We start from the raw sequence: 144179 nt of genomic DNA, 5'->3' as shown, positions 1-144179 counted from the left end.
TACCCTACTGCCTTATCAAGTGCTGAAACGCTCCCCTCCTCCACTATAGAGAGCCAGTTTGGTATAGTGGTTAAGAGAGGTGGACTCCAATCTAGAGAGCCGGGTTTGATTTTCCACTCCTCCACTTGAAGCCAGCTGGGTGACTTTGGGTTAGTCACAGCTGTTCCAGAGCTCTCTCAACCCCACCCACCTCACAGGATGTTTAGTTGTGGGGATAATAATAACACTTTGTAAATCGCTCTGAGTGGGCATTAAGTTGTCCTGAAGGGTGGTATATAAATCTAATGTTGTTGTTATGGCTGTGTCAGCAATTGAAAAGGTGTGAATGGGGAAAACAAGATTTGAGTGCTGGGTGGCCCTAATGAGGAATTGGTCCCTTGCAACATTTTCAAATGACATTAAAATGGCAGCGGTGTCCTCATGGTGGCCACAAGGACAATGTCACGTCTCGTTTGGCCCTAAAATAAATATGAGGTTGAAACACATTTCCCCTGAGGAAAGACAGAAGAATCTGGGACTTTTCAGTTTAGAAAAATGATGACAAAGGGGAGACATGATAAGAGGCTTATAAAATTATGCCTACAGTGGAGAAAGTGGACAGACAGAGCTTTTTCTCCTCATAATGCTCCAACTCAGGGGTATCTATTGAAGTTGATGGGCAATAGATTCAGACCAGATGAAAAGTCTTTTTTCCATCAATGAATAATGAAATTGTGGAAATCACTGCCAGTGGATATAGTGAGACAACAAAGCCACAAGAATAGATGGCTTTGAAAGAGATCAGACAGGTTTACGGAGGAGAAGTCTATCAATGGCTACTGTGTATGTGTTATGTGCTGTCAAGTCGCCTGTGACCTATGGCAACCCTATGAATGAAAGTCCTCCAGAATGTCCTATGATGAACAGATTTTCCTCAGATCTTGCAACCTGGAAGCCGTGGCTTCCTTTATTGAGTCAAGCCATCTCATTTTGGGTCTTCCTCTTTTCCTGCTGCCTTCCACTTTTCCTAGCATTATTGACTTTCGCAGAGAAACTTGTCTTCTCGTGATGTGACCAAAGGACGATAGCCTCAGTTTTGTCATTTTAGCTTCTGGGGAGAATTCAAGCTTGATTTGCTCTGTCTTTTTGGCCTTCCATGGCACCCACAAAACTCTCCTACAACACCACATTTCAAATGAGTTAATTTTCTTCCTGTCAGCTTTCTTCACTGTCCAACTTTCACATCCACACATAGTAATGAGGAATACCATAGTTTGGATTATCTTGGTCCTGGTCCCCAGAGAGACATCCGTACTTTAAGGATCTTTTCTAGTTCCCTCACAGCTGATTGTCCAAGTCTCAATCAAAAACCCTATGATGAGACACTAGCAAAGATGACTAAAGGAGACATCCACTTAAGTGGTCAGCCTCCAAGGAGGCAACATTAGGAGAAGGCCCTGGCCTCCATATCCTGTGTGTTGACCCTGCAGAACAACAGGTTGGATCACTGGATAAAACACGATGCTGGGCCTGGTCTGATCCCACAGGCCTCTTACCCTGCGTACTGTCAGGCTATGGGTGACAGGATACAGCAGACAGATCTCTGGACCACTGCAGCAAAACACAAGTGCTTGGTCAAATGGCTTTTATTCAGAAATCAGATCATTTCCATATACAGGTCCATAGGACTACTTAGAAGCAAGGTAGACATCTAAGTAGCAAGAGCAGAAGTTGACAAGAATGACATCATGTGAGAGAAACTTCTCTTTTAACACTCTAGTCTACTCCTTTCTCCCCCCTCCCAACCGTAAACAATACTTTGGCGCTCTCTTGGTGAGAGAACATTTCACATATTTGAGATATCACATTGACTTACTATGAGCAAGACACAGCACTGGCTGGGAATGAGTACAAGGTCATAAACACTGGAAGCTGTTACAGTCCAACAGATAACACCTGTGAAAAGAATAGTTGTGACACTAGCAAAGTGAAATTGAGCTATAGCAAGATACACAGTGTTCAGCGGAACAGAATCAAAATTGGCATGGATGGGGCTCACACATGACACGTACTGGACAGCTCTGCTCTTAGATTTTCTTTCCTTGAACTTCAAGTGTCTAAGCTAGTTCTGGAGAGGTTTTTATCAATATTTATTTGTTAAAATGTTTATGCCCCGGCTTTCCTCATGACTCAAGCTTTTTCCTTGTTTTCACCTGGAGACAGGCAATAGTTTTAAGAGTAAAGTGGACGAAGAAAGCTCAGCTTCCCATGATATGCATATGCATTTCTTATGGCCAAAGAGGCTTTGCAAGTTTTGGAAACAACACAAAACCCTGTAAAACCTGTTTTATCGGAGCAGCGGTGCCAGTAGTAGTGACTATTTTTCTAACCTCAACATCTTGAAGCAAGTTCAAGATGGGTAGCTGTGTTAGTCTGTCTGTAGCAGTAGAAAAGAGCAAGAGTCCAGAAGCACCTATAAGATTAACAAAACTTGTGGTAGGGTATGAGCTTCCATGAGCCACAGCTCACTTCTTCAGATACAGATAGAATGCGAGTCCATCTGTCCTTTATATCTTGGAGAGTGGAGTGATTACAGAAGCCGAATAATAGTCGGTGAATGACAATGGCAGGCATAATTGAATAGGGTGGCGTATACAGAGGGGCAGTGGGTGTGGAGAAATTAGTATTCGTAATGAGACAGGGAGCCCAGGTCTTGATTCAGTCCAGGTGGATGCATTGTCTTGAGCTTTGTTATCAGTTGCAATTCAGAAGTCTCCCCTTCTGATCTCTTTTTGAAATTCCTCTGCAGGATGAGTGCTACTTTTAGGTCAGCAACTGAATGTCCTGGAAGGTTAAAATGTTCCCCCACTGGTTTTTTAATGTTTTGGTTTCTGATGTCAGACTTAATTCTTTGTCAAAACAACTGGCCAGTTTGTCCAATGTAGAGAGTGGAGGGGCATTGTTTACACGTGATGGCGTAAATCACATTGGAGGATGAACAGGAGTATGGTGTGGCTGATGCAAGTCTTCAACCTACAGGAAGCTGAGAAAGTACCATTTTCCTCCTCAGCAGGATTAACAGCACTAATCTTCTTCTAGAGGGGACAAATTAAAATGCCGTTAATGAACATAAACTGATCATTGCACCAGTGAATCGATTTTTGATTCCTGCCTTGCTTGAAAGGGGTTCTGTATCTGGCTTTTACCCATGACGTATTGTTTCGTAGACCAAACTGTTTCCACTTTTGATGCTTCTGCATACTTTCAGTTGAGAAACAGGCATAATAATGATGTTTTTCCTCTTCAATATGAGAGAGGCCAGCTCAGGACTGACCATAACTCATGCACCAGATGTGCAATTATCTTAACTTGTGCTGATGCAATGAGCGTACACAACAAAAGTCCGTGATGGGGATAATCTCTTTCAAATTTGCAGTGCTCATAGCTGGGGAACGTGTAGGAGAGTTGCATGACTCATCCATAGTCTCAGGAAGGCAAGTTTTTTAAAAAAATTGAGCTTGATGAGTTTTATGTCGGATATTCTTTGCTTCTTGTATCAAATATTGCTAACTTCTTCTTCTTTTTTGTGGCACGGGTTATATTAAGTGACAGTTGGTTCCATTCCCAAAAGGTGGATACGTATGCATACAAATGCCGCTTAGGCATTATGCATCCTAGTGGTTTTGCTCTTAACTATTTTTTGAAAAAACAGTACAAGGACATTGTTTGTGTCATAAGCAGCACAATTCGCCTATCTGAAAAGGTCTGTTTTGTGAAGGATGGGGAGGAATGGCTTTGTGCAGAGCAAATGAATTAATAACATGGGCTGAAGTGCACAAGGAAGAAAGGATTTATTAAATAGTTCGAAGGGAGCGATAAACATTAGGGGGAACCTAATGGAGCAGAACATCTAACTGAAAACCTAGGAAAGAGGGAAATCAATTTCAAGGTAATACTTTTATATTTACATAACTCTGGAAATGGGCAGTGGAGCTCAGTGTGGGTTAGAGGGGTGGTGTGTCCACTTGGTCTGTTTTTTGCAAGAAGCTTCTGCCAGGAGCAGTGTTGATTAGTCGTTAGAGGAAGAAATGAAGGGCATGTCTGCTGGCAACTCTTCTTCTTGTTCATATAGTGTGGGTTCATACTGCACACAACGTATTTGTGATGGAGTGTCTTTTGGGGTCATTTGCTTCCTTTCTGTCCTATATTAGAATTGCACCATATTGGTCAACTAATGTCCATGTCATACTTTTATGATGTGACAGTTATATTTGCCACAAACTAGTATTTCCTGCAAACAAAGTGCGAAGAGCAGATATGTGTCCTAAACTCTTGAAGCCATACATGGGGTGGGATGGGGGAGGGTGCTTTGCTGGCTAAACTGATACGTATCCATGGCATATTTACACCTTTGCAATCAAGTCAATGGAAAAACGGTCTCAAAGTAAGTTGTCCCTGGGAAAAAATTGTTCCAAAGTAGTTCCAAATCAACAAAAACTTGGTGCCTTCTGCTTCTGATATAGTTCCACTTTTATTTTAAACCAAAAAGTAGAGATCTGCCAAAAGCAGCATCTGTGGCTAGTGTATACTCTTAATATTTGAATGTATTGGGCAACAGCACCCATTCAGCTGTCATAATGTCATGAAGGGAAATGGGATTTCCAGGCAAAGTTTGCCACTTTCTGAATGTTTACAACCTAGTATTACATGCCTTTATAAAAAAAAAGATCTTGCTTTGGATTAACATGGCTTCTGCAATAAGGCAGCATTTGAAAAATGAACTTTTTACATCAATAGACATGCACATATTTATGACTCTTAAACGTGAGACTGTGTGTCTATATCCTCTATTTATTAAAAAAATAATGATTTTAAAATATTTAACATTTTAAAGGAGGTATAGACAACTTTTTTGGTTGGCCCAAGTGCTGAAAAAACACATAACCTTTGAAGATGCTGGTGTGCTGGCAAACAAGAGTATGCTCTGGTTTCTCTTCAGATCGCATAAATCTTTCACCTTTTACTAAAGGTTTCCGTGGTGCTGGCAAACAAAACTGGGTGGCGGGGGAGGGGTGTATTTGGCTAGACATGCTTGAAGCAAGGCACGTCCCAGCAGTGTTGCCAAAGTCCATCTTTGTGTATGTGTATTAATAGAAATACACTGCTGTTTTAATGTAGATGAATTTTTATTGTATTTTAATATGTTGTTATCTGCCCTGAGCCCGCTCGCAGGGAGGGCAGAATAGAAATTTGAAATAAATAAATTAAATAAATAAATCTTGGACTCAGCTGGTGGCTGTGCAGGTCTAAGAGGTCATAAACCATGTCTGTTGCCTTCTCCCACCTGCTGGATCCACAATGCTGCCAGTGCCTCAGTTGCTTGATCCAAGATCTGTCCATGGGTGACAAGCAAAGTGGTCTGGCATGCTGCTGTAGTTATTACTTGGAACTCCCCCCACATAGATGGTAGCATGATCCTTTTTTCTTACTCCGCACCATTGGTTCACGCTGACTTGGATAGTCCAGGTGAGCCTGATCTTGTCAGATCTCAGAAGCTAAGCAGGGTTGGCCTTGGTTAGTAATTGGATGGGAGACCTCCAACGAAGACCAGGGATGCAGAGGCAGGCAATGGCAAACCACCTCCGTTGGTCTCTTGCCATGAAAACCCCACCGGGGTCACCATAAGTCAGCTATGACTTGTGGGCACTCTCTACTACCACCACACCATTGGTTCACATACTATAAGCACACGTCTTTTATTCTCCATCAAAGTTGCACGAGATACTTTTGTAGGCACAACATATAGATGTTGGATATTGTGGTCATGTCAACACCATAGAAATGAAATGTTTAGGAATACTTTTAAAAAGATCAACCATAACTCCAATGACTTTTAACTCAGTGATGTTAGTATCAACTTTCCGCGTGTTACGGCAGAACGACTCCAGCCACTCCACTGAGCCAAGTCTGACGCCGCCCTCCTTCCTAAGATGCCTCCTTCCAACCTAAGTGGTTCTTCTGTTACAGAAGGAGCCACTTCTGTTAGAGGAACCCTTCAGACACTGATGAGCAGAGTGGTGGCATCCACGCCCGGATCGCTGTACCTTGTTTCCCTTTTAAAACTCCTTAATCTAGCAATCTTCACAAGTGGAGGCATGGTTCAGCCTTCAAGGGCAACTACGCCTACCAGAGGTAGCCCCAGAGGGTTCCATAAAGCCCTTGAACAGTCACACTCCTTCCCTCCCTAATCAGGTGAGTGCAGAGTGCATTATTTTGTTTATTTATTTTATTTACGTCATTTATAGTCCGCCTTTCTCACCGAGACTCAAGGCGGATTACACAGTATGAGGTTAATAAATACAACCAGTTATCAAGTAAGTACATTTCGATACAATACCATAAGGTAAACGTATACAAGTTTAAAGACATAGCATTAGCAAGGATCCAAGACATAGTAGAGATACTGAAGCAAAACATAATCAATTCTAGACAGCATGGAGCGCTGGTTGTACATAGGAGTACATATTTAAAGAAGCAGATAATATATGAGGCAAAAATGGTGATGAAGCCTATGATCCCCAACTTGTTAGTGAAGCACCTGAGACCCCATCCCTACAATGCAGCCCTCCCATTTGAGTAAAAAGCCTTTTTGAATAGTTCGGTTTTGCATTGTTTACGCATAACTGGGTTTCTTCTGAGCGATCTCATAGATGCCCATCTAGTAGCCCTGCTCACTGTACATGCTTTATTGAGCCCCAAGAGACTGAGAAAATGTAGATGCTCTCCAGTTTACAAAGGCATTAAGAAATTACAAGCAGAACGAGCCCTTTTTCTTTTGGGTCTTGCCCAGTCACAAGAAACATATGACACCACCTCTATCAAGGTCATCATTACTGCCTACTTTGGCAGTGGCTCTCCAGGGTCCCACCTGGAGGCTTTTTATATCACCTACTATTACCTGATCCTTTTTTTCCGTCTGGAAATGCAGGGGACTGAACCTGGGACCTTCTGCACGCAAATACAGCTTGGGAATTGGAGCCACCTGCTGATCTTATGGCAGAAGTGGGATTTGAACCAGCAGAGTGCTGATTTGCCGCTCAGCCACTTAACCACTGTACTACTAGTTCCCAGCACAGGCATGCCACAATATGACTATCGGTGCCATAAGATGCCAATTTTTTTTAGTGTAACCAACACAACTGCCTCTCTGCAAGTAGCTAATGTACGTGAAACACTTTGAGCAAGTGCCATATAAATAGGTTCATGGGGGTTCTTTTTTTAGTTCATTCTGATTTTAGGAGGCTACTTCAGCCATACATTGCAAACCCACAAATTGTTGGCAATGGACCCACGTAGCTCTTATCTGCCTTCTTTCACTGGGTTTGCGAGAGATTTCAGCCATTCATGCTTGGCAAAAAATGCTTTGACGCTCCAAGACATTATCCGTGTGCTAAGTGTTGCTATTTTGAGGCATGCAGGTTAGGTTGCGACGGGGGCTATCCATCAAGGCTTTTCATACTGTACTTGCCCATCAGTGTTGTATCTGTTGTATTTTATTATAACAACAGGGTTGCTAAATAGAAGCTCCGCTGTTAGCAAATGCCCTTTTTCGCGCTACGCCGTCCCTGGCCTGCAAGAAGGAGATAGGGCTTTGAGTTGGGGGCTGGAGTCTCTGATCCCCCTGCAGATTATGCCCCAGTATCAGAAGCAGCTGTTGGGACAGCGCCCAGAGCCATTAATCCTACCTGAGAACAGTTTCTTCGCAATTGTTTCTGCCTTCCTTTTGAATACCCCCACTGACTCATTTTCCCTCCCACTGTAAGATGGACCCCCTTCCCTAGCCCTTTCCCCATTTAATCTGACCATACACACATTTGGGGCTCAGCAAGGTGCATGCAGCTACAGAGCCATATTCTGTATCGTTTTCTTTATCGGCCCTAGGGCCACAGGTAGCCACTTCTCCAGGTGGGTCTTGCAAAGCAGGTGATAGCCAAGGCTGGTTCTCCAGCCAAGCCGCCCAAACAAGCACTTAGGTGGCACATTGAAGAAGGGTGGCCATGCTCCATGAGGACTCAGCTGGTTCCCAAACCTTGGCAGTATGTAACTGGCATCCCTTCCCAGGTCTGTGCCGCTGTGGCCCTGGCCTAAGCCCCTGTGGGGAGGGGCTGTGGTTCAATGGAACAGCCTCTGCTTTGCATGCAGAAGGTCCTTTGGTTCAGTCCCCAGCATCCCTCGGTGAAAGGACTGGACAATAGGCGACCTGAAAGAGCTGCTACCAGTCTGAGTAGACCATACTGACTTTGATGGACCAAGGATCTGATTCAGTATAAGGCAGCCAGCTCTCCCCCATCTTTCAGAGAGCTGATTCGAGAAGGCTGGTCCTGTATTGCAGCAACAATAAAAAGAGGCAGCCTGTGGAGCCAATGTAATGTATTCCAGCGAAGGTTGCCAACCTCTGGCGTCTGATCTGCAGATGATAAAGACTGGTTTTCCTGGAGGAAGTGGCATCTTTGGCATCAGGGTGGGTCCATGGCATCATATCCTCACTGAGCTCTCTCTCCTCTCCCCAAACCTCTCCCTCCCCCTGCACTGCCCAGGAACCCCACCAGCTGGAGCTGGCAACCCTAATTCCAGCATTAAATTGTACGAGTCTTTAAGGTGTCTGTCTTATTTCAATTGAAGCGGCCACCTCTCACTTTTCATATTGGCAGGACAATCAGAGCCCTGGGTTGCCAACTCCATGTTGGGAAATTCCTGGAGATTTGTGAATGGAGCCTGGGAAGGGCTGAGTTGGGGGAGGGGAAGGACCTCTGCGGAGGATAATGCCCTAGAGTCCACCCTCCAAAGTAGACATTTTCTCCAAGGGGACCTGTTGTGTACAGTGTGCAGACCAGCTGTAACTCCGGGAGATCTCCAGGCCCCATCCGGTGGTTGGTAACCCTATCAGAGCGCCTACAGCCACAGGCCCCATCCTGGCGATAAGCCTGTCTGTCCACTTTTTGCCTCAACTAGTCTCCCCCTTTCTTCTAGGGTTGCCAACCTCCAGGTGGGGCTTGCAGCTCTCCTAGCATCAAGACTACAGAGATCAGTTCCCTCGGCCGAAGGGGCTGCTTTGAAGAGACAATCTGCCTCGGAGGTCCTCCTCACGCCCGCCCTCGAATCCCACCTCCCCCAGGATCCGCTCCGGGAATTTCCCAACCTAGGCCTGCCAACGTCACTGCCTCCGCCACGAGGCCCGCAGCGCAGAGCCGCCGCTGCCCTCCGCCCGCCTTGCGCGCACGTTGCCGCTCGCTCGGCCGCCCGCCCACTCGAGGCTGCGTGTTCCCACGCACGTCCCGCTCTGCTCGCCCGCCAGGTGAGTGATGGCGCGGCGCTCGCCGCCCGCCTCTCCCTCGGCGTGCTCACCTGCCCGGGCCTCGGGCGGGCGGGGAGAGCCTCGCGCAGGGCCAAGCCAGGCCCGCAGCGCGCCCTCCGGCTCCCCGGCTCCGCATCGCCGCCCCGACGATTGTGGCCCGCTATCTGGGCAGTGGATCGCTCCGATAGGAGGACGCCGCTCTCCCGAGCGCCGTTGGGCGGCGAGCCCCCGGGCCCCCGCGCTCTGGTCACATTGTTTTCGCCTCTCCTGTCTTGATTATTGATGAGAACCATTTGCAGTACGTGACGCTTTAGGCGGCGGGAACAAACGAGGCTGGGGCGGGGGAGCGGGAGGGACGAGCCGCCGCCGGCTGGGAAGTTCCCTCTGCCCTGCGCGCACGCAGCCGGGGGCTCGCGGCGCCGGCCCCGACCTCTTTGCTCACAGGGTCTTACTCCCGAGGAGAGGGTCGCCGCGCCAGCCCACGCATCTTTACTCGGGTGTAAAGCACTGTGTAAGCATCAGACAGAGGTGCTCCGCTGGATCGGATCTGTGGCCCGGCTACTCCAGCAGAGTTTGGATGCGATGCATCCAAAAGGGCACTGCAGAGCTAGGAAAAGTACAGGACAGACCGATTCTCCATGACCGTTTTCGCTTTCAAAATATAAATGCCAGGAACTGACCAGACCCTCGTCCAGCTTTCACACTGCAATCCGAAATGCTCTTTTCTGTGGAGCAAAATTCCCCCGGGACTTAAAGCAAAGTTCACCTTCCGTGTCTTTCATATACTTATAAACACGTTTAGATGCATCGCAGAACTATATATAAAGAAAATGCCTTGCAGATCCTTAAGGACTAAACAGGTTTACTGTGGCGTAAACCGTTGTGCTGCAGAGCCTCTGTTGTTTGGGCTGCCACCGATTTATATGGAAAAGATCTATATAACAGCTTTATAAGAGGCAGTGCCCTCCTGGATCCCATCAATGGCCCATCCAGTCCTGCATCTTTCAGACACCGGCCAACTCCAAAGTCCCTGGAAGCTCAAGAAGCAGTGCAGAGTCCAAAGCCTGTTGCTGCTGTGGCCACTCGGCAGGTGGTATTACCAGGTGTACTGAGAGTTGCTGCAGCATAATGGTTAAGTGGTTGGCCTGCAAATCAGCACTCAGCTGGTCTCACTACTACTACTACTACTACTACTACTACTACCAACATTCGATTTATATACTGCCCTTCAGGACAACTTAATGCCCACTCAGAGCGATTTACAAAGTATGTTGTTGTTATCCCCACAACAAACACCCTGTGAGGTGAGTGGGGCTGAGAGAGCTCCTAGAAGCTGTGACTGACCCAAGGTCACCCAGCTGGCTTCCAGCGGAGGAGTGGGGAATCAAACCCGGTTCTCCAGATTAGAGTCCCACTCTCTTTACTACACCAAACCGCTGTGCTGTGAGCACAGCAGATGGCCTTGGATAAGCCACTCCTCTCAGCCCCAGCTGTATTCACCACTCTGGGCACTAATCCATCTAGAGGAGCAGTATATAAGTACATTGTTATTGTTTATCATTATTATTATTGCCCCTGAACATGGAGGTTCAGTTTAATCATCATTACTAGTAGCCATTGAGGGATCTGTATTCCATTAATCTGTTCAACCCTTATTTAAGATACGGGTCATCACTACGTCCCGTTCCCGTGCCTTTCCTACATTATTTTTTGCAATGTGTGAAGATGTGCTTTTATCGGCACTGATTCTATTTTCCCATCAACTTCATTAGATAACTCTCAACTTTTAGTATCACATGAGAGGGATGCAGTATTTTATTGGCTGTTTGAATTGGTCTGTTTCCTAATTGTTCCTGGATCATGTGAACCTCTCCTGATACTGAGGATATCTATGCATGACATCCAGGACTCAACACCGAGCCTTGTCTCCTGGGACAGAGATCAGGGATGAAATATGAGTCTCTTTCCTAATTGTTCTTATTTGGTGTTTTAGCAGCTGCATCACACTGAAATGATCTTTCCAATAACTTTCCTACTATGACCCCAAGGTCTTTGCTGAATAGTTATATTGTGAGTTACCCTGGCAGAGGCTGTGGGGTGTTCGCTGTAAATCACAGCCCGGTTTATGCCGAGCCCTGTTTGTAGTCTCAGGAAGGAGTGATAGACCCTCAGCAGGGATGTGAGTTTGTCATTTCTGTAAGCTGCCAAATGCCTCCGTTTCCTCAGGTCCAGATTCTAATAAACCATCCAGGAGGGATGTCGAGAGAATTAGCTTTAATGCTCTATGCCCACGAGGATGAAGGCAGTCGACGAGGGAAACTGCTGTTCCTTTTATTTGTTTCCTCTCTTTTACAAAATGAAAACCACAGCTAGGGGTGCAGAAGTTCACAACGGGGTCACTGCGTGCGCATTTAGAAAGAATGGCATTACACTTTTATGTTAAAAAGAAGTGACATCTACCGAGGTACAAGTTGAGCACAGAAGTGAAGCCTGAAGGCAGGGCTATAGCAAGGGGTGGAACATCAAGGACAGCAGCCCAGAGCACGGCCTTTGAACAGACTGGTACACAGCAGGGGCTGAGAAAGAACTGGAATGCAGATGTGGGCCTATCCTTTGGCTTAGATGGGTTTAAAGAGGGGCCGGAGGAGTTTACGGAAGAAAAGTCTGTTCCTGGCTGTTAGCCGTAATAGCTGAATGGGATTTCTTGGTTCAGGTGCTGAGTAGCCATCAGCAAGTGAGGGCTGTTGCTAGCTTTAGGGCTTTCTGGCAGCATTTACCTGTCCACACAGCAGCATCCTCAGATAACAATAATGTAGTAAACCAGTAGCATCGGGCAAAGTCAAACAGCATTGTGAAAACCTCAATACAAAATCAGCCTATTTTTGCTAAAGGCCCTCTGCATCAGGTCTTTACTGTGTTTCAGAAGACCAAAAGAGATTGTATTAGCTCTACCTTGGGTGGATGTGAGGATGGGAAGAATCCCTCCCCCCTACATAGCTGCAGCAACTGCAATGGGTACCTGCCTGCTTTATGTTTAATAAGTTCTACAGCAAGGCACCATCAGCTGATCTTGGGCTGATTCACGGGTGGAAAAGATGCTTCAGGTACTTTGGACCCCAGTCATTTTGGACCTTTAACAGTCAAATCCAGGACTCTTGACTTGGGCCCAGAAAACCAGTCAGAAACCACTGCATTTGATAAGGCACTGGTCTTGAACAGTTATTGCAAAGAGATCCTTACAATCGCAGCTGTCAAGTTTCCCCCCAAATGATGGTTCTAAATACTCGCCATAGTCTGTGTGGCAGTAATCTAATCTGGATATTACTGAGGCGTATGTTATAGTGGCGGCACCTGGTCCCTTTTCTCCAGAAACGTTTTTGTGGTTTGTGAATCATTGGAGCCTCTCTTCCAGCCAGTCACTAGGTGAACAAACAGAGCCAGTGTTGTTTAGTGGGTAGAGTGTCAAACTAGGATATGGGAGCATTTCATTCATATCCTCGCTCTGACATGGGAGCTTGCTTGGGCCTACCACTCCCTCTCAGTCTAATCTACCTCGCAGGGTGATTGTTGTGAGGATAATGGGGAGGAGGGGAAGATGATGTTATAAGCTGCCTTGAGTCCCCATAGGGAAGGAAAGCAGCATGTGAATTAAAAATGCAATGAATAAGTGATTTTTAAATATGATGCTGGCCAAGGGGAGTGTCTGGTGGAGGAAAGTGCTTTCTGCGTGCTTTCGTCACATTTAAATTGGGTTAAGTAACATCTTTGCTAGGACCAGGGCTTTGTTTCAGCTGGAACACAGTGGAACGGAGTTCCGGCACCTCTTGAAAATGGTCACATGGCCGGTGGCCCCGCCCCCTGGTCTCCAGACAGAGGGGAGTTTAGCTTGCCCTCCGTGCCGTGTGCCGCAGAGGGCAATCTAAACTCCCCTCTGTCTGGAGATCGGGGGAGGGGGCAGGGCCACCAGCCATGTGACCATTTTCACCGAGGGCGATTTAAACTTTAAAAAACTCCTCTCTTGTTCCAGCTGACCCAAAGTGACATCACTGTGCAGTCCTGAGTTCCACCACCTCGTTTCCTAGAAAAAAAGCCCTGGCTAGGACATCACTCCAGGTGTTTGTTTACCCCATTAGCTTTGCTGGGTCTGATAGCCGGAAGAGAGGAAGTGTTTTCCCCCATGTTTTGTTTAGAGCCTTTTATATTTTTGCTTCCTTGGGAAGCCATTTGACATTTTAAAAGGCCCACTGATAAACTGTGACAGTCCTAGATGTTGTCTTAATCTTTCATTTATCGGAAGACACAAGGCAGGCAGGAGTTAATTTCTAGATCTTTGGCTCATGAAGAATGGATTGTTCTCCTGGCAGTTTTCTAATGGAAATAAATGACTTTCCTTTTTTAAAACCAAAACATCTGATCAAATGAGGCTCTCTTCATGTGGAGTTTTGAACTGTGTGGACTCCAATTCATCCTTCATGTGCTGGGTTGGGGGGAAAAAGTATCCTTGAAGTCTAGAGAAAATGTGATTGCAACGTGTACAGCCTTAGAGGGAGGAGAGAAGGCTTGTTTTGTTACTGCTCTCATATCTTATCTCAGAATGAGGAGAAGGAGGGCCTGAATGTTAGACTACCACCATAGATATGGTTGGAGAAAGCGAGGGCCACATTTTCATGGTGAAAGAACTCATCCCGATGCTGCCTCTTGGGCATCCTTCATTGGACATGGGCAGTGACTTCTGTTCTTATTTTCAGGGGATTCTTTTTTGTACATTGTGAGGTAGGTTCTGGAGTATACAGGGAGAGCCAGTTTGGTGTAGTTGTTAAGAGTGGAAGGACTCTAATCTGGAGAACTGGGTTTGATTCCCCGCTCCTCCGCTGGAAGCCAGCTGGGTGACCTTGGGTCAGTCACAGCTTCTAGGAGCTCTCTCAGCCCCACTCACCTCACAGGGTGATTATTGTTGTAGGGATAATAATAACACACTTTGTAAACTGCTCTGAGTGGATGTTAAGTTGTCCTGAAGGGTAGTATATAAATCAAACATTACTATTGTAACAGTATGATATCTGGGCCTGTCATGTTCACCTTTGCCATTATGTGAACTGAGAGATCTCTCAAACAGTTTCTCACATTTAGGATTCCTAAGGGTAGTCCAGGGGATCCATAAGAGTCTACAAGGCAAAGGGTGAGCTTTGAGCTGGTAAGTGGCAAGAGACCTGGTGATGGACTGATGTCACTTCCCCATGCACCCAGAAGTGACATCAGTGCATCACCAGGGATGCTCTAGCATTTGAACAAAACTCTACTAGATGCTGCACCACTCTCTCCCAATTTTCCTGCCATTTTCCTCCTGCCATCCAGGTAAGGGGATCCCCTGCCACCAGCAGGAGCCTGGGTGAGCCCCTTCCACACCCATTCAGCTGATTTGAAAATAGAGCCCTCTCTGTTATCTAGGAATGGGGCAGGGACGATGGGCAAAGGACAGAATAAGCTTTCCCTTCTTTTGAATGGCAAAAGTTTGCATAGTTTTCAGCATCTATTGATATCCGACAAAGGGAGCTTTACCATCAAAAGCTTACGCTCTGAAAATCTTGTTGGTCTCTAAGGTGCCACTGGACTCGAATCCTGCTGTTCTACTGCAGATCAGCACGGGTGCCTACCTGAAACTACCCTCTGAGGACTGACCTTGTAGGCCATGTACAGAGAATACTGAACTCTTTCATAAATTCCCTTTTTAAGGGGAGGGGATGTGGTCTCATGGTACTGGTCCGTGGGCCATGCATGACTTGCCAGATATCCGCCTGGGTCAGCATCTCCACACCCGATCTGCATCCCCGTCTGATACAATGCGCAACTTGCTAGCATCAGCTGGAGACGCCCCATTGTTTTCTGGGAAGTGCTCCTGTAGATCTTTGTGGAGACCGCTGTGCAGAGGATCCTGCCTCAGTGCAGGAAGTCATGGATGGCTTGTTCTTTTCAGCCTTGTGATTCTTTAGTGGGAAATAATGTCCTGATTTATTCTAAAGTTACATGGGCTGGAAAGTCATGATTTATATTCAAGTTACTGCAGATTTCTTTCCTCTGGCTTTCCTCTGCCATTCCTTGGATGTCTCATTTCTGTTCAGAGCTTTACCACACAAATCATTTGCCTCTCTTTCCGCTCAGACCATGTGATGGCCTTCCTTAAATCTCTGCACCGGCTTCTCAGCCGTTCCCCCATACAGCCCAAAGGCCTTGTCCATACCTTACATTTATTTATGTTTCTTGGTAGGGTATGAGCTTTCATGAGTCACAGCTCCCTTTTTCAGATCTTACACCCTGAAAATCTTGTTGATCTCTAAAGTGCCACTGGATTCAAGTTCTGAAGTTTGGAAGAAGTGAGCTGTGACTCACAAAAGCTAACCCTAGCACGAATTTTGTTAGTCTTTTAGATGCTACAGGACTCTTGCTCTTTCCTACAGCTACAGACAGACTAACATGGCTACTCATCTTGATTTATTTATCTTGTTATCTCTATCACACTTTTCTCCACAACGGGGGACTCAGAATGGGTTATCAAGGTCACCCTTCCCTCCTCCACTTCATTCTCACGTAGGCTGAGAGCAGAACCACAAGTGACAAAAGGCACAGATTGGACACTTGTCTGCTTCCCTCAAGTTTTGATGGGAAATGTAGGCATCCTGGTCTTGCAGCTTGGCTCTCCGACTGCTGTCCAATGGACTTTTCAACTGTCACTTGTCCAACATTCCGCCAAGCTGCCTACATTTCCCATCAAAACTTGAGGGAAGCTGACAAGTGTCCAACCTGTGCCTTTTCTCACTTGTGGTTCTGCTCTGAGAGTGAGTGACTGGTCCAAGGTCACCCACCCAACAGACTTCCATGGCAGAGTGGAAATTACAATCTGGATCTCCCCAACCAAGGGAATACCATGGGGGAAGAGTTAAACCTCCTTCCCCATTTCTGTGGTCTTGCAACATTCTGGGACTCCTGCAGCTTGGTTTTAAGGCCGAATAACCTGTCTAGAGATCCAGTCCTAGAATTGCAACGTCACATGTATGGAGCCAGTTAGGTGCAGTGGTTAAGAGCGGCAAGACTAATCTGGAGAACCGGGTTTGACTCCCCACTCCTCCACTTGAAGCCAGCTGGGGAACCTTGGGTCAGTCACAGCTTCTTGGAGCTCTCTCAGCCCCACCCACCTCACAGGGTGATTGTTGTTGTGGGGATAATAATAACACACTTTGTAAACTGCTCTGAGTGGGCATTAAGTTGTCCTTAAGGGTGGTATATTAGTTGAATGTTGTTATACTATTATTACAGCAAGTCCCATGTACCTTATCCTTCACTTTTTAGCCTTATCCTCAACTAAAATAAGGTCTAGACAGGTGTGGCTGCATTTGCTCTCATGCACCCCATGTGATCTTGGCCCCTCGCCTGTCATTCCCTTTTTTATCTCCCTATGTTAAAATGTAGATTAGCAGTTCTTCAAGGCTGGGAGTTCCAGGTCGGTAGCCGTGCTGGTCTGCAGTAGAACAGCAAGATCAGAGTCCAGCAGCACCTTAAAGACCAACAAAATATCCAGGGTATAAGCTGTTGAGAGTCAAGTTCCCTTTGTCAGATACAAAGGGAGATCTCTGAGCCCTTATATCCCTGTCAGTAGGTGGGAGGGGTGTTGCAGTCAAGGGAGTCAGGATGCAGAGGCACAATGCAAAATGCAATCAGCTTGATTAGAGCAGGGGAGAAATGCTTTGGGGGAGGAAATGCAGAAAATAAGTATCCATAGAGAGAGAAGAATCCTATGTCCCTATTCTGCCCAGGGGAGGTGGAGTGTCCATCGTTCTGAATTTGTGAATGAACTCAAGTTCAGCAATCTCACATTGTAATCTCCTTTGAAGCTTCTCTGAGGACTGCCACTCATAGGTCAGCAATACAATGTTCTGTAAGATTAAAATGTTCTCACGCTGGTACAGCCAAAAAGTTCCTCTGTAAAGCGCTGTGTATAGTCATGGCCCAAAGCTTTAGAATACAACACTCCCTGCACATCCTTATCATCTCTTTCATTGTGTCATGTTTGGGTGGCTTTACTTTCTTTGGTGGTTGCGCCGTATAAATAAATCAATGATAAGAAAGAGAACTGTGGGCTTATTCATTTTTATTGTGGAAAACCTACTTAAAAAAAAAACTATAATTAGCTAAGATAACAAGCCTAATAACAAGTGAGGAAGACGAGACAGAATGCAGAACCACAGCCAAAATGACGGTTAGTGATTAATCAAATATCATTAGTATTCGCTAACCAGCCATTACGCAAATTCCCCCAAGAAATGGCAAATCCATTGGTTTCCAGCCCAGCAGATCAAACGCAAAGACGGAGCCCATTCTGACTTTCAGTGAATCGATGCTTTTAACAATGACGAAAGTGCGCTCCGAGGAGTACTAGATAACCTCGTCTAATTTAAAAATAAAACATGCGTATGAGTGAACCACTGAAATCCAATAAATTCACAAATTACTTCCCAGCCGCAACACTATAAAACACCTTAATGCAATTCTGGACTCCTTTGCCTCTCCCCTCTTCAAAAAGAGGAACAAATCCAATATGAAACTTGGGAGGAAGGTAGGAGGTACCTATAATCAATCTGGCGTTGGCTGCCTCATAGAGGGGTCAGAAGTGCTTGGAACCCTAATAGCATTTTTAGACGGCAGCCAAAGGTGCTTGTGGATATGGCTGGTGCATGCACAGCTTTCCAGAAGCCAGGATCTCTATTTTATACATTTGAAAGAGCCTAGGGTATTGAAATGCCTGATGAATTTACTCTCATAACAACCAAACACATAAAGATCCAGTTGGAGCTTCAGTTCATTCCCAGATTTGGGGCCAAGAAGACTATTAAGAAAGTTTTATACACACCACATGTTCAACTGCACTAGGATGCCCAATATATCCCCTTGTGGCCACATATGGTGCAGCCCATCAGTGGTTTGGTGACTCAGCAGGGGTTGCCAAATTCCATATTGCAGTCCCCTATTGGCTGCAGTTCTGAGCATGGCACAGTTCAGGAGTGAACCACAAGAGATACGGGGCAACTGTTAGGCAAGGTGCCAAGAGGTACACATGAACTCCAATGAAGCTACCTTATACTGAATCAGACCCTCAGTCCATCAAGGTCAGTATTGTCTACGCAGACTGGCAGCAGCTCTCCAGAGACTTTAGAGGACTTTTATATCACCTCCTACCTGGTTCTTTTAACTGGAGATTCCAGGGACTGAACCTGGGACCTTTTACATGCAATGCAGAGGCTCTTTCACTGAGCCACAGCCTCAAAGGCAGAGATGCCAGGGGTGTCTTTTCCTTTAAAATGCAAAAAAGTAAAATGTGGAAATTGACAGGTTAAATCCCTACTCCCTTCCCTGCAAAGCCCAAGGTCCATTAAGGCTTCACGTGTCTTCCATTTGCTCTTATCTACAAAGTAGAATGCTGTTATTAATGTCTTCTGTTGGAACCAAATGTGCAGTGTCCTGAATGGATGAGGCTTATAGGACAAGGCTTGATGATGAAAAGGGGTGGGAACCTGGAGATGTCATACGAGAGCCAGCTTGGTGTAGTGGTTAAGAGCGGCAGGACTGTAATCTGGAGAACCGGGTTTGATTCCCCACGCCTCCACTTGAAGCCATCCGGGTAACCTTGGGTCAGTCACAACTTCTAGGAGCTCTCTCAGCCCCACCCACCTCACAGGATGTTTGTTGTTGTGGGGATAATAATGACATACTTTGTAAACCACTCTGAGTGGGTGTTAAGTCATGCTGAAGGGCGGTATATAAATCAAATGTTATTGTTATTATTATTTTCATAGTGTGGTTTGCTTAATTCTAGTCGATATCGATTCTGGCCCATGTGCCTGTTTAAGTTGTGCACCTTAAGATGTCTAGAGTCTAGGACTGGGAGAACACCTTTTATGTGGGTTCTGGTTTGTAGAGGATTACCTCAAGTTGGAGCCCACATGCATTATGTGCACATGGCAGTTCTTGCACAAGCAGGCTGCACAGAAGCATCTCCTCTTCCTGACAACCTCCACAAAGGAACACAGAAGAGGCAACAGTTCTAAAAGACAAGCTGGCAGTTGCGGGGCTGGGGGGTTACTATTAAAGGGAAGCAAATTAAATGTTACTATTAAATGTCAAGCATTCCAGGTAGGGTTGCCAATTGCCCGTTTTCAGTGGGAGAACCCCCACTGGCACTTCCTATCCCGCCACTGATGCTCAGTGGGGGGGAGAGGCTGCCTATTCTCCCCTTGTGGCTCAGCTAGCCAGTAGGAGAAATGGGGGGGGGCATTGGCAGTATCCTGATGTGCTGACATCATTTCCCATGCACCCAGAAGTGACATCAGCATATTGCCAGGGGACGCTCTGGGATTTGGGCGAAAGAGTTTCTAACCCCCTCAATCCTGCCACCGGCCTTAATTTAAGCGTTTGATTGTTTTCATTATTGGTGCAATGAACACTTGGTCTTTTTCACCTCAGGGCCCCCAGTGTTTTGGGGTGCCTTTTTGTCTCAGGTTTAGGGGCATAGATTGAGACGGGGCCTAAGCATCGTGCTTTTGTGCTTGGTGGTACAAACTTGCAACATGAGCTTCCCTCTGCATCCCACCCACACAATCTTATACTATGAGTCATAGGGGGGGGAAGCTTATTTCTTGAATGGCATAAGGAGATCGTTTTGTGGTAATAGGCTTGGAGCCCTGCTCTGGCTTCTTGGCCCAAGCAGAGTGTGTGCATTCCCCCCTCCCTTCCACACTTGAGCCCTGGATTTAGATATGGTAACAGGGTTTATTTCAGGTGAAAACTAGATACAATGCTGGGAGTTCTGTGACTGGACCTCCCCGTCCTTTTTTCCTGTCCAGTTATCTTGGCATGCAGGATCCTGATTCAGGCTGGGACCTGAGGGGTGTGTGTGTGAAATATTATGCGTGGCATGGAATAGCTCTGGGGAGCCACCATGTTCTCAGCTGGGGCAATTATTTGAATCTCCCTAAATCTTCTAGCCATCTTAACTTGTTAAAATGAACTTTAAATGTGAAGAAATCTGTGGTACATGGTAAGCTCAAGCACTCAAAAAATCAGAAATGCTTGATTTAACAATTTCTCATGAATTCTTGTAGCAGTGTCATTTTATTTATTTTTTTACTTTTTACAAAAAAGGGAAATGAGCAAAACTGTCCCTTTCTCTAAAGACTGATTTGCTTGTTGTTTCAGTAAATAATATCAGGGAAATGGTTTCTCTTCAATCTTTGAATTGGAATGGAATCCATGGATTAAAGATGGAATGTATCCTGACTGAGGTCGAACTGGAGGAATCTGCTCATGGTAACTACCCATATCAGTACTGATATGCTTTCTGACTGGGGTAAATAGAACCTCTTCGACTAGGAAACATATAGATTTCAGATCAGGAAAATGGGGTGGGTGCGTTTAATCCCACTGTCCCCCCACCTCGCATCCCAATCGGGACACTAGGTCCCTGATCAGGGCTTTTTTTCAGCTGGAACACGGTGGAACAGAGATCCGGAACCTCTTGAAAATGGTCACATGGCTGGTGGCCCCGCCCCGATCTCTAGACAGAGGGGAGTTTAGATTGCCCTCCACGCCGCTGGATTGCCCTCCAGTGGCGCAGAGGGTAATCTAAACTCCCCTCTGTCTAGAGATCAGGGGGTGGGGCCATCAGCCACGTGACCATTTTCTCCGAGGGCAACCCACTGTTCCACCACCTCTTTTCTCCGAAAAAAAGCCCTGCCCCTGATAATTGAATTTTTAAAAATGCTTCCATTCACCAGCCTACTTTCTCATCTGGTTTGACCCTGATTCTGAGGATTTCTCCTCAGAATTGGTTTGGGACAATACAGTTCTATATTCCACAGTGGGCCTAACCACACATTACATTTTCCCAGGTCTTCTCCAGGTCAGAATGAACAGACGTGTGCCTGGAGTTCCACTCTAGCAACTCAGTTCCTGAATATCTGTGGGTCTGATTTGGGAGCACACAGAGAGAGTTCTTATCTCTTCTGCCCCCCTGCCATTTTCCCTGACCTGAAAGAGCCCCCGGGAAGTATTGTTCTGCATGTCCTCAGGAGGCCCTGGAGCCATTTCCGGACATGAAAATTGTGTGGCAGAAAGGCTGAACACTCTTCTTGTTTGCTCTGGCCCATATCTGAATTGGGCCCTGCAATCCTCGGAACTGGGTTTCCCAGTGGGGAACTTGCAAGCTCATGTGCATCATGGATACACGGGGAGGACCCTGGGAAAATCAGAACATGTGGCCAGGCCCTAAGATGTGAAGCAATGATAAAGGAATCCTTACATGTTTTGCATCCCTCTCTAAATCTCTGTTGCCTCCATAAAGGAAGCCACAGCCTTCAGTTTGCAAGACCTAGGGTTGCCAGCTCCAGGTTGGGAAATTCCTGAAATTTGGGGGGCAGAGCATGGGGAGGGTGGGGTTGGGGGAGGGACCTCATTGGGATTTGATGCTATAGAGTGCACCCGCCAAAACAGCCATTTTCTCCAGGGAATTGATTTCTGTGGCTTGGAGATCAATTGTAATTCTGGGGTGGGGTGGGGGGAGATCTGCAGCCATCAGCTGGATGCTGCCAACCCTAGTAAGCCTGAGCAGGGCTGTCAATGATAGGGAGCTTTGGAGGTCATTCATAGGGTTGCCATAAGTCAGAAGCAACTTGACGGTACATAACATGTGCACACACTCAATCTCTAGTTAAGACCCCCCCACACTGCACTGCCAAGCGGGTCACCCTCTTAGTAGGGTTGCCAGCCTCCAGGTAGTGGCTGGAGATCTCCCGGAATTACAGCTGGTCTCCAGGCCACAGAGATCCGTTCACCTGGAGAAAATGGCTACTTTGGAGGGTGGACTCTATGGAATTAAGCCATGCCCAGGTCCTTTCCCTCCCCAAACCCCACTTTCTCCAGGTTTCCCCAGGTTTCCCCCTTGAGATCTCCAGGAATTTCCCAACTGGGAGCTGGCAACCCTAGGTCTTAGCCAGTTTTTTCCTGCTGCAGCACCACTCCTTACCCAAGATTTCCAAATGTTCCCAAACTCAGACAGTGTGTTCAAAATACAGCATGTCCTTTGAGCATGATCATCTGCAGCACAGGGGGAATAATTTGTGAGAATGGATGTTCTCCTCTTTGTGTTCTACTCCTGTTTTCCTCTTCCTGAGACCAAAAGCTTCACTCCCTCCCCCCGCCCCCATCCAAAAGCTGTATTCATCGACAGGATGATTGCACTACTACTGCATTTACCTCCACTAAAAATATGCCAGCATCCTGATATATGAGGTCAGCTCCATGTGTGTCAGAGAAAAATGAACTGAGAAATGCAGTGAAAATGTTTGAAGATATGATAGTAATTAATTCAGGGACCAGTCTTGCAAGTCCTCCGCACACAGAAAACTTCAGCAGCAAGGCCTGGCACTAGAGATACCTGATAGCATGCTTCCAAATGGTGGGGTGAAGGGCACCCCACTTTTCTTGCACTAGGGTGTCCTACCTCCAGGTGTGGCCTGAAGATCTTCCGGAATTACAACTGATCTCCAGACAACAGAGATCCATTCCCATGGCGAAAATGGCTGCTTTGGAGGGTGGATTCTATGCAGTGGTGGACCTCCATTTTTGGGACCCTGAAGCTTGAACTGTTATGGGGCCCTCTTCTCAACCAGCAACAATAGGGCAACAGCTGCGGGTTCAGGTGCTGGAAGCCCCTGAGAAAATTTTGAAACTTGACCAATTACAAGGACATTTGGAGGCCATATGAAATGGGTATTAGAGCATATTCTAAGGTCAATGTTAAGTACTTCAACCCATTGGCTTATGATTCTGTCACTAAAATAACCTTATTTTAACAGCAAACATTTTAACAAAACTCCATCAATTTTATGATGTATTGTCGAAGGCTTTCACGGCCGGAGAACGATGGTTGTTGTGGGTTTTCCGGGCTGTATTGCCGTGGTCTTGGCATTGTAGTTCCTGACGTTTCGCCAGCAGCTGTGGCTGGCATCTTCAGAGGTGTAGCACCAAAAGACAGAGATCTCTCAGATCTCTGAGAGATCCATTAACTGCCAGCTTCCAAGATCTGAGAGATCTCTGTCTTTTAGTGCTACACCTCTGAAGATGCCAGCCACAGCTGCTGGCGAAACGTCAGGAACTACAATGCCAAGACCACGGCAATACAGCCCGGAAAACCCACAACAACCATCCATCAATTTTGTTGAAAAAAGTTGCTTCAGGGCCCTTCCAGGATTAGGGACCCTGAAGATTAAGCTTCATTTATTTCATCGTAGATCCGCCCCTGATTCTATGGCATTATACCCTGCTGAGGTCAGGGGCCAGGAGGTCTCGGTCTGGGTTCCCTCTTTTACCGGCAGCCTCCTGCTCTTAGCTTCTGTCCACTGCTGCTTGATAAAGTTTCAGGGGGATCCTAGTGCATCCCACGCACAGTGACATCACTTCCATCACCCCCAGTCTCCTGGGCATTGCCAGCCCAGCCGTGAGTTTGCAACCCTAGCTGTGCCTGTCAACCATACCGCTGGGCTGAAGGATCTGCAGTGGCTTCCAATCTGTTTTCCGACACAATTCAACGGGCAGGTACTTGCCTTTAAGGCCCTAAATGGCATTGGGATAGGGTGCTTGAAGGACCATCTTTTCCCATACTGTCCCCTGCTAGTTAAGATTCAGTTCCCTAATCCTAGTCTGTGTCCCCACCTGCTGAGTTGAAGCAGGTGGAATCCAGACACGGGTATTTGTCGGTGGTGGCGCCTTAACTTTGGAATGACCTCCCCATCCTTGAAACTCGCCTGATTCCTACCAACACATTTCTTTTAGCCAAGGTTTTAAAAGAAGAAGTTCATTTTTAGCTGTTTTTATGGTCTGCTTCCAGCCTAAGGACTGCGTTATGAACATTATTTTAAGCTACATTGTGGGAAGAACTGAAATCCGGTAAGTGTGTTCAAGGCCAACTCCTGAAGCGAACAGCAAGGGTTGGTTTTGTTTATTTTTTTAAAACCAACCCTGTAACAAACATGTCACTCAAACCTTTAATGGCATTGTTAGGCTCTTTTTAATAATGCTGTTTAATACACTTTTCTAATGCATCTCAGAGGTAATACATGCATTACAGACAGGAAGTCTTGCTAAAATTAAATCAATATTCTATCTGAAAAATTCTGCATCGCCCGAATCCTTTCCTTGATTCTAAATGCTTGCTTAAATGCAAATTGCTTTTTGTCCCAAGATCCTATGGTTGCTGGTTAGGAGTATCCAAGAATGTTATTTGTATACTGTTTTATCTGTTTTTAACTGTATTTATGTAATTTGAAATGTTGTACTCCGCCCTGAGCCCGCCTGGCGGGGAGGGCGCACTAAAAATCTAATATAATAAATAAATAAATAAATAAGAAAATTGTGAAGCTAGTTCTGTAGTCACAAAGGGCCTCAAACTGAGCTTTGGCAAATAGCAGCCTCACCTCTATAATAATACGTGGCAAACCACATCTGAAATTGTAGTGAAGAGAGCAAGATTTGGGCCCAGCATTACCTTAAAGACCAACTAGATTTCCAGGGTATGAGCTTTCAAGAGTCAAAGCTCATACGCTGGAAATCTATTTGGTCTTTAAGGTAATGCTGGGCCCAAATCTTGCTCTTCTACTGCAGATCAATACAGTTTCCTACCTGAAACGATCCAAAGTGAAGAGAGTTTGGCCATTTCCACACACGTTGAATAATGCACTTTCAATGCACTTTAGCAATCCTTTGGAAGCGGATTTTTTGTTCCACACATGGGCTGGTTCCACACACGTTGGATAATCCACTTTCAATACTCTTTAGTGAACATTTGAAACTGATTTTCCATGTGTGGAACAAAAAATCCACTTCTAAAGGATTACGAAAGTGCATTGAAAGTGCATTATTCAACGTGTGTGGAAATGTTTCTGAAACAGCTTTTGAAATGCCATGAGGGTGCAGGGGGTGATACTCAGCAAAGGAAAAAAAACAACAGTTTTCAATTGTGCTGGGCTACTTCAAGCCTCTTACTTGATCTTAAGCAAATTATTTAGACCCAAGCCTGTATTATTTTCTAATAAAGTCCACGGGAACTGATCCCCGTCGTTTGGAGGTCAATTGTCATTCTGGGAGATCTTCAACTACCACCTGGAGGTTGGCAACCCTAGTTTAAATGTTTTTCTCCACTTCTGCTTCCAAACAGGAACAAGGTTTTGGGAACACCCACGTGATCCCAGATTTTTCCTATCCTGGGCACACACTTTCTCAAACCTGGTTTACTAAGATATTTTCTGAAAGCATGCAATCCAAGTACATTTCCATCTGGATGGGAAAGTGCACATTTGCTCATGGCCCACACTAACTATGCTGCAATTTTCCTTTCGTCAGCCTTTCATAGTCACCATTTTCCCTACTGTGCCACCAGAGGCCTTTTTTGAGGGCTTCAAAAGAAGCCCAGCGGTGGGTGGGGAGATGCTTGGAAGCTGGCAGTTAATGGAGGAAAGTGCATAGAAAATTCTCATGTGGATTCTCTGTTGGTAATGCAAATGCATTTGCAGAGGCAATGAATGCAGAATAAAGAATCTTCCTACCCATGAGGTGCAGCTGAACGAGTGGTATTTTCAAAGAGTACCCATGACTCAGGCATGAAAAAAAAAATTCTGTTTCTGCAAGGCTTATCCCAAACTACCAGGTGTTTGGAGGCTGCTTGCAGTTGTCTAGGTCACCAAGAAGAGAGATACTGTATCTGGGAGGAGAGGGCAGAAGCTGTAAGGTTCTTCCTCCCTGCAGGAATGTGTTGCCCACTGTCAGGGATTTTTTTCAGCTGGAACGTAGTGGAACAGAGTTCCGGAACCTCTTGAAAATGGTCACATGGCTGGTGGCCCCTCCCCCTGATCTCCAGACAATCTAAACTCCCCTCTGTCTGGAGATCAGGGGGTGGGGCCACCGGCCAGGAGACCATTTTCTCCGAGGGCAACCCACTGAGTTCTACCACCTCTTTTCTCAGAAAAAAAGCCCTGCCCACTGTTCATCTTGATGAAAAGCTGTCCAGCCTAGTCCCTAGGAATTCCTCTGAACTGCTTTTGTTCCAGTTTCTAGTCCTTTCCTTTTACTCCAAGCACTAACTATAATATATCATTAAAAGGGAATTTGTAAAATATTTATATGCTAATATACCTCAAATCGATTAACTTTCTCAATTTATTATAGAGGGAATCAATTATATTTTCTTTTTTTTCTGGAGAAGAGGAAGGTAATTGGTAGGGGGGAGCCCTTGCCCTTCTAACTAAGCAAACATTTATTTAACTATTCCCACCCCCATAAGGACTAGAACATCTATTTATCAAAAATATTTAGAAGAAGCAGTAGTTTAAACAAGACTGATGCCAAAAAAGGCTTTTGTCAGGCTTGAATTGGAACACGTGAATGAAGGTAAGGAACGGCTTTATATAGGGACAGATTTTGGCAGCTAGTTAGAATTTTGTTTTTTAAGTGGTGGTTTAAACTGTTGTTTCATAAATATTTTTTGGAAACAGTTAAATGTGTAAGGGAAAGGGTCCAGGCCAGGATACTGTCTTTTAGGATGCTCTTTTAAACCAGGAGTTTTGAACCTTGTTCAACCTATGGGCACTTTTGGACAGATGAGAACAGGTAGTGGGTGCTGCAACAATATGACCACCCCCCCTTACAAAATATTAGGAGGTACCAGGCCAAGGGTCCCCTTCACAGAATATACCAAAGTTCTTTAAAATGGTAAGTGACATCACTGCGAAAGCTGATAGTAAAAAACATCCCGTGTCAAAATCCAGGTAACAATTGCATTCAGCTATGCAAGGGGTACAGCTTTTTGCTGTATGAATCAATTATATGGAAGATATTATGAAACTATGGATGAAACACGCTGATTATTATTCGTCATGGGGAACTCCATTAAAATGCTTGAGATGCAGGTCACACCACTGCTGGGAAGCATGGATGAAAATCTACCAAACAGGCTGTGCGAACAGATTGTCTTATGCTTTCCACTGACAATGGTGAAACTTTCACATAAACACGTGAAGCGGCTTCATACTGAGTCAGACCCTTGGTCTCTCAAGGTCAGTATTGCCTATTCAAACTGGCAGTGGCTCTCCATGGTTTCAAGCGGAGGTTTTTCGCATCGTTTACTAGCTGATTGCTTTTCACGAGAAATGCCAAGGACTCAACCTGGGACCTTGTGCATGAAAAGCTAATGCTCGACCACTGAGCCACAACCCACACCTCTTTCAGGAAGCAAGTACTTATTGAATTATGGCAAAAAAAAAATGGTAGCACAATGAAGTGAGCTTGCTGAGAAGATTGCAGCGAAGGCACGCTAGTTCTGATTTGAGTTACCAAAATGATCAGACAGGAAATGTCTGAACATTGCAGCACTTTTAATGGGCAATTTGGGAACAGTTGTCAAATTAAATCTGCACTCCAAGCACCGCCGGCTGTTGTGACTATGATTCTTTATGAGTTGTGCATCCAAAGTGATGGCATTATCACAAAATCCACGCTTACAATATGATGACTTCTTGTTCCTTTTTGCAAACAAAGTTGCAAGCAACCGGAAATTCAAGTGAAATGTCACATCAACAGAGAACTTCCTTTGCCAGTGAACTTGGAACTTCTAATATATGGAAAACGGGGAGTGTGTGGGTGGTAGTATTACATAACCTTGATCTGTCAGTCTTGTATATGACCATGTTGGAAATCTTGCCTTTTCTATGGCAGTGTGCACTCCAGTAATTCCCACCAATAAATGAAGCTTTAAAGGAACATATACTCTAAGGGCCAAGCTACAAGTGACGAATTACATTTGAATGGCAAGTGAACAGACTTGTGTGTATTCCTCCCTGTTCACTTGCGCTCCACTCGCGCTCCACTCGATCAGATAGTGATCGAGTGGAGTGCAAGTGGAGCGCAAGTGAACAGGGAGGAATACACACAAGTCTGTTCACTTGCCATTCAAGTGTAATTCGTCACTTGAAGCTTGGCCAAAGTCCTGATCTGGGCAACCCAAGCTAGCCTGATCTCGCCAGATGGTGAAAGCCAAGCAGGATCAGCCCTGGTTAATATTCGGATGGGCACTCACCATGGTCGCTATGTAGAAGCAGGCAATGGCAAACCACCTCTGAATCTCTCGCACCTTGAAAATATTATACGTTAGCTGCCACTTGACAGGGGGAAATCCCCCTACAAGCAGTTTTTGGCAGAAGTGGGGTGGGGAAATAGGGTCTCGCTTTACTCTTTGCCAATATTTTGTATGAGAAACTTGTGACATTAGCTTTTCCAGACTAGAACTCAATTTATCAGATGCACAAGGTGCCTCATAAGTTGGCATATAGTTATGGAGAAAAATATGTAAATTATAGGGTCAGGAGCCCTGAAATGTAGGAAAGACAAGGTGTGATATTTTATAATATTCAAATGTAAAGATGTTAAGTACAGTGACTATCCCTAATAGCAGTGCTAGGTGATAACTCAGACTTGGATCCTATGACATTGTTCCCCCCATGCTTTTCTCTGCCCGTTGCAGGTGCTCTCCTCCGCTTTAGCACTCACTTCCTCTGCCACTTCTAGCACTTCCACATGAGCAAGAGCTCCTTGAAAAACATTGAGAGAAGCATGAGAGGAACAATATCATGGAATCCAAACCAAAGTCTCCCTACTTTTGCTAAGGTGATTAACACCTGTAATGGCCGGGGAATGCCTAGCCTTTGTTCAAGCCCTGGGAAATGCAATCACATATCTGGATCCATCTTAAGATGGAGCCGTCCTTTAAAATTGTTTTGTTGAAAGAGTCATTAACTAGCAATGGGAGGGGGATTGATGGGGAACATCTGGCCAGTTGTACAACATGTGTGTGGTGATTTTGTCTCCTTCCTATCTCCAGGTATAAAGCCTGGGCGTGTCCAGATATATGGCTTGCAGCCTGTGACCATTGGATGAGCTGGACTCTGGATTTAAAATCTGTAGAGGGTTTGATTTTGTGTTTTCTTTTGTCGCTTGTTTGTTCATTCGTCTTTTGTATTTTGCTTGTTTAAATGGTTGTTTATTTAAACTGGGAGTTTTTGTGAGCCGTTTTCATTCCTTATCAGGGCGAAATGCAGGATACTCAATTAACTAAGGAAATAAATAAGTGTAGTATGCCACAAATCTTCCGTTTCCTTGTGCTGAAACACAGCTAGCTCGCTGGCATATATTTGGTGCAAACTCACATGGAGGCAAGGAAATAGAAAATGTATAGGTGGAGTCTTACCTTTTCATAATCAAGTATTATCAGCTCTTGCTTAAGATTATTTTTTTTTAAAAAAAAATAAAGATTTTGACACACAGGTCAGAAGTGTGTATTTCCTCAATGAAATTAATTGTAGAGTGGAACTTTCCTGCCCCCCCTCCAAATGCAGCCCGCTGATCTCCATTAAAGTCTCGGGGGGGGGGATAGGGTACCCTGAGGAATGATATGGAGGGGGGGCTGCAGTGGGAAAGGGAAATGGGTAGAAGTTGAGAGTTCAGTCTGGCTCCAACCCATTCTTCTTTCCCAAATATTTTTTGATATTCATGACTCTTTAAATTAGTATCTCTCTGCTAAAAAAATTGCAAACTCACCCGATGACGTTTGTTTGCACAGAGAAGCCAGGAACAATACAGCTGAGCATATTGCAAAAAAGAAGGAAGGGGCGGGGGAGAGAGCTTGCTAAAACAGAGGCATAGCTATATTAAGTATTGTACTGCCTATCTCTGCTGCACAGCTATCAGCCAGCGCTGCTACATTGGTTTGATGCTGAAAATACCCCCTTGTGGCAAAGCTGAGAACAGGTTGGGATATTTAATTATAAAGGCATAAAAACGAGGGAAAGGTCGCAATCTATTAATGACAAAACAGCTATGGTTTAGCCAAGTCTGCTAAAAGTTTAGAATGATCATAAAGCATACATTATGCTCCAAGGAAACTTGAATATTTTTTTATCGATTAGGGTGGATTTCAAAGCACCAGTTCTTAAAGGGGCTTCTCATTTGGGGGAAAGATAACACATATTATTACTGAAGGTATCTGAAGAAGTGAGCTGTGGCTCACGAAAGCTCATACCCTACCACAAATTGTGTTAGTCTTATAGATGCTACTGGACTCTTGCTCTTTTCTACTGCTACAGACAGACTAACACAGCTACCCATCTTGATTTTGCTTCAAGATGTTGAGGTTAGAAAAATAGTCACTACCACTGGCACCGTTGCGCCGATAAAACAGGTTTTGCAGGGTTTTGTGTTGTTTCCAAAACTTGCAAAGCCTCTTTGGCCAGAAGAAATGCACGTGCATATCATGGGAAGCTGAGCTTTCTTCATCCACTTTACTCTTAAAATTATTGCCTGTCTCTAGGTGAAGACAAGGAGAAAGTTTGAGTCATGAGGAAAGCCGGGGCATAAACATTTTAACAAATAAGTATTGATAAAAACATCTCCGGAACTGGCTTTGATGTTTGAAGTTCAGGGAAAGGAAATCTAAGAGCAGAGCTGTCGGGTAGGCAGGGTAAGAGGCCTGTTGGATCACATCGGGCCCAGCTCATACCCTTCCGCAAATTTTGTTAGTCTTACAGGTGCTACTGGACTCTTGCTCTTTTCTGCCGCTAAAGACAGAAACATGGCTACCCATTTTGACATATTATTACTGCGATCCTCAGAGCACCTTCCTAGGAGTAAGTTCCAATGAAAAAAGATTGAAATTACTTCAGAGTAGATCCACTTAGCCATGCTCACTATGTAATTTTATTTATGACAAGGATGTAGTCTCATTCTCAGAGACGGTGAGGAACGTTCACTACAGTGAAAAGTAGACTCCTCGTCTATGAAAGCTTTCTTCTATGGCTGCTTTTCAGTGCCATATTAAACTTCTACATGTTCACTATGGGCATTACCTTGGTGTAATGGATCAGCTCAAGTGGTGGCTTTTATTCGCGGGAAAGTTTTTCCTACACTGTCTTGTTGCCTTAAACATTTATTTTTTATTCTGTTGTTTTGTTTTACTAGGAATCTGTTGTTTTGTCTTGCTAGGCATTATTTTGTCTTACTAGGAATCTTTCCTGTTAGATTCAAATATATTTTACAATCTGCTTATTAAGTAACTGCTATTACATTTCATAAGCAGCTTGATCAACTAAATTTTTTTTATCATACCTGTAACCTGCCGTGAGACCCACTAAGAAAGGCAGACTAAATTGTTGTTGTTGTCAGTGGTCCATCTAGTCCAGCATCTTATTTCACACAGTGGCCAGCCAGATAACCTGGAGAGCCAACAAACAAAGAATCAAGGAAGGCCATGACCTTCTCCTGATACTTCCTCCTAACAGTGATATTCAGAGATTGACTGCCTCCAGACATGGAGGTTCTCTTCAGTCACCGTAGCTAGTTAGTCATTAATGGACCTTTCCTCCATAAATCTGTCTAATCCCATTTTAAAACCATCTGGCCTGTGGCCGTCACTACATCCTCTGGCAGCCATGCTCACACACTTCCTTCCTCTTTCCCCTCCTTAGAGTTGCCAGGTCCCCTGGGGCCAACTTAGGGAGTGGGGGCAGCGTGGACTTACCTCCCACCTGCACACTCCCTTGCTCACAGCATTTTCTGGCATGGCGTGGAAGCTACTAGTCATTTTAGCAAATTGCCCCCAAACTTAGTGTTTGGGGACAATTTTTAGCAAATCACGCCCCCCCCCAACACAACCCATAGCTTCTGCATTGCTCTGGAAAATTATGCTATTTTCCAGTGCACGCTTCCCATGCATGCCCCCCATGCCTTCCCACCTCCACTGGCCAGGTGAGTGGAGGTGGGAGGCAGGGGCAAGGGATCTCTTACTCCCAGCAGTGGGTTGACAGACCTACCCCCATGTATAACAACAACAACAACAACAACAACAACATTTGGTTGTTGTGGATTTTCCGGGCTGTATAGCCGTGGTCTTGGCATTGTAGTTCCTGACGTTTCGCCAGCAGCTGTGGCTGGCATCTTCAGAGGTGTAGCACCAAAAGACAGAGATCTCTCAGTGTCACAGTGACTCTGTCTTTTGGTGCTACACCTCTGAAGATGCCAGCCACAGCTGCTGGCGAAACGTCAGGAACTACAATGCCAAGACCACGGCTATACAGCCTGGACAATCCACAACAACCATCGTTCTCTGGCCGTGAAAGCCTTCGACAATATAAACAACAACATTTGATTTATATACCACTCTTCAGGACAACTTAATGCCCACTCAGAGCGGCTTACAAAGTGTGTTATTATTATCCCCACAACAACGATCCTGTGAGGTGGGCGGGGCTGAGAGAGCTCTAAGAAAGCTGTGACTGATCCAAGGTCACCCAGCTGGCTTCAAGTGGAGGAGTGGGGAATCAAACCTGGTTCTCCAGATTAGAGTCCTGCCGCTTTTAACCACTACATCAAACTGGCTCCCATGCATGGAATGTGATAGACAGTTTCCTGGTTTCAGAAGTTTTGACTTAAGTTCCAGTTTGCCGAATGTGGATGCTAGGCCAAATTGGAGTTCCTTTCCTCCCCTCAAACCAGAATCTTAAACTGGGATTAAATCAGGAGAGGGAAAGAGGGAGGCTGTGTGTGCGCCCCCCCCCCCCCGGCCTTCCTACCTCATGCCCATTTTAGACATTTGAGCACAGCCAACTTTTTTTTTTTTTGGAAACAGCGTGGTTTTGCACTTTTAATAGTTTTAAACTTGGATGCTGCTTTGAAATTATTTATTTTGAAAAATGGGTTCTACATTTTGCAGCTAAATAAATCAAGATAATATTGAGAGCAATGATTACAAACTGGAGCAACTAACATTAAGATTGCCTTCCCAAGCCGAGTTACCCCCTCCTCAGAGTGCAGTGGCTTAAATCGGTTTTAAAAGGTGTAAATCTGCAGGGACAATCTTAGCGATTTGTGGGCCCCGGGCAAAAGCCCAGGATAGGGCCACCCAAATATTGCCACTTGCCTCCCCTGCCAGGCCCACCACCCCAGATTCAAGCAAAGGGCAGCCTGAACTGCAACTGCTGCCCATGCCTCACCCCAGTGCTGCCCATGCAGCCACCCCAGGGGCTGAACTTTGAGTGCCAGAGGGCATGGGCAGAAGTGGCTGTGGGAGCCTGCCTGTTCTTTCCCCCTCTGCCAAGGGGGCATGGCTGCAAGTCTTTGCTGAGGGGAAGCAGCCCAGGGCCTGGGGCAGCTGCCCTGAATGCCCCATGGCTAAGACCACCCATGTAACCAGGGCTTTTTTTCTGGGAAAAGAGGTGGTAGAACTCAGTGGGTTGCCCTTGGAGAAAATTGCCATGGCACGGAGGGCAATCTAAACTCCCCTCTGTCTGGAGATCAGGGGGCGGGGCCACCAGCCATGTGACCATTTTCAAGAGGTTCTGGAACTCCATTCCACCACGTTCCTGCTGAAAAAAAGCCCTGCCTGTAACTCTGTTTAGGATTGCATTGGAGGTTGCAATGTCACAACTAATGAACCCATATGTTTTTCCTTGCTTTATTTCTAAAGTGAGAACAATTTCTGTGTTTCTCTGTGTTCCTTGTGATAAATGCTTCTTTTGTTTAAGCATACCTAACACGCTGCTTTCTGTTTATTCAAGGATAAACTTGTCTACCTGTCTTTGCTTGTACTGTTTGGTTGGAGCAATTGGAGCATTAATATATTTAAAAAGAATGTGGGTGGTGGGTCTGGAAAGGTCTCTCTCTCTTTTTTTTTAAGGAAAGCGTGCTTAGAAACCGGCAGTCCCCTGCAGTGTAATCCTAAATGGCGTTACAACCTACTGAAGGTAATGGGTTTAGAAGGGTGTAACTTTGTTTAGGATTACACCATTAAAATTGCAGCTCTCACCTTATTTGGAGGTCTCCCATCCAATTACTAACCATGGCCAACCCTGCTTAGCTTTCAAGATCTGACAAGGTTGGGTTTGCCTGGGCTATCCAAGTCAGTACACAGCCCTTATTACCTAGGTTAAAATGTGTATTAAGGTGCAAGCAATGGTTAATTCAGGATGCTGACATCAACTTTAGAGCTGCTCATCTTTCTCCTAAGATATCGTTAACAATGCAGTCCTGTGCAGAGTTACTACAGTCTAAAACCCATTTATTGCAAAGGATTTAGACTGGAGTAATTCTGCATCGGATTACACTGAAGTTCACACAGGTCTGTCGATGTATGATGGAGGTGATTATTTCTCTTGGTCCCATGTCAGAAACCCATCATAGAACTTAGGGGAAGTAAGATACAGTTATCTGATTGGTGTATATGTGGTGGTCAGGATCCATCATACTTCAGTACCAGGAAATTTATTATGCACAACTCTTGTGGACTGATCCAGCATTCATTTCCAAATTCTCCACCCATGTCTGAAAATATTCCTTCAAGGGGTGTAAAAACCTATGTTTATCTTTCAACATAGATTGGAAACTAGAAGCCTCGGTTCTTCAACAATTCTCCTGACAGCCCGTGTGGCATAACTGACTAGGCTTGGTGAAATGCCATGAACACTTGGGCCAGTCATTCTCTGTCAGCCTAATTTAACTAACCAGGTTGTTGTGATGATAATAGAGAAGGCCAGGGCTTTTTTTCTGAGAAAAGAGGTGGTGGGTTGCCCTAGGAGAAAATGGACACATGGCTGGTGGCCCCGCCCCCTGATCTCCAGACAGAGGGGAGTTTAGATTGCCCTCCGCGGTGGCATGGTGGGCAATCTAAACTCCCCTCTGTCTGGAGATCAGGGTGGGGTCACCAGCCATGTGACCATTTTCAAGAGGTTCTGGAACTCACCCACCGTGTTCCAGCTAAAAAAATGCCCTGGAGAAGGCGATATACAAGAATGCTCTCTTGAGCTCTTTGGAAAATGATAGGAAATAGGGGGTCTGAAAGGAGAGAAATCCACAACAAATGTTGCATATGATTTTTTAACATTGTCCCCAGAAACCCTATAATTCATGCACCATACTGCAGCTTCCATATAAGGGTGACTTTAAGAGGTACATAAGGAACAAGCTAAAACAATCCATAATATTTTGTTACAGGTCCCCACTCTTTTGCTTCTCTTTAAATTTTCAGCATATGACATGGAAGCAATTACAAAGTGAAAGAGATGACAACAAAATTAATTCTAAACATCTTACAATGGTTCATAAAAAGCACAAGAACACACTTTCTCTCCTGCTATGTCATTCCAAAACATTATAAACACTGCCCAATGTTCAATAAATGTATCCGAGCATTGAAAATTATTTCTTTGGGTCCTTGGTAATCTGTTAATTGAGTTAATAATGCAATATTACACACACAATTAAACCATTCATCCTCGGAAGGAGATTTTAACTTTTCCCATTTTGCAGCTTAGCAGCTGTAAATCAACTGAGGACCAATTCTACGTCCCATCATGTTCTTTCTCCAGTTTGCTTTGAATAGGCGGACTTGATTTTGTGTTTGATCTACTTCTGCTTGAGAGACGATGTGCTTAGTGTGTGCAACTCAAACGCATGCACAGCTCCAGCCTTTAAAAAACCCTAAATGTTCAGTAATTCCCTAGGAGTTCATTTGCATTAAACATCTGCAAGTATCTCTATTATGTGGTACAAAAGGACCACATGTTGTGATTAACGAGGAGCTTCTAATAATCTATTAGAAAAACACTTTCTATTAGAAGAAAGCAATTTCTGCTCCCTAGGACTGAATCACATAACACACATACATATACAAGTAAGGGGGTCAGATTTCAGCACTAAAGTCATCTTTGCCCCCTCCTCAATTCCCTTGGCATTAAAAATGCAATTTAAAGGATACTCAAGGCTCTAGATACTAGAACAAAAGTGTTCCCAAAAATTCATTTCAAAATTCTTCTTTGTAAAGGTTGAAGGTTATCCAAATACTTTGAAAGATGCATTTTTTCCAGATATTTTCCATATAATAGACGCTTATTATACCTCTATGATAACTGATACTTTGTTGTTGTTCTAGACCAGCATGGCAGAAACCATGTAGGCAACTGGGCTTGCTGTACCACATTCATTCTGGCTTCATGTGGGGTCCTTCCCCATTCACACATCCCTTCATAGCCAATGACTTAACTACAGTGAGTCAGTAAGTCCACGTGTCTAGTTACTGCCAAGAGCAGAAGCCACCAGCAACCTTCAGGCCAAGTTTTATTTGGCTGATTCTCCAAAGACTACATGGTTCTGCCCTCATTTCATCCTCACAACAACCCTGTGAGGTAGGTTAGAGAGACTGACAGCCCAAGGACACCTAGGGCAAAGTAGGGATTATGAATGCAAGTCTCCTAGTTTATAATACTCTAACCATGCCACTGCACCTCACCAGCTCACACATTCTCTCTAGGCCCCCCCAGCACCTAACTCAAGCATCATATGAAAGGACATGCCCTGGTCTGAGTTAAATTGATAGGGACCTTGGAATTTAGTCTCCCCCATGTCCTACCCACTTGGCAGCCCATAATCGCCAACAGGTTTGGAGAAAAATGGCCGCTTCCTTAAATATAGGTTTGATGGGCTGTTGTTTATCTCCAATCTGTGAAAAGTGTCAACTGCCCATTTCTACACATTAAGGCTTTGTTAAAGGAACAGAACACTTTTTTTTGTCTCTCCTACCTTGAGATGAAAATTGAACCCAGGTCTCTAGAATTCATATCCAATATTATTTGTCCACTCATCTGATACTTGCTCTCAGGTGTCTGAAAGCACGCCATGTGATTTAAAAGTTGAACGTGATATTTAGGAGTGGAATTATGTGTGTGCCTTGCTCATAAGAGGAACTAACTGGAACCTGTTTGGTGAGTTCTTTGGTTCAGACTGGCCTGCTTGGCAACACTTGAGCAGTTTCCGTTACAGGGCTTTTTTTCAGCTGGAACACAGTGGAACGGAGTTCCGGAACCTCTTGAAAATGGTCACATGGGCTGGTGGCCCCGCCCCCTGATCTCCAGACAGAGGGGAGTTGAGAGTGCCCTCCGCGCCGTGCTGCGTGGAGGGCAATCTCAACTTCCCTCTGTCTGGAGATCAGGGGGCGGGGCCACCAGCCCAGGTGACCATTTTCTCAGAGGGCAACCCACTGAGTTCCACAACCTCTTTTCCCAGAAAAAAACTCTGGTTAGATGTACAGCAGCAATTTAATCTGTTGCATGGCCCCATCCTTGGCTGCCTTTGTAACATTTCCAACTGGCGGCAATTGTTTTCTGTGAAAGGAGTATTATTCATTCTAGGATTTTTAACTGAAACACTACCCTAATGTTTCGTTTTGCTTTCCTTTAGAACCTGGTTAGTCCAATCTCATCAGATCCTGGAAGTTAAGCAGGGTTGGGCCTGATTGGTACTTGGATGGGAGGCAACTGAAGAAGTCCAGGGAATGGCAACTCCCCTCTTTTGCTTTGAAAACCCCATGAAGGGTTGCCGTAAGTCTGCTGCAACTTGATGCCTCTTTTACACCCAGTGGTTAAGTAACTGGGCTGTGCTGCAGCACTTTGCTGGTTCAAACCTCACTATTGCCATGAACTCACCAAGGGGCCTTGGGCAAGCCCTTCCTCAGCCCAGCTCCCTAGCTTTATTGTCGGGATAAAACACTGACTTTGTTCACCACTGTATCTGTCCATTAGAGCGGTATACAAATGAACTGTTGTTACACACATATAGAAACCCCTGTAGTCAAAGAATAAAGCTGAAGTTCCCTACAGCTGCAACTATGCTGCTGCTGTAAGTGTAACTTCCCCCCTAGAGGATCCCTTGCTTCATGCAGCAGCTAGATGTTTGACTGCAGGGACAGGTTGCAAAGGAACAGCTGCAGGAAGGATGTGCACCAAAGGGGAGATAGCATGGCAGTTTTAGAGTTTGATCGTGCCTGTGGCCAGGTGAGCTATAAATGAATGGGAGAGACAAAGGAAGGGGAAGATGCATGCTTTGTATTCAGAGGGTGACGAAGTCATTCCTTACCCTTTCCACAAAAAAATGTTTCCAGAAGCAGCTGGTAGAAAGACTGCTTTCTGCCTTAGAGCCTGGGAGAGCCCCTGTCAGTCGGAACAGAGAATTCTGAGCTAGATGGCTGTGGCTCAGTGGCAGAGCACCTGCTTTGCATGCAGAAGGCCCCAGGTTCAAGCCCTGGCTTTCCCTGGATACAGGAATTCAAGAAATAGTTGCTCACCTGATGAAGTGGTTGAAGTGTTGGTTTAAGACAGGGGTGGCCAAACTGTGGCACGGGAGCCAAATGTGGCTCTTCTAGACATGTTGTGCGGCTCCTGGAGGTCTCTGAGTATCGCCATGGCCATACATTTTATTTTAGTCTAGTTTATTTCCCTCCCTTTCCTCCCTTTCCTTGACTTTCCTCCCTTTTCCTTTTTTCCTTGCTTCTTTCTTTCCATGTCTTTCATATTTTCAATAAAAATGTTGGGGTTGCCAGGTCTGACTCAGAAAATATCTGGGGACTTTGGGGGTGAAGCCGAGCAAGGATGTGATGTCACTTTTGTGATGTCACTTCAAAGTCAAAGGTCAGGTGATGGCTCTTCCTAAGCCCCACCTCTTCCGATGATGTCACTTCCAGCATACTGCACCAAAACCTTTCTGTGATGTCACTTCCAAGACACTCCCCCAAACCCACCTCCTCATCTGAAGTCACTTCAATGCATCATGTCTTGCGGCTCTCAAACATCTGACATTTATTCTATGTGGCTCTTACATTAAGCAAGTTTGGCCACTCCTGGTTTAAGATCTAGGACATCTCATGCCAATCCCCACTCTGCCAGGAAGCGTGTGACCTTGGGCCAACCTCTGTGTCAGCCTAACCTACCTGCAAGGCTAGTCGTGAGGATAAAATGGAGGAGGGGAGGGTTCCTCCCCCAACAAGCTCCTTGGAGGAAGGATGAGGTACAAATGAACTAGTCAGATAGCTCGTCCTCTGCCCCAAACCCGGGAGACGGGCTACCCGTCAGAGCCAGGACTGTCCACAACTTTCAAAAGGTTTGATATTGCCAGCTGGAGAGGACAAGACTGAGCTAGGTAGACGAATGGTCTGAGTCATCGTATGGCAGTTTCATATTACTGTGCTAAAGGAAGTATGCATTTCGAGAGGGCCCATGGCTTAGTAGTCGGGGACATGCTTTGCACGTAGGAGATCCAAGTTCAGTCTGTGGCATTCTCTTCTTCGCAGTCTCTGGCAACTCTGCTTAAAGCATCTCAGGCAGTCATTTTGGAATGGCCTGAGCAGACATGGAGCTTGATGGCCCAATGGCCTGGCTTGGTATAAGGGAGATTCGGCTGTTCCAGTGAATGACCTCGACAATGATTCATATCTGTAACTTTTAGCAGACCCTGTACCTTTTCACATCCATTTAATCAGTACAGAGCTTTTTAAAAAAAGATTGGTTCAAAAGCCCTTCTTCCCATATTTAACTGGCAGCCAAAGAAAATCTCTTCGTGTGGAGGGAATGAACAATCCATGCCTAAGCGACGGTCGTGACGAGACACTTGCCAAGCCCAGCCCAGCCGACAACGGATTTGATTCCATAAACACAAACTGGGCCAAGTTTCAGTGCAGACTACCAATGGCCGCCTGCATTGTCTGAGCACATCCTATCATTAAAGCAACTCCCAGCCTGTCTCACAAAAGGTAGCAAGTACTAAGGAGAATCACGGAATAGGATCCTAACTAGAACAACACTGCCACTGTGATTATCAAACTACACTGATTAAATCATAAATTAGTCATATAAAGACATACCTCATGAATCATATAGTTCAATATTTCAAACATATACCATCAAAGAATCATTCAAGATAAAGCAGGGAGGTGCCAAATGTACCCTCAAAGAATCTTCACACAGACCTATAAACAAGCGGTACATCAAAAATCCATCCTATCAGCATACATTTCTTAAAGTACACAGTACTCTGATACAGTATACATTTCTTAAGTGCACAGTGCTCCACCCAACAACATTTCCTAATTGCTGTTTTCAAATAGTTAGACAGTCCTTAACAGCGGGAAGGTCCATAATCAGTCATGCCAAAGGTGAATTCTTATTGTTGCAGGGCCAACAAGTGCCTCCTCCTGGAGCTAGCAGGGCCAGCTCTGAGGCACAGTTTCACTCGGCTTTGCTTATGCCGGCTTGCCTCCTGTGTTTCATCCTTCCTCAGGAGCATGCCGAGCTTTATACAAGGTGTGTTAGTTTCCACCAAGGTTTTTCATACTGGCTGTTGCTTCAATCAGACCACCTGTTGTAAACATTTAAATAGAGATCCCTATTTAATCCCAATAAAAGGTGGGCACCTTGAGAACAAATAAGGTCTTAATAACAAACGGTCATCAGACTCTAAAACTGCCATGCTATCTCCCCCTTGGTGCATGTCCTTCCTGAAACTGTCGCTTTGCCACCTGTCCCTGCAGTTAAATATCTAGCTGCTGCTCCATCAACCTGAGACGAGAGACAGCCTTTAGACATTTTTGCTCTGTAGCCTACTTGGCACCTGTCTGGCATCTCCAGCACTGGCAAAATTGCAGGGCGGAGCAATAAAGCTCTTGTATACATCAGACAACAGCTGTTTTCATCTCTTTTTGCCACACAGTCTTTACATCTGCTGGACCCACATTTTCATATGCCTAAAAATGCATTTAGACATGTTGTGAGATCATTGCTCAGGTGTGAGAAATGGACAAAGAAAAAAGCAAGTGTTGTGGGCAGCAGTGGCCTTGGTTGTTGAGATAAACACCAAGAAGGGATAAAGTAGGACGGAAATTTGAGGCGAGGGAGCTAGATGTCAGAGAACAACACAGCTGTATTGCCTACCTGCAGCCTCACAAACTTGACAGGAAGGACATGGACTGAGCAGCCCATATAAGCCATGCCATGAGCTATGCCTGCGCAAGCTCTTTGCCGATATTTTACTGCAGAATGCAACATGGGAGGATGCCCCTAGTCACGTGTGAATTGCACCTCACAAGATTTACATCAGGTGTGGGAGGGTCATAGCTTAGCAGCAGAGCACATGGTCGGCATGCATAAAGTCCCAGTTTCGAGATCAAACTAACGTTTTTTTCATGGCAGAGATGTGTCATCATCTCTGATCATTTCTTCAAAAACTGAAGATCATCCATGGAAGGCTGTGAGGGAATGGGAAGAATGGAAGACAAGGGCGCTCAGATTAACCCTTCCTGTTCTTCTCCAGCCCTCCGCTTGCTTTTTCATCTATATTTGGATCTGTTTCCAACCATGTTTCCCTTTACTTCTGCTCCTTCATGACAAAGAACTAGTGTTCCAGTTGGTGCTGAATTACTGCTGGCTCTTACAGTTTCCAAGGAAAGCTGTTCTTGGTCCTAGAAGAGTTTGTGTAACCTGAGATTTCCTCAGTACCCACTGTACTTTGTGTGGACACTGTAAGTGCCTATGTAAGATCTCCACTCCTTCTAAAGCATGTTACAATTTTCAGGCTTGGACTTTCCATCATGCCCAACAGCTTTTTATCCCCCCCCCTTTTTTGTTTCTTGTTTCATCCAAGATGAAGAAATATTCTTGAGAAGAATGCTCATTACTTGGACATGTTTTAGTTGGTCCTAATAAAGTATGATTTTACTGTTGCTTTTGGATTTTTTCCCCTACTGGATCTTCACAGCTTCCTGCACTTTCTGTTCTCAGTAGCTGAATTCCAGTAAAACTGGGCATGCGACCTCTACAGAGATTGTTTTTACTGATGTATATGAAGATGACAGGATAGTGAAGCTGCTGAGTTGGGATATATAGGCAGATTTGACACAATTTAGTAGTAAGCCAGGGCTCAATACAGAGAATAATCATCCGTTCATACAGGTTTATGTATTGCTGTTCTCCTTTGGCCAATTCTTCCATAGTAGAGTGGTCCACACCCATTTTGACTGCATTGTTTAGTCTTGATTGGATTTGTCTTCCTATCTGGACTTTAGTATATCATATAATTAATGTACTGGAATGCAATGGTTGTGGTCATTTGTGGTTAATCATTGGTGTAAGTAGCAGGCACTCTGCATATGCTCAACAGCACTCTCAAGGATGAAAGGATGCCAGGCCTTCTGGTGTGATCTTTCCCCTGTCTTTCTGCCTGCTTAGCATGATAAAATGGTATGTAGCTCAAAAAAGCCTCTGCCATGACACATGTAGATAGATCAAGATGGGTAGCTGTGTTATTCTGTCTGTAGCAGTAGAAAAGAGCAAGAGTCCAGTAGCGCCTATAAGACTAACAAAATTTGCGGTAGGGTATGAGCTTTTGTGAGCCAAAGCTCACTGGTATCTGAAGAAGTGAGTGGTGGTTCACGAAAGCTCATATCCTACCACAAATGTTGTTAGTCTTATAGGTGCTACTGGACTCTTGCTCTTTTCTGCATGACACATATGTTATTCTTTAAGGTGCTACAAGACTCTTGGAAGGACTGTGGGGGAATCACCAACGTGAGAATTGCTAGAATGTTATAGACAAATAATGCCAACCAAGAAAGAACTGAAACAATTTCTAAATGGAAACATAAATGATGGAACTTTGCTCTGTTGTCTCTAAACTAATCTCATTTGAGCTAAAGAAAGAAATCCGAAGTAATTTCTTTGAGGAGGAGACTGAAACTGAGATATTATGTAGGGAATTGAACTGGATATGCCAAAAATGAAAATTAATTGTATCAAGGTTTGTTACATGCCGTTAGAATAACCATGAAGCGTTACGATGTTTTTAAAAATTAAAATTAATAGTCGGTAAGAATGATCCAGCCCAGCTTAAAACATTTAAAGACGCTTTGGTGCCAAATGGGAGAGATCAAAAGCTGTACTTCAATGGAAGCGGAAGTCTTTAGTTTCGACACGGGCTCTGTGCCCCTGTCAATCCTAACCACGTTGAAGCCCTGCTGCGTTCATTGGGGCTCGCTCTCTAAGCGCAAGTGTGCATAGGAGCGCAAGCTTAGGCGATCGATCAGTTCGATTAACCCATTAAACCCCTGGCAATCGATTACGAAGGTGTTCCTAATTCATCGATCGACAAATGTTTAAAAATATACTGAATTTTTCAGTACAAGTATTTTCACAAACGCTGGATGGTAGATGCCCCCCCCCCCCCGCCTTTCTCTGGGTCGGTGTTGTGCAGGTCACCTAAACACCAAGTCGGGGTTTTGTCCCCCCTCCCTCAACTCCAAAACGACGGAGCTTGATCCATCAGCGGCAGGGCAGCCCCCGGGGCCCCCCGCCCTCCCCGGCCGCCCCTTCCCCCGGCTGCCCGCCCCGTCGCGGGCCGTCCTGCCGCGCCTCTCTCTCCACCCCTCGGCGCCTCGTCCCTCCCTCCTCGCGGTCCCGACACTCACCCGCCGCCGCTCTCCGTGGGTGGCAGGCAGAGGGAGGACGGCGCGCCACCCGCTCCCTCCTCCGACACTCAGTCCGGCGCCGCAGCGGTGGCGGCAGCAGCAGCAGCAGCAGCAGGCAGCCGCGGGGCGCTGTCCGCCCCCTCGTGGTGCTGAAACGCCCCGGGGCGCGCCGGCCGCCCGGCTTTCCCACCCCGGGCTGAGGAGGGGGAGCGAGGGCGGCCGCTGCCATGGGCGCCGCTGAAGCCCGCCAAAGTTTCCCGGTGCCCAGGAGCGAGCCCAGCTGAGAGGGGAAGCCGCCCGCGGAGAAGGTAAGGCGAGGGGGGACTCGCCGTCTCGTCCGCGTCGGGGCTGCCGCGGCGAGTGGGTGGGAAAGACGCGAGGAGGGGGAAACACTCCGGTAAGTGGAAAGAGAGAGAGAGAGAGAGAGACCCTGCAGAGGGAGCCGGCGTGAGACACCCCCCCTCCGAACAAGGGAGACGCTCAAAGTGCTTTCAGGAAGCTAGCCCTGTTGGTCTGCAGCAGAACAGCAGGGCTGGAGTCCAGTGGCACCTTCGAGACCAACAAGACTTTTTTCAAGGGTATAAGCTTTCGAAACGCAAAGCTCCCTTCTTCACATACTCAACGTACCGGCGCTGGATTGTCCCCCCAGCACAATTCTATGCTGAGTGAGTCCCAGCGAAATCCATGCTGGCATAACTCTGCCCCCTGACTCATTTAGCCCTTTGTCACCCATTCATCACCCTGCTTGTGATCCAGAAGGGGCAAAGGGAAGTTAAAGGATGGGTGGGGGGTGGCAGCCTGGAACCAGGGCTAGTAGCAGTTATGCCAGAGGCATGTGTGAAGGGTAAGGGCAAACACCTTTTCTGTCACAGTTCTGCCACAGAACATTCCAGCCCTCCACTGCGCCTCCTGTCAGGAGGAATCACCCACAACAGAGTATGCATGTTCTGCTAAAACAGTGGGACAGGGATTAAAAAGAAGAAGAGCAGGGACTATACATCTTTTTCTCACCCCCAAAACTGGAGAGCCAGTGCAGGGTTGTGTCGGGGCTAATAGTATGTCAGACTGGAAACTGGAAGTCTCAGGTTCAAGTCCTCACTCAGCTGTGGGACAGCCACTCTTGCTCAGCCTGACCGACCTAATTCCACCTCCTCGTGAGTAAAGCCCTCTCTTGCTCCAACAAAGGTTGTGTGTGTGGGGGGGGGATGCAGTAAGAGGTCACTGTATGAGAACAGAAGAGAAGCCTGTGGCATGAAAATAAGTTGTGTGTGGATGTGCACATGAGTTTATGCGAGACAGGAAAAACCCTCCGCAGCAGGTGCTGAGCCTTCCGCCAGAAGATTTGTGTGCACCGAGACTCTCTGACACAACACAGAAGGAGTACATAATGCACAGTGAGAGACCTTAGAGGAAACAGGGGCTATGTATAGCCTCTCCCACCAGTTAGGGGTCGCTGTGCTCCCCTCTTCTCCAGGAATATGCAACCCCTTCCCATGCCAATGTTTTGAAGTAGGAGCTGCTGGCTGAAATTCAGCCATACAGCACTGATGGGGCATTTGAGTTTCTCACCCAAACTAGCTGTGAACTGGAGAGAAGTGGGACTGAAATTCTGCAAGGTGCCAGGTTGAGAGATCAGCAATGGGGAAGACCAATCAGGCAAGGGGTTGCATGATTCTCCTCTTCCTCTCCCCTCTCCCTCCCCCCCCACACTATTTAAAGAAGAGCAAAGGTTGTGTTCAGGCTCCCTCTCCCCAAAGCAGGACACTTTTGTGAGAGAGATTCTTTAAGAGGAGAGTGCAGGTGGTGGTGAAAATATGACTGTCCTTCCAAAACAACCAGGCAGAGAGGGGAGAATGTTTGTGTTGTGTGCATGGATGTGTGCATGCATGTGTACTTGAAAGATTCCCCATACACACATCAGTGTAAGATTGACTCATTCCTTCATTCCAAGACTAAAGTTAGATTTCCTCATGTAAAACCTGCCTCCTTGTGTGTGTGAGTGTGTGTGTGTGTGAGAGAGAGAAGGACCCTGTAAGTAAAAACTGAAATGTGGCATTTCTTACACCATAATTGGAAGACAGTGAAATATATCCCAGGTCAAGGTCTTTGTACTAGATCTGGTGCAATGGTTAGAGTATCAAATCATGATCTGGGAGGAGCCAGCAAGATTTGAGTCCAGTGGCCCCTTAGAGACCAACAAGATTTGCAAGGTGTAAGCTTTCAAGAGTCAGAGCTGTCTTCTTCAGATGACCCAGGTTCAAACCCTCAATTAGTCCTGAAGCTCACTGGGTAACCCTTGTGAGGAAAAAAAAATGAGAAAATGCCGTGTACACCAACCCACCCTGAGCACTTTGGAAGAATGGGGAGTTAAAGGCAGAATGTGAGCAATGTGTATGGGAGATTTGCAGTGCAATCCTAAGTAGAGTAGGGTCAATCCTATATTGACCCTTGACTTCAATGGATTTAGGAGGAGACAACTCCGTTTAGGATTGCACTGCGACTTGGAGAACATAGTTGCTCATTCCATCCACAGTGGTACTCAATTAAGGAATGACACTTCAGTGGTGGCATGAGGGGTATTTTGCTGATCAGCTTCAATGCTAAGGGAAGATGTCGAATGCACAAGTATTTGGATAAAGCCATGGACCAGGCTTCTGATGTGGGGTTTAAAGGAAGCACCCTGACTTTCCTGTATATGGTTATGAGCTTTTGTGAGTCACAGCTCACTTCCTCAGGTATCTGAAGAAGTGAGCTATGACTCACGAAAGCTCATACCCTACCACAAATTGTGTTAGTCTTATAGGTGCTACTGGACTCTTGCTCTTTTCTACTGCTACAAACAAACACGTCTACTCATCTTGATCTATTTCCTGTATATAGTAATGAAGATAGCTCCTTTCATACAGTACATTTTCAGTTAGAAGAAACAGGGAAAGTGGATGTCTCCAACACCCATATAGGAGTCTTAGAAAAGTACAGAGTCTTCCTCCAACCCTTCTGCTTTTCTACAAGAGGAACTAGGAACATGAGAGAGAGAGAGAGAGAGAGAGAGAGAGAGAGAGAGAGAGAGAGAGAACAGCCTCTTCCTTAGAACCGTGGTTGAGGGATCATTTTAAGTACAGTATCTTATCTTGGATGCATGAGACACGTATGAAGGAGGATTCCCCCCCCCCCCGCCCCCCAAAAAACCTTTGAGCGTTTAAAATGTGAAACAGAAAAGCGTTAGAACAGTGTAATATTCCCATTCAGAGAAGGAACTTCCTTTGAGAGAGACCTCTGTACATGGGCTGTGTGGGTGGTATGTATATGATTTGGGGTGAGCACTTTGGTGCTTGAGCGTGTGTGTACATTCTTAAGACTGACATCTCTTCCCCCAGGAACAAAGGCTCCATGAGAAGGAAACTCTGATTTCCTCTTGCATTTCTCTTATGCAGCTCAGGGCCATTTCTGACGTAACATTTGTAGAGGAATATATTTGGAAAACATCACTGCAGAAATGAAAGATCCTCGTGGACTGCAGGAATTGGCTGCTTGCTGCCCTTTCCTGCAAAATCTGGGTGGATTCTTCATTCTGACACAACAGATTCCTCTCATTCATCAATGCATATTTAGTCATGTAGTGGGGCGGGGGGGGGAGATGTATTCACTAAACAGAGAGGCCGTAATCTTAAAATCCAGTGTGTATGTGTGAGAAAGAGACACTCTGATGGGTAAGGCCAGAGTAAAATGGATGGAAATATCTGGTGTAGGGAATGTTGGGTCTAATCCAATAATGATTATGACAGACACACAATTAAAGTAGCTTGTAACCTGCCACTCTGCTCAGCCAAATTTGAAGCTGTCCTCCGGCTCATGGAACTTTTCTCCAATAAACATCATTTTTCTGCCACTGGAGAAAGGGTCTTTGGGCCAGAGGAAAGCTTCAAAACTGGCTGAGCAGAGGGGCGCGTTACAAGGCAACATGCCTTTGCATAAAGTTAGGATAGATCTTCTTAGGGCCTACCCAAATATAACATTTCCCTGATCTCCTTCCCAGCCTGCCGCTGCATGGTCACACATGCATTTGTGAGTGCCATGCTGGGAACTTAACGGGGGCCCAGTTCTGACAGGGACCGTAGTGTGAGGAGACACGGGGCATCTGTTTCACCCCCACACCATTTTCTTGACCTGAAATGGCCCCAGGAAGCTGTAACTTGCCCTGCTGGAGAAATATGTATGTTGCTGATCAGTACCCCTGGCTATCACCAGGAGGGACAGAGTGGCTCCCTGTGGCCATTTCAAGTTAGGAAAACAGTATGGGAGAATGGGGGAAGAGACTTGTGCATCTGTCCCTGTGAGCGTCTGTACATAAGACATCTTACACAAGTAGGATCAAGTGAAAGATCTTACACTTGTTCCCCATTGTGGATACACATGCACCGCTAGGGAGACAGAGGATACTTGAATGTACGACTGCACAGAAAGTAAGTCACTTGAGCATCCACATGTAAGATATCTTGTGCAGAGATCTCTCTGTCCCACGATCCTGATCTAAATTGGTCAGCGCATGGCTGGGAATTAAGTTCTCAGACAGATCTTGCAAGGTGCATCTGATCCTGTGGATCTAAGAAAGACACAAGAAAAACTTCATGTGTAGTTAGTTTCTCAGTTTCCAACATCCGCGCCCCTGTCTGATATACAAAGCAAGAGCCAGGGGTCAAATCCATTGCACTTCTCTGCTGGTACATTTGTCCATATGTGCTTTGCACTCTTCCTAGATTTTTATTGTGTACATATTTTCTAAAGCTGTGAAATGAGCAAAGAATTTAAGTTGGTTATTCATCTGCCTCCATCCAATGGATTGATTACATTTCATTAAACCTGCATACTGCCAAAGCCTCAGTATAGGTGCTTTTTGTGATATCAAAAGGAATGTGAGACAACTTGCAATTTTAATGAATAAAAGCTGCCGCCTTATGCTAGAGGGAAAAACCATCTTTCATATTTGCTTTTCCATTTCTTCTTTGTTTCACAGTAGCCTTTAAAAAAAAGACAAACCAATCAACACCACTTATTAACATTGCCTATTAAATTGCTCCCCCAATTTCATTTATTGAAGATTTAATGGCGAGAGAGGCCACAGAGAGTGGAGTTCAAATTCCCACTAAGTCAAGAACCATTGTGGGCCAGTCATTTACCTAACTGGGTACAATGAGATTTCTCCCCCCCCCCCACAGCTTCCATGAATGCCAGACTGCTCTCTTGCAAGAGAGTAAGACACAATTGTGATTTTTTAAAATTACAAATCACTCATGACAATAATATGACAAATTGAGATTGCAGGCCTAGAATTTTCTCTCCACACCATTCTTTCTTCCTTAAACTAACCTGGCCTCCTTACAGCAAATTCAACTAATTCTTTAAAACTAGCTTATGTTCAAGTGACTGACGACACTATATTGGCAATCCAACCATGCGTAAGAAGAGATAGTAATATATGTGATCCTCTTGACACTCGCAGTCATGAGTATGAGGAAACTGAAATTTTCCAGTTTCAGTGCATGCAACCAGAAGGTCAGATTTTGGAGGGTATGTGTTCATGCGCACTAAAGCTAGAACAGATGTGCTGTGCCCTATTCACACAACTGCACGTACCAGGAGGATTATGGGTTGTATGCTCTCCCACGATGCGAAGTTGGAGTTCCAGTATGGTAACAACTGAACAGCCCTTGTGTGCTTGTCATCCACAGATGCAGATTTATTGCAGACATGCTTTATTGGGGAGAAAACATTCCAGAGGATTGACTGAACAGGTGGATTTACGGGAGGTGTCCATGGTGGCCTTATTTGATCAATTGTCTGTCTTTGTGTAGCCATGTCAGAGTTCAAAGTAGATTCTCTTTTTATTATGAAGCAGTCTTATACTAAGCCAGGCCATTGCTCATCAAGCTCAGGAGGGCTGCCCACTCCAGCTAGCTGGGATTTCCAACGTTGCCAACGACAGCCTTACATGTCAACAGTCATAGAGGCCCACGCAAAATCCAGAACAAGGAACAAAATCCATGTAATACCTTTGATCAGGGCCCTCCAAAACGGCCTAAAAAACTGCAAGCTTTTGTGCTCATCCAAAGTCTTTATCAGGCTAGATGTCACAAAATGTAAAAATAAATGAGAGAAAAGGCAGGTTTCCCAGCTTATAAAGATCCTATCTGCTTTCGGGATCCTAACAGGTGCAGCTGCTGTGGATTAAGCCTGAGATCTTATACATGCAGAACCTGCACTTTAGCCTCGAACTATAGCCTCTCCTCCCATGAGATTATTCTGTTTTATGGAACTCCAGGTTAATTAATGACACCCCCTCACCCAACCCTTGCGTCCATTTTAGAGATACTCAAGGACAAGTTTTGTCAAAATTTAACAGTTTCAGGACGTGGCATATCAGGTCTGATGGCTTGAATAAGTTTTAAGACTTATTTAAACTGAGATGTGTGTATTGAGGAGGATCTCTTTCTGGGACTGGTTTGAGCAACGGAGCTGAAACCAAATCCCACAGCAGATTTGCACAGGGCTAAGCAATTTTATTTTTGTTTTGTTGTTTGTTTCTGTACCAGGTAAGAAAAGTCAAAATGAGTTTATCCTTCGAGCATTAAAGGTTCTTACTGGAGTTGCGTGCTCCCCTGGAGATGTCACTGCAGCAGCGGGCAAAGAAGTGTCATGAAAATCCCCCAAAGGGATAAGGTTTGATTTCCTCTCTGAATAGGTGAGCACTCACCTTCAGATAGCACCTGGGACATTAATCTGCCCAGCTGCAGACTTTCAGCAGCACAATTCTATGCATGTTTACGCAGAAGTAAGTCCTGCTGTGCACAATGGGGACCTTCTCCCAAGTACATTTGCATAGGATTGCAGCCTGTGAGAGGTGGTGGAGTGGTGTAGTTAAAGGAATGGGCTGAGAAGGACAAGTCCCTGGTTTGAATCTCTCATCAGGAAATATGGAGAGCCTGCAGCTTGGAGGTGGACTCTTGCTTTACATGCATAAAGTTTCATCTTAAATCCCTTGCATCTCTGGCCAAAGGATCTCAGGTAGGAGAGCTGGGAAAGACCCCCGAGAGCTGCTGAGTACGCAAAGCTGCCTTATCCTGATTCACCCCATTGGCCTATCAAGGTGTGGATTGTTTACTCTCCAGGGTTGCAAGCAGAGGTCTTTTGCATCACCTGCCACCTGATCCTTTTCACTTGAGATGCTGAGGACTGAATCTTGTACCTTCTTTATGCAAAGCAGCTGCTGTGCCACTGAGCCATGGCCCCTCCCCTGTTGCCAGTCACAGTAGATAAATATTGGGGAGATGGACCACGAAGCCAAAGGTCTATGGACACTCTGTATGTTTATATATGGATGGCTCTTTAGAAAAGCTGGTTTTCAGCCTGAGACCCCTTTCTACATAACCTGCAATATGGGCATAAAAGCAGGGCTGTTGTGAAGACTATTGAATTAGTAAGAAGATAGAGACCTGCCCGTTGCAACCTTGACAGGCAGTGTTGTGTAGTGGTTGGAGTAGGATCTGAGAAACCCCAGTTCAGTTTCTCACCACTGCTATGGAAGCTTGCTGGGTGACCTTGGGCCAGTCACAATGGCTCAGTGTCAGAGCATCTGCTTTACACATATAAGGTTCCAGGTTCAATCCCCAGCATTTCCAGTTAAAAGGACCATGTAGTGAGTGATGTAGAAGAGCTCTGCCTGGGACCCTGGAGAGCAGATACCAGTCTGAGGAGACAATACTGACCGTGATGGATTGATTGTCGAATTCAGTATAAGCACCTTCATGTGTTCACATGCTTTCAGCTTAACCTTCCTCACAGGAAGGTTGTGAAGATAAAATGGTGGAGAGGACAACCATGTTAGCCTCTTTGGGTCCCCATTGTGGAGAAAAGTGGGGTATAAATGGAGTTAATAAATCAATAAATTGTACATCAGCGAGACATGAGTGAACTATTGCTCTTGTACCCATAAGAAAGAAGTAGAAGGGAAGCAGAGAGCTCAGACTTCTGAAAGGTAACACTCTGAGAATCTTGTTGGTCTCTAAGGTACCACTGGACTCAAATCCTACTGCTGATCAACACACCTAAAACTTGCACACACAGACTCATTTCCAATTGGCTCTTGAAGGAGCCTTCCCCCCCATCGGGGGTTAGATTTTGACAACAGTGCCCTCGATGTAGCATTGGGGTTATAGCCCATTTGGTTTATTGGTTGGTGCATCAGACTAGGTTTGGGGAGGTCTGAGTGATTCTGGGGGCCCTGGGGAAAATTCAGGGTAGGACCCCTGCTAGGGCCAAGCAAGGGGTGGCCCTTGCTCTATGGCTGGGAGCTTAAGCTGCCCCCAGAAGCCAACTGCCCAAGCCTCAGATGGCTGCCGGAACCTGCTCTTCCTCTTCTTCTTCCCTTTTTGGGAGAAGAGCCCACGGATGGTCAGTGCCTCTCCCAGCATGGGGCACAGGGTAGCTGCTGCTGTTGCTACTTGGCTAAGACTGCCTTTGGTGTTCGAATCCCCTATTTAGCCCTGTCATTTGAAGAATGATAATCCCTCTTTTCTCAGCCTCATCTCCTTGCAAGGTTGCTGTGAGGATAAAATAGGGGAGGGGAGAACTCCCTATGCCACCCCGAGTTCCTTGGAACGAGGGCCAATATTTAAAAAATGTAATAAATATTTCTGCAAAATCCAGGAGCACCCTTCCCTCTAAGCACAGTGCTTGGTGCTCACTCGATGCTCTACTGTAGCTGGAGGCAGAAGTATACCATTCTATTTATGGATGGAACTAAAGCAATGACATTTAGATCTGTCTGCTTCAATGAAGAAAGGGTGGTGTCCCTTACACCTGCAGGAACGCTTTGCCCCCCCCGTGTCCTCGTGGCCCTGTTCTCCAGTTCAGTTCCTTTGCACTAACCTCAAGGTCAGATTTTTCCAAAGGGCTGTGTCGCCTTTTATTTCTCTAGGCAGATTTTCAAGGGGGTCTGAACGTGCAGGTTAATCAGGAGGAGACAGATGATATTCCTTTTCAAAAAAGAAGAAGAAGAAAGCAAGGATCAGAATTGTGGCTGCTGCTCCTTATTGAAAAATCCCTGCTGTAAAGAGCCCACAGCAAAATGGGCACATTAAATCCTCAAATGCTTTTACTTAACGTTTTCTCTGGCAATATTAATATAACTTTCCCAGATGTACCGATGTCTGGTGCAAGGTGAGTTTAAAGGACCCCCTTTATTGTCTCCTTTCAATGGCAAAACTGACAAATCTCCTTGTTTCTCCCACAACTTACTTTGCAGCAAGCGTACCTTACTGTTAATGATAGCCGCCCATCCATCACCCTGATACAGACATGCCTTTCAGTGTAATAGCCCAAGTGATAGATGAACACCTTACAAATGACTCCGGTATAACCATAAAAACGGACACATCTGACGTAATCTATCAGAAATAAAACTTCATCTCTGGGATTTATTTTTTGCCAACCTGATTTTATGACAAACACACACACACACACAAAACCGAAACACACTTGTTGCTTTGAAACAAAGGATGGAATGGCAGCAAAGAGCACTGACCAGGAAGAAATAGTCAGATTTCCCAATCTTTGCTAATGAAGTATGAGTGAAATAGTATTGTCAACTCCAGGTAGAGAAATTCCTGGAGGGTTGGTGGTAAAACCTGGGGAGGGGAGGGACTTCATTGGGGTGTCATGCCATAGAATCCACCCTCCAAAGCAGCCATTTCTCCAGGGGAACTGATCTCTGTTGTCTGGAGATAAATTGTAATTCCAGGAGATCTCCAGCCTCCCCCCCCAGAGGTTGGCAACCCCAGAGCCAATGTATACGAGGCATTCAGTTTGCAGGATTGGGTCTCCTGATACGGTTTTTGGCCCTTGAAAAGCAGTTGGGGGAGGGGGGGTCCAATCTTGATTGAAGCCATGGTGGGGAGAAAAGAGGGGGGTCTTTTCTCCCCACGATGCCATTTTTGCAGTATCAATGTGAAGGAAGAGAAGGATCAATGCTGTCCCTTTCTCAGGTTTCAGAGGGGGACAATCAGAGCGTCAGAAAGACAGAAAGGACAGGGATGTGTTTATCTTTGCTTTTCTACTATCTAGTTGCAATCCTTTGATGTGTAGATTGTATTCTTAAGGACTTCCTTCCTTTACAACTCATCTTCCTCTCTTTGTCACTTGTCCCTCTTGCCACCATGGATTCAGGACACACCATCCTTCTATAGCTTCTTAAGACTGGATAGGTAGCGAAAGATCTATCTCTTATCTCTCCTAGCTTGTATGGAGTTCCAACAATAAAGAACTCTTATTTCCTTTATTAAGCTTAACCAAGGCTCTGAGTGCAATTTTGTTCCTCCTCCACCCACATCTCTCTGTAGCTCAGGCACACATGCAAACACCCTTCCACTGCATTCTATGCAACTCTGCTAACACAACAGACTTTCCGGGTTCCGGAGTAGGAGAGAAGAAACCAGTTGCTCATTTTATGCCAGTCCCCCTGCCCCTGCAAAACTGTTGTTTTGGATCAGGGCATAGTGCACAAGGTGCAAAAAGTTAAACCCTCTCCTATCCAACACCACAGCCTCAATCTTTATCTGCTTTTCTTTTTAAGAGCTGAGTTCCAGTCACAGTGCTCCACCCAGCATCACCCTGTCATCTGGCCTTAAGAAGAGAGTCTGCATGCTAAAGCAACTAACTAGCAGTGGGGCCAGGGGTGATCCTACCATGAAGTGCTATGAGGTCACTGCCTTAGGTGGAAGATTTGGATTAGCAGATTTGGGAGTCAACAGAGAGAAGAGACATATCTGAGCCATGCGGCACCATCTGGACAGCTCCATTAAGAACTATGCAAAAAGTCCAGCAGTGCTACGGCTGCTTGTTTTTTTTAATGGCCTTTGAGTTCTGCCTGGTTGTTAAACCATTCAGTCTGCAGATACAAGAAGAAGACGGCAGCCAGAGGACATCAATTTTATCTGGCTGGCATCTGCCGATCAGCTGGCTTTTAAAGCCATAGCCAAAGGGGTTGTTAAAAAGTTGGCAACTGTAGAGAGGCTCTTGCCCTTCTCAGCGTGGCTTGAGGCATATGAAGCTATCTTAGCCCCAGTCAAATGATTGATCCTGCTAGCTCAGTGTTGCCTACTCTGACAGAGTTAGCCGTAGGGCTGGCAACAAGCTGAAGAAAAAAAAATGTCCTGTCCCTTTAAGAGAGGCTTTCCGTGCCATGACAGTAAATAACATCACCTTATTATAGCATCCCATAAAACGGACAGGATGCCTCAACCTCCAGGCCATTGGGAACCTAGTTAGCTGCTCTGCAGTGTCCCGGGCAGAGAGGGTTCTTCCTCAACTTTGCTGGCTGAAATACTTCAGCTGACTGTCAAGGGCTGAGCCTGGGCTCTTCCCCATGCAAAGCAAGTGCCTACCACCGAGCCGCAGACCTCGCTATGCTTTTCCACAGAGAAGTAACCAGCAGAATAAGTACTGTGTTAATTAGCAGGTAGCAAGGTGCAATTTGGATTTTCTGCCTCAGGAGTTCCCCGCTTTCCTCTTGCCCATTTAAAAGGCTCTCTTAACATCGATTTAGCCAGCGTTTATCGATGTTTCCTGAATTTGTGGATGCCTGCAGCTCACCTCTTGTTCAGCCTTTTCAGAGAACAACGAAAACACAACTCCCCATAATCAGCCTGGAAAATTACTAGAGTAGAACTAAAAAAAGGTTATTTCCAATTAGGGTAATGAGGCTACATATTTTATGTATTTATTGCATTGAGAGCTGCTGCAAAGATTGTAAAGCTTTAGAGGGTTTCCCCCCCCCCCTCTGCAATTGGAACATAGTATGGTCTGAAGGCACCGAATTTTGCTGTGTGCCTTCCAGCGGAGCTAGTCCGCAACGGAATGGGAAATAGGAACTCTCAGTATACTGCCTTGAGTACCGTGGCAGAAAGTCAGGACAAAAATGCATTTAAAGAATAGAATGGCCCTGATTTTTGTGTGATGTTGTAGAGAGGTATAAAGCACAACTTCCTATATGTGTATCCTGTGGGAAAGTTTCAGATGGGTAGCTGTGTTGGTCTGTAGCAGAAGAGCAAGATTTGGGTCCTTGTAGCACCTTAATCTTGCTATCCTAGGGAAAAGAAAATTGATCTTTCTCACTGAATGAGGATGCTTTCCAGCCCATTGTTTTATTTATTTATACTCCATATCCAGGGCTTATTTTGGGGGGGAACACGCAGGAATGCAGTTCTGGTAGTTCTCCAAAGAGGTCACATGTCAGGTGGCCCTGCCCACCTGATTTTTGGCCATTTTGGGCCTGTTTTGGCCTGGATTTGGCCCAAAATGGCCAGGATTGGTCCTAAAACAGCCAGGATTGGTCCCAAAATGGCTAGGATCGGGCCTCTTATGGGTGGTGGATCACTCTCCCACTCAGCAGCAGCCCAATTCTGACCATTTTGGGCCCCTTTTCAGCAATTTGCAGCCCCTTTTTGCCATTTTGGACCCAATTTCAGCCCTGAATGGCCAGGATTGGGTCCAAAACTGCCAGGATAGGTGAGGTTAGGGGGTGTGGCATAAACAAATCAGTTACGCTAATGACACGCTTCTGATGATGTCAAGGGGTGTGGCATATGCTAATGAGTTATGCTAATGAGTTCCTGCAGTTCTTTTTCTACGAAATGACCCCGTCCATATTTATCTGCAACATGGGCCCAAAGTGGCTTATGATGTCACTCTTCCCTTCTCCTCTTTATTCTTGCAACATCCCTGCAAAGTGGATAAGGCTGAGAGTTCGCCATGGGCCCAAGGCCACCCAGAGAGCTTCCACAGCAGAGTGGGGATTTGACCCCGGTTCTCCCAGATTTTAGCTCAACACTCAAAGCACTACACCACGCTGGCTCAAACAAGACTCTCCTATGACACTCTCTGTACTTTCATTAAGAGTTTGGGAGCACCCTAAACTCCATTTGTGGCATCTCTCCGTTTTTACTGGAGGTGTGATGTTCCCCAGCCAGCTTGGCATCGGCTGCAGTAAAACAGTTGCCTGGGGCAAAGGCAGACAGTACATCCCTCTGCTGTGGTTCAGTGGCAGCATGCATATTGTGCACGCGGTCTCAGGTTCAATTCCTGGTATCTCCCATTAAAAGATATTAGGTAGTAGGTTTGGGGAAAGTGCCCGAGAGCCTCGGATGATCCACTCCTGTGTACGTTTAGCAGAGTAAAAGAGGTGATTTTGGCAGAGGTCACCTTGATCCTCCTTGACAAGCTGCATCCGATAAAATTCTTTTTTCCTCTACAATATTATTAAATATACAGAAGTTCTGTCTTTTTGATCAGGTTATCCTAGAAACTCCTGATTTATAAACCTCCTATTTAAAGGGACTCATATAAAGATGGCCAAGATTCATAGGCCCATTGGTTATGGTTGCCAGCTAACTTGGACGAAACTGGCCCAGTCCGCTCCTGTGCCTCGACCTGGTTTGGGACCATGCTACTTCCCCCTTTCTCACACAAGCCTACCCATGCGCTTCACTGACCCAGAGAAACCTTGCTCTGTTTCCCTGTCCCCTCTCCCATAATCCACGGTGCCATGTACAGTTACACAGGGTAAGACTTCATTGGTTGAGGCACCAAGGCTGTGGAATCTGGTTTTCCATGAGGCTCATTTCCCCTCACCCCCTTACAATGGTTAGAAAGCTGGTTACATTCATTCTGTTTAGGAAGACTGTTTGTTGAAACCGTGAAAAATAACAACCGACAGCGGCGAAGTCTTAAAGACCTGAACGCTCTTAAAGGGCACCGTACAGCAAGCTAAATTAACAAAAATACTCTACTATCTAATTATCAAAAATATGCTGTATAAAGTGCTGGGTGCTCAACAGATCACAATTGTCCAATAGTCCATTGAATCATAAGCCATTTTCTGAAAATCCTACCTATGAGGTTAAAACTGGGCTTGTCGGACATCCATATAAACATACAAGTACATAGCCATTAAAATCTTTTGACTTATTGATTTTGATTTTGTTTTCAATGAAGAGTTGAGGTTCAAACAGAATTAGTTCTACAAATACCTTAATAACAAAGGTCCATGCGAGAAAGCAAACATGTACATCTGAAGGTATAATCTGATATGTGGTTCTGGATGGAGGGCACAAGAATGTTGAAATATTCGTGGTGCTCCACAGGGCTTTTTTTTCTGGGAAAAGAGGTGGTAGAACTCAGCAGGTTGCCAGCACAGGGGGCAACTCTTGGTGGGAGGTGGTGCCACTTTGTGCACGCGCAAAGTGCCTGCATGCTCCCAGGGCCAATGATGTCACTTTGGGTCAGCTGGAACAAGAGGGGAGTTTAAATCACCCTCAGAGAAAATGGTCACATGGCTGGTGGCCTCGCCCCCTGATCTCCAAACAGAGAGGAGTTTAGATTGCCCTCTGCGTGGCGCGGAGGGCAATCTAAACTCCCCTCTGTCTGGAGGTCAGGGGGCGGGGCCACCAGCCATGTGACCATTTTCAAGAGCTTTCGGAACTCTATTCCACCGCATTCCAGTTGAAAAAAAGCCCTGGTGCTCCGTATGAGTACAGCCTGTCACATTCAGTTTCATGTTGAACAACGTCAGAGAGCGGAACCACAAGTGACAAAAGGCACAGGTTGGACACTTGTCAGCTTCCCTCAAGTTTAGATGGGAAATGTAGGCAGCTTGGTGGAATGTTGGACAAGTGACAGTTGAAAAGTCCATTGGACAGCAGTCAGAGAGCCAAGCTGCAAGCCCAGGATGCCTACATTTCCCATCAAAACTTGAGGGAAGCTGACAAGTGTCCAACCTGTGCCTTTTGTCACTTGTGGTTCCACTGTGAGGCACAAAGTGGTCATGCGCATATACAGGGCCGCTCTTCCTCATGAGGATTTCTTTTCATGTGTTAGAGTGTGTGGGCTTTGTATGACGATAGGACTTCATCTTGTCTCACGATAGTACCCCTGGAGTTAAGAGTTTCTTTTCCTTGTAGGCTGGGGGGGACAGGAGAGGGCATCATAGAGGAGGCTTGACATATGAGTCATTGAAGCTCCCTTAACTGAGTTACATCACTGGATCCTGTAGCTTAGTGCACTCTGTTCTGACAGGATATGGATTTCCAAGGTTTTCAGGCAAAGATTTTTTCCAGCTCGGCAATCACTTTAATTAGAGATGCGGCAGACTGAACCTGGCACCTTGTGCATACCAAGTATGTACATACCACCACTGAGCTATGGGCCCCTGCCTCCAGATGACCAGCTGTCTCCAGCGTAGAGCTGCCAACCGCCTCCGTCCCTTTAGCAGAGGTGTAATGGGTTGTTACTTACAGTTGATTTTATTGACCTCTGTGCCCTGAAAAGCTTCCGCTGCCCGTTCCCACACATAACATTTCTACACAGGAGACATGACATTTTCCGCCAAGCTTTTTTGGCAACCTGTAGCTGCCACGGATTCCAGGGTTCGAACCCAAGAGGCTCGTAGCTTGAGGAGGTAGGGCGGGGGATCTGAATGTGAGCAGAGTGCCTGGGAATGATCATACTTCTGGCGTTTGCATGCTTTGGGATTCTTTTCCTCTTACAGGCCTCATGTTCCAAGCACCTATCATGTCATGCTGCCCAGTGATGGTCTAATAAATATAAACTTAGCATCAGTTTAAATCACTCAGGCACAAGAAGAAGCAAGAGGTGAGCACCACCAAGCATTCGTCAAACAGACCACAGTGAGATTGGATTTTCATTAGCTATAAAATTAAACACTGCAAAGCAGCTTCTTCATCCTGACAATTATGAAAACAGTCAAAGAGAATTATACTTCCATGCACCTTTCCCCACACTCTGGTTAGAAGAATCTACCTGTTTGGTATCAGGTGGGAGGCCTGCCACTTACCGTTGTGGTTTACTCATGCACTTCCAGGATGTGACATCATTGCGCACAGCATGTGCATAGGGCTCCCGTGTTCAGCAGGAGGCCGATCCAGGACCAATATGATCCCGGATCGGACCGCTGTGGAATGCAGGAGCACTGCTGCACTCTGCAGTGGCCCTATTTGGGCTGATTTGTACTCCTGGCCTGTGTGATGATGTCACTTCTAGGAAGTGATGTCATCATGCAGAGCATGTACCACCCCACGAGTGCTCCTGCACTCTGCAGTGGCCCGATCGGGGCCTGATCCAGGCCTAGATCAGCCTGATTCTGGCCAGAATCAGGCCACTGCGGCACACGGGAGTGCGGCTGTGCTCTGCAGCGGCCTAATTTGGACCATTTTGGCCCAAATTCAGGCCCAATCTGGGCTAATTCGACCCAATTCAGACTGATTTGGCCCAGATGAGGCCAATTCGGCCCAGATCAGGCAGCTGCAGAGCGTGGGAGTGCTGCGTTCCACATAGGATTGCCAGGCCCCTTCAATCTCCCAGTGGGGGATCGGGGCCTGGCTCCTACCTCTCTTCCGAGGGGAGTGCACGCACACATGCTCCCACAAAGTGCGATGATGTCACTTCTGGGAAGTGACGTCATCACGCAGCCCCCCCCCCCCCGAGCACCCACAGTCTGCAGGGGCTCACGTTGGGGGCTGCTGTAGAGGGCAGGAACGCTCCTGCACACCACAGTGGCCCAAAACATGCCCGTGGGTCGGGCCCATTTTGAGCCACTGTGGCATGCAGGAGCGTTCCTGCGCTCTGCAGTGCCTCAAAATGGGCCTGTTTTGGGCCCATCTTGAGCCACTGTAGAGCGTGGGAGCGCTCCTGCTTGCTGCAGCATCCCAAAATGGGCCTGATCCATGCCAAAATGGGCCCAATCCGTGGCCGTTTTGGCATGGATCGGGCCTGCTTTGGGATGCTGCGGCGCTCAGGAGTGCTCCCATGCTCGATGGCGGCTCAAAATGGGCTCAATCCAGGCCAAAACGGGCCCATTTTGAGGCGCTGTGGCGCGCAGGAACGCTCCTGCACGCTGCAGCACCTCAAAACGGGCCAGATCCGCTGGCATGTGCAGCTCCACAGGGGAGCGCACACAGAGGGTGTACCCCCTGCTGGCCAGGTAAGTGGGGGCGGGGTGTGAGGGGCGAGGGTGGGGTATCCCCTGCCCCCAACTGGGAGTCTGGCACCCCTAGTTCCACAGCAGCTCAAAACAGGCACAATCTGTGCCAAAACGGGCCCAAAATGAGCTCAATCTGGGCCGAAACAGGCGCATTGGGGGCCGCTGTGTAGGGCAGGAGAGCTCCTGTGCTCTGCAGCTGCCTCCATCCAAGCCTGATCTGGGCCAAACGGGCCCAATCCAGGCGGCTGCAACACACGGAAGCGTGCAGCACCACAGAAGGTGCACTCCTCCCACTGGCCAGGTAAGCGGGGGTGGGGGGTGGGGGCGGGAGTCTGGCATCCCTAGAGTTTATGCATCATCCCTGAGCAATGACATCATTTCTGGTGTGCCCTGGAAGAAATGGTATTGTGCTAGGGCCAATTCTTTAGCAATCAACCAACATGCAGCATTTTCTCTATGGTTCTGGCTGATTGTTAAAGAATCAGCCCTGGTGCAATGCTGTCACTTCTGGGTTGCACTGGAAGAGATATTAGCAAGTGGGGACAATGGGTGAACTCACTCATTGGTCTGAAAAACAGGCAATGCAGCGAATAGGAATCAAACCTAAAATTAAGGAGGTGACCACCAGGTCTTACTGAATTTATGCCTCAGATCTCTGTATCATATGCCTGTATCATAAATATACCTATAGAAAGTTGCCTGGTTGTTGATGTCTTATGCCCTAACACTTGTGGATTGCAGGGGGCATTCAGTGACAATGTTGCCCACTTGGTGAGGGGCAGTGGATTAAAGCTTAAAAACCACTGGATTTCTCGCTTCTATCCTTCCACGGTTTCCACAAACAAAACCAACACTCCCTAGGCCTTTATTAGTCCAGGGGGGGAGGATACATGCAAAGGGAGGGTGCCTGTCTTTTTTCCCTTCAGGAGCTCATAACAAAAGGGGCAGTTAGCGGGAGAAGAGGTTTTGATTGACACAGCCAAGCATGGGTGGAAGGGTTCATCACCTAACAAAATAGATGGGAAAGAGAAGCAAATAAACTTGGCTGCCTTGCTAATGAAGAGAGTGTGTGTGCAGACTGGTTCTAGCAGAATGGCGTTCTGCAGAAGGACAAGAAAAACCCCTTCTGACTCCCCCACCATCCTGTCTAGCTAGAGCTTTCGTAACCTCTTTGTATGGGTTCTATGGGGCTAATTTAGGAAGCCAACTTACACACACTTATATAAGTTTTTAAAAAAACCCTTTCCCCCCAAACCTTTTAACAATTAGTACAACGCAAATATTTTTCTTTTCTTTAACTAAACTCGTAAGCGCAACCATACAGAAACTTTCAGCCAACAATATCTTTGAAAAGCTAAATAATTCAACTTGTTGGATCCCCCCCCCCCAAGTGCTAGAGTCCTTTGCCACAATCCTTCCAATTTGAAGCCACTGGAACCCAGGCTTCTGTCCTCTTCTTGGGGAATTACAGCCCTGCAAGATCAATGCAATTCCGATAATAACGCCAACCAAACACAATACATATTCACCACTTTTAGTCATATTGTTGATGACCTTATTCAAGGTGATAAGAGCACATAAAATATTATCAAACTCCTCAGCTGCCTCGCTGTAGCTACTTCCTCTGCCCTCCTGGGCTAAACCAATTAGCTCATAGGGGTTACACTTGCTGCACCCTACAGGATTTTTTTCTCTTCTTCTTGGTACACAAGACATTGCTATGCTTACTCAAAGAGGTTTAAACCCACTTCTCCCCAGCACCTGAAACAGGATCTGTACCTGCTAGCTATTCTATCACAGCTGAAAGATCTGAAAAGCACTGAATGCAGGGGTCACATGGCTAGCGGAAGAAAGATCCAGGATTCAGATAGTGACCTTCTGGTTTAATTAGGGTTGTGTAGGGATGTACCTGCAGTGCTCTTGTAAAGCGAGAGTGGGTGGGCTTGTGATCAGCTAGGTCAGCATCGTTCAGATCTGGCTTCAGAAGAAACCCAGAAGAAGCTAGTATCCCCTGAGCTTAGGGGATGATGGTTGATGTATTCAAACTGCAGGGAGTGCAGTTCCATATCTATAGTGGACTCGCTGCTAAAATTACATACAGCTGTACGCATTTAAGACACAGCGTGCCTTCTTAATGCAAAGGCTGAATGTGCGCACAGTGCTTTTTACAAAGGATACTATATTTCCCGCCCTGATAGCCCAACTGAATCTGATCTCATCAGATTTCAGAAGCTAAGCAGGGTCAGCTTTGGTTTAGTAATTAGATGGGAGACTTCTAATGAAGACCAAGGTTGCAGAGGCAGGCAATGGCAAACCCCCTCTGTTAGTAAGGTTGCCAGATCCCCCTGTACTCCTGGTGGGGAGGTGGGAGATCTGGCACTTACCTTCCCCCCTTCTTCCTTGCATGAGCGCATAGTGCACATGCGCTCCCAGCCTGCACGATGATATCACTTCTGGGAAGTGACATCATCACACGGGCCTCAGCTGCCCCTGGGAGTGCTCTCATGCTCCTCAGGGGGACAGATTGGGCTGGATTGGGCCCACGGGAGCATGCAATGCCTCCTGGGAGCTCGCCTCCAAGAGGCATGTTCCTCCCCCGCCAGCCAGGTAAGTGGGGGTGGAGGGTGGAGGGTGGGGGCGGGGATCCCCCTCCCCCAGTGGGGGACTGGCAACCCTATCTATTAGTCTCTTGCCATGAAAACCCCACTAGAGGTCACCATAAATCAGCTATGACTTGAGGGCACTCAAGTCATATTTCCCAGCTTGTGGAATCTTGCTTCCTTAGGGCAAATAATTGTTCCCACACTGGGGCCAATATATTCTCTGGAGAAGGAGAAAGCCTGTCTGTCTACATCCTTTTTATTCCACCTTCCCCCCAGGGAAGTACACACAGTTCTATACCCCATTTTATCTTCACAACAACCCAGTGAGGCAGGCTAAGCAGAGAGAGGATAACTAGTCAGTGATAATCAGGGCTGCCTGGACTCTGAAGCTGTGCCTCTCTGGTTTTAATCCAACACCTGAAGCTGTCTCATACTGAATCAGGATATTGGTCCGTCAAAGTCAGTATCATCTACTCAGACAGGCAGCAGCTTCCAGGGTCCCAGGCGGAGGTCTTTCACATCACCTTCCACCGGATCCTTTTAGCTGGAGATGCCAGGGATTGAACCTGTGACTTTCTCCCAAGCAGATGCTCTACAACTGTGCCAGAGCCCCTCCCTAACACTCTGACCACTACACTACAGTGTAAAGTTGCTATGCTAACCCCCAGATGGGGCCTGGAGTTCCCCTGGAATTACAACTCATCTCCAGGATTCAGCAATTAGTTCCTCTGGAGGAAAGACCAGCTTTACAGAGTGGAGTTCAGTGGCCGGTTTAGATAACAAGGAACAAAGATTTAAATGCCTGCTATTTCCCTGCAGGCAACATTTTCAGTCCTTGCAGCAATGTGGTCCAGAGAAGGAAAAGAAGAAGAAGAAGGGAAGAAATAATAGAAATTATAGGTGATGATAATATTCACAATACATTTTTACCCTTCAGTCTTGCAGTCTTTATTATTTTTATTATTTATTATATTTCTAAACCGCTCTCCCTGTGAACAGGCTCAGAGCAGAATACAACATATATAAAATACATAAACATATTATTTTAAAACCAGATACAAAACATAAATAAATATAAACATACTAAAAGACGGCAGCACACATATTGCACAACCCAAATAGCAATCCGCGGCTTTCCCAGCTCAAGTTCAACTAAGTCCCAAGGGGGCCGTTCTGGCTCCCACGAACCTCCAACTGCGAACATGCTCATGAACAGGTCAATGTCTGTCTATGGAAGACAGGATACGTTGAAGCTGACTCTAACCCCATGCAGCAAGAAATCCAGGCTCTCAAGTAAATGGGTTTTATTTAGATATAGTGCACTTCGCCATACATATGTCTATAGGATACAGAAGCACAATAAGGTGTCTGGCTGTACACAGGCTCCTTGTTAAGAATGACGCATTGAGTACATGATACACTATAACTACCCCTCTCCATGCCCCCCACCCTCATAGTCCATCCAGCAGAACATAATCAGTAGTGGGACGGATGGAGCTGTCCCAAGACTGCTGCGGCGAGCCATCCGAAATAAGGACTCCGCTGTACTGGAACATGGAAAGCAATAAGGGAGCAGGTGCCTCTTGCAACATACTATCTGAAACTAACAGTATGGAGGGAGTGGGCAACAGACCTGACATTTATGTCCATCGATGTTCGTGAATCCCTGTTTTTGGATGGCAACAAACAATGAACATCATGTTTGGTTTTTCCTGTTCGTGCCCATATCTAGATAACACCCCCCATGGCAGGAGGCCAGTTTCACGGCCCACCCACCTCAACCACCATATGCCTGGTGGAACATCTCTGTCTTACAGGCCCAGCAGAAAGATAACAATTCCTGCTGAGCCCGGGTCTCCACAGAAGTCAGCAGAAGTCAGGAGGATGCATCAAGGTTTTGTTTCGTAAGCTTCACAAGTAACCATTAGATTCTATGGACTGGAGTAGCTTGATTTAATCAACTGGTTGAAACAGTTAGGATTAAGATGAAGTCCAATCTTTGGAGCCAGGAAAAGGACATATATTGTGTTTGTTTTTATCTCTGTAATGAAAACTTCTGTAATGGAAACTTCTGTTTTAGCTTTGTGGACGTGACCTCTTTGGGGAACTTCCGGAACTGCGTTCCTGAGCGTTCCCCCTCGAAATGAGCCCTGGGGCTAACTCTGCTTAGCTTCTGATATCAGTGCAGCCTTTTATGTCAATCACGAAATTGGTAAGTGAGATGTATTGTCGAAGGCTTTCACGGCCGGAGAACAATGGTTGTTGTGGGTTTTCCGGGCTGTATTGCCGTGGTCTTGGCATTGTAGTCTTTTGGTGCTACACCTCTGAAGATGCCAGCTACAGCTGCTGGCGAAACGTCAGGAACTACAATGCCAAGACCACGGCAATACAGCCCGAAAACCCACAACAACCATTGGTAAGTGAGATTTTCATGACCTTGAGCCAACCAGGGTCACCAGCTCCTTGCTGTAGAACAGACTTCTGTGAGAGGGACAGCATCCAGGGGAAGTCCCAAAGCAAGCAGCCCAGCACCAGGCAAAATGGGACGACCCAACAGCAAAGTATAGGTTTCCTCATACGCAAGGGACTTTACAGGTATGCAGAAAGATATTACTTTGCTAAGTCAAAAAGTGCACCTGTACCTTGTTCCCCTAAAACTCACATGTGCAGCCTAAAGGGAACTATGTTTGTTATGCTCGAGGAGGCATGGAATCTTAAGGACAGCTGACTTTTATGGTTTTTGTTGTTGTTGTTGTTGCAAAAATAGGAAAACCGAATGCAGGGGGAAACTGGCTTGCTCAACCCCTGAACAGTTTTTACCATTCTGTAGGGAGAAATTTGCGCCAGGAGAAGCTTCTCTATGGCACATTCTCCCCTGCTTTCTCATGGGAGCCTAACTTTCTAGGAACATCTGAAAGCAAGAGTTTGGCTAATGTGACTGTTTGAGTTATTAGGGCCAAGCTACAAGTGACGCCTTACACAGGTTGGACGCTTGTCAGCTTCCCTCGAGTTTTGATGGGAAATGTAGGCATCCTGGTCTTGCAGCTGTAATGGACAGCCAAGCTGTAAAACCAGGACGCCTTCATTTCCCATCAAAACTTGAGGGAAGCTGACAAGTGTCCAACCTGTGTCAGGCGTCACTTGTAGCTTGGCTCTTAGACTATCAGGTTGCGATAACAGAATGCCCTAACAAACACTGTTCCTGTTCTATTGACTGAATTTCCTTTGTTCTTTGGCTGATGCCTTTTTTGTGGAAGCTAGAAAACATTCCTAGAGGCACATTACAACAGCCAGCCTTCCCTTGGCTTCTCTAACCCTTTGGCCTAGCGTTATTAACACAATTGGGGGCAGCCAGTGTCAAGGCAGAGAAGGAGTGGCGCCAGATGAGTGTTTAAGCCATCAGTCTTGCCAGAGCTGATGTAATGGTCTTGCGGCTGGCCCAGGTCTTAAGATATTTATATTCAAACAGGCTTCCGGCTGGCTGAGAATAGGACAGAACCATTAGCATAGTTTCCCTCACCAAGCTCTGGAGATGGGGCAAGTTATGTCTGCATGGAGGTTCCTGACGAAAGTATTCTCTTACCACCTCCTCAGCTTCACCATTGTGGCTCCCTGGAAAGGGATTGTCAAAGCCTGAGTTTGTGCGCCTTATTGGATAAAGCTCTGACCCGAGACAATTAGGGCTGCTTCCAACAAAGGGACAGCTGGAGGACCCCTCAGTCAAAGACAGCATCCAGGCAATGTCATGCCCATGGCTTATCTAGTTCCTGTTTCTCCCTCATTACTCTGGAGATTTCTTTTTTCCAATGTGAAAAGCAAACGGCAGGATGGCTGGGGGGTAGAGGGTCCACCTGAATGCTCCACCACAGCCACTATGGGGAGGGGAAGCGGAGCTAGCTCCGTCTGCAAAGCAGGAGAGTTCAGCTCTGAACCCCCCCCATATCAGCCCTTTAAAGGGCTTTCTCCCCAACCCTGCTGTGGTGCTGAAGCATTGCAGAGTAATTTGGAAGGTAAGGAAATGTGCAGAGAAAGGAAAGTGTCTGGGACACGGGATAGTCCCAGCCAAATCTTTACTGTGGCTGCACTTATGTGTCGTTGCAATAGAAAATAAGTGAGGGGGGTTATGGGGGCAGCAAGCAGCTTGGGGGCCGGGGTGTACTGTTCCTGCACTGCTTGTTTCTGCTGTGGCACGTTTTCATACTTCTGAGTGGATGCAGCCTAGTTTGGAATCCATTTTCAGCCGAAACACTCACTGGGTGATCGAGGGCCACCATTCTTTCTGCCTAGTCCACCTCACAGGGCTGCTATGAAGATAAAATGGGAGACTGCTCAAGCAGGCTGCCCTCAACAACTTGGAGGAAGTGTGAGGTGCAAATGCGGTAGATAAAACAGCAGGCCGTTTCTTGTTTTTTAACTCCTGAAACAAGAAAGGCTAATCCAGGGGATGCAGTAACAGAACAAGCTTTGATTTGGGTTGGTTGGTCTAAGAGACATAATCGCTCCTCTCTAAGGAACTCAGGGCAACACGTGTGACTCTTCCTCCCTCCCTAACCAGCTTGTGAAGTAGATTTAGGCCAAGAGTGAATGACAGTCCCAAGGGCACCCAACCAGTTTTGGGGCTAGGTGGATATTTGACCTAGGGTCTCCCTCGTCCTCATCCAGCACTCAAACTCAGGGCTCCCTAATGTGGCATCCATGGACACCATTGAGAGTTACCAAATAGGCTTTCCAGGTCCCCTTATCCTCCCAGTGGAAGGCGGGACCCAGCACTCACCTTTCTTGTTGTATATGTGCATGTGCGCAAAGCATATACATGCTCCCAGGATGCTCCCACTTCCAGGAAGTGACATCATCACATGGGCTCAGGAGGGACTGATTTGGCCCTCAAATGGGCCCAATTTGCCCCGTTTGGGGCCCAAATCAGCCCACTGCAAAGCATGGAGGCACTCCCAGGAGGCCTGTTCCCCCGCCTTTCTCCTCCACCAGCCAGGTGAGTGTTGGTGGGGGGCAGAGGGTGGGTGCGGGGGATCCTTCACCTTCACCGGGGGACCTGGGATCCCTATTGCCAATTCCAGGTTGGGAAATTCCTGGAGATTTGGGGGCGGAGCTTTGAGAGGGTGGAGTTTAGGATGTGATGCCATAGAGTCTGGTCCACCCTCCAAAGCAGCCATTTTCTCCAGGGAACTGCTTCTTTGTACTTTGGAGATCAGCAGTAGTTTTGGGAGAACTCCAGGTTCCATTAGGTAGTTTGCAGCTCTAGCGCCATAGCACCTGAAGGCACTTCTCCGGGGCCCATTGTGAAGCAAAATGAATTTTAGTTGTTTTATCCTCCCCCCGCCCCTGTCTTTATGTATGTGTTTGATCCTTCCTTGGCCTTCTGTCTGAGTGTGTGTGTTATCCTCACCTTACCCCCCCCCCGCCCCCAGTAGTCTTCTCTCTGTGTGTGTTTTATCCCTCCTTGGCTGCCTTTTGTGTGAGTCTTTAACCTCCCCCTTCCCAACTTGGTAGTTTACTTTTCCGTGTATTTATCCTCCCTTAGTCTTTTCTTTTTGTTTGTGTGTTGATATCTCCTCCAAAGGGTCTTCTCTCTCTCTGTGTATGTGTGTTATCCCATCTAGGTCTTCTCTGTGTGGTATTTTATCCTCCCCCCAGGTTGTCTTCTTCTCTGTGCATGTTTCCCCATCCCCAGTCTTTTGGTAGGGGTGTGTGTGTTCCTGGCTCCACCCTGCAGCAGCAGGGTTGCCAGGTCCAGGTTGGGAAAGTCCTGGAGATTTTAGGGAGGGTAGGGGACACAGTGGGGTATAATGCCATAGAGTTCACCCTTCAGAGCAGAGCACCCCTGCTCTAACTATTTGACCATTATTTTTTATTATTTATTTATTTCAAATTTCTATTCCGTCCTCCCCACGAGCAGGCTCAGGGCGGATAACGACATATTAAAATACAATAAAATTTCATCTGCATTAAAACATCATTAAAACAGCAGTGTATTAATACACATTTAAAACAGGATGGTGGACATACACCACTTTTTTCAGGCCGGCAGAGGCCCAGCCTCAGCCATATGCCTGGCGGAACAACTCTGTCTTGCAGGCCCGGCAAAAGGATAGTAGGTCCTGCCGGGCCCTGATCTCAGCAGACAGAGCATTCCACCAGGTGGGAGCCAGGACCGAAAAGGCCCTGGCTCTAGTCGAGGCTCAGCGGTCCTCCTTGGGGCCAGGGACCACCAACAGCTGTTTGTCCCCCAATCGGAGTGTCCTCTGGGGAATATATGGGGAGAGACAGTCCCGTAGATACACTGGTCCCAGTCCACACAGGGCCTTATAGGTCAATACCAGAACCTTGAATCTGATCTGGTACTCCACTAGCAACCAATGCAGTTCGCGTAAGAACGGTGTTATATGCGCCTTGTGCCATTGTTGAGGCACAACATGTGCTCTTATGACATCAAAATGTGGCAGTTACTGATAGGGCCAAACCCCGACAGCAGTTGTTGGATAGGCGAGAAAAAAATTATAAACCCAACTTAATTGTGGGCAACCCCCTGATTTCTGTGAATCCCCAATCCAGAAATAAACACCTGTATGTTGAAAACAGCCTTCTGTGCAAACACAACTACAGCATGCATTGGACAGTCTCCCTGCCCTTGGCTCTCCAAGCCTCAATAAGGTTGCCATCTCTGGGATGGGAAATTCCTGAAGATTTGGGGGTGGAGCAAACATCCACCCCTTCCCCCAATATCTAAATGCATCTTCTGATAAGAAAGGGGGCTGCATCTCCACCTGGGCTCCATCTAGGGCTGGATCAGGAGCAAAGTATAGAGAACAATCAAATACAAAACCTAGCAGAACCAGAGAATAAAAAAAACCCGTGAGAAATGTGAACTGTAATTACTTGATGCCATCACAGTATTAGGACATGTGCTACCCTGTCACACAATTTTGTCACGAACAGAACCGAGGGAAGAAGGGGAGAGGGAATGAACTGCTGTGATATTTGTACATGATCAAAGCAGGTACTCATAAATTAACTAAGAATTTGGAAAATGTAAATATGATCCACAAGCTGGGGGAAAACACAACCCTTTTATTTGTTTCGAGTTTGTTTGGATAGGCTTTTTGAAGCAACTATTTAAAGCACAAGTCATTTCATTTTCAAACACCACTCTAAAGATTAATTACCTTACCATTCTTGGAAAAGGAAGCCTTTGTTAAACAGGTTAGCGGTGGCTTTTCCTCCCTTGAGACAGCAGAAACTTTATCTCTGCAAGTTCCCAACTACCATTCAAAACGTCTCTGGCTTTTCTCAGTGTGGAAGCATAAAATACATGCAGGTATGAAATAGTATATATTATCTACTGTTTGGCCTGATCCTGTGGCCTGATGTGCCGAGGCAAGCATTTCTCAAATAGTTTTGCCAAGCTGAAAGCCAGAGATATCACAGTTCCCTATTAAGTTTGCAAGGCTTTAGGGGAGAATGCAGCGGCAACTTCTCCTGTCCCTGTGCTCTGTTGATTCCCCTCCCTTTTCTTGCCTGCTGTGGAGCACAATGGAAATCCTGCTTGCTGTAGCAGACAGAAGAACAAGAGCTGACACTGATGGAGGGGCAAGAATGGAGATGCCATGGTAATACTGGCTGCAGCAGCCTGTCACTTCTAAAGAGAAACAAGTCACTGGGTTACAGCCTGGCAACTCATTAAATTTGAGACCAGATTGCTAATATCAGGTCGGTCCATTCATTCATTCATTCATTCATTCATTCATTCATTCATTCATTCATTCATTCATTCATTCATTCATTCATTCATTCATTCATTCATTCATTCATTCATTCACACCTTTCTCCCCAACAGGGATGTAGATTAGGCTGAGTGTGTGTGACTGGCCCAAGGTCAACCAGTGAGCTTCCATGTCAGAGCGGGAATTTGACCCGGGTCTCCTAGTCCTTGTCTGAAACTATAACCCTTACACCACCAAGCCCAGTTGCTCCCTTGGGGCACTTCTAGGTACTGAAGCTGGATGCCAGCATAGCAGCTCCTGTATGGTGCTGTTGATCCAGAGGACTTAGCTGGGTTAGGCTGTAGTAGCAAAATCGAAAAGAGTCCAGTAGCACCTTTAAGACTAACCAACTTTACTGTAGCATAAGCTTTCGAGAATCACAGCTCTCTTCGTCAAATGTATGGTGCTGTGTTGCCCTTGTGATTGCCTGACAGTATCGAATAGGGTTGTTGCCAGGTCTGGAGAAAAAACATCCTAGAGGTTTAATGGGATGTTGTTGACCAGGTGGTGTTATTTACCTTCATGCCATGAAAAGTTTCAACTGTCCATTTCCACCAATGAAGCCTCCATTAAAAGGACAGGACATTTCCCCCCCTTCCAGGCCTATTGGCGACCCTCCCTGGGTGAACAACACTCTGTAGGTTTTCTGGGAAGAAGTTTCAGGAATCGGGGAAGTGAGGGAGAATGCATGGAAAGAGAACATGGGGATGCCATTTACAGCCAATTAAATTGTTTGGGATGGGAGAGGGGGTTCAAAGAAACAAGCAAGGATCTGAGACAACTTGAAAGCGAACTGTTAAGTGGCCAGGGATGAAGAGCTGGGGGAAGAGAACCATAGTTTTCATTTATTTATTTTATTTTTATTTCATTTACTTTATTCATGCCCCATCTTCCTCCCTAACAGGGACTCAAAATGGCTTACACTGTCCTCTCTTCCATTTATAGTCACAGCAACCCTGCAAGGTAGGTTGTGCTGAGAGTTTGTGACTGGCCCAAGGTCCCTCAGCCAGCTTCCATGATAGTTTGTACCATCATGTTGTTTATTATTAAAGGGTCACAGACAAGCCAGAAAAGAACTAGCCAGGCCTCTTCTTCTGCCTTCCACAGAGGGCTGTTATTCAAAAGCAGTGTGATATAGCAGTTAACTTGTCAGGGTGGGAGACCCAGGTTCAAATCTCCATTAGGCCACCAATGACCTTGGGCCAGTAATTGTCCATCTTAACCTACCTCACCAGGTTGTTGTGAGGGTAAAATGGAGGGGAGCTCTATGTCAGCCCCCTGAGATCCTTGGAGGAAGAATGGCAGGAGATACTTGATAGGAATCTGCCAGAAATGCTTTTCATGGAACTACACTTAGCAAATTGCTGCAGTTAAAGGGTCCATGAGGGCAGCCGATTCCTGAGCTGTCAGCTTGTGTAGTATAAGACAGCTAGAAGAAGATCAAGTCCGTTTGCTTCTGCAGTGGGAAAGGCATGCTTTTAGCTTCATATTCCGCCCTGCACAGCTTTGGCTGTTTGGGTAGAAATGCTGAGAAAAGGGGAAACCATCCTCCCGGTTTCAATCAAAATGGAATGTGGGTTAGAAGGAAAGAGAGTCCAATTGCTTTGCAAGAGGACCCGTTGCCGAAGCAGCCGCTGCGTTTGCAGTTGGCTCACGTCTCAAAGTCAATAGCTTGTCTGTGTCAAAATGAAATTTCATTTTTAAAAACAACAGAAGCAGAAGTCTGGGTTAAGTACAATGGAAACATTTGCACCTGTTGCCCAGGAACAATTTCATTCACTTCCTTGGAAGACAAATGTGGGCAAGGGGGAAGAAAAATAGGCCGTTTCTTGCTCAACAAGCTCCTGCTATTAAACTGTTTGCTGTGTTGTTGCAAGGGGGGATGTGCTCATTCATAAGTGAAACAAACAAAACATCTCTTACTTTGTATTTTGTGTTTATCCTGTCCCTTAAGTGCTATACATGGCATCAGGCTTGCCCAAGGAATGTGAGCTGGTACAGCATAGTGGTTAAAAGAATGAACTGTAGCCTTGGAGGTTCTTGGTTCAAATTTTACCTGTGCCACAAAGGTATTCTTGTGCTGTGTTTCTTACGCACAGAGACTTTCCTGTATTTTTGTTCCTGAATTGCAGCGTTTCCCCCCCCCCAGCTTCCTTACGATGACATTGTCTTTCAGTGCCTTCTTTGTCGTTTCTTCATGCTTTCTCCAACCACTTTTGATCCAATTTGAGAAACCATGCAGAAAGTTGTGGAAAAGCCCTTTGGTGGTGCATAGGGGAGAATGGCTGCCATGCAGGGACTGGCAAAATGGCACACAGCAGACCACTCCAGCTTTGCCGCTATCTTTCTGGAAAGATCATAGTACAGCAGCTGTTGGAAAATTGCAGAAAAGCCAGAAGGAGCATGATGATGTGTAGAAGTGTGTGTGTGTGGGGGGGGGAAACCTGGTGTGGACACAACTGCAGTCTCGTAGGAGGGGAAGAGAATACTCGTTTAAACCAGAGATGGTTGGTGACCTAGTAGAAAATCAGAAAAAATATATTCCCTAAAACAGAGATGGAAGCGCCTAATGCTCCAGCAGAGGGACACTCCGTCTTAGCAAATCTTGCACGTTGATTTGAGTGGAACAAGGATACCAGCGTGTGGCCTGGAAGGGTGCATCGTCCGTGCTTTTAATAGCTGAATCTGTAGTGATAAGAAAAGCAATAATAGCCCTTTCTGCCAACCCTGCTGTTAAAGAGGCTGGAGCCCTCTTTGGGTCGGCTTTTGGCAAGCTGAGGCTGTTTTCCCAAATGAAGCTGACATCAGGTTTTGCATTTCCCGTGTCTGTAGTATTGTAGGGATAGTATTGTCGACTATTGCAGTGTTTATTGTATGTATCACCTTCCTTTTTTACTGCAATGTCCTCTACTTTCGTTACCCCTTTGTCTCATTATCGTATGTCATGCTTTGCATTGTTTTCCAGTTTCTGTAATCTTAGCCCTACTACATTGTTTATCGGAGGTCTATGCTGTCTGATGGAGTTGCTTTTTTCACATTTTGTAACCTGCCTTGAGTCTAATGAGAAAGGTGGGCTATAAATGAAGTAATAATATAATAATATGAATGAAGTAAATAAATAAACCACTGTGCATTACACAGCCTGGCATTGCACACACTGCAGCTGTGGAGTATGTTTTGAACTTTTAATATTATTGGACTGTTATGTTTTTCTAGCCTCTTAAACTAAAAGAACACATACTAGCTCAGTGGATGACAGGCTATTGCAGAGTAAATGAATGTAGAGTATAGCAGGCAAAGCCTACAGCACTAGGCAATAGTAGGAGGGGAAAGCGAGGGTCTTACACGAGTCCCTTCTTTCCCTGGAGAAATGGTGGAGGGTATGTTGCTGTGGAGGGTATACGGCATTTTACTTTCCTTTGTATACTTTGGGAATTCTACAGATGGATTTGCAGGTGTGTGAGACTGACGTGAAGTTTTTTTTAAAAATTTTCTTTCTGTGCAAATGAGTTCTGGAACGTTGGAATTGTTGTGTCTTGCTGCATTTTTCTGCAATGTCTTGTACAGCAACTGTAGCAGTGTGAGTCATCAAGGTAGACGTTGCTTTCAGGAGCATCTGGTTCCGTGGTTCTTAACCATTAATCTACTACCGGCGAACAAGTACGCAACATTATCATTGAATGTCCCCCGAGCGACAAGTATAAAATTGAGACGTAAAAACTCACCCCCCAGAGAAGGCAACTTTATATATATAGGTATATTTATAGGACACAGACATCTCAGGCATACATTCAATTACACCTTTTTTGCCGGATGCTGCTCAGCCAGCTCCGTAATGTTAGGTTTGATTCCCATTTGCTGTGTGACACTTTTAAAAGCCTGGGGCAGAAATCTGGGATTTTATCCTAAGGAAAGGATAGACAGTATAAAACAGTATTCCCCCTGCCAGTTTTGAATGGCTCGCAAATTTATAGATCACTCTGCCTGTTAATCACAGAGAACTAGTTGCCGTTTTTTCATTGAAAGACACTGGAGGAGCCAGGCCCCAAAGTTGAGTAGGAATACAACATGTGGGTTTTTTTCTTGTTGAATTATACCAGTCTCTGATTTTTCCCAGGCCAGGCAGATCTTGTCAGATCTTGAAAACTAAGAGCCAAGCCACAAGAGACCAATTACACAAAGAGGAGCACATGAAGGGAGTCGCAATGTTAGCCAGGAAGCTGAGTTTTAAAAGAGATCGTAAGGCTTTGTTAATTTCCCCTCTCTACAGAGCCAGGGAGGGGCTGCTCCAAGGTTTGTTAATTTCCTCTTCTCCTCAGGAAGGCTCTATCAGTTTCACCTCCCCTTCCAGGAGGCTAAGAGGAAATAAACAACTCTTCTGAACAGCAATCTCAATGGCTTTGTAGAGAGGGGAAATGGACATAGCCTTCTTATCTGTCTTTTACAACTTGGCTTCCTGGCTGTGACTCCCTTCACATGCATGTCCTCGTGTAATTCATCTCTTGTAGTTTAGCTCTAAGTAGTGTTGGCACTTGGATGGGAGACCACCAAGGAAGTACAAAGGCTGTCAATGGCAGACCACCTCGGTTCATTTCTTGCCTTGAAAACCCTATAAGGATCAACGTAAGTGAACTGTGACTTTACAGCACTTTACCCACTTTGGTCTGTATAGCTTCTCTGAAAATATAGTTCCTGGTTAAGTGTTGTGGGGTTTGAGACTGTATCTGCTGTTCTCGCATTGCAAAAACATAGGGTATAAAAATATTTTGCATCTTTTGCTTTCGTATAAAACTATAACAATTAAATTTGTTACACATTTTTTGAATTAATATTTGTTTACCTATGTTATGTTTATAGTTACTGAGAAAGGAGTCTCAAAATTTCTGGTCTACTTGACCTGCAGGTCTAAGCAAACTTGGAAGTAGGGTTGCCAACTCTGGCTTGGGAGATTTCTGGAGATTTGGAGATGGTGCCTGGGGAGGGCAGAGATTGGGGAGGGGAAGGAGCTCAGCAGAGATGTGAAGGCATAGAATTAACCCTCTGAAGTTTATCTCTGTAGTCTGGAGATCAATTGTAATTCTTTCTGGGAGAATTCCAGACCCTATGTGGACGATGGCAACCCTGCTTCGGACTGAATCCCACTGAACATAGTGTGTCTTACTCTTAAGTAAGCAAACATAGGATCGCTCTGTACAAAATATAGCTGAATAGATAGTGATTGTATGGGCGAGGATAAGGAAGATATATAATCCTACATATTTAGACTTTGGATTCGGAAATAAAGAAAATGCCCTCTTTTGATAAGGACATTTTCCACTGCATTAAAAGCAATTAAAATAAAGGGAACAGGGGGAGAAGAACAGTGGGAAAGAATTTAGAGAAGCTTTGAGAATTAGTATCGTTCTCAAAATCAGTACAGTTAAACCAGCCATCCCACGAATGAGCATGTTTGAGGATATTGCAATGGGACGGATTATTTACTAGAAAGAAATCTAATGCCAAAATAACCACAGCTGAACAAACACAACAGTAGCCATAAAGCTGGACAGCATGAGAAGATATTGGCTACTTGTACATTACCTGTCAAGTACCTATTAATCCAGAAGCAGATCTGAGCAGAATCGATGACTCTTTGAATAGTGGCTCATTCCATTGTCACTTAGAGACGGGGTGCACACGGACCATGGATTTCTTTCCTTTGCACATTTATACTGCCAGTTTATTGATATTTTGTGTAACTACATGGCTTTTGCACAGTGACTGAGGCATGCAGCAGTATCCAGAACCAGAAGCGCGGATGCACTAAGCCCATCAAGAACTGGTGAAATGCCTACAGGCTGATTCACAAGTTACAAAGTAGTTAAAATGTGATGGACATGTGACCCGCATGAAGCCTTTGGGTCAGACCTAAAGTTCTGTGCCAGGAACTCAGTTCTCAAGTAAGCATGGGTCCGTTTCAGATCAGGACCATGAAGCACAAGGAGAGACACTATTTGGCCCACTGGAGAAACTCACAGCTAGACATCAGTACCTGAACATTTCCCCAGCAGACAAACACCACCAGCTCCCCTGGGCTTGTTCCAGGTCAGGAAAACAGTAGGCGGAGGGAGGCTGAAGCCATTTCTCCTTGTGTGCTGCAGTCTTGATCTGAATTGGACACACGTGCACCTAGGAAGACACAGGTACTTTGCAATGCATGCCTTTTGAGAGGATGTGCTGTGTGATCTGTATGGTCACCACCATTCAATGCTCATCTCCACACAGTGCTCCCTGCTTTTTCTGAGCAGTGGCAGGTCCCAAGAGCAGCTCTTACCTGGGGTGGCCGAAGAGAAACGAAAATGATACATTTCTGTCATACCTGCTTCATTTACGAACGTATAAGTAGAGCACAGGGGGAGGCAAAGCAGCATCCCTGCAGAGAGAGAATGAAGAGAGAGCCAGGCCTGGAAGTCTCACCTCCATGTGACCCTCCTGCTCCTTTTGTTCCCCATCACCTGCAAAGGGAGGTCAGAGGAAGAAAAATACACATAGAGTTGGATGCAGGTTAAATTTTCTATGGCAGAATGGAACTTCCCTGCCTCCCCCCTCCCTCTGCTGCCACCCAGTCTCCATGAAATGATGTTCCTAGTTGGATAGGGGTAATGACGATCCCATGTTACGTGTTTAGGATGCTCACTCAGGTTCTTATTCTTAGGTTCACCCAGGTGAGATCAAAACAATATCCATTTATTAACAAGCGGATACGGGGACACAAGCAACTGCTTTCAGAGCGGGAGAGGTCATGCAGTCTACACTACTACAAACAACTAACTAAACAGGGATTCCACCCCATGAAACTAAACCAAGTCACACAAATACTGGAGGCAGGGTGGAGGGAACAGACTGATTCATTGTAATGTACACAATAAATGTACCACAATAGGGAACCCTGAGGAATGACACAAGCAGGGTCTGCAGTGGAAAGAGGGAATCTGATGAAATGGCCAGTTTAGTCTGGATCCCACCTTTAGGCTGTACACCTTTAAAAACAACAGGGGTAGATAGATAGTTGTTTGCATATAGCTAATAGTGAAGCTTATGAGCATTGTTCTATTGGGGGGCATGGAACAGACTAAGCTGGGGTTTTAATTCTTTTGGTTTGTGAGCAGATAATTTGCCTAAGAGTTGGGCAAGGCTTGCTGTCAGAGAGAGGCTGGGGGGCAGGGCAAGAGACAGGGTTGCCAGCTCTGGATTAGGAAATTCCTGGAGATTTGGGGGTGGAACTGAGGAAGGTGGGGCTTGAGGAGGGGAAGCACCTCAGCAAGGTATAATGCTATAGAGTCTATCAGGTGAGTGTGGGCAGGGAGCAGAGGCTGGGGAGGGGGAAGCCTTGCTATGGCTGGGGATCTGGCGGCCCTAATCCATTTATTAACAAGGAGGCACAGGGTTGGGAGCAACTGGTCTGAGAACAAGGGAGTGCATGCAGGGTTGCTAGCCACCAGGTGGGGCCTGGAGATCTCCCGGAATTACAACTGATCTCCAGTCAACACAGAGATCATTTTCCCTGGAGAACCTGGCTGCTTTGGAGAGTGGACTCTTAGCATTATACTCTGCTGAGATCCCTCCCCTCCCCAAACCTTTTCATCTACAGGCTCCGCCCACAAAACCTCCAGGTATTTCCCAATCCAGAGTTGACAACCCTACTCTACTCCTAGCCAATAACTAGAATTATCTAAGTAGGGACCCAGTCCTGCAAGACTAAACCAGTACACACAAATATCAGAGGGGAAGCAGTCCATTCCATTGCAATGGGTACAATAAATATACCACCTGGTATGTGTGATGTGGCTGGGATTCTGCATTTGGAGGCACACCAAACCACAGTTGGTACAAACCCTGGTTCTTAAGGAACAGGCAAACTATGCTTTAGAATCCCAGGTTGAGGGACTGCAACAATTTAGAATGAGTGGGATGGTCAACATTTAGACATCAGGATAAGGCAGAGTTGAATCAAGCCACAGGACAGCATAATGTCTGGCTGCAGCCTGGGATGGAAACAATTTGATCTTCTGTGTGTATGGTGCTTTGAAGTTTGATCCAATATTTACAGATAATTATTAAGGGTTTTTCTCTCCCACCCATAGCCCAATAGATTATTCTGCTCAGCTCCTTTGCTGGAAGAGGAGCCCTTTCTAAGTGACATGTCGAGATTACATCCTTTCTCAGGATCACGGAAAGAGCAGGTATGAGAGAATGAAGGAAAGTGAGTGTGGCAGGCTTTTAAGAGGTTCTTCAGACTCCTTGGGATGAACAGCAAAAGGCTGTGACTTCATTTAAGATCACATTCACTCTTGAATTGCCTATCCAAGTAAAGGGAAGGGAAGATTTGAGGGTTGGGGGTGGGGGGTAGACCTATGCATATTTATCAGCAGTGCAAATTGTTGATTGTGCACATTCTTAAGACTGCCTGATGACATTCCTTGTGGCGTTAAGCAGAACTGTGAGTACCACAAGCGCTCTGGCATGGGTGCCACAGACAGCCCAAGCCATAGAAAAATGTGGTACTGCTAAAGCAGCAGCAGGGGTGATCTTAGCCATGGGGCATCTGGGGCAGCAATCTTGGGCCCCAGGCTTGGGTGGAGGCAACTGCTATGGCCCTGCCCTGCTGATAAAGGAGAAAAGCTGAGAAAAGCTGACAGCAGCCAAGCCTGCCCATCTTCTCTGGGGCTTAGGGGGCAGCCGCCCTCTTTGCACAGGGCTGCCCCTTGCTTGAGCTTGGCATGGCTCAGGGGTGGGTTAGACTGGAATGATTCTAGGGGCCCATCCTGGACTTTTGCCTGGGGTTTCATATCACTATGATCACCCCTGACTAGCATCAGGAAAACCTGGGTCTGTGCAGGCTTATAGAGGAATGCTGTCTCCCCACAGAATTCATCCCCAATGCTTCAGTTATTGGACTTCTGTCTCTCCATGGAGAGGAGCCCTGCTGCTACAGAATGATAGCTGGCAGAAGGGTGGGTGGGTGGGCGATAGCAGCCACCAAGCTCCCAGCACAGACCTCTCTAAGCCTTGCTTATAAGTCACACCTAGGACCATAAAGCAAACTGTTGTAGCAATAATAAACAGGAATTCAGGAGCAGCTAAAAGAGCAAAAAAAAAATGGATTCCAGCATGAGTCAGAGCTCCTCCTGGATCTGATGAAGTGTGTCCATTCAAAGTGCTAAATTTATAGTTACAGTTTAAGCAACAGCAAGAGGCAGGGTTGGGGGCAGTGGAGAGAAGTTACAAGGAGGAGTCAATATTTGGGTGACTGGTTCTTGTTTCACTTTAGTAGCTGCCTGTAACTTCTTTCCACCCCTTTTCTGTTGCTTGAACTCCAAGTATAAATTTAGCTTTTTGGATGGACACTCCATGCATCTGGTGAAGTGAGCTATGACTAATGAAAACTTTCACTAGAATAAAGTGTGTCTTTAAAGTGCTGCTGGACTCCCTTTTAATCCTGTGCAGGAAGTGAGGCTTGGAAGAGTAACTGGCCCAAAATCAACCAGTGAGCTTCATGTCAGAATGGAATTGTAACTCGGGCCACCCAAGACTTGATGGCTTCTTGTCCCCACAGACTACCATCATGTCCCTTCATCTTTTCTCCCAATGAAACCAACAGGGACTCCCAAGTATTTATTTGTGGCTGGCTTGGGAACTTAAGTTTGCTAGAGGGGATTTGAACCCTTGGTTTAACATCACTTTTGCAAATGGCATTGTTAAAAACCTACCAACAATTCTCAACAGCTTCCTGATTCAGACTCTTTTCCCACCTAAAACAAAACAAAATAAAAATCTGCAGAGATGTTCTCATTTGGCTCCTGCTAGCGGTTCATCAAAAGGCAAAGTTACCCACACAAAAAATGCTTGCTGCTTCAGTGTCAAGTGCTGTGCCAGCATGTAGCTGTGCAGCCAAGTAGCTGGCCAGGTTAATCAGCTCCAGAACACGCCGGGTCCAGTTACAGAGGGAACTATAATCTATTGGCAGTTTAACACCAATTAGCACGTTAAAATACACTTACTCTCTGAGCCAATTTACTTGCCACTTGAAGTAATTAGCTCCATCTGTCTGAGTGGAGTGTCGGGTGTAAAGCTTGGCTTTATAAAAAAAATTTTTTAAAAACCACCAGTCAAGATAACAATTTGGGGTTGCTCTATTTGTGCATGCCAATATCACCAGCACATCATGAAAACACTTTAGAAAATTCTCTAAGTAGTCTATTAGAAATTCCATCAAAGTCTATAATTAGTACTACAGTCTAGAGGGCTCAGTGCCGATCTGGGAATTGGGAATTTGTCAAGTTTAATCCCAACCTGACTTTAACTTCCCTTGACTGAATCTCCCCCCACCGTGTTTCTGGCCTAAAAACTGCCAGGGATTTGGCTCCCCTATGGAAATAACGGATGAGACATTCTTACGTTGCCTCAGAGCTAGATTTCTCTTCACTTCAGAGATGTCAGAATGAACGCTGAAGCAAAATGGTGACTTGGGGGGAGGGGCGGTTCTCCTCGTGTCATTCCAACTTTCCAGGGGAATGTTTAGTTCAGTTTTTACAACGGTTTTTAAAAAGATTGGGGCAAACCAGACAGTGCTCAGCTCAACATATTGGAGATTAGAGAGCACAGCAGAAACGGTGAATTACATCACTAGGAAACCTTGTTAAGTCAGAATTAGTAACACTGCAAATTTCACCACAAACACATCCACCTGGTGAACTTACTTTTTCGAAGGTGGTGATCCGAAGAAGAATCTGTAAAAATCTGATACCTCTGACTCAGAGCTGCCTGATAAAGCAACATGAAAGGTGGCCAGTCTTGAATTTCTCAACGAGCTTCCTGTAACCTCCCAAGAACTGTCACCTTGTAAGAATCAATTGACCTGAAGTGACTTATATACAAACATAGTGTAATGGTCTGGGTATTGGACTAAGATCTGGAAGATCCAGTTTTGGAGCCTCGCTCTCCATGTTGGCTTGCTGGTTACTTTGGGGAGTCACATTCTCTGGGTCTAACCTACCCCACAGGGATGTTGTAAGAATAAAATGAAGGAGAGGAGAATGATGTAAGTCACTTTGGATCTTCATTGGGGAGAAAGGCAGGGTATGAATGAAGTAAGTAAACAAACAATCCAATTCAATGTTATACTGTGAAAGGCAAGAAGGGGATTGACTTGTGGGAAGGAAGGCCAGAATGACCATTTTGGGCTACAGCCTCCTGCCCTCAACCTTCAGAGGGAGGAATGACACTGTGTGACCCCAACGATATCAGTTCCAAGGGAGTACCCAGAAGTACCAGAGCTGTATTGCATGATGCTTTAGGAATTTCCCCTATCTCTAGATTTCTAGAGCATTATGTGGTATCACACAATGCCGTTCTGCTTAGTCTCTGCCCCACCTTGCTCCTGTCAGTTGCCATTGAAGGGCTGGCAACTTGGGGGCTGGGGAACGGGAGCTAGTTCAAACAACAAAGAGGCTATGTCTGCGCCAGCGGAGCTTTTTGAGTTTGTCTCTTTTTGTCCTGATAAATTCTTTACTATCTTTGGTTTTCTGACAATTCACGCAATAGCAACTCAAAGGACAACAAAGGAATTACACATGAGTAATTACCCCTCTGGGGAAATTGCTCTTGAGTAGAGCTGCTGGCAGCTTTCCTTCCCTTCACGCAAATTGATACATTTGACTAGTCTCATTTTGCAATTGCAAGTCACGGTGCTTAGTTTTGCCAGATGGTTGTTTGGAGAATTGTGCGGAGTTGCAGAGCAAGGACCGGATCCCATACTCTACAAATGCAAGGACTGCAGACCTTTCCCATGTTACCTTCTCCCTCAGCAGTCATTTCCAACTCCAAGAAACTCCAATCCCAAGGTCATGGCACCCACTTGGTCAGGAGGTTTCAGTGGAGAATAGGAAGGGGATAAAACTGCTGTGCCTTGGAACTGCACAGAAGAAGCAGAAAGGGTAGTTTCAAGTTTATCCCCTTCTTTCTGTGCCCTGCAGCCTCCCAGCCTGCATAGCTATTAGTTGACATGGGTCCCGCAACCCTGGAAATAAAGTTTCTTGGGGTCAGTTGCCAGTGGAAGCCAAACATGGGAAAGATCGCCAAACATCTGCAGATGGATCACAGAATCCGATCCCTAGGACACAATCCACTGTCTTTCCAGCAATTCCCTCCCTGTGTCTCAGTTTTAAGGCCTTATCCTTACCCCTTGGGAGATGCTCACACCTCCGTGGTGCTCATTTTCCAAAAAGATCTTTCAGCCCATTCCCACCCCATGTTCTACTTTCTCATTCCAGCCTGCTACTTGGTTTCCCCCTGACCCTGTAGACTTGGTACTAAATAAATCAAAGTCGAGGAGACAAATTAGTCTTGTTTTCAGACATCTAGCTTCATTAAAGAATTGTGCACATGAGTACTCATAAGCGCCTAGAAATGCTTTTTGCTCACCTAGACGGTCTTTGGAGTATCAAGGTGAACTTAGGACAGCTGCTACGCATTGCTGCAAGAAACTCGCTTGCCTTAGGGAGTTTTCTGTACCAAATGTGTAAAGTATGAAAATAAGTATATACAATATGTTTTAATATGCCTGTTTCTACACCTCTAGAAGACCTGAGCTACTTTGCTGTTGCAAGCAATCATAATATTTATTTACTTACTTTATTTTTATCCCGTCTTGTGTCCTCCAATGGAAATCCAAAGCTGCTCACATCATTCTCTGCTCCTCCATATTATCCTCACAACAACCCTGTAAGATAAGTTAGGCTGAGAGAATGTGACTGGCCCAAGGTCAACCAGTAGTTTCCATGGCAGAGTGGGGATTTGAACCTGGGTCTCCCAGATCCCAGTCCAACACTCTAACCACTCCACTCCACTGACTCTAGGGTAGCTTGGAGAAAAAATGCCTTGCACTTTAACAGAGGCTTAATGGGACATCATTTCTGGGTTTGTCAATGCAACAATATTTTTTTTCCTGCATTTCCACCAACTACTAAGCTACAGTAGTGGTTGAGGGAGGATTCCCACTTAGCAGGAGACATGGCAATGGAAAATGGCTCATAGAATCATAGAATTATAGGGTTGAAAGGGATCTCCAGGGTCATCTAGTCCAACCCCCCACACAATGCAGGAAATTCACAACTCCCTCCCCCCACCCCACAAACACACCCAGTGATCCTTGCTCCTTGCCCAGAAGATGGAAAAACACTGTCAGGATTCCTAGCTGAATTGGCCTAGGGAAAATTGTTTCCGGACCCAAGTGCTGATTGGCATTATCCTGGGCATGTAAGGAGGGGCCACAAGGACTAAGCACTGATGTAACACTTTCTGCCCTCCCTCTCATGATCTGTCTAGGTTCATGTACAAAAGAAGTGGCTTCCTACAGGAGGCAACAAATGAAAAACTAGTCAGATTGGGATACGGAGGCTAGCCTTCTTTCTAATCGGCAAAGGAGTGCTTCCTTGTTTGTCCCCAGGATGCAATTCTCAGGCATGCTTGCTGTTTCTTCTCACTCTTCCCTTCCTATCTGCTATCTAGTTGAAAGCTCAGAAGTCTTTCTCGCTTTCACTCTCTCTACAGTGCTCATTCTCTCTCTCTCTCTTCCTCTTGTAATGTAACTTCCTAAATTAAAAGTTTTGTCTCTTTAACTGGCCACATTTCCCAGAGCAGTCCTTTATGAACAAAGACCTCACTCTGCCAACAATAATCTGGCACTAACAAATCAGCTCCATTTTACATTTACCATCTAGATCATTTCCAACCTATGCTTGCTTATTTTTTTTAAATATGTGCAGGGTGTGAATTGTCCCTCTCTTCAAAGTTACAAGGCAGTTCTAGATACCAGATGGCACAATTTCTAGTGTTGTTTCCTTAAAAATGTATAGCCTGCTTTTCTCCCTTGTGGGCTCCCAAAGTGGCTTATTGAATCCTTCTTTCCCCTTCCACTTTATCCTCACAACGCTAACCCTGTGAGGGAGGTTAGGCTGAGAGATGGTGATGGCGCCAAGCACACCCAGAAAGTGTCCAAAAAGTGGGATTCAAACCCAGTTGTCCCAGGCCCTAGTCCAAAACTGTAACCACTACACCGGCAGTCTCACATCTTGGTGTGTCAACAAGCCCACCACATGAGTTTCAGAGTTTGTGATGCTGTCAACCCTCTGATGGATTCACCTGGATATATGTGACTGAGATTTTTTTCTCTTTGATTCAAGATCACATTTTCCACGGTGTAAGATTTATGATGAGTAAATTATGCGCATCCCTAACAAAGAGAGGTGCTTGCAAGGTGCGAGTGTGGGGACATGTTCAGTTTTGCTCTGTTTGCAAGGTTTGCTGTTTTTATATTCTGCTTCGATCTTGGAGGATTTTTTTAAAGTAGGGGTTCCTGTCTTGCTCCCAGGTGCAGTGTGGGAAAGGATTAATACAGCATTAATTGTGACAGTTGCAAGTTCGCTAGCAATCATTCTGACATGTGATGATGCCACTTCACTCTCTGAAGTTTCCTTTCTTATAAAACAAACAAAATACACACACACACACCCCGCCGCCGCTTGCCTTGTTATCAGCTGGGGAAAGAAGCGCTTTGGGAAAACTCCATACGTTCCACTCTACTACCCCCTATTAACTTCCTAAGCACCCTGGAACCTTTGCATGAAATAATACCAAGGAAGCTAATTAGGGCAATAAAGCATGCGGATTTTTTTTTTTGTCAGGCACTTGGAGGAAGTGAACATAACTTTCGAACTTCCACTTGATAGTTTTTTATTCGTGCACATTAGCAAGTGTAACATTCTAACCATCCTCCCTGCCAGTTTCCATAATGAGACATTAACTTTGCAGTAAAAAAAATAAAAGCTGTAAGAGTGAATGACGCTGAGGGAAGAGTGACGGTTCATTTTGGGGGTGGGGGTGAGGGTATTGTGCATTCAACACTGCATTTTCCCTTGTGCTCTTTTATACCCTGCTGTGTTGTGGGCAGGGGTCATTTCGTAAAAAAAGAGCTGGAGGAACTCATTAGCATAACTCATTAGCATATGCCACACCCCTTGACATCGCCGGAAGTGTGTCATTGGCATAACTGATTTGCATATGCCACACCCCCTGACATCACCTATCCTGGCTGTTTTGGACCCAATCCTGGCCACCCAGGGCCAAAATGGCCAAAAAGGGGCCCAAAATGGTCAGGATCAGGCCACTGCTGAGTGGGAGAGTGATCCACCACCTGTCAGAGGTCCGATCCTGGCTGTTTCAGCCCCAATCCAGGCTGAAATGGGCCCAAAATGGCTGAGAGTCAGGTGGGTGGGGCCACCTGACATGTGACCTCTTTGGGGACTGCCAGAACTGCATTCCTGCGTGTTCCCCCTCAAAATGAGCCCTGGTTGTTGGATTCAAAAAATGACCTGAAGCTGTAAGAACACTGGGGCAGAACTAAGATTGCTATGCTGAGCATGGCAACTGGTAGGAGAGTTGAGGGCGGAGACATGGTGGAGGGCAGCATGCAAGCATGATGATGTCACTTCTGAGGAACACCCGGAAGTGACAGCGGGTAGCTCTAGGAATTGCTGGAAACAGCATGGTCTTTGAAATCAGTGAGAGTTAAAATGTTACTCTTTGTCTGGTTTGTGCCTACCAGTATGGGCGAAGCTACAAGTGACGAATGACACTTGAAGGGCAAGTGTATTCCTCCCTGTTCACTTGTGCTCCACTCAATCCACTTGCTGTTCAAGTGTCATTCGTCACTTGTAGCTTGGCCCTATTAGGAGAGTTTACCCAATGGTCACAAAGACTCGGATAAATTCAAACTATTTTATTAACTTTCAATCCACATCTTAGCTGGCTTTTATTAGTCCAGGGAGTATTTCTTAATTTACTTTATTTAAAAAATAAAGGATGTTTGTGAGAGAAATCTGAAGGGTTGGATCCAACCAGCTTTTCTGCTAGTGAAAAAGGAAGGAGAGGGCTCCTTTGATACTCACCCTCCAAGACTCTGCTGGGGATCACAGGACTGTTATGGACAAAATCCATGTGCGACTTGAGCTGTCTGGCTGGATCTAACCTAAAAATCAAAAGCTAGGGAAGGCACACAACTGGATCATTCCAGCCTTTTTGAAAGGCAAATAGCATCCCTAAACAGCCTCTGTTCAGACTGGGGGCCACAGTATTTGCAGAGCAAGCATTTAAGCCTTCTAGCATATAAGATTCCATCACTCAAAACCAACTCTGCCCCCAATGGAGAAAAAACATCATGCAAAGCGAGAGTGTCTGTCTCTTGCATCCTTTCCAAGGCTAAAAACAGGGTGGAGGGAAACATCAGTTTTGATTGAAAAAACTGGGTTGTGCTGGGGACAAAAGGTTGCATCCTTTCTTCCCCCTGAACTGGGACCCCAGTCCAAACTGAAATTATGAACAGCCACTGCTTGCTTCTTTAAACAAAACTCCAAAAAGATCTAATCATGGATTTCCTGGGTCTCTTGCCTTGAGGCTATAATCCTCCTTGTTGCAGGAGGCGGGGCATTCTTTCTAACACAGGATTATGCACTCTGACAGGCAGCATCAGCATGGACTCAGGCTGCAGGTTTTCTCTCACAATCTAGAAAAACTTGGAACTGTGCTTGAAACCTACTGTATGCAAAGCCCAAGCTTGACCACCTACCTGCCTTCTAGTACTCTAACAGGGACAAGGAGTGCTGGGCAGAAAGTAGGGTTACTTGGTGGTAGGGTTGGCAGCATAAGGCCAGAAAACAGGAGGATACTCACACAGTTTTATGGGAGGGTGGCTCTTCATTGGTGACCAGAAGTGATGTCATTGTGTTACTGAGTTTAACCTTAGAGTTTTGGTTGAATGCTAGAATATCACCAGTGGTGCAGTCATGCTGGAAGTGATGTCATCATGTCATCAGTGGAACCAATAGCCATCTACCCCCACTCTCCAGCTAAGTAGTGGCAGAGGTCTCCGGCTGAAGTGAGAGACCTGCCAACCCTCCTTGGTGGTATTGCCCTCCCCCGCCAAATCCAGTTTTCCTTGGATGCTACCTAATATTAAATCACATCACTCCAATTAAGGATGGCTTCCTTGACTGAAATTTTGCTTGTTTCAAAATGTTTGAAGATGTGCGTGAGTGAAATCTCCAGATTAACATTGGTATCTCATTTAAATTGTTCCCCACTCTCATCCTGTGGGTGAAGCTTCTTTTGAGTTCTGGGAAGCCAAAAAAGATTAGTTCACATCCTTCAATTTAATATAAGTAAACAAAAAGAAAGCTTTCCAAGAAGCTGTTTGCTCTGTGTTAGAAGCAGTGAGGAAGTGGCAGCTGGTTCTCCTGAGTAGAGATGGGCACGAACCGGAAAAAAACTTAACCATGCAGTTCGTGGTTCACAAACCACGAACTTTCATGAACCTGCCCCGGTTCGTGAACCAGTTCGTTTGGTTCATGAAAACATCACATCCAGGTCAGCAAATCGTCACTTCCGGGTCAGCAGAAGGCCACTTCTGGGTCAGCAGAAGGTCCGCAGGAAGTCCATCCCCTGTTGCCTAGGAAGCTGATTGATCGGCACCAGGCTGTCTGCAGTGACAAACCAAAAAACAAACCAAATGAACCAGCCTAAAGTTCATGGAGGTTCATCAGAAATGGGCTCTGATGAACTGCCAGTTCGTGAACCACGAACCGGCCTGGTTCATCACAAACTTTGGTTCGTATTTCAGTTCATGCCCATCTCTGTTCCTGAGCCTTATGTTGCATTTTCACCTGGGAGGTGATGATATAAGGTTCTGGCCTCTCAGCTATGAAACCTTAGAGAGCCAAGAACTGTCTTGTGGCTAGATCCATGTGATATCAGGTAGGCCTGCCATTCCCCATTCAGTTACTTTATTTAACATATTGATATTCCTTACTGGGAAGTAAGTTGGGTTTAAGAATATAAGAAGAACCATGTGAGATCACACAAAAGGTCCACTTGGTCCTCTTTCCAATAGCGGCTTGCCAGCTCCCTCAACATAGCTCACAGGCAATGCCAGGAAGGCCACAGTCTCACCCTGTTGTTTGCACCTAGTATTCAGGAATATATTGCCTCTGAACATGGAGGTTCTACTTTGTTGCCATGGCTAAAAGTCATTGGTAGACCTCGCCTCCATTATATAGTTGCCTTTAAAAACCAATTAAGCAAGTGGTCATTTATTCATTGATGTCCTTCCTTTGCATTCACAAGTGTTCTTTCTGTTCAAGCAGGTTTCTGCAGAGGCAGGATATACATTTTCTACATAAATAAAATAAAAAGAATCCCCAAGTCTGCTAACAGATAGAAAACATCCTAATACAATATAAATATCAAATAGTCTGATGTATTGTCGAAGGCTTTCACGGCCGGAGAATGATGGTTGTTGTGGGTTTTCCGGGCTGTATTGCCGTGGTCTTGGCATTGTAGTTCCTGACGTTTTGCCAGCAGCTGTGGCTGGCATCTTCAGAGGTGTAGCACCAAAAGACAGAGATCTCTCAGTGTCACAGTGTGGAAAAGATGTTGGCAGGTCATTTGTATCTACTCAGGAGGGGTGGGGTTGAGCTGAGTCATCCTGTCAGAGTTTCCCAGGGTGTGGAATGCTAATGGAGGGAGGCTTCACTGTATCCTGAGGAGGTTCTTTTGCATATGGATTGGTGCTTGATGTGCTAATCTTCTCTGCAGGGCTATTGTCGGGGATAGAATGTTTTGTTAGCCTGGTGTTTTTCAGAACTGGAAACCATGCTCTGTTCATTCTTAAGGTTTCTTCTTTCCTGTTGAAGTTTTGCTTATGCTTGTGAATTTCAATGGCTTCCCTGTGCAGTCTGACAAAGTAGTTGGAACTGTTGTCCAGTATTTTGGTGTCCTGGAATAAGATACTGTGCCCTGTTTGAGTTAGGCTATGTTCAGCCACTGCTGATTTTTCAGGTTGTCCAAGTCTGCAGACTTGGACAACCTGAAAAATCAGCAGTGGCTGAACATCACTACATCTAGTGGCAGTGAGTTCCATAAGTTACATATTGTGTGAAGAATGGCTTTTTTGTTGCCCTGAACCTGCTGCCGTCCCATTGGGCACATATGAGTTTAATATTATGTAAGGGGGTGAAATAATTCTCTCTCTCCACATATTATGTTCCATATCTTTTAGAAATACACCCACTCTTTTAATTCAGCAGTGTGCATCAGAGACCCCTGAGAGCTTGTGGAAACGAAGGGTAACTCTTCTGTCATCCATTGGAGATCTAGCATGGCATTTCACTGGAAAGAGGTTTTTAAAATGAACTACAACCTTTCCTCTTCTTTCTGAGGCTGCTTCATACATGGATGATCATCCATCAGGGATGCTTTAGGCTCATCCTGCATTGGGCAGGGGATTGGACTAGAAGGTCCGTATGGCCCCTTCCAACTCTGTGATTCTGTGATCACTTACTGTACCATTTCTTGACTGCTCAGCACTTGGGTCTGATTCAGATTCCTGATTCCCCTTGAGAAGGGGAAGGATCCTGGCTATTGGGCAAAGCCAATGTATATTAGAACTTATGAATTATTAGTTCGCATGTGTGAATATCTGATGCATTCGTCACATCATCTGTGCACTGCCAACGCCTCCACACTCTTCAAAGGATTGTACTCCTGTATCAAATAGACAAGCTGGCCCTTTCTGACTTGCATCTGAATATGGAACTAACTCCGTTGAGGGCTCGGGGTCTCTCAAAGTCAGAAGAGGCCCTTCGTGCCTTGGTTTCTATGCAGACTCCAGCCTTTGCCATCCTCAGAGAGAAGCTGTTGCTGACAGTTTTGTGTAGTGGTTAGAGTGTTGGATTAGAACTGGGAAGATCTGAGTTCAAATTCCTGCTCAGCCATGAAGCTCACTGGAGATGTCCTTGGCACCATTTGTTTTCTTTCTTCGCCTGTCTCACAGGGCTGTTATGTAGGTTAAAACAACCAAGCATGCTGCCTTGAGATCCTTGGAGGAAGAGCAGAATAAAAATGTGATGTCTTTTTTATTTAGATGGTTATACCTCACTTTGCTCCTCAATGGGAACACAAAGCAGCTTACAACATCATTCTTCACTCCTCGATTTCTGTCTTTACAACATCCCTTTGAGGTCGTTTAGGCTGAGAGAGCATTACTGAACCAAGGTCACTCAAGCGAGCTTCCATGACAAAATGGGGATTTGAACCTGACTCTCCCAGATCCTAGTCCGGCATTCTAACCACTACACCACACTGGCTAGTGAAATTGCTCTACTCCAAACATCAATATGCCTATCTATACATTTTTATGAGAGTAAGCACCAAACAGCTGTTTGGGAGGAATATTATTATTCTGTCCCTGCTCTCTCCATGGTTTGCTGAATGAAATGGGATTTTCTGGAGTCGGGGAGGGGAGTAGTGCTTTAGTGTAGCAGAAGCATTCGATCCAGTGTGCAAAACATGCTAATTTTGGTTAAGTGGCATTGTCATTCCTCACTTACGAGAATTACATGCCAGCCCTTCCCAATGGATCTGTCTAACCCTGGGTTCTTGAATGTGGTGCCCAGAACCAGTGACACCTTAAATCCCCGGTCAGTTCTTCCCCGCCACCAGGAGCACTTCCATCTTGCTAGGATTAAGCTTCATGTTTATAACCTTGTATCTACTCCAAAACTGCTTCCAGGCACAAGTTCAGGGTTTCTACAGCTCCCTTGGGATCAGTTGGAAGCTTGAGATAGAGCTGAGTGTCATCTGCATATTGCTGACAACCTGCCCACCTCTCTGGATCACCTCGCCCAGAAGTTTCATGTAGATGTTAAACAGCACAGGGAATGCTGTTGGCAGAGTCCCGCAGCCCTTTGGCTAGTGGGACTCCACCAGCCAAAGGGCAAGGGGATGAGCAGCAGTCCCTTAGTACCACCTTCTGAAACTAACCCTCTGCGTAGGACCAAAAATGCTGCAAAATGGTACCTCCCAATACCAGCCTGGAAAGGCAGTGCCAATGAATGCCATGATAGATGGATGTGAAAGCCACTGAGAAGAGCATAATGGCATATCAACAGCCCTTCATCTGGCCCCTGTGCTAAGTAGCCAGAGAGAGAAACACTGCCGGAGACAGCAAGTTCTTTCTCTCTTTTTATCCCACTTCTTTTAGGCTGTCAGGATGCCCTAAATGACTAGCCAATGAGGACAAGGCAGGAGGAAGTTTGTTGTGGGGCTAGCAACTTCCCCAGCTGCCTTTGCAAGATTGCTTTGTTTGTGTCATTGAATCTGGTACCGATGCAGAGGCAGCCTGGAACCGGGCTGGAAACATTATCTTTGACTGCTCATGGTTTGATTAAGCTGCTAAAGCCCACTGTAATTAGCATTAGGGCTAGAACAGACAGGCCCCTTGAGAGCACGGAGCTCAGAAACTCGCTACAGCCTCATCAAGTCTTGTATTGATAGAAGCACAACAGCTGGAACCGCTAAGTGGCCTTTTCTGCCCATAAAGCACCTAAGTCGAAACTTTTTAAAAAGAAATATTACCCCGCAGCTAATCAGCATAATCTGTAATTAAATGCACCAGGCTATAATCAAGTGGAATTACCAAGCGCTTGGAGGACCAAGCCTGATCCTATTATCAACCCACCACACAGCCTGGATCTCTGTGCCACCATCTATATGAACTGTCAGTTCCTTTATTCACAGCAATGTGCTTGCAGTACCGCCAGTTGAATTTCCTTTAGCCACAAACTGCAAAAAAGGGTTCCTGGCCAAAAATACGACAGTCATGCTGTTTCCCGGGGGAAAGGTGTGCTGAACGTTCCCTGGTTAAACAAAATTCCTCCTGACTTGCACTTAACATCCTTTGTTGTTGTTGTTGTTGTTGCAGATGGAAAATGCCTCCAATTCTTCAGCGTTCCATTCCACCTTATCCGAAGGAGAAGACTTGATTTTTGGAACATTGTATTCGCTTTTTGGTAAGGAGAAAATGCAAAACAAAACAACCAAAAAGAGGCTTTCAGAAAGCAAGATAGGCTACCAACAGATCTAACACAACCCTCTTTTGAAGACCCTGCTGTTTGCTTCCACAATTGCTCTTTTGCTTAACAATGAGTTGCTTTTTGGCTCCTTCAGTAAAGATGTAAGATTCTGAAACGTCTTATGCTGGGAGAACAACCCTAGGAACTTGAAGTTTCTTGGGAATTAAAATACCAGCTCAAAACTTGGTCAGTTGATTTGGATACAACCCTCAACCATTTATGTTTCAATTTTCTTAGCTACATTAAGGGATTATGGTGCAATCCCAAAGGGTTACACCCTACTAATGAAGTCTGAGGGCTGGTCACAATGGTGTGACTGTTTAGTATTGCACTATATTGCACTTTGACATGGGTCAAAGTTATACTTCACAATAGACTTTTTAATACTTTCAGTGGTGTCATGTCTGCCTTACAAATTTAAACAGATTTATCTGACATTTTTCTCTATACATAGAAATCTAATATGTCACAGGAGGATTCGAACCTTCTCCTTGATATGTTTTCTTTTTAGAAAGGCTTGGGTTTTTTTTTAAATTCTAGTGCACACGTTTTAATTTTACTGATATGTGTAAAAGACTTATATACCCCCTTCCTTTCCTCATGAATGTTCAAGTTTTTAAAAAGTTTGACAACACTAACATAATTAAATAACAATAAAATTTGTACAACGTCATTTCAACATGGCAGCATCATTGTTCAAATGGCAGTATTCTTTTCTTACAATTGGGAAACAGAGGAGGAGAAGGAGGAGGAGAAATAAACTACAAAAGGCTGAAACTAGAGTTGCCAGGTCCCCTTACCCTCTTGATGGAAAAGGGGGACCCGGTCCTCACCATCAATTTGCCCTTCTCACATGCCCCCAGCCACCCACTCACCTGGCCTGTGGGGGGAAGGTGGGAGAACAGGCCTCCAGGACATGCTCCCGGGCCTGCATGATGATGTCACTTCCGGGGCTGATTTGGGGCCCCAATTGGCCTCGTGCAAAATGCAGGAGAACTCCAGAATGTGGCATGATGATGTCACTCCTAGGAGTGATGTCATTGTGCCTTCCAGACAGTGCACCCTGGAGACCTGTTCCCCTGCCTCCCCCCCCCCAGCCAGGTGAGTGGTGGTGAGGGGTGGAGGGTGGGAGCAGGGGATCCGCCATCCCCACCAGGAGAATGGGCAATCCTAGCTGAAACAAAGATGGTGCCAAGCAACGATTGCTTGGGAGAGTGCTCCATACACCATAAAGAGTCCTTCTCTAAGGCAGACTCCTGGATCACCTAGAGAAGGGCTTTGTAGGATAACCTCAACTGATGGGCAGATTTGTATCAGAGAATAGGACCTTAAGATGCTCCACTTCAACGGGTCCCATCTAGGAAAAGCATCAGCACTTGATATAAATTGGCCTTTAGATATTGCTTCTGAAGAACATTCGTGGAGCCAGAATTCACTAACTGTGGTCTGGATCACCATAATAATACAGCCTAAACAGAGAGCTGGTATAGCATACATGAAGTTACTCTACATTGCTCCAGAACATTGGCCTATGAAGGTCAGTATTGTCTGTTCTGAGTGGAAGCAGCTCTCTTAGGTGGAGGTCTTTCTCATCAGCGATTGCCTCATCTTTTTTTGAGTAGGAAATGCCATGGATTGAACTTGGGACCGTTTGCATACAAAGCGACTGCTCCACCACTAAGCCAATAGTCACTAAGAGACAATGTTACCAACCTGGAAGCACCTGATTCGAGTCTCTGCCATGAAACCACTAGGTGATCTTAAGCAAAATAATGTACATGGAGAACTGAACATTGAGAGCATGCTCTCGAAAAGCTACGTGTTACATGTATTGTCGAAGGCTTTCACGGCCGGAGAACGATGGTTGTTGTGGGTTTTCCGGGCTGTATTGCTGTGGTCTTGGCATTGTAGTTCCTGACGTTTCGCCAGCAGCTGTGGCTGGCATCTTCAGAGGTGTAGCACCAAAAGACAGAGATCTCTCACTGAGATCTCTGTCTTTTGGTGCTACACCTCTGAAGATGCCAGCCACAGCTGCTGGCGAAACGTCAGGAACTACAATGCCAAGACCACGGCAATATAGGCCGGAAAACCCACAACAACCTACGTGTTACAGTTGTGGATTGCAGCCCCAGCAGCCATTCAGCACTGTCTTCACATACAGCAGAGCACAAGAACAGAAACTCAATACACACGATCCCAGCCATCTGCCTTCCCAGGGATTTGTCTGTTTCAGACTTCTAGAGGCGGCAGGGGAAATTAATCAGTGTCAGCCCTGCCAGCCTCCTGGAGACGCTTAATGATGCACTGAAAAAGGGATCACCGCTGTCAGAGACAAAAGGGATTGATGGTCCCCTAGCAAAAATAACTTGCAAGAATGAAGGGATCAACCTGGGTTTTGGATCAGGCAAGTGTTCCAGGCCTTAGAGAGGCAATGGACCAGATTCTGCCCTTCCAGTATCAATACAGGACTTTGCCAAATGGAAAGCCACCAACGTTTAATAGGGCTGCAAGTATACATATTAATATTTAGGAGGAAAATGGCCACTTTTTCAATGCAACATAGACTATATCAGAAGGACATATTCTGGCACACATGTGATCAAACATATTAAATTTTTGCACCTAGACAATCCAAGTTCAGCAGCAAATGGGCTCAGTTCCATATAGTGCATAAATCACGTAAACTGGACAAACGTTTTCAATTATAAATTATGTCCAAGTTATGCATGTTTGCCCAATTCAGCTGGGGAATTTGTGGGGTAAGCAACATTGGCTGTAACCACAGAATTAAGGTTAAGTAAGATTTGCAAAGATTGCAGGTGAGGCTGCCATGGTTGCTTACAGCCACAAAACTATCAGACCACCTTCACTTTTCCACCATGCATGCAGGTGAAAGGGCATGCCTACACGCTTCACTCTCTTTAGCATAGCATCTGAAGCAATATAGGGTGTTAGGGACCACAGTAAGGGAAGAAGGACCATTTCCTTTATTGCCTTCATAGTGAGCATCCCATCATGCCATGGTACCACTGACAGTAATGTACGGGACTGGCCCTTCTTTCGAGCGGATCCTTGTGGGTGGTCAACACAGCATCAGCACCTCCCAAAATTTTACTGGAGGATCCCAAAGTACGATAAATGTCATTTCCTAATGCCTTTCAAAAGCACCATGGAGATGTGCTCGAAATAGCGATCACCCGTCGGCCCAGAATAGCTCAGCATCAGTTCCTTCGTTGCTGCTGATTAGAATACGGATGGAAAGAACGGTCACGATCATGCTGAGAAAGTTTCTTGAAAAGTCACTGCAGTCTGCGCGGAGCTCCCCCACCCCAGCCTTTTCAGCGCTCCTTTTCAGTGCTGCTGATGCTGCTGACCGAAATGATTGCGTGTCCTTGACCACCAAGGCAGCCCTTAGCAATCATCTTGATGTTCTGACTCAGACTAGCAATAGGCCTTCCTGTTCTAATCCATGTGTGGGGGTTTTGTGACAGTTTATTTTGAAGTGAGACTTAACAAAAGGCAGGCTTCCTCCCAAGAGCTTCATCAACAGAAAAAAAGGTGTTCTACTCTGACTTCTCTAGGTTACAAGAACAGACGCTCTTGTCCTGGAAAGTCAGACAGCCCAGACGTTTGATCTCAGAAAGCTCACTACTAGTATTTGGTTCATTGGGGAAACCTGCCGGTGTACATGTGGGTTTTCCCAATAGCCCAAATAGGACTCCCTCAGGACTATTTCAGGTTAGAAGGAGAAAGCCTGGAAGCAAAAGCTAAAGCCCTTCTCCGTGTGTACTGCAGTTACAATCTGAATTGAGTACTATAAGCATGGAACTAGTAACCATTACACAGGACACAAGGTGGAGATTTTGGCCTCAACCTGTGTACTCCATAATATATCTGCATGCTTCATGGCTTGAACCTGAAAGAGGCCCATACAGCTAATGCCAGTCTCCTCACATCTTCTCAGACTGCTAAACTCTGCCTTCTTAGGCAGCAGTCTGAGAAGATGTGAGGAGAATGGTGTTCGCCCTAAGGGCCTCCGTCTACATTATGGAGTGCACAGGTTCAGGTCACGGAGTGCACAGCTTATATAAAGCTGTTCAGAGTTGTTGGGCTTTTTTGCATAATGATCTCCATAGCAAAAGTTTATTGTATTTTACTTTATTTATATCCCACCTTTCTATGTAGAGAGATTCTCACTGGATGACCCTGGGTTGGTCACTCTCCATAAGTCTAGCTACCCTTAAAAAGTTACTGTGAGGATAAAATGGAGAAGGGGAGAACCATGTATGGCTGTCCTGAGGTCCCTGGAGAAGGGTTGGATAAATACGTACAGACAGAAATCTTGGTTGATTAATTGCACAAATTTGCAAATGCATATGGGTACCTGATACAGTTTACACTGTTTTTCTTTCTTCCAATTAATTCTCACAACAACCTTATGAGGTAGGTTAGGCTGAGAGTGTGACTGGCTCAAGGTCACCCAACAAGCTTTCATGGCAGAGTGAAGATTTGAACCTGGGTCTCCTAGATCCTAGTTCAGGGGTTCCTAAACTTTTTGAGCCTGCAGGCACATTTGGAATTCTGACACACTGTGGTGTGTGCAGCAACAATATGGCTGCCACAAAATGGCAGCCACCTTCAGTCACGCAGTGAACATTCTTGTGCTTCGGAAGCAGTTTCTGCCAAAGTTTTTTTCTTTTAAATCTGCACAGCCAATCAGTACTTCAATAACCAATCAGAAGCCATGCTTTGTAAAAGCCCCACCTGGCCCCACCCACTTTCTAAAAACACTTGGCAGGGACCAGAATAGGTGCTGATGGGCACAATTGTGCTCACAGGCAACACATTGGGGACCCCTGTCCCAGTCCAATTCTCCAGCCACTACACCATGCTGAAGTGTCCCCCCCCACCCCCATAGTTTTAAAGGGATGGATCTGTGGTGGTACTGTGGGATTTCACAGCTCCTGTTAAAATGTTCCATAGAAACCACAAGAGATTAAGGCAGACTAAAGCCAAAAGTACTACTTCAACAGTGCAATCCTAAACAAACTTACACTCTTTTAAGTCTTATAAGCACTCTTCTAAGACTTCAAAGGTCTTAGAAAGGTGCTTAAGATTGCACTGTGAAGCATCTGTATAGAACCACTTCTGGTGTGGTGCTGTTTGAATGATACTGTTTATAGGGTCAAGTTAGTGAGGAAAACAGATCCCTGAATCAGAGGAGTGATCTCCGCTGGCTCTGTCTTTTAAAACTATGCTTCCTGGCTAACATTGCATCCCCCTACACTTGAGCACCCCATGTAAGATGTCTTGTGTAGAGAGACTCTGAGTAGGGAGGGGCCATGGTTCAGTGGTAGAGCCTCCACCTGGCATGCAGAAGGTCCCAGGTTCAATCTCTGGCATCTCCAGTTAAAAGGACAAGGTAGCCGGTGATGGGAAAGACCCTGGAGATAAATGATTCTGTTGGACCAATGGTCTGATTCAGTATAAGGCAACTTCATGTGTTCGTGAGTTTTCATGGCAGAGTGGAGATCTGAACCCAGGTCTTGCCAGTCCAATATTTCACCGGTTTCATTGCATGGATTCTCACATTGAACACATGAAGCTGCCTTATACTGAATCAGACTATTTCTCTATCAGTCTCAGTAAAGTCTACCATAACCAGCTCCCCAAAGTCTTTTCCACCACCTAATCCTATTCACTGGCAATGCCAGGGATCGAACCTGGGACCTTCTGCATGCAAAGCAGAGGCTCTACCTCTGAGCCACTGAGCCACTGGCCTCTCATTGGGTAACAGTCATAACTATTGCACATTATGGGATCTGAGAAGAAAAACTGAACACAGCAATGTCCCTTTTCAGCAGCATCCACCTGTGTCCTAAAGGCCTGAGACACTAAGGGAGGGACAACAGAGATTCAGAAAGGCAAGAATTATAGAACAGGCAAAAGAGGCGGGGCACAAAAGGGATAACGAATGCTGTGAGCAAATGCAGTTGCAGATAGTTTTTAAACAATCTTGTAATCACTTGCACAGCAGCATGCAAGTCGGTGCTTGTTAATCTTTGCCGAAAAAATAAATGTACGGAAGCAATTTGGTTATGGCACATCTTTCTGACCAAAACAATTTCAATTAACTGAGAAAGGCCGAATCCATACTTGCCAGCACAGCACTAAGCAGGTGGAGTGAGAGCGTCTTTCTGGCGCGATTTATGATGTCATCGCACCATGATGCCGCTCTCGTGGCGTGATGACATCATAAAACGCACCAGAAAGATGCTCTCACTCCGCCTGCTTAGCGCTGTGCCGGGTAAGTGTGGATTCGGTCTAACTCAGCAATCTCCATGCACTGCTAATAAGCAGCCAATACAATAATAAACCAAATGGATCCGGTTAATGAAGCCATAAGCAAAGGAGACCAAAATTATGCTTTTCAGTAGAAATCATAGTGGAAACAAGAACAACTGAGTCCCAGTTATTTGCTCTGAACTTGTTATATATCTGCTCTTAAATATTTAAAAGTAGTCTAGTCCCCCTGAGGCTTTGGTGGAAAAGAACCTGGCTGCATCAACCATTATATATTTTTGGCATGTTACTGTTATCGTAATATTTAATTTGCAAACTAATCCATTAGGAAACCTTTCCAACTCTCCTTAGTGTGCTCCTGGAATAATTGGGTCCTCCTTTGCAATTACACAGGAAAAACTCCTTTAAAATGAAATTAGCATGACTTAATAGAAAAGGAAAATCCTCGGCATTACATTTTAATTACTACTGTTGTCTCAAGTAAGTTCAAACAAAAGAGCAGCTTCACTTGGATTTGCCATAATCCACAATGTTCCTTCTTGTGTTTCTTTGGTGCACCCAATATATTATTGTATAAAACTATCCTCATGAGAAAGATTGCCTTCCCTTCCTCTCAAAAACCCCGCCCCAAACGTGGTTATCCCTCGGAGGACAAAATTCATTTGAAACGGCTTTTTTTTCTGGGAAAAAGGTGGTGGAACTCAGTGGTGGAACTCAAGACCGCACAGTGACATCACTTTGGGTCAGCTGGAACAAGGGGGGAGTTTTTTAAAGTTTAAATCTCCCTCAGCGAAAATGGTCACATGGCCGGTGTCCCCGCCCCCTGATCTCCAGACAGAGGGGAGTTTAGATTGCCCTCCATGCTGCTGGTAGAGGGCAATCTAAACTCCCCTCTGTCTTGAGATCAGGGGGCGGGGACACCAGCCATGTGACCATTTTCAAGAGGTGCCGGAACTCCGTTCCAATGCGTTCCCGCTGAAAAAAAGCCCTGATTTGAAAACCAGTTAGCCTATATTGCTCAAAATGCTTCTAAAAAGCAGTAAAATATTCACTAGAAGAAACTGCATTAGCAGTCCAAATGGCTTTACATATCTTGGGGACGATTTCATGCTCTCACTTTTCAGGGGTTACATTTCTGGTGCTCCTATTCCATACACTGGGAAAGCATGTTCAGTACAATTTTCTTGGTATGGTTGATAGCTATTTTGTACGGAAAAGGCAATGCATGTATTTTTCAGCTACGGAGCATGCTACTTCACACCCAGATTTTTTAGGGTATGTGTTCACATGTTCTGAAGCAGCAAAACACGCATGCTGGCTGTTTCACACAAATGGCTATTGTATGAACCAAGAGAACGGTACCCAGTGTGGCCGTAGTACATGCGACAGGAGCTCCAGAACCATAGCACTCCAAAAAGACTTCTGTGCTCTTTGAAATCATTTGTGGCAGAGAAGGTACAAATTTAGATCATCTGGAAATGGATCGTGCCTACCAAGATGTGATCTGACTTAAAATAGTATATTTCAGAGAGACGGGAGAATTCAGCAGGAACTTCTCCTAGGTCCCGAGAAGCAAATTGCTAGGGTTATTTTAAAGAACGATTTTTCCCCATCAGTATTAGCTTGTGCCTTGAATCGCAAGATTGTCAATGAACATTCGGAAGAGGGCTGGTGGTGACTGAGAACTGAGCATACAGTCAGAACAGCTCACAAGGGTTATCTGTGGCTGCACAGCACATCCACATCAGGGAAGGCATATATATGTATTTACCTATGACAGCCAACATGGTGCAATAGTTTGAGAGCTGGACTGAGACTGCAGAGACCTGGGTTCAAATCTGTACTCAGCCATAAAGTTCACTGGCCAGTCGTGCACACTCAACCTAAGCGACTTCACAGAGTTGTTATGAAGATAAAAGGAGGGAGGGAAGGCCCACATATACCACCTGGGCTCCTTGGAGGAAAATGCCATAGATAGTCTAATCCGTGCAAAATAAATTTTATGCACATACAAAGCAGGTATCTCCAGGTGAAGTTTCATCTAGTAACCTGGTACAGTAGCTCTGTACGTGCAATTTTTTTGTAAATGGAACATTCAGTATTGAAGTAATAGCTATGGTGATAAAATGCATGACTTTTGTTTTTTAATTTGTGATAACCTGTCATGAGGGTCCATTTTATCAGTGGAAGGGTAGTGTCTATAGTATTTAAAGAAACAAATAAAGGGATGCAGCCTGGTAAACCTCTGCTCGCACTATCTGAGCAAAGTCTTCTTAGGATGCCACCCAACAAATGGGTAAGGTCGGCAGTGGTCTGTATACCGGCGCTCTCTGTTGTGGCTCCCATCATCTGGAATAGCCTGCCAGCGGTCAAGAAAGACTTCCACTCTTCTGTTCCCAGAATGTACAAAACAGAAATGTTCAAGGGGGCATTTTTTAAGCAAAGGGATTAGAACTGTAGTATAATGGAACAGCTCAGAACAACACCTTTATAAGGGAATCGGATTGTAGTCCATTGCAATATTTATTCTAAGTATCACTTTGCTTTTCCTGCATTATCTTCTGACTTTGTAACCTACTTTCTGTATTATCCAGTTGTTTGCATGCATTGTTTTCTAATTCTGTAATCCTAGCCCTATTGCATTGTTTATTGGGCGTTTTATGCTGTTTGATAGAATTGTGTGTGCACGCATGTATAGTAATCGACCTTGAGTCTCAGAGAGAAAGGTGGGCTAAAAATGAAGCAAATAGATAGATAGATAGATAGATAGATAGATAGATAGATAGATAGATAGATAGATAGATAGATAGATAGATAGATAGATAGATAGATAGATAGATAGATAGATAGATAGATAGATAGATAGATAGATAGATAGATAAAATTCACAACCCTGTTCATGCTAGTAGTACAGAATGGGAATTATCCAATTTGCATGTAGACATCTATAGAGTCAGGGGTTCTGCTCCATGATACAACATATATCAGCCCAGCAGACCCAGGCCAACATTCCATCTCAGCATCCTGTTTCTCCAGTGGCCAACCAGACATCCCCAAAGGCCAACAAGCAGGGTCCCAGAGGGCAAAGCCTCCACCAATTTATGTATTCCCAGGAACTGGCATTCTGAGTTATACTGCCTCTGAATATGGAGGTTCTATTTCATCAAAACCCACAGAAGACCTACCCACTATGTGTGTGTTTAAATCTCTTTTAAAGCCTTCTAAGCTAGTGGCCATCACTGCATCCTGAGGCAGTGAGTTCCACAAGTACTGCACTACGTGAAGAGGTATTTTCTGTCATGATGCTACTGATCATCAACTTTATCGAGTGTCTGTTTTGGCCTTTGGGGAGAGAAAAAGAAACTGTTTGTTTGATTTTTTTTGTCACTGCTCGCCCAAGGGTTCCAATCCACTGCCTCACCCTCTGCACAATTTTATAAACCTCTCTCATGTCCCCATCCCTTAATTGTAACTGGGCTGATTCCGCACACGTTGGATAATGCACTTTATCAATCGTTTGAGGTGGATTTTTTGTTCCGCACACAAAAAAATCCGTTCCAAATGATCTATAAAGAGGATGGCAAGTGCATTATCCAACGTGTGCGGAAAAGCACACTGATGCTAGTGTAGGGGTGGGGATAATGAGAGAGAAACAATAGCAGTTTACAGACACGTTTGGCCATGTGACCTATAAACATCTGCAGATGACAAGTAGAAATGAGATACCATTGCCCAGGCATGTACTCTGCCTTCTTCAAGTCACTCATTGACCGAATATACCACCACGGGACATGCCTTCTCACTGCAGGTATTGCTTTTGATTTTTCCCCAGGTGTAGTATCTCTCTTTGGAAACTCTCTCCTCCTCCTGGTAGCCTATCGGAAGAGAGCCATCCTGAAACCTGCTGAATTCTTTATTGTGAATCTTGCCATCAGCGATGTGGGCATGACTGTGATCCTCTTCCCCTTGGCCACACCATCCTTCTTTGCACACAGGTAGCTCCCTTCCTTCCACCTGTATTAAACAACTATAGACTTGTAGCCAACTCTTCCTCTTGGAAGCTCAGAGAGGATGAGTCTGCTTCCACACAGAAGCACCCCACCCCCTGTATTTGGGAGTATCCTCATGATGTCATAAGCCAACGAGGCATGATGTATGAGCCTCCTGTGTTTTTTCCTTAGGTTAAATAAGACTTCCTTAAATCCTCAGGGAAACAGTGGGGTGACATCTATGTAGACATTGTGCCTACAGCCAACCAGGGGAGGAAATAGAATCAGCTCCACATGTCCTTTCTCCCTTTTTAGCCCTTAATGGCTTTTTCCCCCTTTCGCAGCTGAGCCACAACGTAGCTTTACACCAGGGCTTCAGCTAAGGGGGAAAGAGTGGAAAGGGCGGTTTACTGGACTATGGTGGGCATAGTGGTTGTCATTGCTATCAGAAGCAGAATAATAAGAAAGGTCTGCCTTGGTTACCCACCTGTTTCTAGTCACAATTCTAAGTGCAGATTCTTACCTTGAAGGCCCCAAATGGCTTTGGGCCAAGGTACCTGAAGGACGGTCTCTTCCTGCACTGTCCAGCATGCCAGTTATGATCTGCCTGTCAAGCCCTGCTTTCAGGGTTGCCATATGCCTGCTAGGGGTAGGAGATCTCCCACCCCAGTTTCTGTTGCTTACCAGCACTCTGTTGACAAGTGGGAGAAAAATGTTTAAAATCACCATTTAATTTTCGTATGATCTTTACAATTGAGTTTCCAGCAATTTCTAGAGAGGTCTGATGTCACTTCTGGTTTTTTTGTGGAAGTGACATAACACTGTCACCTGACAGTGCCCCTGCGTATCCCTGCTCCCCTTGGACTCCCCTAAGGTGCCAGACACAGGCTGGCAATGCTACCTGCTTTCTGTATCCCACTGTCAGTTTTGAGGTGGTTAGTGACTAAAGACAGGGTGTTTTCTGTGGTAGTACTTCACCTCTGGGATGTCCTCCCCCTTGACGCTCATCTGGTATCTACTTTGCTTTCTTTTAAACCAGGCTAAAACACATTTTTTAAACCCAAGCTTTTAAGTATGTGTTTTATGTATGTGTGTTTTAAGTATGTGTTGTAGCACAGCGGTGAAGTAGTTCAGCTGTGAATCAGTACTCTACTGGTTCGAATCCCACTACTGCCATGAGCTCAGTGGGTGGCCTTGGGTAAGCCACTCCTCTCAGCTCCAGCTCCCCAGCTGTATTGTGGGGATAACAATAGCACTAACTTGTTCACCACTCTGTGTGAGGAACGAATCTGTCTAGAAGAGCGGTATGTAAGTGCTGTTGTTATTATTATGATCTTACCAGCTTTTTAATGATCTGCTTCTGTCTTTTGGATCATTTTTGTGCTGTTTATGCCCAATGGCTTGCTTTTAACGGCTTGTTTGTGACATTGTTTTAATTGTGACATTGTTCTAATTGTAAGCTGCCTTGAGCAGAACTCTGAAGAAGTAGCATAGAAATATTCTAAATGAACGAATAGATGAATGAATAATATGCAAACGGATGCAAGTTTCCATATTTTATACAAATAGCAAACTCAAACATTCCTGGCTACAGAATTTTGTACAATATATACAGGTTTTCTTTCTTGGAAAAAAATGTAATTATAATGCCTGTTTATAGGTTTAGGTCCTGTGGATCTTTCATGGTAGCAGAGAGTCCCCCCCCCAGCAGCCAAAAGCCTCTTGCTTCAATGAGAAAACCCCTTTCACCAGAGGAAAGCACCTTTGGTAGCACAATGGATCCATCGGATCCAACCCACTGGTTTGATCTTTTTAATAGTATATGAAAATGAACAAAGAACTATAAAGTAAAAACAATATATAAGGATTCATTTTTTAAAAAACTGTGTGTGTGTGTATTAAGCACACATAGCCCTAGAAGCTATTTTAGCCGTGATTCTTGTGCAAACTGCTCTTTGATCCCATACAACTAAAGGCTGTCTTTACAATTGCAATAGCCAAGCCAAAAATGCCTTAAGGGAAAGTCATTTATTTTGCTTACTTATCTTTCCCCTCCAGGTGGCTGTTCAACCACGCCATGTGCACCTTCTATGCCTTTTGCGGAGTTCTCTTTGGCCTCTGCAGTCTCACCAGCCTCACAGCGCTAAGCACCGTTTGCTGCATGAAGGTCTGTTATCCAACCTATGGTAGGTGTTGGGAAGCATCTCTCCAATATCCTGCCCTCTTTTCTTGTCCTCAGCCTCTCAGTCTTCAACTTTCCACCACCAAGTCATGAATCTCTTAGCAACATCTCTCCTAGGAGGATTTTCCATTAGGGGATCCTATTCATCAAATGCTTGAAATTGCAATAATTAGCACAAAAAATATATACAGCAGCTACCCATTGGTAGTCAGTGCATCAGCTGAACTGACTCTTCTCGAAAGCTTCCAAGTTCAAGGCACCATGGGCTTGAGTCTTGATAGCAGTTCTTTCCTTTGGTGAATACAGAAGCCAATTTGTCAAGGGGTAGCTAACAACAAAGCATATAACCGTAAGTCTGCCTTTTGAGTTGTCCTGCTAGATGGGGAGAGAGCTTCACTGAACCAGAAATGCAGGGAAGCAGAGTGGCGTTTAGGAGTCCCCTTGGAAGAGTGGAAAGATTCCTCACTGGGTAGGCATGTCTAAACTGAAGATGTTCGAAACAGTGTTGATTGTTTTTTTAAAAAAAAATATTGGATAGTTTGTTGGGTGTTTCTGTTGGGATATTTTCTTCTACAAGATGCTTTTGGACCATTATGGAGAGGGAATGGGATAGAAATATTTTGTTTAATAAATATGAACTTGGTTGCCTGTGGGGCAAGGAGTCTCCTCAAAGCTCTGTTCTGGAGCTTTGTATACCCTCAAAATTTATCTCCAGTATTGTTCATAGAGCCCTGACCTGAATAGCCCAGGTGAGCATCTCATCAGAGCTCAGAAGGTAAGCAGGGTCAGCCTTGGTTAGTAATTGTAATAAGAGACCTCCAACAAAAAGGGTTGCAGAGCCAGGCAATGGCAAGCCATCCCCTGTTAAGTCTCTTGCCATGAAAACCCCACCAGAGGTTGCCATAAGTCAGCTATGACTTGAGGGCACTCTCCACCAACACATCTCCTAGCTGATGATGGGTCCCATTGGAGCTGCAAGAAGTGCTTTGCATCCCACTCTTGTGTGCACAGAGGGTATGTGCGATTTTCATGTTTTACTTTCCTACACACCGTTCTATTTCAGCTGCTTTCATACCTTTAATCTCCCAAATATGTACATTTATTTTTTTGCTTGTTTAGTTCACTTATGGTCCTGACCCAGGTGAGCTTGATCTCTCGTCAGATCTCAGAAGCTAAGCAGGCTCAGCCTTGATTAGTAATTGGATGGGAGACCTCCAACAAAGACCAGGGTTGCAGAGGCAGGCAATGGCAAACCACCTCTGTTAGTCTCTTGCCAGGAAAACCCCACTAGGGGTCGCCATAATTCAGCTATGACTTGAGGTCACTCTCCACCATCACATTGTCAATAGAAAGACTACCATGACTTTCTTCTGCTGCCAGTCTTTTAAGGAAGCTCTGTCTTCGTATGCTGGGGGCGTTTGGTGGTGTTGCTCTCATTGGGTTGAACAGCCTGCCTGATGAGGTCAGGAAGACTCACGTACATTCTGTGGAAAGCGTAAAATGGAGTTGTTCAGGAGGATATTCTTATAAAAGGGACAGGTTTGTAGTTTTATGTGCATAAAAAAGTATGGGTTTCTTTATTACAGTATTTATTATACTGTTTTCCACTGCATTGGCAGGGGGGCATGTTTTAAATTTTGTAATCTGTCTCTAAGTGAGAAAGGTAGAATATAAACAAGAGAGAGACCACTGGTTTTTATATTTGCAATTGGAATTTGTCATGGCCTTGTCTTCTTCCCCGAAGGCCAAACGCTTGTGATGGCTACCAGAGTAGATGGTTTTAAAGGGGATTAGACAGATTTGTAGAGGAGAGGTCCATCAGTGGCTACTAGCTATGATGATAACAATAATAACAATAACAACAACCCTTCAGGACAACTTAATGCCCACTCAGAGTGGTTTACAAAGTGTGTTATTATTAGTCTCACAACAATCACCCTGAGAAGAGGGTGGGGCTGAGGGAGCTCTGAAGAGTTGTGACTGACTCAAGGTCACCCAGCTGGCTTCAAGCAGAGGAGTGGGGAATCAAACCCAATTCTCCTGCTGCTCTTCTTAACCACTACACCAAATTGGCTCTCCACATGCAGAGGCAGTAAACCTCTGAATACCATAGCTGGGAGGCAACATCAGGGACGATCCTGGCCTCTGTACCCCACTTGTTGGCCCTCCAGTGCTACTGGTTGGCCACTGTGTAAAGTAGGATGCTGGACTAGGTGGACCAGAGGTCTGATCCAACAGGATCCTTTTACATAACCTGATACCAGCTCCTCCAATGCCCCATCCAAGTTTGCAGAGTATTCTGCTCAGGGCACACGTAAGATCCTTAATATCATGACCTGAAACATCTTCTCCCCCCCACCCCCCTTTTAATTTTTTAAATATATGTGGTGTAGGTATCTGGAGAACTTGAAAGCTTACATGTTGTTTTGTCTCATTTTTGGATAGTCCTAATAGATGGTATTGGGAGGGAAGGCGGCATGGTATAGCCTGATCTCAGCAGATCTCGGAAGCTATGCATGGTCGGTATTGGGATGGGTGATGACCAAGGAAGAGTCTACAGAGGAATACATTGGCAAATGAGCTCTGCTTCTTGCTTGCCTTGAAAGCCCATTGCTGGGGTCACATAAGTTGACTGCGGCTTGATGGCACATAGACCCACAATAGATGGTGTCGCAATGGCTTTGTTTCTGGATTTTTCTTTTGGATCAACATGTGCTAGCTGGAACCTTTCAGCTTTCTGCATGTTTTCCAGAAGCAAGTTATACAAACAAGTATTCTGTGGATTATTTTTCTAGGAGACAAATGTTTAGGTGCAAATGGCACCCACGAAAAGAAGGACGTTCCAAATGTGTCCCCACTAATTTTCTGCAAGCTGTAACTCACACATTTTCCTCTAGACCAGCAAACGAAACAACATACATCTTCTCCTCAAACAGTGATTGAAACAAAAATATTATACAGATAAAGTGAACAGACTTGATTTGCAGGCAAACTCTGCTTGTTATGTTATCCAATAAATTTCTTCTGCATCGAGCTAGAATGAATAGCATCAATCCTAAGTATATGAATTCTAGTCTGTTGGCATCCGTCTTGAGAGCTAAGTATGATTCAGTGCTTGTTTATCTCCAGTAATGTATAGCTATGTATTTCAGATACATTGTACCTGAGATGGAAGCTTGGCCTGTCTACAAGGCACCTTGATGATGGGTAACAAAAGAGGCTGTATGTTCTGCAGAGAGAGTTTAAATTGAAAAGATGATGTTCCTTCTTATGAATCATCACCAAATTGAGAAAGAGTCAAGTGACTTCTCCGTTGTCTCTCCTGGGAGGCAAAAACACACACATCAGGGAAGACACTGTGGCGGAGTGAGATTGCTGACTTGTTTATGGGGAATGGATCCATCATGATGGCTTTGCTAAAGGTGATGCTCAGAGGGAGTTAGGGCCCTTTACAAATGAATGTTTGTTCATTAACAAAACATCAGCGGGAGCTAATTAGGGCTGCCATGCCCCTGCCACGGTGGGAGCTCCCCAACCACCAGCCTCCCCCACCACCACCCCGCTGCCACTCCCCTGGCTGGTGTGGAGGGGAGAATTATGAGCAGAGGTGGGCTGGAGTACACTATGCAGCCCCCTTCCCATGTTACCCCATGCAGCCCCCGTGTTACTTCTCGTTTAAATGAAGGTACAGTGTTTCTCAGTGGGGCCAGTTCTCTAAGAATTGACCCCAAACACAGTAAAAACACTTTGTTTGGGGACTGCTGAGACACCGTAGCTTCAAATTGAAACCAGAAGTGATGTCACTGTAGGGTGGCTGGGCATTGTGCACAAGTAAGATTAGGATCAAGGCCCCCCCAGCACACACCCAACCCCTGCTGTTGGTAGGGCTATCAATCCAAGAGCTATTTGTTAGAAGATGTCCTACTTGAATCTGAAGAATCTGCTGCAGTAGTGGTGATCCCCAACATGGAGCCCATGGCACCCAGTGATGTGTTTCCTGGAGCCCATTTACTTCTTCCCCAAAGCATCTCTTCTTTAAAGTAAGCAGTCAGCCCAGGTTTTTTTCCATTGTATGTGAGCAGGAGGCTCTTCAAAAGAATTCAGGAGGCATCATCTTTGGGTCTGTAGGAAGCACCCATTCAGAAGCATCTGGCTATATCGTAGGAGGATGCTCGAGGGTTGCCTGGTCACCTGAAGCCCAACCCAGGAACCAAAGGAAGTCATGGGGGGGACATGGAGGGACTTATCTTTTCATCAAATCATGTGCAGAGGCCTTTCTTTCTTTGTCACACCAAGAATGACGTCATTCATGGTGGTCAAGGAAGAGCTCCAAGCACGCTCCCACACGATCCGGAGCTCCTGGATCCATTCCCCGTGCTTTCCCTCCTTCCAGCCAGTTGAGTAGTGGTGAGAGGTAGAGTGGGGGATGCTTTGCACACGGAAGGTTCTATTTTCAACCCCCAGAATCCCCAGTTAAAAGGTATTAGATTCTGTGAAAGACCTCCGCCTGAGGCTCTGGAGAGCTACTGCCAGTCTGAGCAAATAATACTGACCTTGGTTGTTGTGGGTTTTCCGGGCTGTATTGCCGTGGTCTTGGCATTGTAGTTCCTGACGTTTCGCCAGCAGCTGTGGCTGGCATCTTCAGAGGTGTAGCACCAAAAGACAGAGATCTCTCAGTGTCACAGCCCGAAAAACCCACAACAACCATCGTTCTCTGGCCGTGAAAGCCTTCGACAATACTGACCTTGATAGGCTGGTGCTCTGACTCCATAGAAGGCACCTTCATGTGTCCATTTAATGAAAGTGTGTGTGGAGGGGGGGGGGAAGCAACTAGTTGGCATTTGTAAGGACAGTGACAGCTGTGAGTTGCCTTAAGGTGAAGCCTTTTGGAGTGCAGACACCTTGGGGATTTGAGAAATGCTGCCTTGGAGGAATGTTTCTTTGTTCTAGTCAGGAGTCTCTTGACTATAGCGTTGCTTGAACACCGGCCAGTTTGGTTCATGTCCTGTTCACTGGTCACGAACAGGGTGCCAATTTTTCAGTGATCATTTTGACAGTTCGCTGACTCATTCATGGCTGTTCAGCAGCTTGTTTCACTGTATTCCTTCTTAACCATGCAATGCGGGGCAATTGGCTTTGGGGGGATGGCCATTCTCACACAGCCCAATTGACTTCTATTATCACCCCGTCCTTGCTGCATAACTGCTCAGCTCAGCAAGCAATTGTTTAAATATATAATAAAAGCAATCACAAGTCATATAAATCCATCGTAAGTGCAAGCTGTGTTTTAATAATATCCAACCCTTTGGGGTTTGTCTAAGTAGTCCCCAATGACGTTAATGGCTGCTAATTGGTTTGAATAGTTTTGACCCAATGGGGATACGTTTGGCAGTCTCTTGCAGCTGTTCAGCATGAACCGAACAGGCTGGGGGATGCACCTTCATCACCTTCAAACATATTAAGTTTTCCTGTTGAACCCCATGGTAAAAGGTACAGCATCCCTCGTTAGCAGCAGCAAAAAGCTAGATGAACAGCCCTAGGATTGGGAAACCTGCCAGGAAAGTTTACAGGAGCTGAAGCTGGAGAAATCCATCCCATGCTGGATATGAGTGTCTTGGAGGGGGATGAGCTGCAGGCTGAAGTCACGGAAGCAGAACTTCTTGCATTCACCCAACAAGAGCAATGGACCAGAAAATGCAGGAGGAAGAACTGGATTTGTGTGACCCAGAGGGCGATCAGCCACAGCTTGGCTCAGGGGTGGAGGGAAAAGGCTTTACAGGCGTCTGTGTCTCAAGTGTAGCCCAATGAAGATCTTAGTGGATGGGATCAGACTGCTGTACTTCAGAAGCACAGCCCAGAGTGGGAATAACCCGGAGGCCTGCAGAGACTGGCGAATACATCTGGCTCAGTTTGATGTCTGGCCCTGCAGACGTAATTGGACTGATGAACTGAAAGGGGGCTTATGGGCTTGCATGGAACAGCATGGATAGACCTGCGAAACATATGCCCCCAAAAGGACTTGAGGCTGAGCTTCAAAACATGGCTTGGATTTGGATTCAGGACGAGAAAAAAGGAGGAAGAAGGACCCTTTCAACAGAACTGGAAACAGGCATCTTGAATGCCTTTTCCCAAGAAATAAAGGCTGACGATTCCACTGAGCCCCAGCAGTTGTGTGTTTGATGGAAGGCTCTCCAAGTGGCTGCTAATGCTATGAAGCATTCCTGGGCCACTAAATCCATTGTTTTGTACATCTCACATCTCAGAAGCTAAGCAGGGTTAGCCTTGGTTAGCAATTCGTTGGGAGACCTTCAACAAAGACTAGAGTTGCAGAGGCAGGCAATGGCAAACCACCTCTGTTCGTCTCTGGCCGTGAAAACCCCACCAGGGGTCACCATAAGTCATCTATGACTTGAGGGCACTCTCTCTATCCTGGCATAGTCCACTGTCACGTCCCCCTCTCAGTCCCCCGTTTCAAACATCTTTTAGAAAGCAGCTTTCCCTTCCCTTCCCTTGCCATTTTAGTCTTCCACCCGCTCACAGGCTTATCTTTTCTGAAATTCACTTGTGCATTTTCTCTGCAAATGAACATATCTTTAATTGCTTTAGTTTCAGAGAAATGTTATCCTTACAGACCTCTGGAGTCTTAGGGTTTGTTTTTTAATTAAGCTCTTAGAAGATCAGAGTCTTTAGGAGTTAAGCAGGGGACGAGTGGGACACAAAGAAACTTGAACTTGCATGGCTCACATGGAATAAATATTCTCTGATTATATTTTAAATGTTATATTTCAATTTACGTAAAAGGTCATCTCTTCTGCCACTGTACACATTGTTATGGATAATCTAGTCATAGTCAACCTGTTGTATTTTAGACTTTGTAAAGATCACACTTATGGTGATTGTTAAAATTTAAAACAGCTACAGCACCAGGCTATCCTTTGAAGACATTCAAAGCGCTTATTGAGGCATCCCAGGACTGTTGCCCCTTTAAAATTTTCTCTCTTCCAGCTTAACTAAATACTTCCTGTTCTCTCCCATGAGAGGTGCCTCTCTCATGACATTCACAAATCAATACTAAATCTGGCAAGAGGAAAGAGAGCATTTATGCATTGTTCTTTGTTCTTTCACAATCACACTATTATAATCATAAAACAGTATTTTTCACACAAAAAACGAATAGTGACTTTGGCTGCTACAATGTAAAAAGCAGCTATTAAGTAACCCCACCCCACAGGAAACAAGGATAATTTGCAGGCACACAACCAGCTAAGAGAAAGCAAGAAGTAATTAATTAGGGTGAAAATAAAGGAACAAAGAGAAATGGTAAAGAGTTCTTTACTGAACCAGATTTATTTACAAACAAAATAAACCCTTGCTTGTGGGAATGCATTTTCCATGGCTTTTGTTTTTGCATTTTGTTTTCCATTTCTCCCATCTACTTTTGTTGTCCCCAATCACCTTTTAGATTACAAGCACCTCAGGAAAGGAACCTTATACTCTGTTCAGCGTCACGCACACTTGGCTACTTTTGGTGTAGTGGTTAAGAGCAGCAGGACTCTAATCTGGAGAACCAGGTTTGATTCCCCACTCCTCCACTTGAAGCCAGCTGGGTGACCTTGGCTCAGTCACAGCTCTCTCAGAACTCTCTCAGCTCCACCCACCTACAGGGTGATTGCTGTGAGGATAATAATAACACACTTTGTAAACTGCTCTGAGTGGGTGTTAAATTGTCCTGAAGGGGGTGGGGTTATATAAATCAAATGTTATTAATGTTACTACTGTGAAATACCCATTCTAATCCTAGAAGAGAGTCCTTTTCCAATCAGCTCAATTAAAGATAGGCAGCTGCTGTTTTGGTATCTTGGGCTGATTCCAGACCGGGAGTGGGGGTAGGGGTGGGCAAGACCGTGTTCCCGCTTCAGCAACAGCAAGATGGGCAAGAACCATGCCCACCCACTCCCATCTGTGTGCCACTTGTGGCAGCTACTATCCCCTCTCTTACACCTCTGTCCTTATAACCTCCCCCGCACAGAGAAGCTCAGCAGGGACAGCCCCCCCCCCCAAAAAAGGTTTTCAAAGGCTAAAAGGGAGGAAGGAGGTATGTTTCAGCTCTGCATCTTTTTGAAAGAGGAGCTTAGCTCTGTCCCCTCCTCTTAGAGTCTCTCTACATGAGACATCTTACATAGGGGTGCGCAAGTGTAGGGAGATGCAATGTTAGCTGAGAAGCATAGTTTAAAAAGACAGAGCCAGCAGAGATCACGCCTCAGAGGGTTTGTTAATTTCATCTTCGCCTCCCCAAAGGCTCTGTCAATTTTACCTCCCTTTGGGGAGGCAAAGATGAAATTAACAAACCCTTTGAGGAGCAATCTCCCCAGGCCCCATCTTTTTAAACTACCCTCATGAAGAGAAGTGAAATTGACATAGCCTTCTAGAAGACAAAGATGAAATTAACAAACACTCTGAGGAGTGATCTCTGCAGTTCTGTCTTTTTAAACTACTCTTCCTGGCTAACATTGCATCTCCCTGCACTTAAGAGTTCGTGTGTAAGATGTGTTGTACAAAGAGACTCTCAGTGGCTACATGTAGAATGTCCTAAAGGATACTCCACCTGCATTAACCTCACAGTCCCCCTTTAAACCAGAGAAAAGCAGCTTTGGTTTTCCTCTGGATTGAATGGGAGAGCCCTGGGAACACAGAATGAGCACAATGCCGTGTGGACGTTCCCCTTTAATCCAGGGGTTTCCTGCTTTCCCTGTGGCAAAAATCCCTGTGTGGAAACAGCCCTATAAAACCAAAAGAGAATTTGACCAGGCAGGGTGCAGGGTTTAGCCGGTTGGACTCATTTACGGACTGCCGGCATATGGGCTTATTTAAGCCTTGTTACAGATGTACTGATCTTGCCTCACATTGGCCTTTTGTATTACATCCATTTTGTATTTTGTATTGCATTCCCATTGCATCCACATTGAATTGTATTATTGCATGGATTTTTGGGATTAACAACGGAAGTTTTCATATTGGTGCCCCTTGGTGTTCTTCCTTGAGCCTGGTGGCTCTCTGTTTTCTGTGCAGAAATCAGTCCGCCTGCTGACTAACTCTGAGGGATCCATTTACCCAGGGGTCATTTTGTAGAAAAAGAGCTGGAGGAACTCATTAGCATAACTCATTAGCATATGTCATGCCCCTTGCCATCACCGGAAGTTTATCATTAGCATAAATGATTTGCATATGCCACACCTCCTGACATCACCTGTCCTGGTTGTTTTAGACCCAATCCTGGCCATTCAGGGCTGAAATTGGGCCCAAAATGGCAAAAGGGGGCTGAAAATGTCCGAAAAGGGGCCCAAAATGGTCAGGATCAGGCCACTGCTGAGGGGGAGAGTGATCCACACCCGTCAGAGGCCCGATCCGGGCCATTTCAGCCCCAATCCAGGCCAAAACGGACCCAAAATGTTTGACAGTCAGGTGGGCAGGGCCACCTGTCATGTGACCTCTTTGGGGAACTACCGGAACTGTGTTCCTGCGTGTTCCCCCTCAAAATAAGCCCTGCATTTACCGCTTCTGACCGTTGCCCCAGTTAAGAGTATGTCAGGCAGAATGGAGTCAGGGGTCCTTCTGTTATAGGCAGCTCCACTATGCTGCTTTGTAAGGCAGGGCCTGATGGCTCCGTGCGATCCCTCCTCCCAAAGCAAATGAGAGTTACTCTTGCATACGGAGAGGATAATGCCAGCCTCACATCTGAAGCTTTCTATCAGACTTGACATTAAAGGTAATGTGTTGAAAGGGCTTCTGAAAATATTTGCCAGTGCGGCTTGGTGGGCGCGTGTAAATATGCAGTTTCGTGCTCAAAGGGCTATTTGCCAGGGTGTTTGCAGCAGTTTTCCACAAAAGGTGAAGGAGGAGGCCGTGCATGTAAATAGTGCTTTTCCCAGCTGCTCTTGGGGGGGTGGGGGAAGGTCATTAGTAGATGACATACATCTTGAGACCTAAATGTAAATCTTTTCCCACAGTAGAGTGTTAGTTATCAATTTTCTAAGAAACGAAAACTGAAAATAATAGTTATTCCAGATAATGACACTGACTGAGAATCGGGGGCTGCAAACAGCTCCTAAGAGGATCAGATCTGCAAAATGCAAGCGCTCACACAAACAAATCCTAACAAGGAACAACGGCTGCAATCACTGACGAAGCAGACTCTCGCCTATGAAGGCTCAGGCTGGAATAAAAATGGGTTAGTCTTCAAGGTGCTTATTTTTGCTTGAACAGAGAAAGCTCTTAGCAAGGAAATTGGATTCACAAGCTGGTTGCACGCCAGTCCCACAAAACAGTACTGGAATGCAAACTACACGATCCCAAACAGAAAATGTGAATTTACAGTGGAAATAGGCAAGCCAAAGGACTCAATCTGCCCCCTTCTTTCCTCCAGCCCCAGAGCCTTGGTAGAGATTCCCCGGTATGTAACTCATGTGTGCTCCTTGCCAAGCACAAATGTGAGTGGGCTGCTGAGGAACACAACAGGAGCGCTGTGCTACTGCTCACACTGGAGGGGAAAAGCAATTCAAACAGTCTGCATCTTTGGGCAAAGTAGGCGTGATGATGCAGCCACCATTTTAAAGTCATTTAGAAATATTGCAAGGATCTGATCTTGATCAGTTTAGCACAGTGCACTCAAACTTTTTGTTATGCGAATGGCACTGGTCAAGTCAGAACAACAAACTGCTGCAAGGAAAGGTAGCCTGTCCTATTTAAACATCATTTAGGAAGGACCTAGTCTACGGAAAGAGTGCTGTGTATTTCCACCTTTTCTTTGGAGAGGAGAGGGCAGGCACAGGAGGTAGGCAGAGCCTTTCACCGCAAAGCCAAGACATATGACTCCATCCTGCAGGCGTCAGAGTGGTTGGTGGCAGCAAGTGGCTTCCCAGTTTGTTTTTGGCACCCCTAGGGAGTGAGTAAGGTTGCCAGGCCCCCTAATCCTCCCAGCGGGGAGGGAGGCCCAGCAATCAACTTCTCTCCTCAGTCTTGCATGATGATGTAACTTCCATTTGAGGCCCAAATTGGCCCACTACAAAGTACAGGAGCGCTCTCGGGGCAGCATGATGATGTCACTCCCAGGAAGTGATGGCATCAAACTGCCCTGGGAGGCCCATTCCTGTGCCTTTCCCTCCTGCCAGAAAGGTGAGTGGTGACAGGGGGCGGAGGGTGGGAACCCCAACTGGGGGACCTGGGATCTCTGAGGGGAAGAGGCAGCAATGTGGGGTGTAGACTAGGGATGGCCACAGGGTTTTTCTCACCTCACAAGAGCCATCCAGAAGAAACAAGGAAGGGCTTGTGTGAACCTTTCTTATACAAAGTGCATGAATTATTGTGCTATATGATGACCAACAAAGTTCTTGTTTTTCTTCATGAAGAAAAATCAGCCTTTTCTTATGTTCATAAAAGGATCATAAATTCTGTTTTAAGAGATTTATGTGTTTGCATTAAGCTTCGATTTCATTTTAAACCAGGTTATTTTTCAAATAGAAAGTTATTATAGCTGAATATTTGGGGGGGCGGGGAGAAATTAAAATGTGATTAAAATTTTTAAAACATTAGTTTTTTAAAAAAAATGTCATTTATAAAAAGTCACACATTAAAGAACATATGTACATGTATGTCATCCCCTTTTTAAATTCCAATATGCAGTAAACAATATCCACCTAAGTTTCTCCAAATTTATCTACAGACTCATCTGAGTTACTTTGACTTCTATGGAAATATTTTAACATGGTTAAAGAAGTGATTTTCCGTATTCAATTAAGCTAATCAAGCAAGGACAATGGTTCTTATTTGTTCTATTTAGCTGCAATGGACATTCTATTAGCAGTTAATAAAGTCAGTGCTGGTTCCAGATCCCTTTATTTCACTATCCCCCTTAGAAAGCAGATAAAATGAAATTAGGCTTACACCCACCGAATTTTATTTCATTCTGTTCATTAACAGTGCCATCCTAAGAATACTTCCCTGGAAGTAAGTCCCATGTTGAGTAAGATTCTGAGTAGACTTGCATAGGGTTACCCTGTCAGTACTTTAATCTAAAAAAAGTTTAGTGCCAAGTTTAGTTTGGCACAAGTTCAGAAGATAAACCATATGTTTGTCTCAGGAGGAGCTTCAATATACAAACCAGCCCAGGGATCCCCACCGTGGTGCCCAAGGGCAGCATAGCACCCACCAATACCTTTCCAGGAGCCCACCAAGTGTTTTAGAAAGGGGGGGCAGGGGGGGTCTTGCCCAGGAGGGCTTCTGATGGGCCATTGGAAATCTGAATGAAGTTGTTTGGGCATCAGCTGTCACTAGTGTTGGTTTTATTCCCTCTCAATTCTTTCCCCCAGTATATATCTTTAAATTACTCCCCTTCTCCCCTGCACTTGGGCTTCTTGCATGTGCGCGCATGGCTCCACCTCCTACCGTAGCCATTTTGTGATTGGCTCCACCTCCTGCAGGAGCAGTTTTGTAGATGAGCACACCATGCTATGTCGGAATTCCAGAGGTGCCCACAGAGTCAAAAAGGTTGGACATGCCTGAAATAGCCTGTGAAGTGTGAGATACCACTGAAGGCATAGCCTTAAAAGATTCTCTTTTAAGGTATGTTGGATTCATCAGAACTTATAAGGGCATTAAGATCTTGATTCTAATTAACATACCGTAGTTCTTTATTATGCAGATTCAGCAATAAAAATCATCAATTTTTATCTACCCTTCACACAGAATCAGTCTGTGTATGTGTTGAAGATCTAAATATCCAGAGCTGGTTGGTTGTCCATTGTTGTAGAATGAGAGCTCCCACTACACTTCCCTTCTTCTGAACTTCATGATCATAGTATTAGACTTGGGACCTTTTCACACAGCCTTTATAACCCGATAATTATCCATTGTTTCCTTGGCTCTGTGTAAAGCAATATGGGGGTGATGGTTTCAAACAGCATTTACATCCATTTATGAACCATACATGAATTTCAGCACTATACATCAATGCACTACTCTAGTGATACCATTTGTGCAAAATCAATGTTCATCACTGTAGCACTATTGCACAAAGCACTATCCATTCCAAAAAAGGTGGGGAAAAGCACACTGGAAAGAGCACATGGGAAATTAAAAGGGCACTGGCGGAAGTGCCACAGACATTTCAAACAGTGTACTGCAGAGAATCAGAAGTACACAGAACACTTGAGAACGGGGGAAAGGGGTTTTAAAAAAACCAGCTCAACCCCACATTGCATACAGGACAAATATAGTTTTGCATGGAGAGGGAGGGAAATCTGTTAGCAGCCAGCAGCCAAAACAATTTACAAAGACTGTGTGAAAAGGTACCGAGGCTCAGTTCAGACATAAGCCAAACAGTGGCTGACTTAACTATGGCTGGTGCGTGAAACCAGGATTTACTCGATAGATGATCAAATCCTAGTTTGCTGTGACAAATGCTTCAAGTAGGTAGCCATGTTGGTCTGCAGTAAGACAGCAGGATTTGAGTCCAGCGGCACCTGAGAGACCAGCAAGATTTTCAGAGGGTAAACTTTCAAAGCTCATATCCTGAAAATCTTGTTGACAAATACTGTTTCCATCTTTCCCCTGCAGAAACCCAGCTAAAATCCCAGAATGCATTGCTGCAAAGGCAGCACTAGAAAACAAACTGAGATTAGGCTAGAGTGAAACCATAGTTAATACAAGCTGTGGTTAATAAACTATCTTCAAACCATTCTTGCAGATTCTGGTTCGACATACCCAAATTGATAATTTCTCTTCACCCAGGCTTTTCGCTGAAGGGTTCCATCTTTTTTTTATGATCCACTAATAACCTGAGGGTTGCTTTACAGACATCATTTAAAGCTAATTAATGTTGTTTTCATGCTGTAGTTATGCTTCTGGCGGACCACTGCTTGTTTTTATGGCTTGTTTTTTATATAGTTTTATGGTTGTTTTTATTACTGTATTGGTTTTACTTGGTGAGCTGCCTCAAGCAGGTGGCATTTTAATTTTTGAAATAAAGAAGCCATATTTATTGGAGTGCCCCACGTCTGGGTGATTATACAACCTACAGTGAGTTTAATCAAACCATGGTCTCATACAATGCTTAAAACAAATGGTGGTGGTGTAGAGTGCTGTCAAGTCGTAGCCGACTTATGGCGACCCCTGGTGGGGTTTTCACGGCAAGAGACTAACAGGTTTGCCATTGCCTGCCTCTGAACTCCTGGTTTTCGTTGGAGGTCTCTCATCCAGTTACTAACCAAGGCCGACCCTGCTTAACTGGTGAGATCTGATGCGATCAGGCTCACCTGGGCTATCCAGGTCAGGGCTTAAACTAACGTCATTTTTAAAAGCCAAGTTTTTTCAAATTGTTTTTGAAAGTTCTAACAGGGCACCGTCTCTTTCTTTTGTAGGCAATAAGTTCTCTCCCACTTATGCCGCAGCACTGCTGGCATGTGTCTGGGCTTATGCCTTCATCTTTGCGGTGGCTCCTCTAGTTGACTGGGGAAGTTACGGACCAGAGCCCTATGGGACTGCCTGCTGCATCAAGTGGAAAGCGTCAACCAGAGAAGCCAAGTTCTACATCATGGCGCTCTTTGTCTTCTGCTACATCATCCCTTGTGTCCTGATCATCATCTCTTACTCACTCATCCTTTGGACTGTCAAAGTGTCCAGAAGAGCAGTAAAGCAGCACATGTCACCCCAGAGCAAAACAAACAGTGTCCACAGTCTGATTGTCAAGGTAAGGGGATAGATGTGGGTTGTCACCAGGGTTGTACCCAAGGTTGGGACAGCGGGTGCACCACCTTGCACTGAGCTCTGTCTTTAGAAAAATAGGCTTTCAAGGATGGCAGTTTGCAAGGGGGAGTGTAGAAAGGGGGGAAATCATGTACAAAAAGCCCCCTTTCAGCTGCTATGATAGTAAACATAGAAATGTGTTTAAAGGAGATAAGGAGTAACCTAAAGCGAGGATAACAACAACAACGTTCGATTTATATATTGTCCTTCAGGACAACTTAATGTCACGCTCAGAGCGGTTTATGAAGTGTGTCATTATTATCCTCACGACAATCACCCTGTGAGAATGGCCAGCTTCTTCAGCCTGGGGCCAGGCTGGTAACCTTAATCTCCACCCAGGCCTTCCAGTGACACTGCTCTTGTGAAGTGGAAATGGGTCCTGAAGCTACAGGTCAAGGTTCGCATCCTGCCTGGCAGTGGTTATCTCCGAGGCCAATGGCAAGGTCTGCCTGGCAGGCTCTGGCATAGTGACCTGGGGCACTAATGGAGCATGGGCCTCAGGTGCCCCTGCGGCATCAGGCCCTCCCTGATCAGTGGGGTTGCCAGGTCCCAAGGCCCAAACCAGGGGACAGGGGCTCATGGGAGTAGGGTTGCCAGGTCCAGGATGGGAAATTCTTGGAGATTTGGGGGGTGGATCCTGGAGGGGGAGAGGTTTGGGGATGGGAGGGGCCTCAGAATGGTATAATGCCATAGAGTCCGCCCTCCAAAGCAGCCATTTTCTCCAGGTGAACTGACCTCTGTCGCCTGGAGATCAGTTGTAATTTCGGGAGATCTCCAGCCACCACCTGCTGGCAACCCTACATGGGAGGGTGGATGGGAGAACGAACTTCTCTCGCACGCAAAGCATGCTCACACTCCAGAGGACTTCCTTGTCGCACCTGGAATGACATCATTTCCGGGAATCCCAGCACAATAAGGAAGTGAAAGTCCCAGAGCATTGCAGTGTTTATCCAATTGGTCCTGCATGGGGGCCTTCACTTCCTTGTCCTGTTGGGAATAACATCATCCCCAGCATGACAAGGAAGTATTCCAGGGTATGCAGGAGCACACTGCGGAGCTCCCAGGCCCGTTCCCTGCACCTCCCCCCCCCAGCCAGGTAAGTGGTAGTGGGTGGGGGGGGAGAGGCTGAGGGGGGATCCCCTGCCCCCACCAGAGGAATGAGATCCCTGCTGATCAGTCTGGAACATCCTTGGTTCAGTTCCTCAGGCTCATCCTCTGAGCCCTCCAAGTCAGAGTTCCTATGGGAAATATAAAGGGATCCTCGACCCTTGACATATGCTTCTATTTTGTTACTTCTGAACTTGTGTGGAGCAAAATATAAAAAAAACTTTAGTACAGGTTATTTCAAAAAAATGTTTCTTTCTCACCAGTTTCAATGTGCCATGGAGGGGGGCGGGAAATATGATACATGCATTGAAGTAGGCAAAGGTAAAATATAATCAACACACCAGGATGGTTTGCTCACTCATGCTGCACGGCTGTCTGTCATGATTTGACAACTTAATTTAACTGTGCATTCCTCTTCCCCTCCATATTCTTGAGAATTTTATCTTTGGTACTTGGGGGTTGCTTATCTAAAGACAAGAGAAGCTGCAGAGCTTGTTTATCACCCAACTGGGTGCGCTTGCCAGTTCATAGGTTCAAATAATTAACATTAATTAAAGACTAGTGCAATTAATACAGACGCAGACAGAATGCTATTTTGAGCTGCATCTATAGCCTTCCAAAGTGAGGTTGGCAGAGGGGGCTGGCCTCTAGATCTCTCAGTGACAGTCTTCGGCAGACATTACCCAGGCGTTCCCTTCACACAGAGCAGAAACTCGCCAACCACATGTTACTGTCGTGAATGTGTGTGATCACCCCATCCTCTGTGATAGTTCCTTCCTTATGGAATGGCCTGCCTAAAGAGGTCAGGGAATGTTGTGCCAAATTACTTACGTTTCGTTTCAGCCATGTTTCCTCTTCATATTTGGAATTATGCTTGTTTTCAAATTTCTGCAATCCATAGCCTATTGAATTGTTTATTGAATATCCCAGTCATTGATTATATTGATTTAAACTGTGTGATTTGCTTCGCATCTCAGTGAGAAAGGTGGGCTAGAAAGAAAGAAAGGAAGGAAGGAAGGAAGGAAGGAAGGAAGGAAGGAAGGAAGGAAGGAAGGAAGGAAGGAAGGAAATGGCAATACATAGATTTTCTATGTGGACAGTTTCATATGAATGGAAGTTGTACCCTTATGGAAAATCAATACATTGTCCTATTCACATGTTAAGGCAATTATGCAAATTGCTCTACCATAGCACATGGCTGGTGGGTTCCCACCCTGCATGAATGGTATGTCAAAATTACATCTGCAGAGAACTTACATAATAATGCCACGGTGAAGCTGTTTACCTCTTGGGGACTTATGGTAGATGGTTTCCTGACTATTTAAAAGCCAGCCAATTTCCCATACATAGGGCCCACTGGTTCACTGCATTCAAGGAACTCATTTTCGACATTAGATACATTACTCTGTCCTGATACAAGCCCACTTTAATGTCTTGCCCACTCTGTACTGCAAATTGGATGCACAGAAGAACACACTGGAAGGGACTGTTTCCCCTTCTTATAGCATCTGGGGGAGGACCTAATGCTGATACCGAAATGATCCCCATACTGACTATGGAGTGCAGTAGATGAATGTGGTATCAGCACCTTTGGGGCACATGTCCCCCACATGCTTTCAGACTGGTTGAAACTCACTTTCTTTAGAGAACCTGTAACTTGGCGATTCAGCTCAGCTAGGCAGGCTGTGGATCTCTAAGAGAGTCCTCTGTGCCAGCCTCACCAACCTGCACTGCCCAGGATTCCCTTGAGAACGGCTGAAGAGTTAAACTGGTATAAAACCAATATCTGTAGTGCAGGTATGCCTCCGGCTCACACTGCAGAGCTTGTTGGAATAGTTTCCAGAGTTCTCTGAAGGTGTGCCAAAAATCGGAGCCCGCTTCCAGATTTTATACATATGCTGCAAATGGTGGGTAAGATGAGCCAAGCATCTAATCAGAGTCCAAACTGATCGTGCCGGCTTCTGAAGACTTGGCACGGGGCACAGGGCTGGCAGGCTGTACCATTTTCATGCCGCTTATTTCCCCCCTTCTCTCTTTATCTTCCAGCTCAGCGTTTCTGTCTGCATTGGGTTTCTGGCTGCTTGGACCCCTTATGCCATTGTTGCCATGTGGGCAGCTTTTGGAGATGTCCGCCAGGTGCCGGTCTTGGCTTTCGCCCTTTCCTCCGTCTTTGCTAAGTCCTCTGCAACCTACAACCCTCTGGTGTATCTGCTCTTCAAGCCTAACTTCCAAAAGTTCATTTCCAAAGACCTGTCACTGTTGCAGGCCATCTGCGCAGTCTTCTGCTGCAGCCGGCCGAGGCTCATCACCCTGCGGTCCTTCCACACACGAAACGGCCGGGCTTCCGTGAAGATCTCGACTCCTTTCGCTGAACACCGTGGGTCCTGCAGGAATTGCTCCGACACTTTCGAATGTTTCCGTAATTATCCCCGGTGCTACAGGCTGCCTCCAAAGGCTGACACCAGATCCAAGACTAGCCCGCTGGCGATTCTGGCAGACGGAAGAGCTTGCAGACCAAGTCTGAAAAGAACCATGCAGGTCATGGTGCTTGTGACGCGAAAGAAGACCGGGATGGGGACTGTGAATGTGGCAGGTGATGTTCTGCCTTCCAGTATTGTGAAGGACCTTATGTGAGCCTGGCAAGAGGCAAGGGTTTAAAGGCAGGGGTTGGCCTCTTTCTGCCTAGTCCAATGGGGATGTTTTTCTACACTGTCAAAATCCATCATTTTCCCATATGTATGGTGGTTCCCAAAATGTGCTTTGCAGGTTAGAGATTACTGCAAATCTTATACCAGCATTTCTCAGACTATTTCTTTTCTTTTTTTTAAACAGTTGTAATTTTGCACCAACAATTTTACACCTGTTTTTTTAAAAAAAGAATACCAGAGTAAAAACAAATCAGGATTATAAGCCTTGGGCGGGGGGTGGGGGGCAATTGTTGTAGTTTCAGTCACGCAGTGATTAACCAGCCTGTGTGGCACCAATGAAGAGATTGGTTCCTCACTCCTGGTGCACTGCTGTCCTATGCAGACTATGTTGCCTTTTGCTTTGGTTGCACAGCCAATGTGCAGTCAACTCATGACAGTTGCCATTGGAGGGAAGGGACCGTTGCTTGCTGTGTTACATTCTGAATCCAATCAGACTGTGTGAGCAATAGTGCGCATGATTGCTCGTAGTGGCTCATCAGATGCGTGCAACTGATCTGCAAGGCAAGGTGGATCAGTTGCACCTCCAGTGTTTAGCCAACCCGAGCAGTCAGCACAGCAGATAGGAACAACTGCTTGTGCAGTCAAGGTATTCATGTCTGCAGCAGTATCACTGCTAGGTTCTCCTTTGCCCCATAATCCTTCACAATAATACAATATAGTTCCTCCTGTGCCTGCTCAGATCCAAATGCTGGTACAGACACAGCCCATTCTCTTCTAATTACTTACAATTGTTTTTCCCCACGTTCTTTTTGTTTAAAATAGTGAAAAGAAACCATGGTGCTACTCACGGTGCTAAAACCAACCAAGGTGCTAAACCAACCAGTCTCCGACAGTTGTGTAACTATAGTGAAATCATATAGGTTCCCCATCTACACTTGGGGGATAATGTCACCAGTCTACCTCACACAATAGGCTCGTGGAGGCGGAACACCTTAATGTTTAGAGCACTTGGAACTTTCACAGCCTTCAGTATTACTGCATCCATGAATCCATCAATATTTTGGAAAGCAACAACCCCTGTCTAGAACCCAGAGTTCTAGAGGGAGAAGTGACCACCATAGGTCACTCTAGCCAGAAAGTATTATCTTGCCATCCAAAGGCATAGAAGATACTGGACTCCAAGGACACAGCATCCTTCCCAGTTGAAGTCTGGTTTTTATACCACTAGCCGACACAGTATTTTGTCATTGTTTTCATATTAACAGAAGACAGGACATTCCCTAGCACAAGGGGGCCAGTGCTGGAAGACAGCGGAGAACTTATTGACAATAGGGATGACAAGAGCCCCTGAGGCAAATGAGATTTCATGAGCATTCTAATGAACAACTCTTTTCTCAAAGAAGAACCATATCACCATGGACTAGCTACTCTAAGACTACACATCCTAAGAAGAGTTACTCCAGTCTAAGCCCACTGAAATCAGTGGGCTTAGACTGGACTAACTCTCTTTAGGATTGCACTGTAATCTGGCTAAAACCATCAAGGAGACAAATCTTATTACAATTTTGCCTGGACTGACAATCCTATTGGCCTAGAATGTTATTTCTGGTTCATGCCCCAAACTGTCCAGTTTTTAAAACTCTACCATCTGAAATGTACAGAGTGGGCCAACAGATATACACATGTTGTAAGATATGGTAAATACAACAATGCCAAACAGTTCTTCTTTGTAAAGAAAGCAGAGTGCTTTCAATACAGTGATCCTTAAAGTTTATGCACATGCAAGGAGATAAAATACATGTTTTCAGGCTACAGAGAAGATAGCATGGAAAAGAATGTTCGCTTTCTACAACAAATTGGAAGAGAAATGGGGGCATGCAGCACACTTAGCCATTCTGTCGGCGATTGGAATTTCGTGATCCAAACGGGGGAAACAGAAAAGAAATTGAATTCAGTGCCCTCCAGATAAATAACAGCGAGAAATCTTCAGGCTACAGAAATGAATGGAGCACGCACATTATGGCTGAAACATACGGCACAGTGTACAAGAAGTGAGAAGTTAATCTCTACCTCCCCCATTGTGGAGTGCAGTTCTTGGGGGGGGCTTCCCCCCCCCCAATGAGCCTCTGCCTAAAATCAGAACATGAAACATGTATTTGGCTGGGGCTCTGTGCCACACTGGGAGTTAGGGGGGCATACTATCCCTCACTCTGGCTCTGGCACTCTCACAGCCTGGGCCCGTAAATGCTAGTATTCAGTGCAGTGACTCAGCCACAGAACCCAGCCATGAGAAAATGCATGGACTCTGAACCAGGGGTTCTGTGCAGAACCAGAGACATCTTCCTCCTAACTGCAGAGACTAACTTTTGCAGCTACCCAAACTGCTGTGCTAACCAGGGAGTGGTAGAGAGGCAAGGAACATTTGGAGACATCTGGCCATAGAAACTGGCTGGCTGGTTTTAGTGCTCCAAGCCAGAGATTCTTGTACACATTGCAGCAGGCAATGACTGAATAGAAAACGCTTGAGCAACATAGCTAAAACTCAGGGTTAATGTTCTTCAGATCTTCTGTCCTTTGTAGTGATTGTTGGGCTAAGAAACTGCTTAGGAATAATTTTCCAGGTGTTGTCTTCATTTAGCATGGGATTATGAGGAAAGGACACCAAACTCTCTGCATTCCAGTCTGTAAAATAGGAGTTACTGAGCTCAGCCAAATTCTCCTACAGAGAAAGATTGCACACAGAATTCGTAAATGATTGGGTAAAAAATGCTGTCCCCGTGACAAGAATGGCAAGATCACTGGAGGGCTTTCATATACCAACATTTCGAAATTTAAAAAAATATATTCCTTAATATAGTGAAATGTTTATGGTACCTAATGTACCACTCTAATCAGCTTATGGCAACATCTTCCTCTGTGTCCTCTCCTCCAACACAAGAGCCAGCAGTGGAGGCACTTGCTTTAGAGAAAGGTTCCTTACACCAGAGGAAAGTTAGCTGAATGAACAGGCAGGCTATAACCCTGGCCGATTCCAGATGGCTAACGTTCACGCGGAACGTCGCGCCTCGTTGCGGGGAAAATGAGAAATATCGTGTTTCCTCACACGAGTTTTGCGCGACGTCGCGCAATGATGTGCAAAACTCGCGCGAGGAAACGCGATATTCCGCATTTTCCCCGCAACGAGGCGCGACGTTCCGCGTGAACGTTAGCCATATGGAATCGGCCCCTATGTTCAAAATCTTGAGGAAATCCAGTAGAAATGTCTTCTGTGTGTGTCTCAATGAAATGAACAGGAGTTGTGCAAGAAAAGCCCTGATCTGGGCACCCCACTGTGTTTCCACCCCACTGTGTTTCAGTGGAGTGGAAACACGGACTTGTGATGTCATTGCAATGCTGGCTTTCCCACTCCACCTCATTGGCTGGCACTTCTGGGGGCAGAGAAATTCATAGTGAGATGATAGCAGAGGGCTGCATCCTATGTAACATCTGGTTTGGGCTGCAAGGACAATGGTACCATTTTCTTGGCTTTGATAGAAGTCTTTGTAGTCCTTCTAAGATGTGGACTGCCGAGAATGCATGGACCAGCACTTTGGTTCATGGATAACTGTGGATTTTGAAATAGGTGTTCAGCTTCAAAAATGACACACAGTTGGACTTTTAAAGTCCAACATTAAAGCAGAGAACATCGGTCTGTTATCTATTAGCCCCAGACCCGATAGCTCCATGATGAACGAGGACTGTGGCACGGAGACCACCGGTGTAAAAGGAACCGCTGGATTTGTCTAGACCTGGGTTGAGCACAGTCACTGAGGTCTTTGAGACTGGCTCGGAGATAGCTTTGTTGTTAATGCACTTTTATCATCGTGGTCGTAACAAGTCTTCTTTGCAGATTTGGTGCTTCTCGTTTCATTCTTGGGGCCATCTCCAAATCACTTTCCAGCCAGCCATCCTTCACCTTGTTCTGACATCCTTGCCTGCAAGGGAAGAGAGCTATTATCCCAGCTCTTTCAGCAATGGGGGCCAGCTGCAATCGCAGAGCAATCAAAGGGCTTGCTTTGTGATCACTGCACAGGAATGGGGGGGGCAAGGTGGAGGCTTGGGTGTCAGTCTAGAGCCAGTGGTTCTTAGATGGTGCTTGCCTCCCTCCGCCCACCCCGCAATGCTTAATGAGATGCTCATCACCATTGTGCACTCTGTCAGTTGTTCGGTATCATTAGCAGTTGTGCTGCTCCACCTCAGAATGTGCAGCTCACCCAAGAGCCTTGGAGGAGACTGCGGAAGAAACACATTAAAACGCTTGATGAAGGAATGGCTGAACTGTTTGCTCTCTAGTGAGCCATCAGGAGAAAAGATCGGCCACCGTCTGTGCTGCTGCTCTGCTCTATATTCTTTTCACAGGGCAGGATAAATGACTTGTCTCTCCCTGTATCCTGTAATCTGATTCTCATCTCCTTCTCCCGATGCCTTCTCTCCAGTGGCAGGCATCGTTACTCTCTATGTGGATTCCTGTACGGGGGAAATACTGTATCTTCGTGGTGGCCACCAAACAGGAGGGTACTTTGAAAATGGCTTTGCCCTCTGCAGTGGACACATTGGAGTGGGACATCGCTTGCGCTCCCCTTTCACAGCGACAAAGACTGGGGCAGCTGAAACGACAACTTACACAGTGATTTGTGCTGAGCTGTGGGCAGCCAGCCACAAAGAGAAGCCAGGCAGCCGACCCACTTGGGATGTCATGGTGTACATATAAAGCTGCCTTCTTCTTGAGTCAGACCATGGGTCCAACCAGCCCAATACTGTCCTCTTCACCTGGCAGCAGCTCTCCGAGGTCTCAGGAGAAGATCTTTCCCAGCCCTGAGATTCTTCATTCTCGGAACTGAACTTGGGAACTTCTGCATGCAAAGCATGTGCTAGACCATTGAGCTCTGAGCCCCCGAATCTACCTACCTTTGCTTCCACTTGATAATGTTCATTGTGTTTATTCCGAGTATATGAGTAAAGCGAAGAAGAGGAAGCCAAGTTTTTTAAAAACGTACTCAGTGGGATTCAGGCCAGGAAAAACACAAAAGGAAACCCAGACAAGACCTGAAACGCTTTCCTCTTGTTTAACCGGGGCGCACAGAGCAAGAAATCTGTAAGCACGTCATTGCTGGCAAGTAATCTCCTCTGCTTCACTGAAGCCTTTCTCTACACAGGGGAGAAAATGTCAGAGGAATCACTACATCCAAGGAAGACAAGATGAAGGGATACAAAGGAAACACGCACACACGCACACACAAGCCCCAGTGGCTTTTGCTATTGGGAATGTGTCTATCAAACAAAGCAACATGGGTAAACCTATGAAGACGCACGCAGGAACTTTCTCCCTTGCCCTCTGTAGTGGAGGGGCATAGTTTAGTTCAACACCACCCTGGTGGTTCCTGTTCCTTAATGCTACCCACGTTTCAAAGGAGGGCCAACTGAGGGCCAGCCTCGTGCAATGTATTAATCGAGCCTTTTGCTAGCCGTTTCAGTTCTTAGCTAGGCTAACTTGCCCACTGCACCCTCTTTGCAAAGGTAGTATGCAAACGCACAGTTGGTGTATGCAAAAGAAAAAGAACAGAAAGATGTCGTAAGGCATCAGCTGGATGCTCTTGACTAGGAAGGGAAGTTTCAGAATCAGGGCTTTGGACCCTGGAAATGAACTGGAGTGAGCTTTCAGGTGGCTGACAACTTCAGCGGGACGCAGCTCTACTTAACACCACATGGGCAACCAAGAGTCCTTCTCTCTGAGCCTGCCTGCCTGCATTGCACTGCAAGTCCAGGCCCCCCTCCAGGGTTCCATATGTGGGGTTGTAAATTACCCCCAGCTGGTCACTGTATCTGGTTGGATACTAGAGACCAACTCAGACTGGTCCCTGGATTACAGCCCCTCAAAAGGCAACCGTGAATGTGGTTGCCATCTCAGGATCAGCTGTGGTTTTTTGGTGAGGGGGCTGTATTGCTGAGTGCAGGCAGGATTTGCGAGTGTGGTTGCAAGCGAAGAGTCAGCTGGGGTCTATTTAAAATATACTTAGTGGGCTAGGTTGCCAGGCAGGCAGGCACTGCCTGAGTGTCTGTAACTGCACCTTGTAATGCAGGCATTAGCAGGCGCGGGTGGATAGGCCCTTTAATTTACCGGGAAGTTTCCTGGTGCATCACTGCCATGGAATGTGGGTGGCAACCAGGAGCAATCTGAACTAAGTGGCCCAGCAGGGTCCTCCCAGCTCAGACTCAGACCAAAGCAATGATGAGGATAGGCAGGGCTTTTTTTCAGCTGGAATGCGGTGGAACAGAGTTCCGGAACCTCTTGAAAATGGTCACATGGCTGGTGGCTCCGCCCCCTGATGTCCAGACAGAGGGGAGTTGAGATTGCCCTCTGCGCTGCTTGACAGCGTGGAGGGCAATCTCAACTCCCCTCTGTCCGGAGATCAGGGGGTGGGGCCACCAGCCATGTGACCATTTTCTCCGAGGGCAACCCACTGAGTTCCGCCACCTCTTTTCTCAGAAAAAAAGCCCTGATGATAGGTGTAGACTTGCCTATATCTCCGGTCATTGTCCAGGTCTGAACTGAGTGGACCCTGTGGGGCCATTTGGCTCAGCTTGTTCCAGGGCTGTTTTAACATCCCAGTCCACCCCTGTTGGCGGATGAAAATTCTCATCTCCTGTTCCCTGGACAGTTTCATCTGCTGGCCTCTACAGATCGAGGTGCTGTTGGAAGACACAAGGGCAGGGCAGGCCAGTTGGCAACCTAATCAGCCTCTCCAGTTTAAATAAAGACCCCTTTGCCCCACATGGTCTATGAAGCAATCTCCAGGGAGGACACGAGGCTAGCCCACCCCAGAAGGAAATGGAATCAGAAAAGCTTCCTAGCTATAGTTGCTTGGTACCTCTCCTTTCTGAGCTGCTCTTCATATGATATTTCTCAAGAGCTTTGAGTCTCATTCAGATCGAAAGAGAAAGACCAGTAACGCAGACACTTTGTGTATTTGTGCTGACGTCTTCATCGAACTCCAAGCCGCCATTTAGATGCTTTGTACCCAAAACCCCTCACGCAGTCTCCGTTGGGTAGAGTGTTCTTCTCCCTCGCTTGCTGTCCTTAAAACTAGCATGTAGCCTTGTTGTAGGTTGTTGGACAGTCGCTGCAGGAGCGACTGCACTTCCGCAGTGTTTGCAAAGCGGTCGCTGTGGCTGTTCTTAACAGCCAGTCGCTCAGAGGCTTGTAAAGCACTTTGGGATCCATCAAGATGGAAGGAGCTTTCTATATGTATCCGCGTTATCCTCTTAAGCCAAGAAAATACTGGTAGTAGCTCTAGCTAGCATGGCAAAGCATGAGTCATGCAAATTGTGGCAGATGCCTTGGCCCTTTGGTGGTCTCAGCAAAGCTGCTGTAACTAGCTTAACTGTCTATGATGTGAGTGGGACGGTGAACAAGAATGGGTTGGGACTTCCAATTTGTCCCAGATTTCCAGGACTATAATGCAAATGAATGCACCCAGACAGAAGCAGGAGCACATGCAAACGGTTAACCAAGCCCAGATTTTGCAAAGTGACATTGCACGTTGCCAACTAAACTGCCATAATGTGTCTTATTGGGGTCCGCAAAGTAATATGCAAGCTTGTACTAACCATTAGCCTCACTAAGCGGTAGAAGGGAGCCTTGGCAGAAAGGACAGTGGCATAATCGCCAGAAAGTGCCTCTGTATTAATGCTGCCTCTTTTTCTTGAAAGGCTGTGCTTCCTGTTTCCTTTAAAAACAGCCTGACGCACCAAAATTTGGCAGCTATTCCTGGCATGAAGGCCAGTGGAGGAAACAAGCTTGACCTCCTATTTCTGTGTGTCAGGCTGAGACAGGATCGGCCTAAAGGTAGCAACCCTACTCGGGATGGAACGGGTCGGCAGGTTGCAACCCGGAGATCTTTCTTGTGGCTTTCCATCTTCTGCTAGATGGAGTGACTTAACAGCTGTGGTTCTTTTGGCTGTCCCCTTTCCCTGCTTGCTACAGCCACGCCAGCTTCCTGGTCGTGCTCCACTGCAAGTCAAGGAGGCGAGCAGAACAAAGGGCCTGCAGGGGGATGGGAAAGAGGTGGCCCATTTCCAAGTTGGTGACAAATTAAAAGGTGCACAAGCAGTCTCCGGGTTACAGTCTGGTAATTCTGTGTATGCAGCATAGACTGAACTTTCCCCGTGGGCAAGGTACTTTGAAATATCTCTGCAGTTCTGCCCAGGGTGGCTTTTTCCTCATCACTTGAGGAAATTGTGCCTAGGTAAGGAGAAGAAAGATGGGGGGGGGGCTCATATTATGGTCGAGCTTAGGACCCTTGTTTTTCTTTGCTGGGTCCCTGTGAACATTTTTATGTAGACACTCAACACTTTGCACAGCTGGGCCTTAGACATCTAACCAGTCACCACATCTATGAGATTCCTGCAAACAGGAGGCCAGGTTAGACATGCAGTTCTGGGCTTCCAATCATATTGGTGCTATGCAATTACAACCTCTTAGATCAGGGTAGCAAAACACATTCCAACTGTTTGCGAGCATTTTCTACACCCTTAAATAGCTGGAAATCCCACCCCAAACCTGAATACCTCACTCCAGACTACCCAGTGGCTGCCAATGAACTACCAAGGGCTAGAGCTGTGACTTCTACAGCACCACCCCTGCCACATAACAATACCAAACCCTCTATTCCTCTGCTTAAGAACTCCGTTGTTGTGCAGAAATGGTCCTTTTTCCCAAATAAATTTGCTCGTGCAAAACTCCTATTAAGCACTGGTTCAATTAAGTGTGAGTCTGTCTGCCGCACTTCACCTTCTCCTGAACTAATATAGCTGCTAATGTGAGTCCCTTCAGGGCGCAAGAATATGGAAAGGTTTCAATCTCCTCCGTTAATGACACCGCATCAAGGAAAAGGGCGGACAGCTCATTCGTCAGTGGCTCAGGGACTGTGCTCGAAGCTGGGAAAGAAATGCATTTTCTCAACCAACAGCCTCTTCTCTGCAATCCCAGCCAAATTTTCATTCCAGCTGTTAGGGGGATCACTCTTGCATCTTTAAATACATACAAATAGCCAATGAAGCTTGGCTCTAAGGTTGTCAACCTGCCACTGCCTCTGGGCCTTTAATTGCTGCTCAAAATGCAGCCATTAGCAGGCAACACTGTTTTATCTCCCTGCTTTTGATTTCTGCATACCGACCTGCTGTTAAAGGCACAGCAGCAGGCCAGGCAGCTTTTTCTTGGATCAGCTGGCAACCTTCCTTGGGTCAAGTCATCGAGCAATAGGTTTGCCACCTTTAAGTTGGATGCAAGAGGGAATGGGCGGTAGAGCACCTTCTGCCTTATTTCCAATGGTAATGGGAGGTTTCATGGGTTATCCGGGTTCCAGGTTGCTAGCTAGCACTAAGCAAGTAATCATATCCTCCAGACCAATAGTTCCCCCTTGGGGCACAACTGCTGAGTGCTGATTGAATATATTGGGCCCTTGTGTTCAAGTTAAAATCTAAGAAGAGATGTACACAATACACAAGGAAAGGGGTGGCGGAAGGACGTAACAATGCTTGGCATTTAGAGCACCGTACAGGCAACTGTGCCACAGCCTTGTATGGTATATTAGTACTCTTATTCTGATGCAGAGTAAGGCCAAAGTCCAAACTACATGTTAGTCTACCACGTGGTTGCCATGGGGATTTGTATCCATATGACAGCTGTGAATTTCCTGTGGGAACTCAATATAGAAGTGCCACGGGGGCCTGATTCGACTGGGACTAGGACTCGGGGAGGCGGGGCTCTGACTCCCAGCATGCCATTTTTCTGACCCCAAACAGCTTGAGGGGGTGTGATTCATCCTACAGGTGGCTGCACAGCACGGAATGCTTGAGATGACAATGTGGTTGCCAACCTCCAGGTGATGCCTGGAGATGTCCTGGAATTACAACTGACCTCCAGACTACAGAGATGAGTTTGCTTGCAGAAAACGGCTGCTTTGGATGGTGGACTCTATGGGATTACACCCCACTGAAGTTCTTTCCCTCCTCAAATCTCACCCTCCCCAGGCTCCACCCCCAATATCCAGGAATTTCCCAACCCAGAGCTGGCAACCCTAGGTGAGGGCTAATCTTGGAACAGGGTATCTGCTGATTCCCCACCAGCCCCTGCCCCCGCTCCTGTGCTTTTGACAGCACCCAGACCTGTAGAAATGTAGCAGGTGAGGCTTTGCTGGCATGAAAATAAGCAGCGGGGGGGGGGGTCTTTTGCTTGCTACGTTTCTTGGTGGTGGGATGTCTTCAAAGATCAGCAAAAAGGGTCAGTGAAAGAAGATGGCAGTCCTAAATGGGCGAGAACCCCTTCCGTGAACACTCAAAGCCTTAGCGTGTTATTCCAGCGTGGGGAGAGGGTTGCTCGTGCTGTCTCTGTTCTTGATTTCGGTGCAATGATGTCAAGGTCTAACAAGCCTCAGCACATACGACTATATGTGCTTATGGGGTTTGCCACATGGTTAGCACACTTTATTTTCCAGGTTTTGTGATCAGCTGGCAAACTCTTCACATGCATATCGTTCTATGCTCTGTCCAGACTTTCAAATCAACGTGTTCAGACCATGGTACGCGGAGAGTGCCAATTACCCCACTCTGCCATATGCACCTTGAAGTAATACATGAAGACTCTTCAAGACGCACAGCTTCTCTGATCAGGGTTCACACAATTCATGGTCAGCAGTTCCTGTATCTCTATCATATTATGACTTAACCAAAACCAAGAAAGAAACCCAAGGGAAGTCAAGTGATTCCTTATGAAGGTTTTGATCCATTTTGAGTCTCTTAACTGCAGCTTCTTTCCTTAGAGCTTCCACATGACTCCATCCTTCGTTCGTCCTCCTTCCATAGTTTCCATGTCCTCCTGAATATGTTCTTTCTGAAACCTGTTTCAATTTGATCTTATCTGTCACAATGCAATCCAAGCGCATTAGCATACTGAGTGTTTAGTGCAGTGTGCTTTAGATGGCACTACCCATCATGGCATTATTTACTTAGTGTTTGCTTAGTTTATACCCTGCCTTTCTCTCCAGTGGGAACCCAGAGCAGCTTACATCATTCTCCTCTCCTCTATTTTATCCTCACAACAACCCTGTGAGGTAGGTTAGGCTGGAGTGCGTGACTGGCCCGAGGTCACCCAGCAAGGATCCACGGCAGAGCACGTTTCAAACCTGGGGGGCCCAGATCCTTATCTGACTCTAACCACTACAAACACTGGCTGTCTTTACACCTTTGCAACTGCCATTGGAGCCTTATTTCTGCATCTCAGTGATTTATTCAATTAATCAATTTAGTTCAGCATTTGCATAATTGAATGTGTATAATCCAATTCAAGTTAGAGGGATCAGGTGCAAAGGAGGGCATCGCTTGTGTCCATTAAATAGAAGTAAAGGAGAGGGAGTTTCAGCAGGCTTTTGATGTTCTGTTCATTTCTGAGCCATCCACAGAGTATTGGAAACCTGGACTCTTTGAATGAAAGCTGCTATTATCAGGAAGCTCAGAGCTGCCAGCTTTGGAACCTGCCCCTGTAGCTGTCTCTATAAGAGTCGTTTCGTTTGATCTGCATCACTGAGCAGGTTTAGCTCCCTGCCATGCAATGCTTCACCTTTGGATTTCTGCCTAACAACCCTCTGTTAAAGCCACAGTAGCAGCCTGCTCAGCAATGCTAGGCACAGTTAAGCATTGGATTGTACCACTGGATGCTGTGTGGTGTGTATACAAGCACATGGAATAGGCTTGTCATTTGCCCACCAGCGGGCAGCAAACTCCTGTCCTCAGCCCTAATCCCCCCTTACACACATAGGGGATAGTACAGGGCTGTTTCCAGATGGCTTACCTGAAGCTGCTCCATGCTGCAATGTTGTGGATCGTGCCGGGGAAAACGCGATATTTCACGTTTTCCCCAGCACAATCCACAACATTGCGGCATGGAGCAGCTTCAAGTAAGCCATCTGGAAACGGCCCTGAAGGTGATGTTGTAGGAATTCCCCCAAGTTAGGGATACCTAGAGCATCACTTGGAAGTGATACCTTGTTTTCCAAACCTCCACGTAGAAGTGATGTCACTCAGAAGAGGCGCTCTAGGAATTTCCCCAGTCTCTGTCATCTTTACCATAAAGATTTAGGGAAACTCCTAGGACATCACAGGGACCTCACACTCCTGAAACATGACACTCCCCAAGCAGTACTCCAAAAATCTCCTGGCATTTGCTGGAATGGTCAGGATATGTTTTCAGACAAATCTTTCCAGTTTTTCAGTGATGGCCCATGAAATCCTTGGTCTCAGATGGAAAGTTCAATGTACACAGAGTTAGGGGGTTGGACTAGATGACCGTGGAGGTCCCTTCCAGCCTTAGGATTCTATGATTCCCAGCACATACACACAGCTTGCACCATTCCCTCTGCTGATAAGGGGCCTCTGAGTCTGCACAAGGGGACATTTCTGACTTTCCGGAGGATGACATAGTCCTTGCACATGAAGAGCTTGGTGTGTGCATGAGAGACCCATGAAGATAATAGATTGTCCCTTTTCTAGGAAAGATGTGATATCAGTTGGTTAGCCATACAGTAAACTGCTTTTTACCCCTGACTTGGATAGCCCAGGTTAGCCCAATCTCATCAGCTCTTGGAAGCTAAGCAGGGTCAGTCCTGGTCAGTATGTAGATGGGAGACTACCAGGTAAGTTCAGGGTTGTTATACAGCGGCAGCAATGGCAATCCACCTCTATTTGCCTCTTGTCTTGAAAACCATCTGGGGTCACTATCAGTTGGCTGCAACTTGTGGGCACTGAACACACCAAGTGTTTATTGGGGCGTCTGTAAGCAATGATTTTGGGATAACTGGTAGAAAAAGATATTTTTTCTGGCTGAGACGAACTGTGTCTGCCACAATTCCTTCTTCCGCAGGCTTTAAAAGGTCCTCTTTCGCAGCTGGTCACCCTAGCCAATTATCACACCCGTTTCATTGCAAGATGGCATTTTTGGCACGCTGACCAGCTTTGTGAATAGTCTAGCCTCTGCCAAAATCACACCTCACCACTTAGCACCACTTTCAGAGCAACCCTAATCAGATTTTCCAAATGCCTTGGTAAGCATGGCCGCTGGCTTCACCGCCCCACCCGCTTCTCAAACCAGTTGTGTAAAATCCCTGCTTTGTTGCATGCTCCGAAATGCCAGAGATGTGCAGTTTCGTTTTCCTCCTCTGCCGTCACTGTCTGTACTTTGGGCTCCCTTAACAGCGACGAGCCTGAGACGGTGGACCCTTCTGCAGCTGCTGGGCCATCATAATTACCCTTGGTCAATGAGCCGTGATAAAATGAACCCACTTGAATATCAGGCAGGGGAGCAAACTCCTGAGCTGACAACTCCTGTTTGCTTTGGGGCAAGACACACAAGCGTTTCCCGATTTCTCTAGAATCAGCAAGCAGAACAGGCCATCTGGTCTGACAGACCTTAATAGGCGATCAGCTGCTGCTCTCGCCCCTGGAGCCACCACCGTGCTGCACACTTGGCCAAGTTTTGGAAGACTCTGGTGTACGTCCACGTGTCACAGAATGTTCTCTTTTCTAAACGTGCGGGTGGAGGGGATCGAGTGGGAATTATTGCTTGAACCTGAACCCGTGAGGTATAAAACCTGAGTCTGGCATCCTTTTCTCTCACACACATGCACACAAAGTGGTGCTGAAATCTGTGCCGTTTAGACATTGCGGCCTTTAATGGGAGGGATATTCCTGGAAGGTTGCCATCAGCCCTACAGAAAAATGTCCCTTTAACAGAGGCTTAATACATAGAAATGGTCAGGTGAAGCATTCAGGGATTTTTCCCTCATGGAAGGCAGATTGCCCCTGCTTTTCTGACTTGCTTCCACAAGACTTGTAGCCTTGGTTTCCCCGTTTAAGCTGGAGGAAAAAAATCCTCCTCCACTTCAGCTTAGAGGGGAAACAGCATGGTGGCTGCAGGAAGAGCCGCCACGGGAAAGTTCTTCCATGGGAAAGTTCTGCCTTCAGACAATCTGTGGAGGTGGATGGAGTTTAATGCCACTTTCAAAATGGTGGCAAAGAGCTTCAACCCTCCCTCCCTACTTTGGCCCTTTCACGGGGCTTTTTTTCATTATCAGCTGAGCAAGATTGCCAGATAACAGAGACAGCTGGCAAGATTCTTATCCGGCCGGTGCTTCTGTGACAATGCAACAAGCAGAAGGGTGGTGGCGGACAGGGGTAGTGCCTACAGTCAGCGGCATGGTGACGGTGCCTACAGACATCACCTCCCTGGTCCTCCATCCCACTCGCTGTTATTTCCACAGTGAGGATGGCTTTTCTTGCTGCTGTATAGGAGACAGGCTGGTAAATAACATGCCTTTAAATGCCTATTAAAGGGACAAGACATTTCTCTCCAGGCCTGTTAACAGCCCTACAGGAGCAAAAGGCAGTGATGGTGGGTATCTCTGCTTTTAACAGTTGCATAGACAAAGAGAATTTTGGCAGGTGCATCTTCTCTCTCCATCTAGCTATCATATTTTTATCCTTACCTCTAAGGGCCCGAGGGTGACCTGTGTGGTTCTCCTCCTTTTCTGAAGGTCCATGACAGCTAAGGAGAGCAGGTCTCCCTCTCCTCTGCTTGCTGCCACTCAATGAGGTGGTTGGGAGAAAATACCCCCAAATTTAGCATTGCACCCCCAGAAGTGACATCACCACCCTGTACACAATTGTCTAGGATTCACCAAAACTCTATGGCTTTAATAGAGTTTTAGCAAATTTATTTATTTTATTTATTTATATTTGTTTTATGTTCCGCCCTATATATATACACAATGATCTAGCCGACCACCTTTTTAGCCATCTCCAGAGCAAATTGGCAGGGAAATATGTGAGCGATGGAGGGTGTCACTAGTCGGGAGGGCATGTGATGTACTCCCCCGGCTAGGAGGCACCGCCTTGCATCAAGTTCAGTGAATATCCTGACGTGGTGTTTCACCATTGGTACATAATCAACCCACTCTCTCCCTCTGCCAGTGGTTGCCCACCAATGTCTGGCAACCCTGATGACAACAGTTACCCCTGTCAAATTTCCTTTGTTTCTACAACTACCTGATGGTATCTCATATTCCTTTGTATCTGGTCAGTCTCCTAAATGGTTTTGAAACCAGTATGGCCACATTTTGATCCAGACCTAGAGCAGTCTCTTGAGCTGATGTTTATGTTTAGCACAGAGTGGAGGGAATAGGTGCTGGATTTCAGTCCAGTGGCCCCCTTAGAGACCAACAAGATTTTCAGGGTGTAAGCTTTTGAGCTCTCTTCTTCAGACACGAGTCTGGTGGGAGTCCAATGGCCTGCAAGCCCATTTCCACAGTACTTGGTCATTTCAGAAGTAAAGGAGAACTTCTTCTTTCATGAATCATGAACGTGTATGTTTTGGGGGATGGGACAGTATTTATGTGAAAGAGGCTGTGTGACAAATGGTATCAGCCAAAGGAGATGCTGCTTAGACACTGCATGTATTAGAATACACAACTGATGTAAATGGCCGCCTAATTTTGGAAGTTTCCCTGGCTTAGGATAAACAGCAGGACAAATCTGAACTTCCTCTACTACAAGCATATTTACTGTATATCTCCTCTCCAAATGAAATGACTACAATCTTAAAAATGAATATATAGAATTTCTACAATTTAACAGTTTTGTAACTGTGACACAATCCTATTCACAACATTCAGTTCAGGGCTGGCTGGCTACCCATTTTTATTGAGCAAATATGGTTTTAGGAGACTGAAAGCCATTACAGGCAGAAGTGCTGTCAGGTATACAATGCTAAAGGTACGAGAAGCAGGGCTTTTTTTCAGCAGGAACGTGGTGGAACGGAGTTCCGGCACCTCTTAAAAATGGTCACATGGCCGGTGGCCCCGCCCCCTAATCTCCAGACAGAGGGGAGTTTAGATTGCCCTCTGCACAATTTAAACTTTAAAAAACTCCCCCCTTGTTCCAGCTGACCCAAAGTGACGTCATTGTGCGGTCTTCAGTTCCACCACTGAGTTTCACCACCTTTTTTCCTAGAAAAAAAGCCCTGATAAATATTATCCAAAGGTTGGTCGTTCCCAGGGTTTTTTTCTGGGAAAAGAGGTGGCGGAACTCTCAAGAGGAAAATGAGGAAGAAACACATGGGATTCTTTGAAATCATATTATTTTCAAGCACTATTGCCGAGTATTTTCAAGAGGTGCCAGAACTCCGTTCCCCCGTGTTCCCCCTGAAAAAAAAACCCTGGTCATTCCTGTTCCAAATATTACTATTCAAGATTAATTATTTTTTAAAATAACATGCCCAAGTCTTGTCTCAGTGTCATTAATTTAGGTTAAAATCACCAATCTGCACTTTAAGGGAAATTCTCAAAGCCATTCATCACAGAATATACTTCAACTAGCCCTGTGTCCATAAACTGTGGGGTGATTAACAAAGTGCCTGAGGAGACTCTTTTCCCTCACACTTTGAAGGAGCAGCCCTTATGCAGTTCTGTGTCTGGGTTCTATTAATCCACTCAGCCCTGTATACAGATTCAATTTCTTTATTCCACCAGTTAATCAGTCTTTGGGGGAAAGAAACTGGACTCTGGTACTAGGGTTACCAGCTCTGGTTTGGGAAATTCTTGGTGATTTGGGGTGAAGCCTGAGAAGGGGCACAATTAAGGGAGTTTTCACGTAGCAACTCTGGGCCAAGCTACAAGTGACGAATGACACTTGAACGGCAAGTGAACAGACTCAGAGCCAAACAACTAGTGATGTCTGACACAGGTTGGACACTTGTCAGCTTACCTCAAGTTTTGATGGGAAATGTAGTCTTTCAGCTGGTCTTTCAGCTTGGCTCTCCATTACAGCTGCAAGACCAAGATGCCTACATTTCCCATCAAAACTTGAGGGAAGCTGACAAGTGTCCAACCTGTATCAGGCGTCACTTGTAGCTTGGCTCTCACATGTATTCCTTCCTGTTCACTTGTGCTCCACTTGCACTCCACTTGCACCCATGTGATCAAGTGGAGCACAAGTGGAGCGCAAGTGAACAGGGAGGAATACATGTGAGTCTGTTCACTTGCCGTTCAAGTGTCATTCGTCACTTGTAGCTTGGCCCTCAGAGACTATAGCCACTCAATGTGCTTGTACAGCATACTGGAAGTCCTTCTTGTTACAGAGAGTGGCAGATAGGCTGGAGGAAAGCAAGAAGCCTGCTGACATTGCTATTATTACTTAGTTCATTTTGTTCCTGTCCCTTCCTCCAAGGAGCTCAGAACAGTGGACGTTGCTCTCCCATTTTCCATTTTATCCCCACAAACAATCCTGTGTGGTAGGATAGGCTAGAAAAGATTAACTAGCGCAAGGGCACCCACCCAGTAAGCTTCATGGTAGAGTGGGAATCCAAACCTGGGTCTCCATGATCATAATCCAGCACTCTAACTACTACATCACACTGCCTCTCCAGTGCAGTAAATTTAATGGCTAATTGCAAGCTGGCAGCCTACACGAAAGGTATCAGTGGAGAAACAGGGAAAGCAGCTCACACTGGTAAGGATAACAAAAAGGGTGGGAAAAAACAACAACTCTGCAAACCAAGGGTAACCAAGGAGGTTGGAATAAAAGAAAGAAAACATTTAAAATTATTGAATAGAACTAAAAATATTAATTAGAAACACGGGTATAAAATTTAATAAATCAATTAGAAATACAAAAGTTAGATTAAAAACATTCTCAATATGTTTAAGTACTAAAACCTTCTCCTTCCGCAAACAATGCAAAACCGAATTATTCAAAAAGGCTTTTTACTCAGATAGGAGGACTGAATTGTAGGGAGGGGATCTCAGATGATCCGCTAATGAGTTAGGAACCACAGACCTCACTGCTGTATTGTACTGGATTCGCCCACTAGTAATATTACAATGCTATACAACAAAGTGAACTCCTGCTTTTTTCCATGTTAATATAAAGAGAAAAAGAACTAGCCCCTCTCTTCCCTCTGCTGGCCAGAAATAAAATTGCTTGCTTTTCGTGACGGGGTCACACAAGCTGGTTCCATGTGGGGGCACGAAACTGCAGCCCTGCAGTGGAAGTCAGTTGTAGTTCTGAGAGTATTCCAGCCACCACTTGGAGGTTGGCAACCTGCCTCTGTCCCCACCACTCCCTGCTGACACCATCTTCCTCACTCCCTTCCCCTTCATTGCATGGGGCAGAAGTTCAGACCCAATGAAAATCTTGCCAGGCCCATCCTGCAGCCCCCTCACACACACAATGTTAAAGGGGGGGGGGAAAGCCCTGTTAAAGAGCTGAAAGGCAGGGGGGGAAGAAAAAAGGAGCTTAGCCTGACATTTTGCACTGAACTCCCCTCTCCCTGCAGGATGCAGGCTTTCACACAGAGGATTTGCCAGCAGTTGTAGAGCCATTTCTCCCTTAAGCCGGATCAAGATGTTCTTTTGCTCCAGCTTAAAACGGAAAGCCTGAGGATCCCCACAAGCTATGGTTGGAAAGACTCTGGTATCATAACGCAAACACATTCTGTGCCCCCCTCAGTTTTTAACGTAGAATGGTGAAAGTGAGTGGGTGGGAAGGAGACGAGCTGTGAGGGCCTGAGAGTGGTAAGAGTTCCCCCATCAGCTATATAAACTTTACATCTTTCTTTTTTTCCAGTTAACAGCAAATTGATCAGTAAATTAATAATAAATTGGTAATGTGCTAATTAACAAGTCGCAAATCCTTTGACCAATACTATTTTAACAACACCATGAATTGGGGAATGCATCTGACGAAGAGAGCTGTGGTTGGTTGTTGTGGGTTTTCCGGGCTGTATTGCCGTGGTCTTGGCATTGTAGTTCCTGACGTTTCGCCAGCAGCTGTGGCTGGCATCTTCAGAGGTGTAGCACCAAAAGACAGAGATCTCTTCAGAGGTGGTGCTACACCTCTGAAGATGCCAGCCACAGCTGCTGGCGAAACGTCAGGAACTACAATGCCAAGACCACGGCAATACAGCCCGGAAAACCCACAACAACCATCGTTCTCCGGCCGTGAAAGCCTTCGACAATACATAGAGCTGTGGTTCTCAAAAGCTTATGCTACAATAAAGTTGGTGCTACTGGACTCTTTACTATTTTGCAACTACAGACTAACACAGCTAACTCCTCTGGATCTATGAATTAGGAATTAATTGTTCACAACAAGTCAATTCATTTTAAAAATCTGTACATTTCAGAAACCGAAGAACATACCTGCTTGCTCAGGTTTAAGAACCCACGAGTCTGGCAACCTTTCGCTGGACTAGTTGGTTCTCACCTGCCCCCAACCGATGCTCGCACCCAGGGCTTTTTTTCTGGGAAAAGAGGTGGTGGAACTCCATGGGTTGCCCTCGGAGAAAATGGTCACATGGCTGGTGTCCCCGCCCCCTGATCTCCAGACAGAAGGGAGTTTAGATTGCCCTCTGTGCCACTCCAGTGGTGCGGAGGGCAATCTAAACTCCCCTCTGTCTGGAGATCAGGGGGCAGGGAAACCAGCCATGTGACCATTTTCAAGAGGTTCTGGAACTCTGTCCCACCGCGTTCCAGCTGAAAAAAAAGCCCTGCTCACACCAAACTGGCATTCAACAGTATGCTTCCTCCGACCCCAGACATTGGCCGTTTTTACACTGCTTACCAGCCACGGAACATCGCACCGAGCACCCGAGAACAGCAGTTCTCACGCGAAATCACGCCAGGAAGACGCTGTCGTTCTGGGAGCTCGGTGCGATGTTCCGTGGCTGGTAAGCAGTGTAAAAACGGCCACTCTGTTCAGCTATCATGAATAATAGCCTTTGAAAGACCTGATTCCTCCACGACAGATTCCAGATAACAAAGAAAGAATCTTGTGTGACATATTAAAGATTAACACATTCACAAGTTTTTTGTGAGG

At 45.8% G+C, this 144179-nt stretch overlaps 1 protein-coding gene and 1 pseudogene across 1 annotated transcript; both read left to right on the top strand.

The window, feature by feature from the left end:
• Positions 1–4958: 4958 nt before the first annotated feature.
• On the top strand, positions 4959–5084 carry LOC129331529 (U5 spliceosomal RNA; annotated as a pseudogene).
• An 87954-nt stretch (positions 5085–93038) lies between these two features.
• LOC129331338 (opsin-5-like) lies at positions 93039–124203 on the top strand. Its single transcript, XM_054981846.1, has 5 exons — positions 93039–93126; positions 103325–103487; positions 105540–105667; positions 120078–120406; positions 123616–124203. The coding sequence occupies exons 1-5, from the start codon at positions 93039–93041 to the stop codon at positions 124201–124203; spliced, it is 1296 nt and encodes a 431-aa protein (XP_054837821.1).
• Positions 124204–144179: the final 19976 nt, after the last annotated feature.

This window comes from Eublepharis macularius, chromosome 5 (assembly GCF_028583425.1).
Source record: "Eublepharis macularius isolate TG4126 chromosome 5, MPM_Emac_v1.0, whole genome shotgun sequence".
Taxonomy (NCBI): Eukaryota; Metazoa; Chordata; class Lepidosauria; order Squamata; family Eublepharidae; genus Eublepharis; species Eublepharis macularius.
The sequence above is the reverse complement of the archived record's forward strand: the minus strand, read 5'-3'. Positions and strand labels throughout refer to the sequence as shown.

What these genes read in the sequence shown, in the direction of transcription:
- LOC129331338 (XM_054981846.1), top strand. Translation starts at nt 93,039, where the DNA reads ATGGAAAATGCCTCCAATTCTTCAGCGTTCCATTCCACCTTATCCGAA. An exon ending in GGTCTGTTATCCAACCTATG is followed by an intron (nt 105,668 to 120,077) that starts GTAGGTGTTGGG and finishes TTTCTTTTGTAG; the next exon opens with GCAATAAGTTCTCTCCCACT. An exon ending in TCCACAGTCTGATTGTCAAG is followed by an intron (nt 120,407 to 123,615) that starts GTAAGGGGATAG and finishes TTTATCTTCCAG; the next exon opens with CTCAGCGTTTCTGTCTGCAT.